This window comes from Carex rostrata, chromosome 19, assembly GCF_964058835.1.
Source record: "Carex rostrata chromosome 19, lpCarRost1.2, whole genome shotgun sequence".
NCBI lineage: Eukaryota > Viridiplantae > Streptophyta > Magnoliopsida > Poales > Cyperaceae > Carex > Carex rostrata.
The window spans coordinates 7154934-7299112 of record NC_135936.1 but is presented as its reverse complement, the minus strand read 5'-3'; the positions used below and the strand labels follow the sequence as shown (position 1 = coordinate 7299112).

The following is a 144179-nucleotide window of genomic DNA, read 5'->3' as shown; positions in this document are numbered from 1 at the left end:
GACTCCATACGAGTTATGGTTTGGGAAATCCCAAATATGTCTTATCTTAAAAATGGGGTTGCGAAGTATTTGTCAAACGCCTGACGTCTGACAAACTTGGTCCCAAATCTGACAAGTGCTTCTTCGTAGGGTATCCTAAGGAAACGAAAGGATATTACTTCTATTACCAGTCCGAGAACAAATTAGTTGTTGCTCGTCATGGTATACTTTTGGAGAACGAGTTTCTTGCAAAAGGAAGTAGTGGGAGTAATGTAATACTTGAAGAAATTCAAGATACATCACACAATACAATATCTGAACTAGATCAGATTAACCCACCTCTTGATTTTTTGGCTGATGAGCATCTGGAAGTACCAAGTCCACAAGTAGCTGTGGATGAGGTTCTAGTCCCGAGCTCTAGTACTTCAATGCAAGTTGAAGAAGAACTGAATCCCCAGACAGTTGTGGATCAAGTTCGACAGCCTGAAGAACAAGTGCTACGTAGGTCAACAAGAACAGTCCATGCACCCGAGAGGTACTTGGGACTGCACGAGGTCTCAGTTTTTGACACTGAAGATCCTCTGACCTATGCGGAAGCAATGGATAGGCCTGACTCTGATAAATGGCTGGAGGCCATGAGATCCGAAATATAGTCCATGTATGACAACACGGTCTGGAACCTAGTTGTACCACTTGATGGGGTGAAACCCATAGCTAACAAGTGAGTTTTCAAAAGGAAAACAGACATGGATGACAATATGACTATTTACAAAGCACGGCTAGTAGCGAAAAGGTTTCAAACAAATTCTGGGAATTGATGAAACTTTTTCACCCGTAGCTATGTTTAAGTCAATTCGGATACTCCTAGCAATTGCCGTATTTCATGATGATGAAATATGACAAATGGATGTCAAAACCGCATTCTTAAATGAAAATTTAAGAAGAGGATGTGTACATGACACAGCCTACTGGTTTTGAAGATCCAGAGAATGCTGGGAAGGTATGCAAGCTTCTTGAATCCATTTATGGATTGAAGCATGCATCACGGAGTTGGAATCTTCGATTTGGCGAAGAAGTCAAAAAGCTTGACTTCGTCAGATGCGAAGAAGAATCTTATGTGTACAGAAAAACTAGTGGGAGTATCATCGCCTTTCTTAATCTTATATGTAGATGACATACTCTTAATAGGAAACGATATTCCTCTATTGCAATTAGTCAAGTCTTCATTAAAGAAAAGTTTTCTCGATGAAGGACTTGGGCGAGGATGTCTATATACTAGGCATAAAGATCTACCGAGGTAGATCAAAGAGACTTATAGGATTAAGTCAAAGCACGTACATTGACAAAGTGCTGAATCGGTTCAGCATGCAAGATTCTAAAAGAGGATTCCTGCCAATGAATCATGGTACACAGCTTAGCAAGACTCAGTGTCTTTCGACAACTGATGAGCAAAGCACTATGAGTAGAGTACCATACGCTTCGGCTACTGGCTCTATCATATATGCCATGTTGTGCACTCGCCCAGATGTCTCGTACACTTTGAGTGTGACGCGTAGATATCAGGCTAATCCAGGCATAAAGCACTGGAATGCTGTAAATAATATCCTTAAGTTCTTGAGGAGAACTAAGGATATGTTTCTCGTCTACAACGTTATCACCTAATACGAAAGATCGTAAACATCATAAGATGTTTATAATTAATTATAAAAGATATAATTAATATAAAGGTGATGTAAAGATAAGTAGAGTTGACACAATCAGCAACACAGCTGATCCACTCACAAAATCTCTTCCTCAAGCCAAGCACGAGATGCTTAATGCTTCTATGGGTCTGGAACACATAGAAGATTGGCTGTGTGATTTTCTCAGGATCTACGAGATCTTAGAGAATAAAGAATTTTGTATATAAGTAGGGCCTACGATGATTGGCTCCTAGCTTAAGTGGGAGATTGTTAGTTTGTAATAATCTAGAAGTCAATAATACGATAAATTATCATAAAGCTTTGTTCATGAATTGAATGTTTATTTATATATCATTTTGTTGCCTTGAGTATTATTGAATTTATGGATCATTTCGAGTTCATGACTGAAATTGTGAAACTCCATAATATAGATGATATATACTCTTAAAAGGTCACTGACCAAGGTAATTAGCAGGAACACTAATTACCGCGATAAGGTTAGTATGTGGATTAAAAGATGGTTAAGTTTTACAAACCACCTGACACGAGATGTCATTTTAATCACATAGATACATGTTCTAGGAACATGGTATTTGACAGACCCCGAATGAAACATTAAATAGAATTGTGTTCGTGTCATTTATGTTTTCATTCAGTGTCACGTTCTACAGTATGAGGTATTTATCGTTCCCACTGAGAAATATGTATGTGTGATTGTTATCCACCGCTGTCCGTAAAAAGCAGTCATAACGGTAGCTTTTCCATATGTATAGCTTAGCTGAGGAAGTGATAGTTTACCAAGAATACTATTTGTCCCTCGTATCTCTATACGAGCTATAGCATCACTGGGCCCCTTGATATTTGATAATCTTAAAGAGAATTTACAATGCAAGAAATATGTATTATTTTAATTAATAAAAAATAGAATAAAAATGAAGTAATATAATTTCTTTCTAAATTATCTAGTTTGATTGGAAATCTTTATAACTTACTTATTCTTATTTCGGTCTCTTCTTTTCAATTATTATTTCGTCTAGCTTACGCTAGACTAATGAATCCCATTTTTCCAAGATTTGATCTTATGTGGGCTTACTGTATTTCTATTCACTGGGTTTTGGATGAGCTAAACTTATACCTTTTATCTATCGTAAAGATTTGAAAAAAGAATTGTCACAAGGAATTCTATTCTCCTTCATTTCTTCACATATTAATAACTAAAATAAAAAAAAAGGAAATGATAAAGCATCTGGGAATAAACGATTTATTTCTATTAATATACCTGCTAAAGAACCAAACCATAGAGTACTTATCACAGGTGCCACAGAGAGATATGTCTTTATATCTTGCATTGTAAATTCTCTATAAGATTATCTGCTAGCGGTATAATTACAAGAGTAATTATATTTGATAATCTGCTCAAGATCAATAAAAGATTCAGTTAGCAAGGATGACACACATCTACCTTGAAACTGATCTGATAGCTATGAGACAGAAGAACAGACACAAGTAAATAGTTTACTGGATCGTGATATTGTACAGTACAGCATCATATGTGTAATTGGATGGTCATGATGTGTTGCCAGACGCCACCCATGATTATAGAAGTTAAAACAGTTTTAACTCTATTTACCAACATAACACAGATCCTATTGGGTCACACCATATAGGAGCTACTCGGAGAATCTTACTGATTAATTATAAATTGATTATAATCAATAGTAAGATGGTTATAATTAATTATACGTGTTATAATTAAATTATAAATGTTATGTAAAAATAACAAGCAAAAACATTGGTTAATTTATAAACGTGTGTGACACGTTGTATAAAAGTTAACCGGTTAATTTATAAATGTGCAGGACACATTGTATAAATTATCGAAACAACAAACCGCAAGAAAAATATATATATAATTGTTCAGAATAATTATACGAATATTATTTGTGTTCGGGCCGAGGGCATTCGGGTCTTTTCAGATTCGTCCTTATCCGCATGACATGTCATTGATCCTATCCAGATGACACGTCATCGATACCGAAACAAACAACCCAAGAAAAATATATATAATTATTCAGAATAATTATACGAATATTATTTTTGTTCGGGCCGAGGGCATTCGGATCTTTTTAGATTCGTCCTTATCCGCATGACATGTCATCGATCCTATCCAGATGACACGTCATCGACACCGAAACAAATAACCGAAAGAAAAATATATATATAATTGTTCAGAATAATTATACGAATATTATTTGTGTTCGGGCCGAGGACATTCGGGTCTTTTCAGATTCGACCTTATCCGCATGACACGTTATTGATCCTATCCAGATGACATGTCATCAATCCTATCCACAAGGGCAAAATGGTCATTTCACATCTATGCCACCTTGCATGTGTAGAAGCATGGAGAAGAATCTGGAAGGGTGTGGAAGGGGTATTTTGGTCATTTCACATATAAAAGGATGAGGTGTCAATGACATGTCTTGTAAATAGGCCGAACTTGGAGGGCATTTTGGTCTTTTGCAACCGAATCTAAACACTATAAATAGGGGTGGAGGGGTAGAGAGAAAAATATATATATATGCACATTCACATGTATCTTTTCGTGCAGAAACGAATCGGTATTTTCTCTCTTTCTCGGTTTCTCTCCCAAATAGTGTTTCGGTTGAGAAAAGAAAGTTATACGTAGTTGACGTATAATCTTGCGGGTTGTTGTGGAGAATATTTACGGGATTGATGAATAGTGTTTTACCGAATTTCGCGGTATGTCAGTTTTGCATATTGATGAAACTGAGCAACCGAAAATTCGTGTTTACGGGTTTTCATCTTATTCTCGTGAATAGTGTTTTTGCAGAATTCTGCGGTTTATGGTATTTCTGGCAGAAGAAATAAACCGCTCTCCGGTTAGTCCTGGTGGATAACCGATAGAGGTATCACACGTGTGATACTCCGAGTCGATTCCTTCCCTGGTGAGGCTCTACTCGCTCGGTCTGCATTCCAACTGTGATTTGGAAACAAGGTATAAATATGTTATATTAATCTATTTAATTTGTAAGTAGATTAAAGTTTTAGAAATCAATCATGGAGTAGATCTGTAAAAGGATTAAATTGGGTTTTGATGCCAAAGGAATACTGAAGGTGGACCGCCTTGGAAAGTTTCCTGACATACCCCGTTTAATCCTGAGCTTAAGTTGGCTGTAGAAATTTTTGTTCTACGGTCATTCCGCAACTTAAGCCTAAAAGGGGTTTTGGATTAGCACCCCGTAAACCCCTACACCCTTACCATATAGAGACATTACTAGAGTGCTCCAAACCCTTCAATTGGAGTGTTGTATTAGAGTTTTAAATGTCTTATTATCTTGCCATATAGAGACACTACAAAAGTGCTCCAAACACCTTCAATTGGAGTGTTGTATTAGGTGTTGTGAATTTTAGGAGTATTTATTTGGAACTAATTATCACGCAAATGCTTTAAATTTATAAAAATAAAACACAAAGTAGATTAATTGTAAGCGCACAATCTACCCTTGTAGTAATGAGGTATCGATTCAAAGATTAAGGCAATTGTATTTTTTTACTTAAACTAAATTAAAACTAAATTAGTTGCAGGTAATTAAAATGGGGGGTTTTTTGTTGCAAATTAACTAAGTGTGGGTTCAATACCCAAAGCTGTTTGTTTGTAACAAGAAATGAAATCAAATGCAAATAAAAATGTGTTTGTAAATCAAGATAACGGGGTCTAAGGGCTTTTAGTCTACAATCACTTGGACAATCTATTTACTTTTGGAGTTCTCTAATTTCACGTCGTGACTTGATGGGAATTCCAACTAGGTTGGTCTATTTCTAGTTCCTATAACTACCTTTCACAATTCATGATCCTCTTGCTAATGTACCTCTTAATTAGGGCTCTTGATGACTCAAAATGAGACTACTAACTTTGAGTATATATAAATATATACTTCGTTACCCTAATGCTACTCTTAGCGCATAATCCTACCGTGTAGTAGTGTCGGGTGTCGATCCACGGTGATAGATCTTGGTAGTTTAACAACAATAATACTGGTCTAGGTTCTTCGGGTTTAATTGGGTTGCGTGAATACTAATGATAATAAATAATAATAATAATAATAATAATAATAATAATAATAATAATAATAATAATAATAATAATAATAATAATAATAAAGGTACAGGGTGATTTTACAGTTTACTCTGGCAAATTGGTAGGTGGAGATGCTAATTGTTGTAAACCAAGTTTAGGGAGCCTCTAGGGTTTTGGACGAATTCCTTCTAATTAACTCAATACAATATTTATGGTACTCATGTCTACCCGTATATGGCCTTTTGTCACTGCCGCATACGGCCTCGCCTACGACCTTCTATCACTGCCGTATACGATATAGACCACCCCGCAGAGCAGAGCCGTATACCGGTACTATTATTCCCTACGGATTACTTGGGTTCGGTTCTATGCGTATTTGAAAGGTTCTCCGACTCTAAGGCCGGCTTATCGGGGACAATTCTGATTATCACAGGATATAATGTAATTTAACTACTCACACCAGTCTAATTAATTATATTCCCCTATTACTCGCTAAGTAATAACCCTAAACCATATTCATTACAAATAATAAATAAATTCCTGATTAAACCTTGAGATGCTATCTAATCTATGTCCTGTCAAGGGAGCCCACTGGGTTCGAACCCTAGCCTTTGAACCGCGGCCAGGCCTCGTTAGCCGAAGTGTTTATAGTACTTACATGTAGCCCCTATCACACCGAGGTACAAAGACTTATTACACCTATTGGTATATGGAGGACACTGGACCATCTGTAGACAGAACTATGTATGCAAGGACATATTTCAATAGCATTCTAAGTATAACGAAATATCAAATAGACATAAAAGAAAAATAAATATTATAGTAAAGAGCAATTAGAATTCATTACATCCATCCATAGAGAGGAGGAGATTAGCTACTCAAATCCATGACAAAATAAAAGAAGTAATAAAAGAAAGACATAACCTAAAACCTAGAACACCTTTTCCCTAGAAGACTTCTTCTTCTTCCGCCTTGGACTTCGAGCGCCTCTTCTTCTCCACGACTCCAAATATTTAACACAATATTCTGCTCTAAACTATGGACTTACATAACTAAAACATGCACACTAATTCCTATTACAAGAGGGGTTTATATAGCCTAGCCTAGGGGTGAGGAGTCATGGAGAACATGGAGATCATGGGTGATCATGGGTGCCAAAAATAGCATAAAATGCTATTTTTGGAGTATTAAACTTAGGTTCCAAGGCGAGGGCAAGGCCTGCCACATTTGGAAACGCGTCCTTCTAGAAGCTTGCTGTCCAACGGCTGAGATTTAATCCAAACAAGACAGTCCACAGATTGAATCTGTGTGCCCCTGCGGCATAGGCTTTTATGCCGCATGCGACATGCCTGAGGCCGTATGGCACTGTACTTAGCCGAATTTCAGTGAATTTCGCCATGTTGCATGTTGTGCACTTTGTGTGAGGTGTTTGCATACTCCATGTGTTGCCCTATTTTGACGCCTTCTTCAGCATTGGCTCAAATACGACATTTTTGCTCCGTTTTCAGCCTAAATTCACAACTTTCTCCAAAACCTGCCAAAATAGTCTAAACACACATTTGCGGTGAATAATTCAGGAAAGTGGGTACTTTGCATACGCTTTTTCACCATTTTTCGTACTAAAAAGTAGTGATTTTCGTTATATGTTTTGGCATTATCAGCTCTCATCCACCTAATTGGGTTATTTAACATGAATCATCTACTACTATTACTTGGTACCATATTTGGTTCTATGATTTCGGGAATAGATCTGAATCCAGTCAACCTTATCTAAACCCTAAGATTATTTGTGTACAATGAAAGTGTTTATTTTTTATCATACACCCTTAATGCTAAAGTACTGTCACTACCCTAACAAGGTTTGATTACCAAAACACAAATCATGCATGACTTACAAATATATAAAATAAAACAAAACATCAAGCCAAAATAATCATCATAAAGAGAACATCCAAGTAAAGAAACTAACACAAGTTCATGCTACAACCTAAGCCCATAAAGAGGAAATTAGCCTCTCATGGGTGCAAAATCAATAACATCCATAATAGAGACACTACAAGAGTGCCTCAAACACCTTCAATTGGAGTGTTCTATTAGGGTTTTCAATGCCCTATTATCTTGCCATATAGAGACACTACAAGAGTGTCTCAAGCATCTTCAATTGGAGTATTGTATTAGGGTTGTAAATGCCCTGTTATAATGACATATAGAGGCACTACTAGAGTACTCCAAACACTAATAGAGTGCTCCAAACACCTTCAATTAGAGTGTTGTATTAGGGTTGTAATTGTCCTATTATCTTGCAATCTAGAAACACTACTAGAGTGTTGTGCTAGGGCTGCAAATGCCCTATTATCTTGCTATCTAGAGACACTACTAGAGTACTCCAAACACCTGGAATTGGAGTGTTGTATTAGGGTTGTAAATGCCCTATTATCTTTCCATTTGGATACACTATTAGAGTACTCCAAACACCTTCAATTGGAGTGTTGTATTAGGGTTCTAAATGCCCCCATTATCTTTCCATATAGAGACACTACTAGAGTGCTCCAAACGCCTTCAATTAGAGTGTTGTATTAGGGCTGCAAATGCCCTATTATCTTCCTATCTAGAGACACTACTAGAGTACTCCAAACACCTCGAATTGGAGTCTTGTATTAGGGTTGTAAATGCCCAATTATCTTGCCATCTGGAGACACTACAAGAATGCCTCAAACATCTTCAATTAGAGTATTGTATTACGGTTGTAAATGCCCTGTTATATTGACATATAGAGACACTATTAGAGTGCTCCAAACACCTTCAATTGGAGTGTTGTATTAGGGTTGTAAATGCCCTATTATCTTGCAATATGAAAACACTACTAGAGTGCTCCAAACACCTTCAATTGGAGTGTTGCATTCGGGTTCTAAATGCCCCCATTATCTTTCCATCTAGAGACACTACAAGAGTGCCTCAAACACCTTCAATTGGAGTGTTGTATTAGGGTTGTAAATGCCCTATTATCTTGGCATTTGGATACACTATTAGAGTGCTCCAAACACCTTCAATTAGAGTGTTGTATTAGGGTTGTAAATGCCCTATTATCTTGCCATTTGGATACACTATTAGAGTACTCCAAACACCTTCAATTAGAGTGTTGTATTAGGGTTGTAAATGCCCTGTTATATTGACATATAGAGAAACTATTAGAGTGCTCCAAAGACATTCAATTGGAGTGTTGTATTAGGGTTGTAAATGTCCTATTATCTTTCCATTTGGATACACTACTAGAGTGCTCCAAACACCATCAATTAGAGTGTTGTATTAGGGTTGTAATTGTCCTATTATCTTACAATATGGAATCATTACTAGAGTGCTCCAAACACCTTCAATTAGAGTGTTGTAATTGTTATATTATCTTGCAATCTAGAAACACTACTAGAGTGCTCAAAACACCTTCAATTAGAGTATTGTGTTAGGGCTGCAAATGCCCATCTTGCTATCTAGAGACACTACTAGAGTACTCCAAACACCTGGAATTGGAGTATTGTATTAGGGTTGTAAATGCCCAATTATCTTGCCATCTGGAGACACTACAAGAATGCCTCAAACATCTTCAATTGGAGTATTGTATTACGGTTGTCAATGCCCTGTTATATTGACATATAGAGACACTATTAGAGTGCTCCAAACACGTTCAATTGGAGTGTTGTATTAGGGTTGTAAATGCCCTATTATCTTGCCATTTGGATACACTATTAGAGTGCTCCAAACACTTTCAATTGGAGTGTTGTATTAGGGTTATATATGCCCATCTTGTCATATAGAGACACTAATAGAGTGCTCCAAACGCCTTCAATTAGAGTGTTGTATTAGGGTTGTAATTGACATATTATCTTGCAATCTAGAAACACTACTAGAGTGCTCCAAACACCTTCAATTAGAGTGTTGTGTTAGGGCTGCAAATGCCCTATTATCTTGCTATCTACACTACTAGAGTACTCCAAACACCTGGAATTGGAGTGTTGTATTAGGGTTTTCAAAGCCCTATTATCTTGCCATATAGAGACACTACAAGAGTGCCTCAAACATCTTCAATTGGAGTGTTGTATTAGGGTTGTAAATACCCTGTTATATTGACATATAGAGACACTATTAGAGTGCTCCAAATACCATCAATTAGAGTGTTGTATTAGGGTTGTAAATGCCCTATTATCTTGCCATTTGGATACACTATTAGAGTGCTCCAAACACCTTCAATTGGAGTGTTGTATTAGGGTTGTAAATGCCCTATTATCTTGCTATTTGGATACACTACTAGAGTGCTCCAAACACCTTCAATTGAAGTGTTGTATTAGGGTTGTAAATGCCCTATTGTCTTGCCATATGGACACACTAATAGAGTGTTCCAAACACCTTCAATTAGAGTGTTGTATCAAGGTTATAAATTCCCTATTATCTTGCCATATAGAGAAACTACTAGAGTGCTCCAAACACCTTCAGTTAGAGTGTTGTATTAGGGCTGCAAATGCCCTATTATCTTGCAATCTAGAGACACTACAAGAGTGCTCCAAACACCTGGAATTGGAGTGTTGTATTAGGGTTGTAAATGCCCAATTATCTTTCCATCTGGAGACACAACTAGAGAGCTTCAAACACCTTCAATTGGAGTATTGTAATGGTGTTGTAAATGCCCAATTATCTTGTCATCCAGAGACAGTACAAGAGTGCCTCAAACACCTTCAATTGGAGTGTTGTATTAGGGTTTTCAATGCCCTATTATCTTGCCATATAGAGAGACTACAAGAGTGTCTCAAATATCTTCAATTGGAGTATTGTATTAGGCTTGTAAATGCCCTGTTATATTGACATATAGAGACACTATTAGAGTGCTCCAAACACGTTCAATTGGAGTGTTGTTTTAGGGTTGTAAATGCCCTATTATCTTGCCTTTTGGATAAACTATTAGAATGCTCCAAACACCTTCAATTGCAGTGTTGTATTAGGGTTGTAAATGCCTTATTATCTTGCAATTTGAAGACACTACTAGAGTGCTCGAAACACCTTCAATTGGAGTGTTGTATTAGGGTTGTAAATGCCCTATTGTATTTCCATATGGAGACACTACTAGAGTGTTCCAAATACCTTCAATTAGAGTGTTGTATCAAGGTTGTAAATGCCCTATTACCTTGCCACATAAAGACACTACTAGAGCTAAACACCTTCAATTAGAGTGTTGTATTAGGGTGGTAATTGTCCCATTATATTGCAATCTAGAGACACCACTAGAGTGCTCCAAACAACTTCAATTGGAGTGTTGTATTAGTGTTTTCAATGCTCATTATCTTGCCATATAGAGACACTACAAGAGTGTCTCAAACATCTTCTATTGGAGTATTGTATTAGGGTTGTAAAAGCCCTGTTATAATGACATATAGAGGCACTATTAGAGTGCTCCAAACACCTTCAATTGGAGTGTTGTATTAGGGTTGTAAATGCCCTATTATCTTTCCATTTGGATACACTATTAGAGTGCTCCAAACACCTTCAATTGGAGTGTTGTATTAGGGTTATAAATGCCCTATTATCTTGCCATATAGAGACACTACTAGAGTGCTCCAAACACCTTCAATTAGAGTGTTGTATCAAGGTTATAAATTCCCTATTATCTTTCCATATAGAGAAACTACTAGAGTGCTCGCTCCAAACACCTTCAATTAGAGTGTTGTAGGGCTGCAAATGCCCTATTATCTTGCAATCTAGAGACACTACAAGAGTGCTCCAAACACCTGGAATTGGAGTGTTGTATTAGGGTTGTAAATGCCCAATTATCTTGCCATCTGCAGACACAACTAGAGAGCTTCAAACACCTTCAATTGGAGTATTGTAATGGTGTTGTAAATGCCCTATTATCTTGCCATCCAGAGACACTACAAGAGTGCCTCAAACACCTTCAATTGGAGTGTTGTATTAGGGTTTTCAATGCCCTATTATCTTGCCATATAGAGACACTACAAGTGTGTCTCAAACTTCTTCAATTGGAATATTGTATTAGGGTTGTAAATGCCCTGTTATATTGACATATAGACACTACAAGAGTGCTCCAAACACCATTAGTTGGAGTGTTACATTCGGGTTCGAAATGCCCCATTATCTTGCCATTTGGATACACTATTAGAGTGCTCCAAACACCTTCAATTGGAGTGTTGTATTAGGGTTGTAAATGCCCAATTATCTTGCCATATAGAGACACTACTAGAGTGCTCCAAACACCATCAATTAGAGTGTTGTATTAGGGTTGTAATTGTCCTATTATCTTGCAATCTAGAAACACTACTAGAGTGCTCGAAACACCTTCAATTAGTGTGTTCTATTAGGGTTGCAAATGCCCTATTATCTTGCTATCTAGAGACACTACTAGAGTGCTCCAAACACCTAGAATTTGAGTGTTGTATTAGGGTTGTAAATGCCCAATTATCTAGCCATCTGGAGACACAACTAGAGAGGATCAAACACATCCAATTGGAGTGTTGTAATGGGGTTGTAAATGTTCTATTATCTTGCCATCTAGAGACACTACAAGAGTGCCTCAAACACCTTCAATTGGAGTGTTGTATTGGGGGTAGTAAATGCCCAATTATCTTGCAATATGGAAACACTACTAGAGTGCTCCAAACACCATCAATTAGAGTGTTGTATTAGGGTTGTAATTGTCCTATTATCTTACAATCTGGAAACATTACTAGAGTGCTCCAAACACCTTCAATTAGAGTGTTGTATTAGGGTTGTAATTATTATATTATCTTGCAATCTAGAAACACTACTAGAGTGCTCAAAACACCTTCAATTAGACTATTGTATTACGGTTGTAAATGCCCTATTATCTTGCTATCTAGTGACACTACTAGAGTACTCCAAACACCGGGAATTGGAGTGTTGTATTAGGGTTGTAAATGCCGAATTATCTTGCCATCTGGAGACACAACTAGAGAGCTTCAAACACCTCCAATTGGAGTGTTGTATTGGAGTTATTAATGCCCTATTATCTTGTCATATAGAGACACTACAAGAGTGCTCCGAAAACCTTCAATTGGAGTGTTGTATTAGGGTTGCAAATGCCCTATTATCTTGCAATATAGAAGCACTACTAGAGTGCTCCAAACACCTTCAATTAGAGTATTGTATTAGGGTTGTAAATGTCCAATTATCTTTCCATCTGGAGACACTACTAGAGAGCTTCAAACACTTTCAATTGGAGTGTTGTATTGGGGTTACTAATGCCCTATTATCTTGCCATATAGAGACAACACAAGAGTGCTCCGAAAACCTTCAATTGGAGTGTCGTATTAGGGTTTTAAATGCCCTATTATTTTCCCATCTGGAGACACTACTAGAGTGCTCCAAACACCTTCAATTGGAGTGTCGTATTAGGGTTGCAAATGCCCTATTGTCTTGCCCTATAGCTACAAGAGTGCTCCGAACACCCTGAATTGGAGTGTTGTATTAGGTACTAGAGTGCTTCAAACAACTTCAATTAAAGTATTGCATTAGGGTAGTAAATACCTTGTTATCTTGTAATATGGAGACACTACTAGAGTGCTCCAAACACCTTGATTTGTTTTGTTGTCTTGAGGTTGTAATTGCTTTATTATCTTGCCATATAGAGACACTACAAGAGTGCCTCAAACACCTTCAATTGAACTGTTGTATTGGGGTTGTAAAAACTCTATTATCTTACCATATAGAGATACTATAAGAATGCTCCAAACAATTTCAATTTGAGTGTTTTATTGGGTTTTTAAAAGCTCTATTATCTTTCCACATGGAGACACTACAAGAGTGCTCCAAACACGTTCAATTTGAGTATTGTATTAGGGTTGTAAATGCCCTATAATTTGCAATATGGAGACACTACTAGAGTGCTCCAAACAACTTCAATTGGAGTGTTGTATTTGTGTTCTAAATGCCCTATTATCTTGCTTTCTGGAGGCACTACTAGAGTGCTCCAAACACCTTCAATTAGAGTGTTGTATAAGGGTTGTAAATACCCTATTATCTTGCCTTATAGAGACACTATTAGAGAGCTCGACACACCTTCAATTAGAGTGTTATATTAGAGTTGTAAATGGCCTATTATCTTGCTATCTGGAGACACTACTAGGTTGCTCCAAACACGTTAAATTGGAGTGTTGTATTAGGGTTGTAAATGCTCTATGATAGTGTCATATGAAGACACTACAAGAGGGCCTCAAACACCTTCAATTAGAGTTTTGTATTAGGGTTGTAAATGTCCTATTATCTTGCCATCTGGAGACACTACTAGGGTGCTCCAAACACCAGAAATTGGAGTGTTGTATTGGGCTTGTAAATGCTCTATGATCTTGCCATATGAGACACTACAAGATTGCCTCAAACACCTTCAATTGGAGTGTTGTATTCGGGTTGTTAATGCCCTATTATCTTGCCATATAGAGACACTATCAGAGTCCTCCAAATACCTTCAATTGGAGTGTCGTATTTGGATTGTAAATGACCTATTATCTTGCAATATTAAGACACTAGTAGAGTGCTCCAAACACCTTCAATTGGAGCGTGTATTAGGGTTCTAAATGCTCTATTATCTTGCAATCTGGAGACACTATTAGAGTGCTCCAAACACCTTCAATTTGAGTATCGTATTTGGATTGTGAATGCCCTACTATCTTGACATCTGGAGACACTACTAGGGTGCTCCAAACAAGTTCAATTGGAGTGTTGTATTAGGGTTGTAAATGCCCTATTATCTTGACATCTGGAGACACTACTATAGTTCTCCAAACAGATGCAATTGGAGTGTCGTATAAGGGTTGTGAATGCTCTATTATCTTGGCATACTAGAGAACTTCAAACACCCTAAATTCGAGTGTTGTACTGGCCCATAAATGCTCTATTACTTTGCCTTATAGAGACACTACAAGAGTGCTCCAAACACCTTCAATTGGAGTGTTGTAGTAGGGTTGTAAATATCCTATTAACTTGCCATCTAGAGACACTACTAAAGCACTCCAAACACCTTCAATTGGAGTGTCGTACTAGGGTTGTAAATGCCCTATTATCTTGTCATCTATAAACACTACAAGAGAGCTCCAAACACCTTTAATTAGAGTGTTGTATTAGGCTTGCAAATGCCCTATTATCTTGTCTTATAGAGACACTATTAGAGTGCTCCAAACACCTTCAATTTGAGTTTTTTATTAGGGTTTTAAATGCCCTATTATCTTGCCATATAGGGACACTACTAGAGTTCTCCAAACACCTTCAAGTGGATGTTTTATTAGGGTTGGAAATGTCATATTATCTTGCCAACTGGAGACACTACAAGAGATCTCCAAACACCTTAAATTGGAGTGTTGTATTACGGTTGTAAATGCCCTATTATCTTGCAATATGGAGACACTACTAGAGTGCTCCACACACCTTCAATTGGAGTGTTGTAATAAGGTAGTAAATGCCCAATTATCTTGCAATCTGGAGACACTATTAGAGTGATCCAAACAACTTCAATTAGAGTGTTGTATTAGGGTTGTAATGGAGTACGAGCCGTGGATGCAACTAGAGCGAAACCCATGTGTGGATGGCGAGTGGTAGGACTAACCACTCGGATTCCATGCCTAGAGTGAGGCTTAGCCCCAACTGAGCAGGGAGGGAGGGGTTTAACTCAGCTACAACGCAAAACTGGGTTTTTGAAAATAACCCAGTTGATAGAATAGAATGAGTTCCCCTCCCGTACCACCCCGACCGTACCCTGTAGCTAATTAAGGCCCGCACAGTGGGGCTTTACCAATTTGTTGTTGCCCTCGCTCGTTCCCTTCGGTCAGATCGTTGGTGCCCCTCCCACTTTTGCCTCGGTGAGATCGCAGCTGCGCCTCCAGCTTTTCCCTCGTAGCTCGGTGCAGGTGCGCTTCTACTTGGTTCTTCTCTTCTCCTACAACCCTTAACAACAACTACTACTTACAACTAGTTAGCATTCAAGCAAGAAAGTAGACTTCGTAAAACCAATTCTCTCAATTATCTTGCCATGTAAATACACTACTAGAGTGTTCCAACCAGCTTCAATCGGAGTGTCTTATTAGGGTTGTAAATGCCTAATTATCTTACAATATGGAGACACTACAAGAGTGCTCCTAACACCTTCAATTGGAGTATTGTATTGGGGCTGTAAATGCCCTAGTATCTTGCCAGCTGGAGACACTATTAGAGTGCTCCACATACCTTCAATTGGATTGTTGTATTATGGTTGTAAATGGCCTATTATCTTGCCATATAGGGACACAATTAGAGTGCTCCAAACACGTTCATTTGGAGTGTTGTTTTAGGGTTGTAAATGCTCTATTATCTTGCGATATAGAGACACTACAAGAGTGCCTCAAACATCTTCAATTGGAGTGTTTTATTGGGGTTCTAACTGCTCTATTATCTTACCATATAGTAACACTAAAATAGTGCTCCAAACACCTTCAATGGGAGTGATGAATTAGGGTTGTAAATACCTTATTATCTTACCATATAGAGACACTACAAGAGAGCTGCAAACACCATCAATTGGAGTGTTGTATTAGGGTTGTAAATGCCCTATTATCTTGCCATCTGGAGACACTACTAGAGTGCTCCAAACACCTTCAATTTGAGTATCGTATTAAGGTTGTAAATGCCCCATTATATTGCAATTTGGAGACACTACTAGAGTCCTCCAAACACCTTCAATTCGAGTGTTGTACTATGGTTGTAAATGCCCTATTATCTTGCCATATAGAGACACTACTAGGTGCTCCAAACACCGTCAATTAGAGTGTTGTATTAGGATTGTAAATGCCCTATTATCTTGCCAACTTGAGACACTACTAGAGTGCACCAAACACCATCAATTGGAGTATTGTAATTGGGTAGTGAAAGACCTATTATATTGTCATATGTAGTCACTATTAGAGTGCTCCAAACGGCTTCAATTGGAGTGTTGTATTAGGGTTGTAAGTGCCCTCTTATCATGCCATGTAGGGATACTACTAGAGTGCTCCAAACAGCTTCAATTGGAGTGTTGTATTAGGGTTTTAAATGCCCCAATATCAAGCAATATAGAGACACTACTAGAGTGCTCCAAACACCTTCACTTGGAGTGTTGTATTGGGGTTGTAAATGCCCTATTATCTTGCCATATAGAGACACTACTAGAGTGCTCCAAACACCTTCATTTAGCGTGTTGTATTAGGGTTGCAAATGCCCTATTATCTTGCAATATAGGGACACTACTAGAGTGCTCCAACCACCTTCAATTAGAGTGTTGTATTAGGGTTGTAAATGTCCAATTATCTTTCCATCTGCAGACACTACTAGAGTGCTCAAAACACCATAAATTGGATTGTTATATTAGGGTTTAAGTTCCCTATTATCTTGCTATCTTGAGACACTACTAGTGTGCTACAAAAATCTTGAATTGGAATGTTGTATTAGGGTTGTAATGCCCTATTATCTTGCCATCCGGAGACACAATTAGAGAGCTTCAAACAATTTCAATTGGAGTGTTGTATTGGGATTATTAATGCCCTATTACTTGCCATATAGAGACAACACAAGAGTGCTCCGAAAACCTTCAAATAGAGTGTTGTATTAGGGTGGTAAATGTCCAATTATCTTTCCATCTGGAGACACTACTAGAGTGCTCAAAACACCATAAATTGGATTGTTATATTAGGGTTTAAGTTCCCTATTATCTTGCTATCTGGAGACACTACTAGAGTGCTACAAAAAACTTGAATTGGAATGTCGTATTAGGGTTGTAAATGCCCTATTATCTTCCCATCTGGAGACACTACTAGAGAGCTTCAAATAATTTCAATTGGAGTGTTGTATTGGGGTTATTAATGCCCTATTATCTTGCCATATAGAGACAACACAAGAGTGCTCCGAAAACATTCAATTGGAGTGTCGTATTAGGGTTGTAAATGCCCTATTATCTTCCCATCTAGAGACACTACTGAAGTGCTCCAAACACCTTCAATTGGAGAGTCGTATTTGGGTTGCAAATGCCCTATTATCTTGCCTTATAGAGACACTACAAGAGTGCTGCAAACACCTAAAATAGGAGTGTTGTATTAGGGTTGTAAATGCCTTATTATCTGGCAATATGGAGACACTACTAGAGGCTCCAAAGATATTCAATTGGAGTGTTGTATTATGCCATATTATCTTTCCATTTGTAGACACTACTAAAGAACTCCAAACACCTTCAATTGGAGTGTTGTATTAGGGTTGTAAATGCTCTATTATCTTGCCATCTCGAGACACTATTAGAGTGCTCCAAACACCTTCAATTGGAGTGTCGTATTTGGATTGTAAATGCCCTTCTATCTTGACATCTGGAGACACTACTAGAGTGCTTCAAAAAGGTTCAATTGAAGTGTCGTATTAGGGTTGTGAATGCATCTTGCCATATTAGAGAACTTCAAACACCCTAAATTCGAGTGTTGTATTGGGGCTATAAATGCTCTATTGTCTAGCATATAGAAACACTACGAGAGAGCTGCACACACCTTCAATTGGAGTGTTGTATTGGTGTTATAAATGTTGTATTATTTTGCCTTATAGAGACACTACAAGAGTGCTCCAAACACCTTCAATTGCCTTAATTACACCCCTTTAAATAGGCAGGGGTTAGGGCAACTCTTTGTGTAAGGTTTGAATCAATTACACAAATGTCACTGGCCTTGTTTAGCCATTTTATGCTCTTTATAATCTCATCTTACTATTGGTTTCATAAATTAATTTATGAACAAATAATATTATTCATATTATTCTATTATACAATATTTCTATTATTCTTATAAGGCATTCAAACATTATACCAAATAATATTTGCAAGACATTTTATTTTAGCATTTCATCACATGTATTTTATCTTATACATCATTATGAAATGTAAAAGACTTGTTGTTTCTCTTCAGTTGGTGTGACCGTATAGAGGATTTATGTCATTTTGGCAATAATATAAAACTTTATATTATTGACTATAAGAGGTTCTATCATTACATTATAGTTATCCAAACGACATAGTAATTATTTACGCAATCCACTAATTTCGTGTCTATCCTTGTCACATGATATTATGAATAATATGTAAAATATGATCGTGTCATTCTTGCATTGTATTTGTTTTCTTGGTCTCTCAAGTGAATTATAATTATAACTACATCAGTTATATTGCATGCGATATAATTCCACTTTACCAAGGGACCCAGTAATATCATAACTCAAATTGAGGGACAATGATAATATTAACATATAGATTTCTCCCACACAAGTTGTACACAACGAACTACTATTTTATTCCTATCATAAGATAGTATTTAAATAGCAATCACATTATATACTTCTCATGTGAAAAAACTACACATCTCATATCTAAGATTCTAAAGACACAATGGAAACATTAATGACACAAAACACAATCCGTATAATGTTCAATCCATTTAGGTTCAATATATAAAATACACATTTTTATATATTCATGTAATTAAATGATAATCCTTTATCAACATTTATAGAACTTCAATGTACTTTAATCTACATGACAATTTTTCTCAGTAATTAATGTTCCTCCTTAATTACTACGATTGTGAACTTATTTAGTGATTAAATATTTCTTATCTTAGGAGTTATATGATTCAAGACCAAGAACATCTTCTTGAATACTTCCAAAGATATAACATTTAAATCTCAAGGAACAAGAATAATAACATTCGTAATAAAATCATGAACAACACATAAATTATTATTAAAAGATAACTTTGAAAACACACATCCTTTAGTCTCCCACTTGTTTTTAAAGTTTCTCATATACATAATAAATGCATAAACTCTAAAACTAGAAGTCATTTTTAGTCTTCATGCCACTCTCCATGATCTTATAGATCCATGGACTCGAAATGAATTTCTCTTTTGGCTTGTGATAAGGGCTTAGTGAAGGGATTAGCTGTGTTGCTGTTGGTGTCAACCCATAACAATTAAATTTTGCCTTTTTCTGTCGTTTGGGTCTGTCATAAAACTAGCATCAGTGTAGTCTTTTACAGTGAGCTCTCTTTGACCACCATAGACAAGAAACTTATTCTTGGTCCTTTTCAGGTACCTAAGAATATTATTGACCACAGTCCAATGATCAGGACCATGTGAAGCTTAATGATGACTTGTCATGGTTAGAACATATGTGACATCAGGTCTTGTGCTTGTTATAGCATACATGATAGAACCTATAGCTGAAACATAGGGAACATTCTTCATGTATTCAATGTCTTTGCATGTTGTGGCACACTGTGACTTGCTAAGTTGCACAGACATACTCATTGGTACATTTCCTTTCTTGGACTTTTTCATATGGAACATTTTCAAGATTTTGTCAATATACACATTTTGACTTAGACCAATGAGCTTACGAGATTAAATATAGCATAATAGATTGTAATAGCACATAAAAAATTCAGCTAAACTCTAAATTTGGTGAGAATAGGGAGTATGAAAAATAAAACAATTTCAATTCCTGAAATGACACACTGAAGTAAGCAGTGAAACAATTTTGCTTAACATCAGCTAAATCCTGAATGTGGTGAGGAAATAGAGAAATAGATAGAAATAAGAATACTTAAGTGAACACAGAGAGAGCAAACTTGTTGAGGTAATCAAGTCTAAAAATCACGGCGCTATTGTGGTAGCTTCCTATGTTTGACAAAAAATGAGGTAAACCCTAAATCTGTTCAGAAAAGAGCAAGAAAAACAAAACAATGCTGGGTTAGATCTTAAAATAGTACACTAAAGCAAGGTTTAAATTGAAGCTTTGGATTTCACAAAACTTGTTGCCAAGCAATCTATGAAGCTTGATTAGATGGGAGTGCTATTCTGAGGGCACAAATTGAAATATTGAGAGCTAAGAGAAAAATTTCTCCATAAGTACCTATTTTGCCCTTGAACTCTCTGTCATTAACTAATTAAGAAACACAACTAATAAAGAAAGTGAGAAAAATCTTTCAGGTGAATAATAACAAAGAAGGCCAATAATTATACCAACCACTGAAACCGAGAAGTATTGCAGTTATGTCCGACAAAAGTAGGCGACTTAAAATAGCAACATAAAAAATAAAAAATCATTTTCTTCATCAAACGAAGATATACTCACTGATGAGACGATGAGTGCAGATACGTGTGAAAGATACTCTTTTGGAAAAGAGTATCAAAAGGAATGAGACGATGAGTGCAGTATGAAAGATGAACATTTCTTCTTCTTTTTTTAGCTTTTGCAATTTAACACCTGTAAGCAGATACGTGTACTAGTGAACCTAGTAGCCTACTGATTTCTTGGTATTAGTGAACCTGAAATCATGGTTTCAATGGCCATTTGGAACAAATACATGTTGAAAACCTCAAAGGTCGATTGAACCCCATGCCGGGTGATTGCCTGTACGAAATTTTGTGGTAGTGGACCTTCAAACCAGCACATTCTCACAAAGGGGCATGCAAATACTAGGTGGTTTACATCTTCTACTTCCTATCCACAAGAGGTCACCCTTACCCATTTTTTCATGTAAAATACCACTGAGCGGCAGTGCCCCTTGTGCAAGCTTCCATACCAGATCTTATTGTTTAATGTATGCCTTGATGTTTCATACATCAAAATGAATATGAATCTTATCCTTTAAGCACTGTGATTTTCTTTTCTAAAACAGTAAGATAGTTTTGGTTTTTCTAGTGACAGTTTTCTGATTTTTTACTTGTTGAGATAGTAAAATCCACCATAAACAATATACAGGTCCAAAATTTGAGAATTTTATATGGAAATATACATATGGTCATGATCGATATGCTCACAAAATTTAATGATTTCACTCCAACAGTAGCAATTTTTCCTATTTTATTTAGGGTTTTGTTGTTTTATAGAAAATTTGGTATCAGTTTTGAGTTGCCTATTGTTTTGTGCATTTCTATGGTATCAATGGTACAATAGTCATGCACCATACATGGGTCTGATTACTTTGACGATATACAAGCCTTAATTCAATGAAAAGGACATAGATTAGATTAAAAGGAAAACTCATAGCACACCATAACCTATCATGCTACACTACTATTTTTATTATTTTTATTGAAGTCTAACAAGACTATTTATATGAAATATGCATAAAGACCCTCATTTTTTTTAAAAAGGCTCATTTTTTTTAGATTACACCCCATATGAAGCTCTTCATTCCTTTTCTTGGAGTTAAAGGCTTGACAGTGACTTGGGAAGTTTTCATATTAAATCTTGTTTTTGTATTTATTTGAAAATATGTACATTATGTACAACAGAAGGTCAATAAATAAATTTGGAAACCAGTAAAAATCCTTGAATGCATAATTTTCATAGATTTCATATTATCTCTCCTATTATTATCATTTCTATAAATTCTTTGTTAGCATCAAAATTCATTCAAAGAAACAAATTAAAAAAGAACTAAAAGCAATAAGAATGCAAAAACAATAACATTTGATTTTTTTTTCTTGCAAAATTGAAGAGTTTTTGGGTACATGTGAACAACGTTTGAATTAAAAAAAATTGAAGGAGAAAGAGAAACACGGAAGGAAAGATTCTAAATTCCAAGAATCTTTTGTCCTTTCAAAAGGTAATAGACATTGACGGACAAAATGTAACTTTTCTTTCTTCTTATTTTCTATCATTTTATTAGTTCTTCTATTAATTGAGGTGAGAGAAAAAATGCAATAACAAAATAGACATTTACAGAGAAAAATTTATCTCAGCTCTCATTATCTCAAATGTTGCTCTCAACATAGCATTCCCCTTGATTATAAGCTCACCCCTTTAATCGGTGAAATTGTGGCGCTTTAAATTAGGTAAAGATAATTCATCCACGCCAACCTACAAATCTTCCCGCACCTCGAAAGTCCTAATTGATCCAACAAAATCAAAAGGCAAAGCAACATCAGTACCAATTCCAATCAAGTGATATGAATTTCACATCAAATTCTAATGTGAAATCCAAATGCTCTAAGCTAAACTACGACAACTCAATGTAGAATTTCGGTGCTTAAATCCAATTTTTCGTGTGTAGAGATTCATTTACCTTCGATCTTAGACAGAGAGCGCCAGCAACCCTCGCCATAGGCCTCGATATAAGCTATGAGTCACTGATCCTCTTCCTTTGTCCATGCGCCTTTGTTTGTGTGTGCATTATCGCCACAAAGCGACCTCCTCCATGGCTGTCATGAGAGAGAGAGAGAGAGAGAGAGGACAAAAGAATAATAGGACACTGAAACAATATCCTCTGAAAAGGACTGTCATGACGTTGCATAGAGCAAAGAAAAGAGAAGAAGAAACCAGGAGAGGGGATCGGATAGAGGAAAAATAGAGAAAGGGTGATCCAAAGAGAAGAAAGAGGCTGTGAACTTTCGAGAGAGGAAAGGTGTGGAAATGTTGAGAGAGAGGGACGGAGTCTAAGACTCTGGAAAGCGGGACTCATCTAGTTGGAGCCGAGCTATGTCCCTAAAAAGTGGGACTCGGTTGGAAGCCTTCCTATTGAAAAGCACTGTAGATTTTACTATAGGTGAATAGTGTCCGATCATCCAAAATTAATATATAAGAGAGATAGTTCTTATTGATAGATATGTTTTTTCCATGAATTAATTGTCTCAATATTAACATAAACCATTTACCTTAGAGGGCATACCATAGTGGTTGTTGTAAACATACTAAATATTTTCTCTTTTAATACAATTGTTGATAAGCTCGTTGCTAACTAACTTATAAAAGCAACTTAACTATTTACCACCGATGAGTTCTTTCCATTATGCTCATTGATGGACTCGTCTAATATAAAACTATTTTTCGACTTTTTTAGTATGGTTTATCTATTTGATTAAATATATAATTTTAGCATCGTAAATACAATCTTATTAATACTTTTAACAATGAAGTGCATTTTTACTATATTTAGCTCATGCTGATTGAAAAAACATTATTAGCGTATATTAGGATTAGTTTTGGACCTCTCTCGTACAAAAAATGTACTTAAAAAATATAATTTTTAAATCGAGATAAATTCTATGCAATATCAAAAATATATATAAAAAATAATAATAGACGATTACATAATAAAGAAATTAATTTCATACATTGAATTAGGTGTACACATCAACACAAGTAAACATTTATTTATACGCATTTAAATAATTTTCAGCCATACTACTAAATTTAATCATAATTAGCGATTGATCTAATAATTAAAATATTTGAGTCAAAATGGAAAGGAATGTCAAACTAAAAAAGTAGTTCGGCACTAGTTTTATTTCAGCCAAAACTGTTTTAGATTTCCTTTTCCCAAAATAAGGAACAAAAAAAGTCTTTGGTTGGCATGCTATTTTTTTGGTTGGCATGCTCCATCGCCCTCCAACTGCACTTGTGCGCCACATCAGCATTGAATACTGAATAGGTTAATTAGACGTCCCAAACAAGTAATCAAAAATGCAAAGTCGCAGCCGGACCCACACCTTGACATGCTTTTACATTTAGTTAGACATCAATTTTCAAAACAAAAAAACCGCCGAATCTCATATAATGTTAAACAAAGCTCGGACAGAGTAGAACGCTTCTCCACGCCTTTGTTCCCTGTGGCCTTGGAGTATAGTGCCTTTCTGTGTGCTAAGTTTGACATGGGGCTGTTATGAAAAAAAAAATGTTCCAGAAAAAATTCACAAAATTTGCAAATTATTCGGATTTAATTTGGTCAACCGAATAATTCGACGTCCGATTCGGCATCATAAAAAAAACGAATTATTATGATTTAATTCACGAATCTTGTAACTATAATTTATGAAGTGTAATAAACTATATGGAACCTTGTGACAGTGATGTTCTCTAGGAGAGAGTACACAGGAAATTGCCACAATAAATAGTATCACTTGACTTCCCTCCTGATCTTCTGTAAAATGCTTCCTGGACTGGACATTGTTGAATTTTGACTAATTCAAAAGAAAAAAAAAAAAACTAAAAACGAAGAAATTTTAATGCTAGTGTAAAAAAAAAAAAAAAAAAAAAAAAGAAAAAGAAAAAGAGATTTCTAGGAAATTGGCGTAGTCTGGTCTTAATTCTAATTTACTTGAATAGGACTTTGATTCTTCTTCATTTTGTTGTCAAAATTCAAGGGAAGTGTTTGAACAGTCACTGTGTACCAACTTAATGGTGACATGAAATTTCATTTAATTCTTTTATTGTAAAAGAATTTTAAACACCTTTAATGCTCTGTTTGGTTCCTTGTTCATTGCTCCAATGAGATGTCGTACGGTATATCATGACAGATGTCGAACCTAGCAACACGAGTTCATATTATAATAAATTAAGTTCTTCAAGTTGCTGGAATCTGATGTTTCAAAACTTGAATTTGAAGGGGTCAATTGAAACTTTTTACGGAATTATCTGTTACTTTTTGTCAGTATAACATATTACAGGGACATTTATGAATACTTAAATGGTAATGTTGACCACCAAAAATTCCTCAACCGAGCAGGTAAAGTTACTAGTGTGACAGTAACAAGTACTAAAAATCAAAACCAGTTAAGTTAATAATAAAAAATAAAAAACATGGTTTAGTTATAGCACAGTCTTAGGCCTGCGCAAGAAAGTGACCTAAGTTGACACACTTTGCTTGTGGGAAAAAGGGATTTTATTATATTAAGAAGTTACCTTTTACACAAATGCCCGTTAGAGTTTGGAAAATTATGTATCACTTAGATTCAATTTCGAATTAGTCATTTGTTCACAGGAGGGAAACGCAAAAATTAAGATTGAGAAATTCTGATAGATAAAAAGGGTACTTATTCTCCTTTCCCTATGCTTCCCTTAGCTTTTGTTTGTTGACTGACTATACATATTCTAATCACGCATATAATATGTGACAACAATTTGTATGTGTAAAAATAGTGCTGTGATGGGTATAACTTTTCATAGTATTTTAAAATATTCAGTATTTTATTGTTCTAGTAAATAATCTGAAAATTATTACCTCAAAAAAATATCTGATAGTTTAAATAGTTTAAATTTAAAACATTTTTTATAGACTGCCCAAAAAAATTCGAATCAATAATAATTGCGAATACCCAAAAACTCGAGGATATATGCAAAAATACCACAGCGGACCTACCTCGGTAAAATGCCACCACGACCAGGTAAGCCGCAACGAGTAAGGAAAATTCGTCGCTTGGGGACACAGAAATTTAAAACAAAAAAAGAAAAGCATGAACTGGTCTTCGCCTCCGACCCTCTGTTCTCGGCATTGCCGCGTTTTTCCACGGCTCCCTCTCCAACATTCCAAATACCAACCCTCCTCATCTCGTATTCAAACCTCGCTTTTTTATTCCCCGTTAGTTTTGCCTTACAACGAGCCAACGACACGAAGAACAATTTTTTGAATTCCCCATTTTAATCTCCTAAACCCCCCCACTTCCTCTCTTTCTTTATTCCTCGATTCCATCCCTTTCTCGATATAGAGCAACTAACGCATCTCCATAACAGCTCCCTCTCTTCTTCTTGTATCTCCTTCTTAGTTCTTACTTCACGCCATTGCCATTGATTGTTTGATGAAGAATTAGTGTGAAGATGACATCGCCAAAGAAAGTTATGTTCTTTTGTTTCACTGTTATGGTGGTTTCTCTTCTCGGCTCACATACAGCTAAAGCTTCAAGTTTTAATTTAAGCTCGCTTATACGAGGCATCGAGTTGCCGGTGCACCTCACCCTCAATGCGGCTCCCGACTCCTCCAGCTGTGATGGTCACCTGGAAACAGAGCAAAAACAGATGGAGAAAAGCACGGCTGCGACAGCCACACCGTTAAAGCTGCATCTGAATCACAGAGCCGCGAAAGAATCGTCATCTCCTGATAAAACAAAATTGCAATCCTTGACAGAGTCAGCATACCGGGACAAATTTAGAATTCAATCATTCTCCAAGCGAATCACTGAGAGGAAGAACCAAGGTTCCACCTCAGGATTCAACCTTGGCCGCAAGGCCGGTGGTGTGTCAGCCGCAACTGCACCAGCAACTGCACCAGTTGCGGCACCTGAGCTCAATGGCCAGCTGATGGCAACTCTGGAATCAGGAGTGACGCTTGGCTCCGGCGAGTATCTGATGGATGTGTTTGTAGGTACGCCACCACGTCACTTCTCGTTAATTCTCGACACGGGCAGTGATCTCAACTGGATTCAGTGTGCACCGTGCTTGGATTGCTTTGAACAGAGCGGCCCGTATTATGACCCGGCTCAATCCTCCTCGTACCGTAACGTCAGCTGTGCTGATCAGCGGTGCGGCCTGGTAGCAGCACCAGACCAGGCCCGTCCCTGTCGTGGCCACAACCAGCCCTGCCCATACTTCTACTGGTATGGGGACCGGTCCAACACCACCGGTGACCTGGCACTTGAGACATTCACGGTCAATCTCACGGTTCCTGGTGACTCTCACAGTGTAGAGAATTTAATCTTTGGCTGTGGCCATTGGAACCGTGGTTTATTCCATGGTGCAGCCGGGCTTTTAGGCCTGGGTCGTGGGCCGCTTTCCTTCGCCTCTCAGCTCAGGTCCTTGTACGGGCACACCTTCTCATATTGCCTCGTCGACCGTAACAGTGATTTGAATGTGTCAAGCAAACTCATTTTTGGTGAAGACAGAGATTTGCTAAAGCACCCCGAACTCAAGTACACATCATTCGTCTCTGAAGTGAAAGAGGCAGGGAAAGAGGTACCGACCGATACTTTCTACTATGTGAAGGTGAAGAACATAATTGTTGGTGGCGAGAGGTTGCCGATACCGATGCAGACTTGGGATCTCTCTCAGGATGGGGTTGGGGGAACCATCATCGACTCCGGTACCACACTCAGTTATTTCTCGGAACCTGCATATGCAATTATCCGAGAGGCCTTTGTCAAGCGGGTCAAGTCGTACCCATTGGTTGAGGATTTTCCTGTGTTAAGCCCATGTTATAACATGTCCGGTGTTGAGAAGGTCGATCTACCGAGTTTTGCAATCGAGTTTGCTGATGGTGCTGTGTGGAATTTCCCAACTGAGAATTACTTCATTCGGCTTGATCCCGACGAGATCATGTGCCTTGCAATGCTCGGCACACCGCAGTCATCGTTGTCTATTCTCGGAAACTACCAGCAACAGAATTTTCACATTTTGTACGACTTGAAGCAGGATCGGCTCGGGTTCGCACCGATGAGGTGTGCCGAAGTCTAGATATATGGTTACCTGTGGGGAATTCTTATTTCAATTTGATCAATTGGGTCTTAGTTTTGAACCTTTCATTTTAGGAGCTTGGTATCGGAACTTTTTCTTTTCTTTTTTCATTATCTTTTTTTTTTTTTAACACCAGTTGCTTCTCTAAGGAGATGTAAAGCATAGATTGTTAACATACAGTTAGTTTTCCCGCCTTTCTGAAGGTTTTTTGATGGGGGATTCTGAATTTCTGATAGACTAGGAGTCTAGGATTGAAAAAATTGGGGATTGATGTTTCATCATCACCCACAGAAAGTGTAAAATAAATTGTTTGAAGTGCTTAAAGTGGACAAATGGAATGCTCAATTTTAATAATTTCCTCTTTCTCATCTATGCATTGTTTACTTGTCCTGTCGTCATTATTAGATCCCCTACTTTCAGGTTGAAACCAGAAAGCCTTCAACGACTTTTGTTCGACTATTTCCATATAGTATTCATTCAGTGGGTAAAGATTTGAACAGAGCAACATTGACTTCATACAGCACACGGACTGTACAATTATAACTGCGATACATATAGTTGGTCCTTGGTCGGCTGCATGAAGCCAAAAGTGCTCTGCTAAAATCTTTATCTTCTGTACAGAATACAGATGCTCTGCTAAAATCCTTTACAACTGCTCTCTTTTTGATTGAATAATACTAGAACATGCCAAACTGATAACACATGCGCTCTCATTTCCATGGCTCTCTTTCCTTCCCTCAACAGTCAACAGTCAGCACTCAGCACCTAAACCTGATTTTATTTTTGAGACAAAAAAAGTCAGCACCTAAACCTCACTCAGCTCCATGGAAATGATATTATATGATTTGTTTGGTCTTTGATCACCCTAATACATTTAAGGATTCATCTTATCATCTATTCGTTTGTGATAAATAAGCCTCCGGCTTTCAAATTTAATTAAGTTACCCTATCATATTTTGACAAAATTGTAAATTATCTGATATAATTTTGCTAATGTGGATGGAAATCGCCACGTAAGCACGAATTTTTTTGTATCACAGCATTAATTGTAGTTTTCTTTTTCACCTTAACATGTGACCCCTCAAATTTTCTCTAGCTTAAATAAAGTTTCAAATTATTATTTAAAATATATAAAAAGAAAGAAATTTTGTGTTTCTGTATCTTTATGTCCCTTGGTCCACTTTATCTTTCTTTATTGCCTGATTCCTAATGCTATCTTTTCCGAAAAATATTAAAAAAATATTTTCAAAACTCTTGTATGTGTATGCTTGAGAAATATCTCTTTATAGTTTATACTGAATCGGTGTAAACGGATCGGATAATATTCAATTTCGTCAGAATCTGAATTCATAAAAGTACTTAAATTATCCGATCCATATCCGTATTCGAGACTATCCGTATTCATATTCAAAAAATTATAACGGATACGAATACAGTAAGACTTTTAACTATCCGTATCCGACCGTTTACACTTTTAAACCACAACAAATGTGATATATATTCTTAAATTGATTTATTAAATTGCATATTGTACGAATAATTTATTAAATAACAATATAGACATATATTTTGATGAACAATATAACACTATGACATAATTAGTGACTAATATTTTAATAATATAATAAATGTTTTGTAACTAACAAGCTAATTATGAAAAATATCTGTATCCGTCCGATATCCGATCCGTATCCGTGACATTTAATATCCAATATGTATCCGAGACTATCCGTATCTGTATCCGAAAAGTTATAACGGATACGGATACAGTAAAACCACTATCCGATCAGTATCCGACCGTTTACACCCCTAATACTAATAGAAACTCTTTGAATTTCTTTTCTTTCCTTCTTCCTTGCTTGTAAAAGTTAAGCCGTCAGATGTAGTGCTGAAGTAAATAGTATACTCCGAAAATTTTATTGTTATCATAATAAAATAATAGGGGGAATTTCACGTATACCCCTCAAAAACTTCAAAATTACATATTCCCCCCTCTAAAGTTTAAAATTACATATTTCCCCCTCTAAACTTCAAATACTCACAAATTTACCCATTTTATTGTCTTTTATATTAAAAGTCATTCTAAATTTATAAAATAATCATTTTACCCGTTTTATTAAAAACATATAAAGCCCATCAAACTCAAAATTGAATCTGAACAATTTTTCTACCGTCCAAACTGCTATTAAATATGCGTGCGCAAGATCAGCATGAATCTTGATGCGAACAGACACGTATATTGATGTGACGTGCACAGATCTTAATGCGATGCGCACCAATCAATATTGCTTTAAGATCCGTGCATGCTAGATCAACACGAAATTGAAGCACTATGCACAAATCTTAATGCGATGTACACGGATCAAACGGTAGAGGAACCCTTTAGATTTAAATTTGAGTTTGATGGGGTTTATATGCTTTTAATAAAGGGTAAAATGGGTATTTTAAGATATTTGAATGAGTTTTAATATAAAATACAATAAAATTGGTAAATTTGTGAGTTTTTGAAGTTTAGAGGGGGAAATATGTAATTTCAAACTTTAGAGGGGGAAATACATAATTTTGAAGTTTTTGAGGGGTATACGTGAAATTGCCCCAAAATAATAAAATAAAAAACCAAAACACTCTTATTTTGGAGAAATTTCATCAATACTCAAGCTGCAGAGCTAATTCACAGCCCCATTTAATGGAAGACCGCACAAACGATCTACAGAGGTCTGGAGATTCAATCTACAACTCCAGTTATATTGTTTTTTCTCTGGTTATATACAATGATTTTAACTCCATTAAATTGGTCAGAGATTTTGCTCCTCTGAGATATCTCAAAATGTGAGCCTTATGTAAACAAAAAGAAAATATATATATTGTGGGGCCGCAGATTCAATCTGCGGATTCCAGTCTGAGTTCGCGGATCAACTGTGAAGTCCCATTAAATGGGTCAACATATTGAATCTGCGGACCCCAGTCCGAGTTCGCTAATCAACTGTGCAGTCCCATTAAATGGGTCCACAGATTGAATCCGCGGCTTGAGTAATTTTCGAATTCTTACTAAACGAGAGTGTTTTGATTTAATTTTTTTTTAATATGGTAATAATTAAAATTTCAGTAGTATACTTGCGATTGTGAAAATATATGAAGGTGCTCGATCAAATTTAAAATTCCAGACGGATTTGAACCTAGTTGACAAATACATCCCTCTTTTTTTTTTTCTTTTTTTTTTGAGGGATCATGGCAGATCCTGCAGGATGTATATATTGCATCAGATAAATAAGTTATATCATTCAAGGAGTTGCTCTCTCATTGACTCATTGTACATAGCAATAAATATAACACAAACTAGCAAAATTATCTGACAACAATAAAGCACAAAAACTAGCACCGGTACAAGCGAAATAGCCTAAGCAGTGTTTGGCCCAGAGCTGTGCCTCGATCAGAATTTTTTCTACTAGTATTCTTGGCTGTCTTCTACTACTCGTTATGTATTATTTCGGAGGGCTTGAATTTTGTGAGATAACTCAAAATTTGAGTTCAAATCTAAACGGTCTGTTGCAAATTGACACGAATCTTTAACCTATCTCTCTTTATTGATATACCTCGTGAATATTGACTAGATCTGAATTCTTTATCTAATTCGATTTTGGACAAACTAAAAAATAGGTTATCTCAGACGATCAGAACTTTTTTGGATGGACTTTTGTTGTTAAAATTTTCGTGATGAATTTCTTTTTTAGCATTTTAGTGTTTAAGTGTCATAATTTCATGCCACAATTTAGTTTTTATATAAAATAAAATATTAATATTTTATTTCGGTTACATTCTTGTACTGTCCAACGCTGATATACGATTAATACAACCCGTTATTAAAGGAATCTACCAAGCAAAAGAAATTTGAATCAGGAACGATCAATCTCGGATTTTTTAGAGCTAGGGACGGATTTTTTTTTTTTATAAATGTAAATACAAAAAAAAAAAAACGTATTGATTACTCTTCAAATTACAAAAATTATCAGAATTGAAAATAATTTCGGTTATCTCATGAGTTAACCGAGAAAAATATTCATTTATCCGCTTGCTACTCCATTACACTCTGTACTCCTGAGGCACATACATATTTCACAAGTTAAAAAAAATTATAATAATAAGGTAGTAACCAAAATTAATTATTATGGAGCAAAAAAAAAGTTTTTTTTTCCACTCTATGGACAGAAAATTAATTTCGTTTACCACCTTATTTTTTCATTTTTTTTATTCCACATAACTGAAAATTTATTTCAATTACCTTTAATTTTATTTTGAATAATTATTTCAATCCCCACACTCCAGTACCCGCATTATACCCCCATCTCTTAAACATATTTTAACTTCCCATAAACTAACTTAACTAACTAATTTAATTAAATTTATTCAAAACACTAGTATAAATACTTGGAAGATAATAAAGTAATGCTTGCAAATTAAGATATTAATACTTGTATGTATAACAATATGGAGAGACCACTCAAACTAAATGGGGAGAAGAATCATACACGTTTTTAGAGGTGGGGTTTTTTTTTTTTCAATATCTTCCACATTTCTCACGTTCTATGAGGAATTTTGCGAATCTAAAACCACGAATGTATTCTACGCAATTTTATCTTTCAAATGAGATCCATGATGACGTACTTTCGGATTCATCGTCACACAAGTATTTATACCTCATTGTGCAAGTATTTATACCGCATCGTACAAGTATTTATACCTATACTTGTAAATATTTATCCCCAATCGTGGATCCCGCATCTCCGTATCACATTTTCCTAATCATCCCTGCGTCAACATTTCTCTAACAAAAATAGTTGACCCCATAGGTATAAATACTTCAGTGCATAGATATAAATACTTGTAATACTTGATATTTATACTTTTAAATGTCAGCAGTGTCGTATGTGAAAAATACTATGTATAAATACTTAAATGACGAGGTATAAATACTTGTGTGATGGCGAGCTCGAAAGTATGTCATCATGGATCTCATTTGAAAGATAAAATTGTGTAGAAGACGTTCGTGATTTTAGATTCGCAAAATTCCTTATAGATAATGAGAAATGTGGACGAGATTGAACAAATAAAATTGGAAAGATAATGGGGGGATGAGAGTGCGGGTACTCATATCATCTCCCTTTTATTTTAAATGTGTGGAATCTATACTGTGAATTGGGGTGTAATGGTGTGGCAATGAGGTAACCAAAAAAAAAAAATTGGTTACATAACCGAAAATTATTTTGTGTTCTGATAGCTTTTGTAATTTGAAGAGTAATCAGTCCGTTTTCTGATTTTCTTTTTATTTATTTACGTTTTATAAAAAAAATCTGTAACGAAGACGAACCATCTTCAGCGGGAAATTGCGACAATTCCACATTATTGGAGGGCTTCCAAGAAAATGCGACACGCATGCATTTACTCTAGGGGGTGAAAATGGAGCCGGATTATCCTGCGGATATCCGCTCCGTATTCGGATATAGAGTCCTAAACGGAGCGGATATCCGGATTCGGATAGTTTGGCCAAACCCATATAAAAGAGGAATAAATATTTGCTATAGGTGGGATTTGAACCCATATCCTTCCATCTCAATGCCTTAAAACTAAGTTTCAAACCACTACACCACAACATCTTTTATACACTTATTTGATATATATATATTATATGAATAAATTATCTTTCATCTCTTATAAGTTCATTAATATTTATATTTAATGTTTTAATTAATATTTGTATTTTAGAAGTTCATATATCTTAATTATCCGACCATTATTCGTTTATATCCGTATTTGAATCCGTATCCGTGGACTATCCGTTCCGTATCCGTATCCGTTTAAGGCGGATTTGGTTTTGAATTTTGATATCCGTTTACTATCCGTATCCGTATTCGTATCCGCTCATTATCCGACGGATGCGGATATGGTATTAGCATTATCCGCTCCGTTTTCATCCCTGATTTACTCACCGTCGGAGCCTAAAAACTGAAAAATCACAACTCTGGTAATGAATTGAATTCGGCCATCCGGGTTTCAGATTTTGTATAATTTGAATACAATTTCAACAAATTTTTTACCGAATTTATGTGCGACTCTACATCTAATGCAAATTTGAGGACCCACATGCTGATTCATATTTATTATCGAAATGAATTTCAGATCGAATTCGGGTCCAATTGAATTTATTATTTAAAATACTTATAACAATATGAAGCTTGATAATTGTCTCTCATTTAAATCCTGAACACGCTCTTTAAATATTTAATATCTAACTTTCATTTTCAGTACTCATATTCAAAGATTTAAAGCTCTTTTTATAACTTTTTACAATGTTACTTGCAGTATTTAAATCTTTATCTGCAAGCATTTAAATTCTAAATCTGAATAGTTTTAATTTCTAACTACTTTTGTCTTCAAGCTAAAAAAAATAAAGATTTCTTTCACCCATTTTTTCCCTCTGATCATTCTTGTCAATTTTTCTGATGATCTGTGATAAATTTTGCAAATCTAAAAATATAAATGTTTTTTTACTCGAATTTCTCTTTCAAATGAGATCCATGAAAATATATTTTTGAGTTTTTTTTTTCAAGCGTCGTTTTCTTTTTTAAGTGAAGCTCATGAGCACTTTAAATTCTCAAGTTTTTAAATCTCAGTCTACGACTTTTTAATGACATGGAAACCATTTAAATGTTTGACACGATTACTTTAAACAGTTGTACACAGAGAGGTTTAAATGTGTGATACTATATGATCGACATTAGAGGTTTAAACGCTTGAATATAGTAGTTCAGATGGTGACATCAGAGGTTTAGATTGTTTTAGACTGAGGTTTGAAAGTTTGAAAATTTAAAGTACTCATAGGCTTTACTTAAAAAAAAAAAGACTTGAAAATAACTCAAAAGTATTTCATTATGGATCTCATTTGAAAGTGAAAACCGAGTAGAAACGTTCGTATTTTTAGATTCGTAAAATTCATTACGAATCGTCGAAAAAATGGACGAGAATGATCAGAGAAAATAAAAATAAAGAGTGGATAAAAGAAATCTTTCATTTTTTTTACTTGAAAACAAAAGTATTTAGGAGTTAAAACTACACAAATTTAAAATTTAAATACCTGCAGATAAAAGTTTAAATACTTGCGAGTAGCATTGTAAAATGTTATAAACATAACTTTAAAAACTTGAATATAAGCTAGAAATGAAAATTAGACAAAATTGAAAGATTTTTTCTATTAAACTAGTCGGAGGCACGCACTCTAGTACGATGGTTCGAGGAGACAAAATATTTCTCAATAATGAAATACATATATGCATAACACTAATAAATATAATTATTTAATAATAGAAGATACAGATTAAGAATAATTATTTTATAGTCTCTAAACATTTTTTTTTCTCCAAATCGGGTCACTATTTTTAATTTTAAAGTAATATTCTGCGAAAACATAGAACTAATTTGAAAAAAATTGAATCTATTCAACTATAACATATAAAACTAGCTACTTGTAATACTACTTTTCTTTAATAATTTATGTTTTGTCAATAAACTTGCGAACTATGAAAATCAAATACATATGTGAATCAATCATATAAAAATTTAATACGAAAAATAAGAATTAATTTTACATTGTCATAATATTTTAGTCTAAATTTTATAAAAAATTATACATAAATAAAAAATAGACAAAAAAATATGGAGATCAATTGTCAATAAACTTGTATACGCCTCTGCATTTTGTGTACTTGCATTGATTTTGCAAGTCAATTATTTAGATATAAGAAAGTACGAGATCATCCAGTCAAGCACAAGTCTAGAATTCAAATACTTGATTTGGATAAAGCTTAAAATTTAACATTCAAGATTGGAAAAATAAAAGTTGGGTCCCAGAAAAAGATAAGCGACTTTTTCTACACCTACCTTTCGTACATCAAAGATTTTTAAAATTCGTAACGTATTAACATAAATGGTCAGAGCCTTCCTCAAGGCAGTGCATTGCAGATGCATTTAGCAACCAAAAATAAATAAATAAATAAATGGTCAGAATTGAACTAAGATCACATTGGACCGAATTTTTTTTAAATACCATAAAAAAATAAAAATAAACAAAAACAATCTTGTTTTGGAAGAATTCAAGTTTTACTCAGGCTGTGGATTGAATATGCGGACTCAAATATTAGAGACCGCACAGCCGATCCGTGGCCCCAGACTGGAGTCCGCAGATTGAATCTGCGGCTCCACTTTTTATTTTAAGAATATTTATTAACAAAAATGAAATGTTCTAGAGGGCACAAATTTCAAGACATTTATCTTGCACAAGAAACAAAAATATTTTTTTGGAGAACGTAAATTCCAAAAGAAAAATGAGATGTCTCGGGTACACGAGTTAAATGTCTAATTTATCTGAGATATCTCAAAGTACATGAAATCTGGCTTCGAAATTAATTGAATCTCAAAAGAAAAATGACATATCTCGAGGACATGAATTTCAAGAAAAAAATTAATGTCTAATTTCTCTGAGATATCTCGGGAACATGAATTACAAAAAGAGAGAGAGAGAGTAAAACTAGAGCAGTAGATTGAATCTGCGGATTCTAGTCTGAGTCTGCAGATTGACTGTGCGGTCTCCATTATATGAGGTCGGGGATTCAATCTGCAGCCTGAATATTGATGAAATTCTTTCAAAATGAGAGTGTTTTGATTTATTTTATTTTTTACTATGATGAAATTCTTTCAAAATGAGAGTGTTTTGATTTATTTCCTTTTTTATTATGGTAAGAATAAAAACTTCGGAATATTGGAGCGACTTCATGTTAAAATTAATGAAAAACATTACGGCATGGGGCGGACTCCTGCTGCACCTGCAGGTAAATATTTTTTTGAATCGCGGACAACCGTCCAAAATAAAGCAGGCAGTGATGGGTTGTCACGTTAACACTTGAAAGTACAAGTGTGCCGGTGTGCGTTTGTGTATTTACTTACATTCAAATCGAAACAGTTCAAAAAGCTTTTAAACATTTTCTTTATCCAGTCAGTCCGGTTCTCGGTCGTACAAATCGATGCTTCGGTTTGAAATTAGAACCAGGATGCCGCGCGTGTCACTCAAATATTGTACGACTTTTCTCCTCCAGTTTAAGCAACTCGTCCATTAAACCAAAACCGTATCTCGGTGGTAGCAATCGGGGAAGAGCTCTCCGTTTAGATTAAAACGGAGATCTCCGTTTAGATTAAAACGGAGAGTACATGTAACTACTTAAACTAGTTGTTGTTGTTCGCAACCCATCACGAATCACGCATCAATAATTCTCTCCAGTCCACCCTGGCCTGCAAGGCTGCAAGCATAGACTTTCGGCTCCTCTCCTATTGCCTGGAACTCGTTGCATGGTCCCAGATGAATTTTACCCGCATATTTAAGATCTGACGGTTAAAATAATGCTCGACCGGTAAGCTGTCAGACACCTGCCTCGGGGCCCAATATTAATTACGAGGCAAAGAAATCTCGGCTGTCCGATTTCAAATCAACGGACTGTAGTAGGATTGGACATTCCAAAGAATTCCGTACAATTAGAGAAGAGCCTGACCTGACAAGCGTAGACTAAAACACCACATAAAGTTTTTTGAAAATGAAAAACAGCATATTGCGAACTACTGTAGCGGATACTGGATTCAGTGTTATTTTAATGATTTATGGGGCCCACCTGTCAGTATGATCCTCTCGTACCTGCCGCACAGGATCTGAGATTCTAAATTGAAAGGGAGAGCACAGAGATAAAGAGGCAAAAAGAAACGAATTTAAAGAAAAAGGATAAAGAAAAAGAGAAAGCTCCATCGCTGGCTCTCTCTCTCTCTCTCTCTCCATCTCCAGAGACACGACACGCTGCCTCCACCTTCTCCTCGAAGGACGAGGTACAAAGATGGAGTTTGATTTCCAAGAAAAAGCCTCCTCCTCATCGGATGAGGACGAGGTGACGCGCCACTCGCGCGCTTTCTCAAAGAACATAATCTCAGGTGGCTCCGCGGCAGGCTCCGGCGGTGGTACGGCGCATGGAACCGGTGTATTTCAGACATCAAATGTTCACGAGTTGCTGGAGTGCCCCGTATGTACGCACTCTATGTTCCCTCCCATCCACCAGGTTATCTTTCCTTTCCTTCTTTTCCTTCCTTTTTTTTCGCTCGATGGAAATCTGGGGATTTTTGGTTTGAATTGGGATTAGTTAGTGGAAATTTGACGGTAGGGTTACTGTGATGTAGGTTGGGTATAATTGCCTCCATTTTAGTTGAGACAATTGTAATAAGAATGTTATCATTTCAATCCCAAAAATTTAGTTGAAATTGGACGCCAGATGATCAAACAATTTCTTTGTCGTTAATGAATTTTGCCGTTTATTACGAAATTTGATCAATTTAAGACCCGATGCATCTAAACTCTGAAGTAACTACTTTTGACATTCCAGTTTCATTTGAATCTTAAATTCTGAATTAATTGCACGCCTCCCCAAATTGCATTGGGAAATAAAGATTGACAAGTAATATTTAACTCTATTACTGTGCCCAAATATAACCAAACGGCACAATTGTCCAATATTAAAGTCTTTTCCCCTTTATTGATTCAATCTTACAGTGCCAGAATGGCCACACACTCTGTTCATCTTGCAAAACAAGAGTGCACAACCGGTGCCCCACCTGTCGGCAGGAGCTTGGTGACATCAGGTGCCTGGCCTTGGAAAAAGTGGCAGAGTCACTCGATATGCCATGCAAGTATGCCTCTCTTGGCTGCCCCGAGATATTTCCTTATTTCAGTAAACCCAAGCATGAGTCCCTGTGCAGGTACCGGCCATTTTGCTGCCCTTATGCCGGGTCTGACTGCTCCGTGACTGGAGATATAGCCAAGCTTGTCATGCATCTAAGAGATGACCATAAGGTTGATATGCATACTGGTTCCACGTTCAACCATCGTTATGTGAAGTCCAACCCACGAGATGTGGAGAACGCTACCTGGATGTTGACGGTGAGTATCACTGAAATGCTGGTTCCTAATTTTTGCTATGTTAATTGGTGTATGCTCTTGCAATGTATGCTTCTTTGGCTTTATTCGCTCAGTCGCTTAATTCAAGTCACGAAATTGAGGTTTATCTAGCAGAATCATGTAATACTGGTACCGCGTTAATCAGTACCTGTACCAGTAAAATATTAGTTTTGTGCTGGTTGAGTTCTGAGATTATATATTTATGTCGTTTTTGTACCTTTTGCTGTTAGCCTTATATTTACGCCTATTATGATTCTTCCTTTATTTCTTTTTCTGCTTATGTTTCGTGACAAATGTTTCAAGCTTAGTTGATCTCTTGGAATAGATATAAGAGGTTGGGTTTCAAACCCATAAGCACCATAACACTTCTCAATATAGTAAAAATTATTTATAATTGACACTGAACGTCATAATGTGTTTGGATCTTTATATGCCTAGATATACACTGGGCCTCTAAATCCTGTTCTTCTTTTCATGAGTGACATATTCGGGGTCAACTAATTTTTTCTACTTATAGGTGTTCCATTGTTTCGGGCAGTATTTCTGCCTGCATTTTGAGGCCTTTTTGCTCGGACAGGCTCCGGTATACATGGCATTCATCCGTTTCATGGGTGATGAGAATGAAGCAAAGACCTACAGCTATAGCATCGAGGTTGGGGCCAGTGGCCGGCGAATGGTCTGGGAAGGCACCCCACGAAGCATCCGGGATAGTCATAGGAAAGTGCGAGACAGCCATGATGGCCTCATAATCCAGAGAAACATGGCGCTTTTCTTCTCTGGTGGGGAACGCAAGGAGTTGAAGTTGCGTGTCACTGGCCGCATCTGGAAGGAGCATCAGAGCCAGGAGTCTGGTGCCTGCATCCCCAATCTCTTCAATTAGTATATTTTGGTGGTGGTAGAATTGGGGTTGCTATTGTAAAAATTTGTTGTACTTTTGCCATTTTCATGGTCTAGTGTCTTGCCACCGGTTTGCGTCGAGGTGGTTGTAACTTAATGCTGCCTTTAGAGAAGGTTGGATGTTCCTTTCCAAGGCTGCAAAACTGATGCTTTTTGTATCACTTAGAAAGAATGAAAAGCTTAGAAATATCAAATCACCGGAAAAAAAAAAAGGGGGAAAAAGCTGTTTTCTGGCAAAGTTAAAGTTTTCTAAAGAAGTTCCATATCGAGAAACTTGGAAAAGCTGTGTCAAGCTGTGTTAGGCTATCCTCACAAGTGGGCTCCCCGATAATGGTATCATATTTGTTAGACTGTCTACTTCTCTTCTCCATAGTACGCTGGCCGAATGAGAACTACGGCGAATTGATGGATTCTGGTCTCTTTCTTTTTTTGTCGTTTTCTTTTCACCAGAAAAAGCATGAATCCTATAATTTTTGTGTCCATTTTTTTCCTCTTACTGGAAGACTTAAACGGCGACCTTTTTTAACCTTTATTTGTTTTCACATCATTTTGACAAATAGATATTTTAGATAACTCACACCCATTACTTTTTGGCCGAGCTTTTTAATTTTTTTTTTTTTTTTTTTTTTTTTTTGAAAGAAGTGGCATAGTCACTGATTTTTATAGAACAGAAAACCATACAATATCCAATTAACACTAATTGACTGCTATCAGATACATCAACAAAACATACGACAATAAGTAATAAATCTAATACATCATAGCAATAACCAAAACAAGAATCCAACAAAAACATGCATAACAGTTCCTATCAACAGAAATAACACCATACAAGTTCAAAATTTAAAAATGAGCTTGTGAAACTACGAATTGATAGAAGATACGGAGGAACTTGAATTGGCAGTGTCATTCATTAAAACTATCTCTATTTCATGCATATGGATTGAATCATGTATAGCCTCCATGGAAACTATAGTGAAACTAATCTGGTCCTTCAAATCTGAAGGTAAGATGAGATTAAGCTGAGAAATAAGATTAGTCTTTTGATTCTTAGTTAGAAATTAGCTACATCAATAATCTTAGCTCCCAACAATAGAGGGAATTTTAAGTAGAGGAGGGATCGGATGACACCCTCTTTTGGTGACATCGAATAACATCGTGCATTTTTAAAATTTTTAAAGTTCAAACAGTCGATCCAAACCGTTCAACATAATGGATATGTTAAAATGTGCTTGCAGATCAAATTTTACATTTTTTTACTATTTATTAAGTATTTAACAAAATCGCTATATTCAGACCGTTGAATTTTTGTACCCATCTGAATAAATAGTAAAAAAATTCAGAAAAATGTAAAATTTGATCAGCAAGCACATTTTAACATAACCATCAAGTTCAACGGTTTGGATCGACTTTTTGGACTTTGAAAATGCACGGTGTCATCCGATCCCTTCTCTTTTAAGTATTTTAATCTATAAAAGTAAGCATTATATGTTATTTTAGTAACTATATATTAAAAATTCAACCAAAATTGTATATATCGAGTGTATTCAAGTCGAGCTCAAAAGATTAAATCAGGTGCCTTTGATCTCAAATTCGAATCTAACTAGTCAAAATGCTAACTATCAGGTCTAACCAAATTAACTCAAGTTAAACACTTGCTAAACTACGAACTAAGGGCTAAATTTAATATGAGACTTAAAACTTTTGAGATTTCAAGCAACAACAGGATTACAATTATTTTTTTTATAGTTCAATGGATGCATACTTGTTTCTGGAAAATTTACAGATATCTCATATATTTCCCAGATGATTCATACACCTTTCTAATTTTTATTTCGAGAGAGAAGTCATGCTAATGGCTGTTAGTGCAATTTGTTGGACTATATATATGGAGAGTTAGAAATGCTATTTGTTTTGACAATAAGAGTGTGCCTTTTATTAGATAAATGATAGTACTAATTTGCGCTTTATTGGATTATTGGTCAGGAGCTAAAAAGAGGTATATGGATACTCATCCTTGGACTTCTGAGGATTTGGACATGATACCCATTCAAAGCATGCCTCATTTGTCAATGGCACACATAGAGATGTTCAATGTGGATACCACTCCCATGGTTCCACTGTTGCTTGTTTCCTAAAAGATATGAGATTGAATGTTTCTATGGGGAGAGGGGGGCGTCCGACGCCCATCGGACCACTTTTGTGTTCGATGGGTTCGCTCACCGTCAAATTTGCTTTAGGATTCATGTGAACAGATTTTAAAACAGACGCAAAATTGCGGACGCGAATCCTAAAGCAGATCTGACCGTGAGCGAACCCACATGTGATTGTCAAAACATGTGACGGTGAGCGAATCCTAAAGTAGTTCAGTTACTTTCAAAAAAAGAAAAAGAAATTACATGTTAGTTACCAGTTACCACCCAATGATTAATTTTACATGTGATGTGGTCAGACAGTTGCATGAACATACATTTTTTATTCACATCAGCATTCCCACATGTGATTCTCAATTTGTTTTTTCTTAAAACAAAAATACATGTTATATATTGGATATAAAATATCAAGATCAAAGCTAGGGTGTGATGTGCTCACCAAAAAGTGTTGGTGAGCACAACTCCAAAAGTCTATCGAATTGGTTTCAAACGATGAATTCAAACTGTTGAAATCCATCAACTTTATTAGTGATGCATATACATGTAAAATTTGAAAATTTAAAATTCATAGTTCAAGTTCAAGGTTAAGCAATAAAAAAAATGATGAAAAATGAAAACATAAAATAACTTATAAAAGATTCATCTTTTTTTACTGGTTGACTTTGTACTAAATGAATTTGAAACTTTAAAAAAATTCATGTACATGTATTACTCATGAAGTAGATGAATTTTAATAGTTTAAATTTGTCGTTTGAAAATAATCCGATAAAATTTTGAAATTGTTCTCACCAACACTTCTTGACGAGCATATCTTAAAATATCAATATCGATTGTATTATTTGGTGTCTAAGTTGTTCAGATCCAAATATCTCAATCGTTGGCGCTTAGTTTTCAACTTAGCGTTGAATAATATTATTAAATTCAAAAAAGTATGGGACATTTTTGGCATCGCCCATGATGCATTAGGTGGAGATGAGTTTAATATTTCAGAATTTTGGCCTCAAGAAAATATTTTGCCTTAGCTGGGGATGAGTTTAGTCACTTAGGTTGACTTTATTATTTTATTTTATTTTCAATATTTGCCGATGATGCAAATAAGTCGGCATCGGACTTCTTATAATGGTGTTCGTTGCAATTGTGGTAAATATAGGGTGGAGTTTGCTGAAGCGGTGAAGCCAAAGAACATAACAAGTAACACATAACTAGGACTGCTCATGAGCAGAGCCGAGATTTTTAAATATACCATTATACAAAAAAAAAATAAACCAAACCACCACTTTCTCTCAAAATTTCGAATTCTGACATGGCCGCATTCCCAAAATGCGGCCACTTTTCTGCGGGCCGCATCTAGGGGATGCGGCCACCTTTTTTTTTTTTTTTTTTTTTTTTTTTTTTTTTTTTTGCTTTTTTCTCTTCTTCGTGCAGTTCAATTTGAACGGAAAAAAAAAAGGGTGGCCGCACCTAGGGGATGCGGCCATGTCAAAAATCGAAATTTTCAGAAGTTGTGGTTGTTTGGTTTATTTTTTTTGAAAGTATGGTATATTTAAAAATTTCGGTGAGCAGAGTTGAGTTTAAGTTGTCAATTCAGTTTCGAGTCAAAAACTCTAATTTGAAATCAACTCACGAGCAATCCGAGTCAAGATGAGTTGACTCATGACTCATAATGTAGTATATAGTAAGACAATCTAATTTAATTATAATAAAAAATATTACATAATTTACTAAAATAATACACAATTAAAGCAATACATAATGAGACAATGGTCAATACACAATTAAAAATTACAAAAATACCAAAATAGTACATAATTAAAAATTACCAAACATATAAGGTTTAGTTGTTTGAGAAACGGTTGTTTTTTTTTTTAGTTTCAACTAACAATACAATAGATTGTGAGAAACAAATTAATATAAGGTTTGAGGACGTAATAATTAGGAATATATGGATTAGGATTTGCTGTGAGTCCAACCGAGTTGATTCCGAATCGAGTTGGAGCTAACTTTGATTCGACTCATAAATCAACCGAGTAAGTAAACTCGAGTTAATTTTGACTTGAGTCAGTTTCAACTCGAGTTATTAGCGAGTTGAATCCGAATTGATTCTGAACTGAGTTTCTAGTCGTGAGTAGAGGTGCTATCGGGCAGGTCGGGTCCAGATACTAATATATTTGGACCCGTATCCTAAAAGTGTTCGGGTCCAAATTTCGATCCATACACTTATCTGTTTCAATTCGGATCGGGTCCGGATCTGGGTACCTATCTACCTGTAGATATTTCGGGTCCAGTCTTTCGGTTCTCGGCTATGTTGCATGGATACAGGTACGGGTATCGTGTCGGATACGACACGGGTACGGCGACACGGCAATTCTCAAAAATAGAGGATACGACACGGCTATTATATATTTATTCTTTTAATTATTTTATATATTGTATTTAGATAATTAATAACTTAACTTAATAATGTATTAAATATTATAATTGCTTCATTAAGACACAAGTGAAATTTGGTAGAGTGGTAAAAAGTTTTGGGGTAAAGTGGGATTTGTATCGGAGCACGCGAGTTCGATTCACGCTGGGGTAAAAAAAATTTCGCGCGGCTCACAGGCGCGGCTCACGGGGCGGGTTCACGGTGGACCAGGGCCGTGTCCAGGGCGTGTCAGGGCCGTATCCAGGCGAGTCAACAAGTATCGGAGACCGTATCTGCTGAGTAAGGACACGCCAGCTAACCTGACACGCTAGCTGGCGTGTCTGACACGTATTGTACGCGTGTCGGAGGCGTGTCGGTGTCGGATACGTGTCGGACACGGGTACGATGACTTCCTAGGAGTGTCAGGGTAACATAGGTTCTCGGTAGATATATACCCATAACTTGTTTATAGATTATCGGGTCCGGTTCGGATACGGGGCGGTTCCGGATCCGGATCCGGAGTGGGTATATGTCACAAAAAAATCAGGAGGATAGAGAGAAAATAACTTTCGAAAAAAAATATTGAAGAAGAGATATAATTTTTAAAAAGTAAAATATTAGAGATGACGATTTCATTTTCTATGGTTCAAAAAATCTATGAATGAAATACTAATAATTTGTAGAAATGACATATCAATGAGAGCAATAAATTTCTATTATTATGTAGAGGATATCAAGACAAATATTGAATGATATATCCATAGTAATAAATTTGATTTAAAAAATTAATGTGGCTGTTATAGAAGGAATAAATTTGGCATCCATCTATGTGTATAAATATAGCGAATATGTCACTGCATTCTATTTTCTCATATTCAAAAAATACTGGGCTCACCACGGCTTATGCAAAAATTAATATGCAAAGTTGTATTTTTATATATTAATAGTTATTAATATATGTTTTATCGGGTATTTATACGGGTATCAGGTCGGGTTCAGTTACGGGTCGGATAATTAAATGAAACCCATATCCTACCCATTACAGTTTCGGTTCCGGTTCAGATCTGGGTCTGATATTAAATTATTAATTTTGTAACCATACCCATAATTTAACCGGTTATATTTTTTAAACCATACCCTATCCAAATTAATCGGATCCGGGTCAGTTTTGGGTCGGATCCGGTTCGGTTCCGGGTAATCGGGTAAAAGTAGCACCTTTAGTCGTGAGCTTTTTGTACACCCCTACATATAACTATAGGGCCCTGATAATTGTCCCCCCACTCTCATCTCCCCATTATCCCCCCAATTTTATTTGTTCAATCTCGTCCACATTTCTCACGATTTACAAGGAATTTTGCGAATTTAAAACCACAAACGTCTTCTATATAATTTTATCTTTCAAATGAGATCTATAATGACATACTTTCGAGCTCGTCGTCACACAAGTATTTATACCTCGTCATCTAAGTATTTATACATAGTATTTTCTACATATGACACTGCTGACATTTAAAAATATTAATATCAAGTATTACAAGTATTTATACCTATGCACTGAAGTATTTATACCTATGTGGTCAACTATTTTTGTTAGAGAAAGATTGATGCATGGACGATTGGGAAAGGTTGATAAGGAGATGCGGGGCCCACGATTGGGGATAAATACTTACAAATATAGATATAAATATTTGCACGATGAGGTATAAATACTTGTGTGACAATGAGCCCGAAAGTATGTCATAATGGATCTCATTTGAAAGATAAAATTGCGTAGAATATGTTCATGGTTTTAGATTCGCAAAATTTCTCATAGAACGTGAGAAATGTGGACGACATTGAAAAAAGAAAAAAAAAAGCCCACCTCTAAAAACGTGTATGATTCTTCTCCCCATGTAGTTTGAGTGGTCTCCCCATATAGTCATATCAAGTTAGACATGCAAGTATTAATATTTTAGTTTGCAAGTATTAATTTATTATCTTTCAAGTATTTATACCTATGAATTTAATTAAACTTGGAAGACCACAGTGTTTTGAATAAATTTAATTAAACTAGTTAGTTAAGTTAGTTTATGGAATTAAAATCTATTTAAGAGATGGGGAGATGATGAGGAGATGCAGAGATGCGGGGTCCACGATTAGAGATAAATACTTACAAGTATAGGTATAAATACTTGCACGATGAGGTATAAATACTTGTGTGACGATGAGCCCGAAAGTATGTTATCATAGATCTTATTTGAAAAATAAAATTGCGTAGAATACGGTTGTGATTTTAGATTCGCAAAATTTCTCATAGATCGTGAAAAATGTGGACGATATTGAAAAAAGAAAAAAAATACATTTCTAAAATTTGTTTAAGAGATGGGAGGATGATGGAGGAATGGGAATGGGGGTTCATATAATTATTCATAACTATATTATATTTCTGTTTTGTATTCCTTTTATATTATATTCAGCGCTTGTGAATAAAATTGACATATCGAGTTGTTGCCAATAATTAATGAGAGGTTTCATCAATTTCTCTCTTATAGAAATTAGATTAAGCTGTGAAAACATATGTGATAGCCTTTAGCAATCAGTAGGCCTATATGGCGTAAATAAATTGATTAGACCTAGAAGGCCCAAATCATTAAAAGCCTTCAATATGTTTAGCCTGGTCGCTCACCAAGTGATTGAGCGAACCAGTCGTTAAACCCTACACCACAGTTCGCTCTAGATTAGAATTTAATCAGAGATTTTTTCAGACAAATTGGCCATGGAGACAACGTTCTGTCTCGCCTTGCGACCATCGACTTGTGGCAGAAGTCGGTTTGGCTCTTCTCTCCGTTTTCTTCCCCCCAAAGAAGCTTTTCCCCATTCCCTCCGTTTAAGAGGTGAAATCCTGTTTCATTCTCATTTCTGACTCTATTTGTTTCATTAAATAAGGTTGGATATTAATCCACTTATGATATTATAAAATTTCCAATGTTAGGTCAGCTATGCCATGATTTTATCCAACCTTGTTTTCCATCTCTTGCTGTAATTGGACGTGTTCCCACCATTACCAGTGATTGCTTGGAAGGATCAACATCTGGTTCTACAAAGAAAGAAACTTGCTTTCATGGAACGGGCAAAGCACAAGATAAGGAGGTTGAGGATAACTATATACCAACAGATGAGTTTGAGATACTTAAAATGTGCGACAAACTAATTGAGGTAAAATCTAATTTAATTCTGAATAAATCATAAATTTCTAGACCTTTGTTCTTAACCCTTGAAGTCATTTTCTTTTCCTTTTCCGTTCATGTTTCTTTCTGGATCAGGTTTTTCTGGTAGACAAGCCTAATCCAGAAGACTGGAGGAAACTTATGGCTTACAGTAGGACGTGGACTGATATTGGGCCCCACTTCTACAAGCGATGTCAAGAGAGAGCTGATGCTGAGGCTGATCCAGGAATGAAGCATAAGCTCCTTCGACTTGGCAGAAAATTGAAAGAGGTAAGTTGCTCTTTTAAATCTGACATGTTTTCACTTGGGACAATTGTAAGCTCAATTATCTATTTTCAGGTTGATGATGATGTAAAAAGGCATAATGATCTTATTGAAGTTATCAAAAAGGACCCATCTGAAATTTTGAAAGTTGTGACTAGACGGAGAAAGGACTTCACAAAGGAGTTTTTTGTGCATGTCCGGGCTCTGGCTGATTCATATTATGAGAATCCAGAGGAAAGAAATGGTATGAATAGCCTAAGCATTTAGATGTGCCTTGTTATACTTTTTTTTTTCTTCTTTTAGGTTTTGCTGATGACTTCTGAATCCTGATACTTATCATATTTGCAAAATGCACCAACCTTTCTTGTGTTTGCAACAAGTCCCGACATTCTTTTTGTTATGCTGTTTACTGTGAGGCACCTAAATTGTTAGGTTAGAGCGTGAAGATGTATGTAGCGTATTTTTGTCCCAAAGCTCAAATTAAATTAAAATGAAGCCAACAAGATTTTGTGTTTTGGGTTTCATGTTGGTTATCATGAGATTTGTTTTGTTTAATATAAAGTTTGTGGGTAATGTTGTTAATTTTGGTTGACTTAAATCTTATTTTGACAATTGGTCTTTTTTTCAAATAACCTAAAAATTGTTGGGCTTTATATGCAAATTAAAGACAGTTTGAGTACTATTTGTTAGTACAGTAAAATATTGGGTGCGACTGCCCAAAAAGAGCTGTTTTCTGTGAGCATTAGATGAGAAAGACTGAAACTTGTTGTAAGGACTTTACATTGATGGAAACTGTTGGGATTTCAATCATTTGAGAGTTCATACTCTTATCTGTCAAACTTGGTGAATAAATCCACTGCTAGTTATGCTAATCCTCTAATTATGTGTACACTCTCTCCAGCTCTGATGAATCTGGGGAAGGCATGCCTGACTGCAACGCAATCATATGACGGTGCACTGGTGGGCATGAAGGATATGATAGCTGCTGAGGTGAACTTCAATGATGTTTTTTCTTCACCTACTCGAGATGTTACATCCAAAAAGATAGACGATCTTGCTATGAAGAACCAGCTTAACTCCTTCCTTCCAATGATTCATACTAAAGCTTGGTCAGAAGCCAAAGAGAGCACTATGACAAAGGAGGAGGTAAGGCTTAAGCTTGTATTGTACAATACTAGTGCTTGTTTTTTACTGATACTCGTGTACTGGACCTGACTGGTATGCTACTGGGTTGTCTTATCAAAAGGTTATTATCCAACAAGATTGGTTTGAAGTTGCACCAAACCTCTGTTTTTTGCTTAACGGGCACATTCAGATTTGGGTTGCTCAGATTTAAGTTTATGGATAAGTTAGGTTTACTTTGCTTTGGTTGGATGAAACTTATTTGTAGTTGACTGCTGTTTGAGCTGAGCATTGCTTAGGTTGGGTAAGATGTCGGGGATGTTTCAATATATGTTGGCTCTGGTGTGGCTGCTGTTCAGTCAGATCTTTTCCAGGTCTAGTGAATAGTGATACCATTGATGGGATCAGGAATGGGCTGGGCTAGTTATAAAAAAGAAATAAAAAAGAAAATAAAGGAAAAGGGCTTGATTAAATTACATGGTTTTGAACAATTTGATGATAAGCAACATGGTAGTAATTAGTATTGGCCCACCTGACTACATATATATTGCACTAGAGGCTCAATTTTCCACCTCATTTGAGCAGTTTGAAGGCAATTTAGCACTATCCCAACCAATAGCAGCTGATAGATATTAGTAATGCTACACTGATAGAGAACTTGTCTGGTGTGGTACTGAGATTCACCACTGCAACTTTTGGTGATAACCAGGATTTAATCCGTTCAATGGTTATTCTTTTATGTTCTTTGGTTTTTTTCCTCACAGGCAAAGGATGTGATGTATGATCTTTACCTGACTGGACTTGACAGCATAGAGAAAATGATTCCAAAGGATATCAGAATACTCAAACACCTTCTTATGTTAAAGGACCCACGAGAAAGGCTTGCTGCACTAAATGATGTATTTACTCCTCTCGAGTATGAAACAGATGAAGTCGAGTACTTGTCGATGTTCGTTACCTTTGTTGACCCCCTCCCCCTTCTTTTCAGCTTATTTTTAAACAAAAGAAAAGAAAAATGTTTCTCCTTTTTTTTTTTTTTCCCTAGAGTTAAAATATTTAACATATACCTTTGTTTTATGCAGTACACCAAAGGCCTTGCACAACTCAGCAAAAACAATTGTAGATGCTTTCAATTTAAGTAGACGTGGCATTGTTAAGAGAGAAGCCAGGGACATGTTGCAGCCGAGAATAATACAGAAATTGGAGGAGTTGAAGAAAATGATAGAGGACAATTTTTTATAAGACTCTTATTTTAAAAAAAAATTAAAGTGGCTTAATTTTTTTTAATAAGTCATACTTTAATATTTTTTAAGTTTTGCTATTGTTGTGTATAGCTAAACAGCAAACATTGTATAAGCCATACGATTGAGATTTGAGATGACCCTTTCTTCTCTAAAAATGTGTTGTTCTATTAATTATTTACAAAGAGAACAACAAAGTAGACACTTTTCGTGAAAAAAAAAATGTATTTATGACAGGACTCCGTCGTGAAAAGTACTGTCGTAAATAGAAAAAACATGTTTATAACGGTATTCTGTCGTGAAAAGTCACTTTTATCCTCGCGAAAAATGTCTGTTTTTTGTAGTCTCGTTGATGACAGCCGCTTTGACAAAATCAGATATATTATCTTATCTTGTTGTAGATTTGCACGCAAGTCAACCTCTCAATCAATTTAATTAATAATTACTCATAAACAGAGTACCCTGAGTAGGAGTACCCTGAGTAGGACTGGCAAAAAAGCTCGTGGCTCGTGGCCCACTTGGTATTCGCCCGTGACTTGATCGGTAACAGCTCGTTCATTAGTGGATCGAGTTAAAATTAGCTCGCTCGCTACATACTCGAGTCACAATTAATCAGTTTGAGTTTGGTCTGGCTCGACACGAGCCGGCTCAGTCGTTAACGAGCTATTTAATATACATAGTTTAATAGTTTAATTGGATCCGTTCACTTCAGATTGAAAATATTATGGTCTATGAATGTTATAGCCAATGTTATGGCAATTGTACTTTGGACTGTGTTTAAGTTGATTGGTAATTTTGTATGGAATATGTGTGAATTAATTATAAACAATTAAGTTAATTTGTATGAATTTGTTTGATTTGGTATGCATGAATTTATTCTGTGAATATGTTTGTATGAATTTAGGATTTTGATATATTTGTATGTATGAATTTAGCTGTAAAGTTAATTTATAGTAGTTGATTTGCTAAATTACAATTGAATTAAGAGTATTCATCAGTAATTAGTCATATAAATATTATTTTGTTTTAGCCATAATGGATAAGATGTGTTATGAAAATTTAAGATATAGTAGAAAAGAAAATATATAAATTTATAAATCTGCTAAGCTAGTAACGAGCTAGCTCTGCTCACTCGGACAAGCCACGAGTCGGTCTTGAGTAATAGTTTTAGCTCGGGACCTAAAATCCAAACTCGCTCGTTCAGCTTGATACACCAACAAGCCGAGTACGAGTGTGACCTAGCTCGCTTTTTAACAGCTCGTTGGCACCCCTAACTCTGAGTAAGCTTCTTGTTTTCTTCGAAACGGGAATTATGTATGCTCACATGTTTACTTCTCACAAATCTTCATGTTATTGTAATGCACTTTCTTGTTACGGGTGCATTTGGATCGTCAAAAATAGTATGGAGTTACCGCTATTTTTAAATTAGTAACTATTTTTCTCAGAAAACAACAAGCATTTGGATCCTCAAGAATAGTATGGAGTTAGCACTATTTTCAAATTAGTAACTATTTTACATTTGAATCATTTTAAAAATAGAACTATTTCTAAAATTAGCGTTATTTTTACTAATTTATTCAAACAATAAAATAATACTAATTTCAAGTTAATAATTACTAAGTTGTATTCAAATGCACCCGTTGGATACCCGTAGTGTGTTATGAGCTGATACATTAGAACAATAGAAACAACACCGCGCTTATGACATAGAAAGCGTAACACTGTATATTGGCGAACAAATTATGACATGTGTAACACTGTATATTGGCGAAATGTAGAAGGGATAATTAGACTATCAGATAATGACATGTCAACAGTCAAAACCGACACGTGTTACGGTTCTTGCGGAATTGTGGAGTTTAATTTGACGTCATTAAATTACATATTATTATTTCTTTCTAGTTCTGATTTTCTGTTGCGTAGTGCATAATCGAACAGTTAAGATCTTTTAGAAATGGAGATTAATTAGGTGCAGTTTGTTGGGGGTAGATACTGCGTAACTGGTTTGACTAGGTTGTAACTTAATTTTCAGTTTCATTTAATGGAAGTATGTTCATGCCTTTTACCAAAAAAGAAAAAGAAAAAGAAAATGGAACAGTTGAGAACTGTGCAGTACACTTGCTGTGTCATATAAGATTGAAAGTAATTGATTTTTGTCGTGCTGATTTTATTTTGCTGTGCTTATGTGCAGGGGCAGAGTCAGACTTTCCGACTATGGGGGGTTAATTGTGAATAAGAGTTAATCATATAAAAATTTTATGCTGCGAATGGGAACAATTTACCATAATCGTAACATTTTAATCTAGATTATATAAAAAAAAACTGTGTATAAATACAAAATTTTTGAAAAAAAATGAGGTCAATTGATCCTCATTTACCCTTGCTCCCTCCACCTCTGCTTATGTGCATGCAACATATGTTTGTCGTGCTAGTTTTATTGTATGAGTGCATCTGTGCCTCTTGTGATTGCTCCCTTTCAGTCCATAAAATATAAATTGCACATACAAGTAGGGGTGCAAACGGATCAGATACGGATCGGATAGTGGTAAAATCATATCCATATCCGTTTTTTTTTCGGATACGAATACGGATCAGATATTAGACGGATACGGATTGAATATCCATTTTTTTATAATAGTGAATAACATAATTTTTTTCATAATATATATTAAAATAAAACTAGGGTGTGATGTGCTCACCAAGAGAGTTTGGTGAAGACAACTCTAAAAGTATATCGGATCGATTTCAAACGCTGAATCCAAACCGTTGAAATCTATGTACTTCGTGAATGATGCATTCACATGCAAAATTTTGAAAGTTTCGAATTTATTTGCTACAAGGTCAAGCTGTCAAAGAAATAATTTTTTTATAAGTTAATTTATAAGTTGTTTTACATATTCAATTTTTATCATTTCTTTGACCGCTTGATCTTGTAGCAAATAAACTCGAAACTTTCAAAATTTTGCATGTGCATGCATCACTCATGAAGTACACAGATTTTAACGGTTTGGATTTAGCATTTGAAGTCGATCCGATATACTTTTGAAGTTGTGGTCACCAAACCCTCTTAGTGAGCACATCACATCCTAGCTTTACTTTATATATTAAACTATATAAAATATATCTATTTTGGATACGGATAATTAAAATAAAAAAACCATATTCGTATTCGCACAAATATTTAGATATTGGATATCCGTATCTAATTTTTAGATACGGTTTCATATACGGTCGGATAATATCCGACTCATTCGCACCCCTACTCATTAACACGATAAAAGCACCATATCAAGATGATTCTTCCAGAACTGATGGTTGAGTAAAGATAAAGACGTGTAAGTATATTTATTATAAGAATGATGTATTGGATAGAAGGTCAGGTGCAATTATATTTCCAGCGATAAAGCAATGCAAAATTCAACGATTGAAAATATGAACAAAACAGTATATTTTTTAGCAAAAGTTATTCAGAAAGTGTTTAAACTAAAGGACACAGATAAGTACTAAAACATATGAACCGAATTATAAAACACACAAAATATATACTACGGCATTAAAATTTGAATAATAGAAACACGTACAAAAATAGAGAAATATTTGAACAAAGACTGATACTAACGCATCTCATTTAATTAATAGGAAAAAAATTAAAACATTTACTATTCTTAAAAATAATTCACCGGCATTGCATTTATTTTCCACTAATCTTAGCAAATATATGAAGAATCTTAATTAGAAACAAAACTAAAGAGAAAAAAAATCTCCAGTTTCCGTCTCTCATATCAAACAAAAGTACAAAACTAAGAATCTGTGTTTTAATTCGAACTCTCCAGTTTCTGACGAATTCTTCACTGGGAATCTCTCGGATAGATTCGATCATAGGTACGGTACCTCTCTGCTTCTCTGATGCGACCTTGCTCACTTGCAGTTCCCTGTTAACATTTTATATTTCCCCTTTCTTTTTTCTTACCTGATTTTGGGTTTGTTTCGAGGGTCCTTAATAGCTTGATTGAGCTTGTTCTTATGGTAAATTGTTTGAGTAACAGTTCTCTGTTAACATTTCACATGAAACTTGGCTTGGGTTAAGTCTCTTATAATTAACTGAAATCATCCCCTTTTGGGGTATTATGTTGTAAATGTTGATTGAACTCAATTTTAGACCCCTGAGATATTCTCTGCTGAGATCATCATGGTTCTGTAAAAGGGTAATTAAATTGTTGACTTCTAATTTTAGCTGATGATCCCTGAATTTCTGTGACTTATATTTTATTGGTAGCAAAGTGAATTTCTAAAAGCATGGTTATGATTTTGGTGAAATATTTTTATATTGATGCATTTTTTATTCTTGTCAATACTTAATGGTTCTATGGAATAAATCCGAATAATCCATGATCATTCTGAGTAACACTATTTGTAAATTTGATAACCGACTTGTGCAACCTTGTATTAGTCACAATGATCTTAGAAATCCATATGTTGCCTCATGCAATGCTGATTATAATTTGGCATTCTGATCCGTGGTCGATTTGGTGGTATATCAATATTATTCATGTTTCATGTTTTACATTTCAGATAACTTATGGCTGTTTTGTTTTCCTGCATTTCAACTCAGAGATTGTGCATGTGAGGTGTTCGACGAATTGCCTTATTGAAGAGTGCAAGATGGATGGTAGAGATCTTACCATGGATAGAATAAGTGATTTGCCTGATTCACTTATAACACAAATACTCTCCTTGTTGACGACTAAAGAGGCTGTATGCACGTGCATATTGTCGAAAAGATGGACAGATCTTTGGACTTCTGTGGATACTCTCGACTTCGACTACCGTAATTTTAGATATGACAACAAGAGATTTTTGCGCTTCATTCATGGTGTACTAAGCCATAGAGGTTTTCCACCATTGGAGAAATTTAAACTGTCATGGAAGTTTAGATCTAGAAGCGAGCATGACACCGTTGAAGAATGCATTAATCACGTAGTTGCTTGCATGCCTCAAGTAATCTATATTATCACGATTACGCACGATTTCAACTTCGGCTTGCCTGATTCACTTTTCAATTGTGGGTCAGTAAAGGAGATGTCATTGTTCCCATGGTCAGGTATAAATAAATGTGAACCCAGACCTAAATCTATAAACCTCCCTTCTCTTCGAAAACTAGAGCTTGGTCATATGATAATCAAGGATTGTTTGATAAGAATGCTTTAAATGGGGTGCCCTGTCCTCGGCGAATTGGTCATGACACGTTGTTGCTTGATGATGAGCGAGATTAACTGCAATGTGCTGAAGAAATTGACTTTAAAGGAATGTTTTTTTTCCTACAGTGCAAAATCAATTACATTGAAGAACGCGTCATCTCTTGTCACGGCAGACTTTGAAATTTCATTTGATGGACTGAATGAACTGAATCTTCTTCAAGGTCTTCCAAATGTTACAAGTCTAAGACTCTATGCAACTCGCCATGTTAGTTTATTTCTTTTGAGGTTACACCTATTAGTTTATTACAAGTTGAAATATATATATATATTTTTTTTCAAAAGAACCTTCAAGGGAACCATATGGTTTTTCGAAATTGAAATCTTATTCGCTTGTGAAAAAGAAATCATTCTTTTCTTATTTGTAGGGATTACTCGACAAAGATATTCCAAACTGTCCGATATTGAATAACTTAAAGAGCTTAGAACTTGGGCAATTGGAGATGAGTTATGGGTGGAATTTAGTGGCTTGCTTTCTCAAGCATTCACCCAATCTAAAGAAGCTTGTTTTGAACTTCGGTCATGTAATCTCTCTCTCTCTCTCTCTCCGGGTTCAGTCTCATGTTATTTCTTTTCTGATTTTCTTTGGAGCTTATTAATTAATATGGCACTGACATTTAAAAAATGTGAGAGATGCCTTTACTACATCATTATTCAAGAGTCGAACAATGTTATGCATATACAATTAACGTTTCACCGTACATGCGAGTATGGTACTGCAGCAACCGATTGGTTCAAATTCTTATTACGGAGAAACTAAATTCTCATGGTTTGAATTAGTGTCTTGCTTTCTCTAGCATCCACCAAATTTAAATAAGCTCATCATGAACTTCCATCATGTAATCTCTCTCTCTCTCTCTTGGGGAAAGGAGGGGTAGTAGGCAAGATGCCAGCATTTCAGTATTGTGTCTAATATAGTGTAGTTGATAGCATCTTTCTGGTACTAGTCTCGTGTTTATTTTTTATTTTTTTTCTGATTTTTTCCTAGAAGCTTATTAATTAAGTTGCTCGCGAAGCAAAATTGAGAGGGATGCCTTTAGTACATCACATCATTACTCAAAAGTCGAACAATAGTATGTATGTATGGTTAACAATTCACCATACAAGAAAGTTGGTGCAAATTCTGATGATAGATAACGAAAACTAATAATGTTTTTTGCAATTGAGCAATTAAGGGCTTAGATATATTCATCTAATTTTAATATTGAGGATGCAATCTATCGATTGATTGCTTGTTTGCACAAAATGCATAAACATTGTTGCAACTATCTTACTAACTTTTTATTGTCCACCAACAAAGCAGAGCAAACTTGCTACACAAGAAGCGATGCTGGGAAATTTTACATTTCGGCATGAATTCCTCGAGATAGTGGAGATAAGGTTTAAAAATGAGAGTGTAGAAACGGTGAATGAGGTGACCGCGACTTTAGGTACTCTTGTAAAGACTATAGGAAAAATTATAATCGTGTAAGATTGTCGATCATCTTTCAAATCGTTTGACAAGTTTGAGAAATGAGAACTATTTTAGTTTGATGAACCAGTGAATGGATGCTCTGTCTTTGTTAGCTATCTTATGTTCTTTTACTATGAAGGTAAATTATTGCTAGCTGTGTTTTGTGGTATAATCCTACTTTTTAGCCGTGAAAAGCTCTACCTATTTCAATTCTTCTTGTTTGGAGTTGTGGTTTCAGTTGCATTGGTAATATAATTGTGTGCATCTTTCGTTGATTTTATACATTATTTTGTGTAAGACGTTTAAATAGACCCCCATGCAATTAATTTATGTATACGCAGACATTTTTTTTAATAAGTCGTACTTTAATATTATTTAAGTTTTGCTATTGTTGTGTATAGCTAAACAGTAAATATTATCATAAGCCATACGATTGAGATAACTCTTTCTCCTCTAAAAATGTGTTGTTCTATTAAGGCTATGTTTGGATGTAATGAGAATAGCGAGAATAGCGCTATTTCGATCCATCCAAACATACTTAATTGCTATTCAGAGCAGCGAGAATAGCGTTGTTCCGCTATTCTTACAAAAAGTCGGAATAGTAATTGGTGCTTTCTCAAATGTTCAATCCCTCAATCGCTATTCTAAATGTTCAATCCAAACAACATTTTCGCTATTCCGAATAGCATCACATCAACACTATTCTCACACTCTTCCAAAAATCATTATTCTCAAATAGTAGTTATTATAGCTATTCTACTTAATTGATTTCCAAGCCGCTGCTTGGTTGTGTCCGTCCAAAGAGCTGTCATATCAATTGGGTTTCTTGTTGATCACAGCAGCTTTCACAAAATCAGATATATTATTTTATCTTTGACAAAATCAGATATATTATCTTATCTTGTTGTAGATTTGCACGCAAGTCAACTTCTCAATCAATTTAATTACTCATAAACAGAGTACCCCGAGTAAGCTTGTTGTTTTCTTCGAAACGGGGATTATGTTATGCGCACATGTTTACTTTTCACAAAGCTTCATGTTATTTTAATGCACTTTCTTGTAGTGTAGTTGATACATTGGAATTTGGAAGAACAGAAACAACATCGCGCTTATGACATACAAAGAGTGGCCGAGCAGGGAACAAATTTATAATTTATTATTTTAAACCTTGATATCTTGATATTGACTGTCAAGTATAATTCTCATTAATTAAGCATAAATTACATCAATAATTCTACATTTAGAACGTCATCTACATCAAACTTCATCAATATCCACATCAACATCCAAACATCAACATCTAAATCTCAATATCTAACTACTAAAATAACAAAATAAAATAAACATTCTCCATCGGTAGTAGACATCGACGACCTTCAGCATCGACTGGTAAGTGACCAGAGGAAAGGGACATCATATTTTTTTTTTCCGCTAGATTTGTAGGTGGGAGAGGCCGATCAAGAGTTTTGTGTAGCGGAAGTGTTGGTGGGAGGGTTGGAGGCTCTAGGAGACAGGAGGGATAGTGAATAGGGCTATTGTTGTCAACTCTCCCTGAAACTCCTGACGAATGTTAAAGAGGGCGGGAAGGTATCAGAGGACAAGAGAGCTAGCGACTAGGACTATCGTCGCCGACTCTCGCTTCTTCCTAAAAGTATAACATAATTTATAATAGGAGAGACGAACCGAAAAGAAGTGGGGCAAGAAGAAAAAAGGTTGGATGCATGTGGACGACGGCTAAAATTTATAATTTCTTAACTCATTTAATATAAAGTTAAGTGGTAAAAATTAATAGTTTACAAGTTAATTCTAATATTTATCATTTGACAGTTAAACTTTATACTAAAGAATTCAAACAAATTCAACAATTGAATTCAAGATTTGAAACTCATCCAATAAATTTTAAAAGTTCTAACAACACATGTCACTAAATATACATAGACTCTTATAATATTTTCTTTTCTATAGTATCTTAGGCTTTTACAGTTTATAGTTCCGTAAAAGGGAAAAAATAATAATTACTCTTCTCTTAATTAACCAAGAAAATAAAGTGATAAAAATACCTAAAGTTTTTTATTGGAAAAAAAAATCAATATAGAATATAAGTGTTTGAAATTTAATTCTCAAAATCCAAGATTATAAAAATCGAAATTTGGACGAAAATATATGACCGAGCAAATAATGTTGTGCTGCAGGCTATCAATAATTCAATATTATCTCATGGACGCTGATAACAATTATTAAGACATTCATATTGGATTTTTTTTTAAATAGAATTAATTTTAATTATTTTAATAAAACAAGCATTATTAATTTGTTTTTTATAAAAAACAGCTTCACCGATTCTAGGGATCGGTGCAAGGAGAATTTAAATTTAGTTTTAAGGAATTTGTGATCAGTCATTTATACTTATTTCCTCCTCGGTGGAGATGTTCTTTTTAAGAACTAAATTAATGGTACTTGTTTCATTAAAATAATTATAATTGATTCTATTTTTTAAAACAAATTCTCACATTGCTTACATCCATTAATTATTATTTTTTTGCAGTCAAAAAACAATTTAATTAATTTTTTTTAACATATCGAATATGTTTTTAATCTACTGCCACTCTCATACATTATGAGTTCATGAAAGATTTCAACATATCTAATTTTATTTTTTCTATTGTTTAAAAAAATGGGGGCAATAATTTTGGTGTGTTTTCTTGTCAAATCATGTTCCAGGTGTGATAAAACTGTTGGGAAATGTGAACCAGCTGTAGGATGATGCCTTCTGTCTTAACCACTCTTTTAAAATTTGAAAATTTAGCTTTCCCACGAGACCTCACCACGACCACAAACAAAATTTTCGTAATTGCTTGGTAAAATTAATATGCTGCATGTATCAGTGATTCTAGACAAGACAGCATATCAATCTATAAATCAATCTAGGGATCAATACTGCACATACATTCAACAGAGATTTTTTTTTATAAACCATAATTAAAAAAAGGGTTTTATGAAACCAACATGATTTTTTTTTTTTTTACAAAAACCATAAGAACTGAAATGTCATTTCGGTCCTAAATTTTTTTTTTCGGGACTGAAATGCCATTTCGGTTCCAATTTTTTTTTTTCGGAACTGAAATGACAATTCGGTCCGAGATATTTTCACAATTTTTCAACGTATTTTTTTCTTAAAATATGTAAAAACGGCTTGGATTGAAATAACAATTCGTTCTCCAAAAAAAGAGGACCGAATGGCATTTCAGTTTTTATGATTTTTGTAAAAAAAAAGTAATCATATTCGTTTCATAAATTTTTTTTTTAATTATGGTTTATAAAAAAAATTCTTCAACAGATGCAACTGCTATTTGACTTGCAAAATAATTTAATAATAGAGGTAAATTAATAAAATATTTCTTCAGTACAAAATTTTTAATCGTTCCTGACTATATCAAGATTTATAGTGTACGTAATATAGAACTGCTGAGAAACACAAAACGATTGTATTTATACCCTTTTGCTTTCGTATGTAATGCCTATTTTTCTTTCAATGAAATTTGTTGAACACCAGTTCCTCTTGCCGATTATAAAAAGGAAAAGACAAACAAAAGAAAGCGACAAGTGAATTTTTATAACTGCACTCCAGTATTTGCATCCAAGTAAATCTTGCGTTTTTCAAATTTTGATGTAATTCTAATCTAATTCACTATAAGAGATGGACGGCTTAGATCGCTTATCCTGATAACAGGTTGCTTAGGGATCTGAAACCACGCACAAGTCAAAACCTACTATCTTTGTTAATCACCGACAGATTAATTGTACCAGAGATATGATTTAAGATTACATGTTGCTGCATATACATTTGGTTTTACTACCACCTAGACCTAGCTAGTAAGCCAGGGTTATTATATTTAATGCTAACCAAAATAATAACAAAGTCAGATATGGTGTCTTTTTCTGAAATTTTAAATTATTTTAACACAGATTGGACTTTTCTATCAACATTATTGCGTTGAATCAATTTTTTTATAACCAATCATACAATTATAGTACAGCAGCATGGTTATTTTATTTTTATTTTTATTGATGCTTTTCTTAATTACTTGGTGCTATTTAAGCCAAGAAGATTGAAAACCTGGAAGTTTGTGGGGAAGAAAAAGAAAAAGGAAAAATAACTTCAGAGAGAGAGAGAAGCAAAAGCCGGAGCACCAAATCTAGCATCATTTATTTACAGGCCATTTTATATCTTCAAGAGGTTTTGCTCTTTTTTCCTTTCTTCTTCTTTTTGAATGAGGATTAGTATATATATATATCCATTTATGGAGTCTGGTTTGTCTTTTTTTTGAAAACTTGACTGATGCAGCCAAGGTTATACTTCATCAATTAAACTTGTTCACATTACATCATTAGGAAAAAACCAAAACTAAAGTAGCAGCACAGCAAAGGCTTTGCTTTCTACGCCCTTGACAATATATTTTCCATAGTCTACTTTCTTCTATTATTCTACTTACCAGTATCCTAATCGGGACCTGTTCTCCTCTGAAAATTTTTCCGTTTCTGCTTTTCCAAATCTGCCAACAAGCGCTAATAAAGAAAGGAGCCCACTGCAGTTCCTTAAAACCCCCCTTCTTTCGTGCCTCCAAAGCCGATACTTCCCAGGTCTCCGATAATGAGGCTCCCTGACTCATGATTTGAAATCCCAATTCATTTGCAATCCGACTCCATGCTTCCATTGCATAACCGCATCTAAAAAATAGATGCATCGCCGATTCTATCCCACACCTCCCACACGTTTGACAATGTGGGTCACACTGAAATCCTCTTCGTAACATTACCTCATGCGTTAATAGCTTATTTCTCATCAACAGAAATGCAAAAACTTTGACATTAGGAGGTACTAAATTTCTCTTCGTAACATTACCTCATGCGTTAATAGCTTATTACCTCATGTGAGTCTGGTTTGTCTAAACAGACAAATGGAACTAAATTACTCTTTCTTTCTTTCTTTTTTTAGAGAAAAAATCAGGTAGGTTCTTCCCTTCTATCCAATTTATGTTATTCTGTTGCTTCCTCTGGCATTGCTCAAATCCCTTCTATCCAATTTCAGGTCTAAGGAGCTGCTATAATCCATTGGTTATATGGGTTGTGTGATCTCGAAAAAATTCAAACGCATCCCTGGATACGAGGATCCGACACTTCTTGCTTCAGAGACATCATGTGAGTATCAGACTATCAGTATATATATCATTGGTTTTGTCATCTGATCTGGTTTATTTGATTTGATTTGTGTGTTATTTTTCTGTGAAAAATGAAAATCAATTCACCAATTTTGTAATTTATTTACAGTTTCTTTGAATGAGGTTGAGGCCTTGTATGAGTTATTTAAGAAATTAAGTCACTCAATATTCAAGGACGGACTTATACACAAGGTATATATATATAAACGATATTTTCCATTTTTTTTCTTTGTTTTTCTCCTTCCATCATTTTCATTGCTTTCTTTTTTCCTCTTATTTTCCTCTTTTTTCAGGAAGAGTTTCAACTGGCACTTTTCAGGAATAGTACCAGAAAGAATTTATTTGCAGACAGAGTAAATATTACTTCACAAAAAAAAAAAAAAAAAAATTCTTTCAATGAGTTAGAAACAATAAACTCATGCTTATTTGACTTAAAAAATTTGTGGAAATAATATGCTCTTAGCATGTGCACTGAAAACCTAACAACAACAGAGCATGCTTAACTTTTTTTTTTTTTCTCTTTTTTCTTTTTAATTTTTGTAGATATTTGACTTGTTTGATCTAAAAAGAAATGGCGTCATTGAGTTCGGCGAATTTGTTCGATCCTTAAGTGTTTTCCATCCTGATACTCCTAAGTCGGATAAAATTAACTGTGAGTACATATTTTACTATCTTTTTTTTCATTTTTCTCTATACTTGATTTCTCTGCTGTATTTATTAATTACTAACCATTTTGCAGTTGCATTTAGGCTTTATGATCTGAGGAATGCCGGGTTCATCGAGCGAGAAGAGGTACATCATAGTAATTTTGCCTCAAATCCAAAGACTCTTTACCAGTACAATAAAACTTATTTAAAACTAAGTATGTACTGCTTTTCCCTCTAATTTTAGTTGCAAGAGATGGTGTTGGCTATTTTGAATGAATCAGATATAATACTATCAGATGATATGGTGGAATTAATTGTTGACAAGGTAAAGAAGATTTACCAGAAAATACTCTTTCAATTAACATCTAACTTATAAATCAAGATTTTAAATTGTAATTGCCCCAAATTAATCATCTGACAGACATTTCAACAAGCTGATTCGAAAGGCGATGGAAGGATCGATCTTGACGAATGGAAAGAGTTTGCATGTCAGAATCCTGCTCTGCTAAAAAATATGACTTTACCTTACCTAAAGTAAGAATGTTTATCACTTTAATTTTCTTATATTACTCACTGGAACTCTTCAAATTATTGCATTAATCATATTGAATTATTCGACAGGGATATCACGACGGTGTTTCCCAGCTTTGTCATGAGATCCGAAATAGAAGATGATAGTTTGTAGTAGCTTGTAATAACTCTGCGAGCACGTCTTTGATTCGAAGAAGTGCTGATATCGAAGCGAGTCGGCAATATGGTGCCTGTTTCGGTCTTGAGATTAGGGAAATAAACCTGCTGCGATCCAAAATCCCTACAATTTCCTGTGATTCCAAATTCCTCGCTTCACATTTTAGAATGCACAAATTTAAAGAGCAGTTATTTTTTATGTACAAATCTCTAAACAGATGAACGGAGGTATTTAAAATCGCAGCAGATTTATAGGGATTTTGGAATCGCAGCAGATTTATTTCCCTGAGATAAGAGGGCTAATTTTGCATTGAGTTCAGCCTCCAAGACTGATGACAGTGGATCATTTTCTTTGAAGAAAGAGTGTGAGATCATTGCTCTGTTTTTGTAAGCATAAGATTTTACTTTTGGGTGTAGTAGTTTCTTTTCTTTTTCCCATCAAATTTAATGTATCTTTTCTCTAAAATGAATAGTTGTATATAATGTGCAAATAGAGATATGGATCCTGTTTAATGATTTGGATTGACTCTTTTAAATATTGAGTTCAAACTCTCTAAGTACATTCTCATATAAAGATCATGTTTACCATTTCGAATTGACTGTTTAAATTTATAAATTCATAGTACGAGTCGATCCGTAATATGCATATCTATAAAAAATGTAATACGCATCTATAAAATTTGATATTGCTTATGGTATTGTAAAATAAAAATGAAATTATAAACATGTTCTTAAAAAATACAGGACATGCATCGAAATTGGTCCAATTCAAAATAAATAAAAATAAAAATCATTTGTCAAACAATTTGAAAATTTTAACAATTCAGTTTTAATTGCCTTTTGAAAATAATCAGAAAAATTGTAATTTGGACAGGGTTCTCCGCCGCAGGAAAAAAAAAAAAAAAGGCGATCCTGAAAACAGCCGAAGGTTTGAGAGTCGGCCGGTCTCTCCATCCATCTCTCCTAGTTTATCCGGTTCATCTTGCTGCATTTTAATTGAGCGGATGGATTTGTTTAAGGATTTCGCCGCTTGTATTTTTCATTCGTCTCGACTTTCCGGATTTGACTGAGAGTTTGTGAATTCATTATGCCCCGTAGTATCTACTATATCTATATACGAATAAGTTATGTATTTTGGTTGTTGCCGATGACGAGAACTCGAAGAGTTGTCTCCTTTCTTATCTCTTTCTTCTTCTTCCTCCTCTCTGAGTGATAACTGTTCTGGTCCGGTTGATTCAGTTTCTGGTTCCAGTTTGATTCAGTGTATCTCAGTTGAGTGGTGACTATCCTGGTTCGGTTTGATTCATTGCCATTTTCTTTCTCATCTCGAGTGGTGACTGTCCTGATCCGGTTTGATTTAGTGCCTCTCGGCTGTAAACTCCTCTGGGCGGCGTCGAATTCGGAAAGAAGAAGACGTTTTGTCATCAAGAAAGGGTTCAATGCGGCATAGTCCATGGAATATGCAACTCGAAGAAATTACTGCTGTGTCTACATTCTCAGAGAAGAAAATCGGAAGATGGTGATAAAATCAATTCAAAAAAAGAATTTTAACAAGTTCTACAAAGAATTTTATTATTAACATTTTTTTCTTATTTTTCACTCAATAACATATGAAAAAAAACTCGCATAATAAATTGTAGAAATGATCTTCACGGCGTCGTCAAAAATTTGTTAACATATGTCGTATTTTTTTAAACAGGCGTCGTATTTGTTGTAGTAGCAGTCCATAATCGAAATACCCATATAGGACAAAGACAATATCTATTTGACGGAGTTTCTTCCTATTAATAATGAGGATCTTAGATATCAAAAATTCCTCAATGGTCAAAAAAAAGAGTTAGGCTGGGGTGCTATGGATAGCATAGTGGCCTCTATGCTACGGCTCAATATTTGAGTTTTCAAAATCCAAACGGTCGATCCGAACCGTTCATCTTATTCTCCATATTAATATCTGCTTGGAGACCAAATTTTACATTTTTCTGAATTTTTTTACTATTTATTAAGTATTTTACAAAATTGTTGATCCAACGGTGGCTGCACAAAACAGTAAAACCGTTGGATTAGCGATTTTCAAAGTGGCTTAATAAATAGTAAAAAAATTCAGAAAATTATAAAATTTGGTCTCGAAGCAGATATTAATATGGAGAATAAGATGAACGGTTCGGATCGACCGTTTGGATTTTGAAAACTCGAATATTGAGCCGTAGCATAGAGGCCACTATGCTATCCATAGCACCCCAGCCTAACTCCAAAAAAAACTATTTTTTGACTATTTCTGTAAGGGTATCTTACATTACTTGTTATTCGAGCGCGAATAGATCAATTCATATTCTCTGACTTTACGTATCTTTTATTTTATGACATAACAAATTAAATGATTGTACAAGTAGCTCAATGTATAGGTTTTAATGTTCCTTAATTTTTACAAAAGAAATCTATGTAATAGCTATTTTGTAAATCATTGGATCAATACAATTGCCCACAGGTTTTAATGTTCCTTAATTTTAATGGCTTCATAAGAAAATAATATAAAATAATGCCAAAAAATTTGAATGTACGGTGTATGCAAAATTCGTCCTCTTATTATTTTAGCTAGTGAGGAGGTTATAATGCTTTATTCCTTTTATACATCATATTTTATATTTTCAATATTCAAACTATCGATCTGAATCAATCAACATGATATCCATACTAAAATATAATTGAGAATGAATTTTATCATTTATGAATTTCTTTTACTTAAGATAGGTACAAAATCACTGTTTTTGGACCATTTAAATACAATAATTTTATACCTATCTTAAAAAATTTCAAAAATTATAAACATATTTAGTATAGATATCATGTTAAGCGGTTTCAGATCGATAATTTAAACTTTGAAAACAAAAATATAAAATATAAAATATAAAATATAATTTGATATAAAAGACACGAAGTATTTTACCCTTCTCTATTCTAGTACTCCTGTGGTACAATGCTATACCAGATTGAGCTGCAACAATAATTTGTTGCTTGTGGTTCGCTTGAGCTCGATTCAAATCTAGCTCAAGCTAAGCCAGTTAAATTATTTTTGTTGGCTCCTTTGTGCTCAATTTGACTTGATATATAATTATATTGGTAAATTTGGAGTATTTATTTGTTAATATTATGCTTATTTTTTATTTATATATGTAGATTTTTTAAATCTTTATTACAAAATCTATTAGTAAATATATAAATATAGTGTAAAAAAAGATTGATTATCAATTATTTTTCACATTAATTAGTCTTTTAGATAAATATAAGGTTAAGTCTTTTTACCTTTAAATATTAACAAGTAATTTACAGGTAGGGGTGTAAACGGTCGGATACGGATCGGATAGTGGTCTTATTGTATTCGTATCTGTTATAATTTTTTGGATACAGATACGAATAGTCTCGGATACGGATATGGATCGGATATTAAATGTTACGGATACGGATCTGATATCAAACGGATACGGACATTTTTCATAATTAGCTTGTTAGTTACAAAACATCTATTATATTATTAAAATATTAGTCACTAATTATGTCATAGTGTTATATTGTTTATCAAAATATATATCTATATGCAATTTTATAAATCAATTTAAGAACATATATTACATTTGTTGTGGTTCAAAAATATAAACGGTCGGATACGGATAGTTAAAAGTCTTACCGTATCCGTATCCGTTATAATTTTTCGAATATGGATACGGATACGGATCGAATAATTTAAGTACTTTTTCGGATTTGAATTCGGACGAAATCGGATATTATCCAATCCGTTTACACCCCTATTTACAGGAGGTCCACCACCAAGGTGGAATTGCTGAACGCTGGCAAATTCCGGCAATGTTTTTTATTATTTTGTTTTTTTTGCTGGAGTTTTTCGAACTTTCATCCCAGTCCAGTGGAAGCAAATCTGCTTCTTTTCTTGAGAAAAGGAGGACCCTCCTATTATGCAATTCGAACCGTTCAAAATTGATTAAACAGCTTCAATTATATCTAATTCGTTTTAATATATTATATTGATATAAAAGAAAAAAGTAATTGAAACTATTTGATCAATTTTGAACGGTTCAGATTGGAAAATAGGAGGGTCCTTTTTTTTAAGAAAATGAGGAGATTTCATTCCAAGTCGAGTTAGAAAAAAGAAAAAAGAAAAAAACGATCCAACAAAACCGTTTGTGTTGAATTTGCACAGGGTCCCGCGAGGCGACGTGGTATCCTCTGTATTTTTTAACTCATGTATCTCAATCATCCAATCTGTTTTAATTATGATACAGATTAGATTCACACTATATTAAAGGACTTTTATATTATAAGAAAGAGCCGAGCTTCTTCTGTTTAAAATCAGACGGTTGAGATTCAATAACTCAAAAGATTCGTTTTTGAGTTAATGCAGACCCGCGAGGTAACGCTCTAAACTCAGGAGGCCGGATCCTCTGAAGTTATGCGTCGTTTGTGTTTCAATATGTACCGTTCGATCTGAATCAAGATCAATCGGGTGTCCTTAAAGAATCGTGCTACTATATAGCGAGCGGATCGGATTTACAGTCATTTTTATCTTGGGTAATATGATTTATCCAACCGAGTCCGTTTGCTTCAGCGGCCAGCCCATGCATGAATTGTTCCACTGAAGAAGCGGGTCCACACCTCAGTTCTGTAACCGAACTCCAAGAAATGGTGCCGATGCTACTCTTCTTCTTCCTCCCGTTTCTCCCTCTCTCCTTTCAAGTACACTCCCAGCTCACCTCTTCTCCTTTACCTCTCGCTCCAGCGCTTTTTGTAATCGGCGACTCGACTGTTGATTGTGGCACGAACAACCACCTCCTCACACTCGCTCGCGCCGACCGCCTCCCGTACGGCCGAGATTTCGACACCAGACGTCCCACTGGCCGCTTCTCCAATGGCCGAGTTGTGGTCGACTATCTAGGTGAGTTTGTCGGTGTATCTTTCTTTCCTTTTTCTTTTATTTTCGGTAAATGCGTCTGAAAATTTTGTAAACCTTTTGTTTTACAGCGCTTCGTTTGAAGCTGCCATTCGTGCGGCCTTATCTTGGACTGAATGGGAAGGTGGAGGAGTTGATGCGTGGTGTCAATTACGCCTCAGCTGGTGCTGGAGTTCTCTTCGCTAGTGGGTCTGATCTGGTAAGGTGCTTGATCAATGGACTTTTATATAGTCTTTTTTTCTTTATCTTTTTCTTTTTCTTTTTTCTTTTTTGGTTATTTTTCTAGGTAAAGATAGGATCTTGAGGGAAACAGGTGCCAATTTGAAGTGGATTTAAATTGTGGTCCTGTGATGGATTTTGGAAAGCTAAAGGCCTAGAGTTATGGTTTCTTTGATGCAAATGTAGTTCAGGAATGCAACTGTTAAGAACTTAATTTCATCATAGTTTTGACCTTATGTTGATTCCTGAGGTCTAACTGTGTTTAGTGATTACACATTACTCACTGGTGTAATGTGGATGCTTTTAATTATCAATTATTGCTTTCTTCACCTTAGGCAACAAATTGTCTTCAATTTTTTCTTTATGTCTTCCTTTTTTTTTTTGTTAAAACTTTAGTTAGTACACATTCATATCTGAATCTGCATAAGAGTATATATCTCTTAGGTTTGTGTAAATGAAATTTTTTCTGCATGCACCGTCCTCCCTTTTATTCAAAGAGGAGCAGGAAACACCCATTCATTTTCATGTATTCACCAAGAAAAGAACCTTAAATGGGACTGTTGCTTCATTTTCATCAAAATGCCTATCCATTTTCTGAGAGAAAAGTTGTCAAAATGTCTTTTCTTGCTCAATTTTTTTTCAAAACATGCCTAAAATTGCCTTCCACTGTGCTTTTCAAAACATATCTGGGATAATTCGAGGAAGGAGGGTTAATATTAGGCATTCAAAACACCTACACTGTGCTTTTCTTTTAATTTATAAAGAACCCCATTTATTTTCACTGATGCAAGGAGATTACATTAAGTTTGGATATTTTTAGCATGAACATTTTAGATACATGCATTTGCAAGTATATCTGAATTATTAGTACTCTGGAATTTTAGATGGGAATAGGATCCATGTATGTTTCTTCTCCTTGAGTTTATTCTATTTGGTATGTTGGTACCTGCTGATTTAAATAACTGTCTGATTTTTGCAGGGGATGCATATCTCCCTGACGGAGCAGATGCAACAGGTACGTGATACGTATGAACGACTCGAGCTCAGTCTTGGAGAGGCAGAAGCCGCTGACCTTTTTGCAAAATCTATTTTCTACATTTCAATTGGGAGCAATGACTTCATACATTATTACTTCAGAAACACCACCAATGTGCGGTCCCTTTTCCTCCCCTGGGAGTTTAACCAGCTCCTTGTTGACACCATCAAGCATGAACTCAAGGTATTCTTCTTTACTCAACAGTTTCGATGTCAGTTATTCTAAAACTGTTAAGTGCTTGTGATTTGTTAATATTGGGTCATGGGTGTTATTTCTTTACGGGATGCATCCTTATTGTAAGCATCTGATGGAGAGAGACACATCTGTTAGATGGCTTTAATCATTGATGTGGCAGTTCTCTTTTTCTGATCAAGATAACCAGATTGTAATTTCACTTATTCTAATTTCTTATTCTAGCTTTATTTCAACCAGATTATTCTCATTATCTCTGTGAGAACTTAATTATATAATTACTGCACCATGCTATTTTTTCACTGGCCAGCCCATTAAAGACTTACCTCCACAGGTTTTGAAATCAATACATGACCCATTATTTGTGGTTCTATCTTTGCTTCCTTCCTCAGAATAAGAAGTCTGATTGTTGATCAATTTATAGAAATCAATTGAAGACCAAAACCAAACCAAATTGGTACAAAATCGAAATCGTACTGGTACCATATTACAACCAGACCAGACTAATATAAAATAGACTTTAGTATCAAAAGATTGTAAAATACATGTATGCATCATTCATTTTAGCATTTACTGCCTTTTTTACCCTATTAAAACTTACCCTCTTGTCAGAACCTCTACAACTTGAACGCGAGGAAAGTGGTGGTCATGGGACTCCCACCAATTGGGTGCACCCCGCACTACTTGTGGGAGTATGACAGTGTGTATGGTGACTGTGTGGAGCAGATCAACAACATGATAGTCCAGTTGAATTTTGCCATGACATACATGGTTCACAAACTCAATCTCGAGCTTCATGGTGCCACCTTCACATTTTGTGATACATTTGAGGGGTCCATGGACATTTTTAGAAACCGTGACAGATATGGTAAGGTTCTGAACATAGCTGATTCCAAATAAGCTCATGTCATTACTAGACAGACAACTACCTGCAAAATATTAAAATGAAACAACATAAACAAAAAAGAAGGCAGTGGTTCAGTACGGCTGAGTATTGGTGTATCCATTTGGCACTAAGATCACAAAGCGAGTGACATGACTGAGTATTTCTTTTTAGTTTCTTTTGCTGAGATCTCCATGTGTTGGTATCCTCCTTTGTTGTCAATTTCTACAGGTTTTGTATCTACAACTGATGCATGTTGTGGTCTCGGCAAGTATGGTGGAATGGTTATGTGCCTATTTCCAGAAATGGCATGCAAGAATGCAACAAACCATGTTTGGTGGGATGAGTTCCACCCAACCGAAGCCGTGAACCTGATTCTGGCTGACGATGTGTGGTCAGGCAAGCATATTGACATGTGCCTTCCTATGAATTTGCGGGACATGATTGCGCACAAAACTTAGCACTGGTTTATGGTTCAGTTTTTAGACAATACTAGGCAGCAGACATTTTTTCCTGTTAATAAAGTATTGCAGGAGATGGCAAATTCCAAATTTTTTGTACATGCTAGGTTTTCTTTTTTTGCTTTTTTGATGGAGATTATAATCCTCCAACATAGTGACAGAGAAAGGGGAACAAGATTGTTTGTTCCAATTGTAGCATAGCTTTATAGGTTCATTTTTTTCCTGTACAGACAGAATTAAAAGCCACATTCTGTGTTTGCCTTATAATCTTCTACTAGTAACTAGACTGGGAACAAACCAGCTTCGTTTCTATGGTTGGTAGCATAGCTTTACAATTTGATTTGAAACTGCACTAAGATTAATATAGCTTGTTGGTCAAAGATACTAAAAAAAATTATTATTGCCTTATTGCTCAAAGATCCAAAATTTGAAGAACAAGCCCTGGAAATTATCATACGACCTGACCAAGGTTGATTTTTCTATTTCAAATTCTATAACACTTAGATAAAAGAAACAGGAAATTTTAATCTGTCTTTCGATTTTCGAGCTCTAGAAATAAAAATTAAAAAGATGGCTAATAATTACAAAGTAATTTTGTTCAAATTTCACCAGATAATGACTTCTAGAACTAATGTGAAACAGAATTTAGAAAATATCCTGGAAAGATCTTCCATCATTGCTCAGGCCAAGGAGCAGATTTTTCTTTTGTTTCTTTTTAACAATCGATAGAGAACTCTTTTTTCTTTTTTTTTTTCTTTTTTTTTTTCTTTTTTTCTTCTGTGGGACTTTGGGGACGTAGAGAACTTTTTTTTCTCTCAATAGAGGTCAGTTATTATCTGTTTATATTTTAATTCTCCAATAACAATTTTTTTAATTATATATCAAAATAAAACCGTTAAATATTTTTCTATATGTACATAAAAATATTATTTTTCAATTTTAATTTTATATAAATCAAGTGTCCATAATGTATCCACATCGGTGTATTTTTGCAAGCTCTTGATACTATTCAAAATAAAAACAAAATGTCATGATATTTTATGTGTGAGAAAATAATATAGATCATATCTATATATTATATTATAATTCTAACTTAAATTTAATAATCTTTAAAATAAAGGAGTTGCAGTGAACCATTTTTGTGAAGAATATGGGATCAATTTTTGTTTCCTTTTGGAAATTGCATGAGAAAAAAAATCATATAAATAAGCTTTTCTTTTCTTTTTTAAAAAAAAAATAACCCATCCACATCACATTATATAGTAATGTTTATTTTTTAGTATCTATCTTTGACTATTAAAATGACGATTAATTTAATAGTCTTTTTCATTTCAATGATTTTCTCAAAAGTATGAGATCCTCAACTCAATAAATATTTATTTCTGTAAAATGTTGCTTATATGATATATAAATTGGAGTTGGGCTACTCCAAAAGTATATCATTATATTTTTATGTTCTAGTCTTTAAAATTAAAACAGTCAATTTAAATTGCTTAATATAATTTTCATATTAAAATGTGTTTGAAAGTTAAATTTGATATTTTTTAAATATTTTTTTTAGATATGTGGTTCTTTGACTCAGAAGATTCTGAACCATAAAAAAAATTCTTATATATCTAAAAAATAGTAAAAATATTTTTAAAAAAAATTGATCTTTACGTATATTTTAATATAAAGATCATACTAACAAGTTCAGACAAACTATTTAAATTTTGAAAATGAAAATATAGACATAAACTAAAACTAAATTCTTAATTCACAAATTACATTGGTTCTAACTCGACGAATCATATATTTCTTATGGGACATGACTATCTCAATAATTTGAAAGCAAACAACCATTAGAAATTTGAATAATTATATTCATCCCCACACTCCTATCTCCCCTCTATCTCCACAACTACAATTTAAGAATGTTGTACTATAATCTCCACTAATTATTTAAACACTTCTAAAATTAAAGGGTCCACGTTAAATAAGAAATGTGACAATTATTTAGAGGTACTACTATGGTCTACACTAATTATTTAAACACTTCTAAAATTAAAATGTCAACTTCTAAAATTAGAGGTTGTACTATGGTCCCCACTAATTATTTATTCATACAAAAAAATATTCATCACGATGAACATATATGAGGTAATTATTCAAGTATTTATACATATGTGTAAATATTCTAGTGTATAAGTATAAATACATCAGTGTTAGAGTTTTTATGGTCCTCCAATAATAGTTATGGAAGTTAATGTGAGAATAAATACGATGATAGAAGTGTGGAGATAATTATTAGGGTCCATGAAATTTATGGCCAAGTGCAGAAGTGCTGATGCTCATTTCAAATGATGACAATCTTGGCTAAGTGCTTAGTTTTGGAAAAATAACATTCAATATTATTTCTTACAAGTTACAATCGAGATTATTTTAAACTAAGTCAATATTTTGTTTCGGATTTAATATTTTTGAATTTAATAATGTTAACTACATACGAACTAAAAGACTACATAATAAAAAATATAGAAGATTTCATTTATTGTCGTTCAATTGCCTCCTTTATCAAGTAATCTGCTCGTTTTTTTTTTTTTTTTTTTTTTTTTTTTGTTAAAGAGTTGGAAAAGTCTCATTTTTGTATCTTGTGTTGTCTTGTTCTTTTCTTTTTAAATATCCTGACCTTGTGGCCATCAAATAATTTATTATATGTGCCTCAAAGTTAGTCAAGATAGATTTCTTCTTTAATTCGACTGTTTTGTTGGATAATAGGTTGCTGTTGGATTGTGATTGGCCACACCAGAGACGATTTTGTTTTTAAATTTTAAACATTGTTCCAAAATGATTTCGTTTTCATGCTTAATTATGAGCTAAAATGAAAATATTTCTTGCTACCTATCTTAATATAATCTTAAGTGTATATTTTGTTATAAAAAAAACGCCTTAATACCTAAAAATATAAACCAAAAAAATTTTGAAAACAAAAATACACAGTTGAAAAAATATTTATTCGTATTTTTACTTAATAATAATATTGGATACGATACAATTGGACTAATTGTATGAACAGATTTTATTATTTTAAGGCCGTTACGGAGATGTAGTAAATTTTGTAATTATTAATATTAAATGAACATATTTCATTATTTTAAAGCCGTTACGGAGATGTAGTTACTTTTGTAATTATTAATATTAAAGGGGTTATTTAAATATTTGAAAAAGAACACGTTAAATTGAAAGATCAAGAAAAAAGAAAACAAACATCCTTTCCGTTCCAGTTCCCGTGTCTCCCCAGGTACCTGAGGTACAATTGAAAAAAATTTACGGTCCAGATTAATTCCAGTCAGTCCAAATCCAATCTGGAGCCTAGTGACACTGTAGGGGTCTTCTATGAGATTCGTGCTACGTTAAATAATGGTTTGGATTCGTAACTTGTACCTCAGGTACCTGAGTTGATACGGATTCAGTTCTTCAGTCCCATCCCATCCAAATTTTAAAAGACACAAAGTACACAAAACAGTGTCTTAGACTTTACCTTTGCCTGTTCCGCAAAAAGGAAAAGACTGACTTGACTGAGTCTTCAGAATCAGACCTCAGCCTCGCCCCTCTGATCCGATCTCCTCCTCTCCAGATGCAGTCGCCGGGACCTATTGAGGCGGAGGCGAAGAACAAGAAACCTCGCCACGACGACTACGACCCCTCAGCAATGACTCTTCCCGACCAACCATTTTTCCTAGACCACGAGGAGACCGCGCGGCTGCCCCTGCCGGGCTACGGTGCGGTTCCTTCTTCGATCAGCTTTAGCCCCGATGACCGTCGGATCGCGTTCCTTCTCAGTCCCGAGGGCACACTGTACCGCAAAGTCTTCACATTTGATCCGGCCTCGAAGCGGCAGGAGATGGTATTTGCGCCGCCTGGAGGTGGGCTCGATGAAGGGAGCTTGTCAGTGGAGGAGAAGCTGAGAAGGGAGAGGGCCAGGGAAAGAGGGCTCGGGGTCACACGGTTTGAATGGAGGCCAAGGCGACCCGCACTCGGGCCACGCGGCGGTATTATTGTCCCATTGCCTTCTGGGGTTTGTTTCCTGTTCTTTTTTTGTCATCTGTTTTGCTTGTGCCTGTTATACAGTTGGCCCTGTCCAACTTGTCACTGTCTGTGAAATGCCACTGACACAACTTGTTTGATGGAGAAGGCTATTACCCATGACCTGTTATCCACTTCAGTCACGGCCTTAATAATGTTTTGTAATTTGTCAATGGGGCAATTACAATTTATAGAGAAAAATATGCTGCTTCTTTGTAGGAATAACAGTTGGGGTTCTTGTTATTAAATTGTTTCTTTTTATTGATGGTGCTAGAAATTTTGTATAGGGTGCTCCCAAGTCAATAGCATTTCGCTAGACGCTGAATTAAATTAATTTACGATATTAACAAGAACAAATCTTTCAAGAAACTATAGACACCACTGTTCTCAAATTCAAAGCTTTTTATTTACAAAAATGGTTTTAACAGCCTAAGACCCTTACCTCCCCTTTTTTTAAAAAAAAAATTGAAGCTTGCCCAGTAAATTCAATTCAATTAATAGCAAAAATAGAATTTCTGTCACGACCTCAACCTCACAAGCAATCTCAGATTATCTCAAAAGCAACAACTCACAAATTCAGAGAAAAACAATCTCTATTTTGTATTAATTTCAGAGGAGATACAACAGCAAAGCTGTGGAGAAGAAAAGGAAAATTGCAAAGAAAGGTTTATCTCAACATGAAAATGAAACAACAGATGGATTACCTATATATAGGCGATGACTTATGAAAAATAAATTATTCTATTTGATAAAGTAAAACGCTCTATTGCGCTTGCCATGTCAGATGGGGACCTCCCGCTCTTCCTGCGACTCAACAAACTTTGCTAACTGCTTGACATCATCCTCTCCAGTTGAAACAGCACCTATCTTCTCCTGTTCTTTAATACTGGGGTCCACTGTACAGCTATCCTCCTCTCTAACGGTCATACTCCCCTCTATTGAAGTGGGACCCAGATTCAGTGACGCCTCTTCATTTAAACGGTGACCCGTATTCTTGCCCAAATTGGCGATAATTTGCCCCAATTCACCTTCATCTCTTGACATTCCTCCCTCCTTCAAAACCTTCTCGACCTCGAGAAGAAATTCTGGAAATCTCAACTCTATTTCTTTGTAGTCCTCCCATGTCGCATCTTCTTTTGTTTGATTAACCCACTGAATGAGCAACTGAGTCTCTGCAGCATTCCTCTTTTTGACCATTCTTCGAGCAAGGACAGCAAGGGGTTTCAACTGTAACACTCCAGCCGGGCTGACAAGAGGGAGAGTAGGTGACACCGCTTGAGTGTCTCCAACACGTGCTTTGAGCTGTGACACGTGGAAGATTGGATGGATCATTGATCCAGCTGGCAAGTTCAGCCGGTACGCCCTGGTAACAACTCTTTGTAGCACTTCATAGGGACCACAGTAACGAGCACTGAGCTTTTGATTCTTCACTCCAGATACCGATACTTGTCGGTATGGCTGCAATTTCAGGTAAACCCAATCTCCTTCTTTGAATTTTCTCTCGCTTCTATTCTTGTCAGCAAATTGCTTGTTTCGTGCTTGAGCTTTGCTCAAATTCGCTTTCAATTGTCTTAATGTCTCTTGCCTGTCTTTTAACAATGAGTTAACTGCCTCCACCGAACTCTTAGGAGCACTACCTAGCCCCAATTGTGGTGGTTCATACCCGTATAGTGCCTGGAAAGGCGACATCTTTATCGCACTGTGATAGGTAGTGTTATACCACCACTCAGCCAATGTCAGATATTTCATCCAACTTTTTTGCTTCTCATAAACCATGCATCTCAGATACGTCTCTAAGCACTGATTCACCCGTTCGGTTTGCCCATCTGTTTGGGGGTGGTATGCAGTACTCATATTGAGTTTCACCTCCAACTTCTCCATTAACTCTTGCCAAAACTTGCTAGTGAAAACTGGATCTCTATCCGATATAATATCATGTGGCAGCCCATGTAACTTATAAACTGAGTCTAGAAATACTTGAGCAACATCAGCAGCTTTGAATGGGTGAGATAGGGGAAGAAAATGTGCATATTTAGTTAATCGGTCAACAATGACCAAAATAACCTCCTTGCCTTCTGACTTGGGTAGTCCCGTAATAAAGTCCATGCCAATGCTACACCATGCTTCATTTGGCACTGGTAATGGTTGTAACAACCCAGGACTAGAAATCTTTTCTGTCTTATTTAGTTGACAAACCTCACAGTGACTAACAAAGTGATGGATGTCACTCTTAAGGTTTGGCCAATAAAAAGACCTCTTTACCCTTTGATATGTGGCTGTTATTCCCGAATGCCCCCCTAAATTAGAAGCATGCAATTCCTTAATTATTACATGTCTCCAATTTCCTGCATCACCCACACAAATCCTACCCTTGTACCTGATAATTTGCATGTGTTGAGTCAGGTGGTTGTGCTTTTCCTTATTGACTGCTGCTTCATCTAGTTTTGCCTTCAAGCTCTCTACCCATGTGTCACCTTCATAGCTGCTTTGAACATCTTGCACCCATTGAGGAATCAATTCAGTAACTGCCATAAGTTCAATTGTCTCTACCTCTTCTACTCCTCTTCTTGACAAAGCATCAGCAACCCTATTCTCTACTCCTTTCTTATATTCAATGACATAGTCCAGTCCCATCAATCTACTTAACCCCTTATGCTGGCTGGCTGTGTTAATCTTTTGCTCTAACAAATATTTCAGACTGACATGGTCAGTTTTTATGACAAATTTACCCCCAAGCAGATAGTGTCTCCATTTAGTGATGGCAGTTAAGAGAGCTAAAAATTCCTTTTCATAAGTGGATAGCAACTGATTCTTTGGACCCAACTTCTTACTCAAATATGCCAATGGCCTCCGACCTTGCATGAGCACAGCACCAATTCCTTCTCTACTTGCATCGGTTTCAATAGTAAACTGTTGTGTGAAATCTGGTAGTGCCAACACAGGTGCTTGCATCATAGCCTCTTTTAATGCTTCAAAAGCTAGTTGAGCCTCTTCACTCCACTTGAAAGCTCCCTTTTTTAACAAATCAGTAAGGGGTTTAGAAATCAGTCCATACCCTTTTACAAATTTTCTGTAGTACCCAGTCAAACCAAGGAACCCTCTTAGTGCTCTTACATCTTTAGGTATCGGCCAACTCTTCATTGCTTCGATTTTACTTGGGTCAGTTGCCACACCCTTTTGAGAGATGATGTGACCAAGATACTCAATTTTAGGAACCCCAAATTCACACTTGCTCTTCTTCAAATACAACTGGTTTTGTTCTAAGACTTCAAAAGCTTTCTGCACATGCCCCACATGAGAATCAAGGTCTTTGCTATAGATCAAAATATCATCAAAGAAAACCAAGATAAATTTTCTCAAAAATGGCTTGAATATGGAGTTCATCAGTGACTAGAAAGTAGCTGGGGCATTGGTGAGTCCAAAAGGCATCACTTTAAACTCATACAACCCTTCATGGGTATGAAAGGCTGTTTTTGGAATATCTCTTTCATGCATCCTTATCTGATGATATCCGGATCTTAGGTCTAGTTTGGTAAACACCACAGCCCCCTTCAGCTCATCCAACAGATCCTCTATAATGGGTATGGGGTACTTATTTTTGATTGTATTGGTATTGAGCTTCCTATAGTCTACACACATTCTCCAAGTCTGATCCTTCTTTTTCACTAACAAAATAGGGGAGGAGTAGTCACTTGTGGATGGTTGTATGAAATTTTGTTTGAGGAGTTCTTCTACTATTTTTTTAATTTCAATTTTCTGATAGTAGGAGAACCTATAAGGTCTAAGGCTTATGGGTTTGGAGTCAGGTTTTAGATGTATTTGGTGGTCAATATCTCTTTTGGGAGGAAGGGTTTTGGGTTCAGAAAATAGAGTTTTGTACTCCTCCAATATAGGTTGTAATTTTGGGTTCTCATGCTGCACCTTCTCCTCTTCTTCACCCTCAATTTTGAACAGATGTGCTATCATCACTTGGTCACCTTTTTCCTTTCCCTCTAATAACTGTGTAATCCCTTTGCACAAGTGTACAGCTGCATTCACATCCTCAACTTCTAGACTCACTGGTTTGCCTTTACTCCTCATCTTCATTATGCCTTTCTTCCAATCAAGGAACATGGGACTCATGCTTGATAACCAGTCCATGCCCAACAATAAATCAAACCCATTGACATCCAACACTCTCAGGTCAGATTCAAAATCATTTTGCTGCAGCTTGAAATTTAGATTAGGACACATTTGATCAGTACTCATCTTGGTACCATTTGCAATTCTCACATTCAGTGTTGGGGTTTGTTTGGTGGTTAAGTCTAGGTTGTGTACCAGATAGGGATTGACAAATGAGTGTGTGCTACCACTGTCAATGAATGCACACACAGGCACTTGATTTATTTCCCCTTTGAATATCAATGTTTTGCTGTTGGGGTTATTATGGAGAGTACACAAATTCACCACTGCCAAATCTCCTTGTACCTCACTATCTGAGCCACCCTCTTGCACAATTTGCAACTGTTGCATCATCTCTTGCTGCCATGCTTGTGCCTCATCTCCTTCTTCTTCTTCTTCATTTTCTAGAACCAATATTCTTTTAGATTGACACTTATGCCCTTGGCTCCATTTCTCGTTGCACTTAAAACACAACCCTAAAGCCCTCTTCTGATCTAGTGACATAGGATTGTGGTTGGGTGCGGCCTTAATCATGAGGGGTGCCTCCCTCCTCCCTCTCCCATCAGTGAATTGGGGTGTTTTAGCATTAGCAAAATGTGAGGGTCTAGTTGTAACCGGAGATCTTTTTAGAGCACTGTCTAGAAATAGCTCTATTTGTTTGGCGTATTTAACAGCTTCATTCACTGTCAAGGGGTTGAACATCTCTATGGTGTGTTTGATCTCATCTCGTAGCCCCGAAATGAACCCTTCTACATAGAATTCCTCACTATCAATATGTCTCATGTAAGTCAATCTGGACTTGGCTTGCAGGAACAACTTCACATATTCCTCCACTCTACCAGTTTGATGTACCTTTTTGAACTCATCAACCGGTTTATCAGATTTGCCAACAAAAATCTCTTTCACTAAAATCACTAAATCTGGCCATGGAGGCTGAGGATTTGCAATTTTATAACACCGGAACCAATCTTTTGCCTCACCTCGGAAGTGCATAGTGGCTAACCGAGATTTGAACACTTCAGGAGTTTGAAACATGTCAAAGTAAAGTTCACACTCTTCTCTCCATTCAGTTGGTTCAGTACCATCAAAACTGGGGAAATCATAACGAGGCAGATTATACCTAAGTTGCTGATTATCCACTTGCCTTTGGTCTCGTTCTCGCCTCCGATTTTCTGGATCTGGATTGGTACCAGTAACCGGTATACTCCCAGCAGCACCTATCTCGGCTCCATCTCTGATAGTGGAACCAGAACCGGCCTCTCTATCGCCGATTCCACTAGTCTCATTGATCACTGGTCTCGCATTAGCAAAGTGGTGACTGATAGTTCTCTGCATCTCTGCCATCTGCTGGATCATGGCGGTGAGAGCTTGAGTATTAGCGGTTGTGTCTCGAGCTACCATTCCCAACTGGTTCTCTATCAGATTCACCTTACTGCCAATCTCGAGTTGAGACGACTCAGATCGGATGACCCGATCTTGCATAGCCTCTAGCTCTAGAGTTATCTCAGTTTGCGTCCTACTTCGAGTGTTTGCTGCCATCTCGATTTTCCTTCTCCCAGATGCAATCGAGACGCTCTGATACCAAATCTGTCACGACCTCAACCTCACAAGCAATCTCAGATTATCTCAAAAGCAACAACTCACAAATTCAGAGAAAAACAATCTCTATTTTGTATTAATTTCAGAGGAGATACAACAGCAAAGCTGTGGAGAAGAAAAGGAAAATTGCAAAGAAAGGTTTATCTCAACATGAAAATGAAACAACAGATGGATTACCTATATATAGGCGATGACTTATGAAAAATAAATTATTCTATTTGATAAAGTAAAACGCTCTATTGCGCTTGCCATGTCAGATGGGGACCTCCCGCTCTTCCTGCGACTCAACAAACTTTGCTAACTGCTTGACATCATCCTCTCCAGTTGAAACAGCACCTATCTTCTCCTGTTCTTTAATACTGGGGTCCACTGTACAGCTATCCTCCTCTCTAACGGTCATACTCCCCTCTATTGAAGTGGGACCCAGATTCAGTGACGCCTCTTCATTTAAACGGTGACCCGTATTCTTGCCCAAATTGGCGATAATTTGCCCCAATTCACCTTATCTCTTGACAATTTCGTTGTTATTTTACAAGTAAATAAACAATTCAATCTCGCTCTTTTTGAATTTAATGGAGATTAACTGATAGAGTGTAAATCTCACATGCCTATCATTTTGCAGTTATTGACCAACTGATTTGATAGGACGAGAATATTTTATTATTTTCTGAAATGATGACAAAATGGCAGGTAGATAATAAACCAAACCTTTCTTTCTGGAGGGACGGGGCACAAAAATGGCCTAAGGGGATGCATGGTTTTTCATCTCATCCTCGGTTTGCTTTCTTATAGAAAGTGTGGTTTAACAAAAGTGTGGTTGGATAGTAAGCTAATATAATATGGGATTTTGAGGGTTCTAATATTCTTTACAGTGATGTGTGCTTCATAAACCCTTGACATTTTTAAAGCATTGTTGAATCTTATGCTTTGTTATCCTAACTTTGAATTAAAAAATAATTTTGTTTGATTTGTCTTACTTGCATGAGCAGATCTACTTTCAAGATCTCTGTGGCTCAGAACCAGAATTGAAGCTACCCAGTTCTGGTGAGTCACCCATCATAGACCCCCATTTGTCTCCTGATGGAAACCTGATAGCATTTGTGAGAGATGATGAGTTACATGTATTCGATCTTTGTGACGGTGAGACTAGACAATTAACCTATGGTGCGAAGGGAAATGGAAAGGTCGGTCATCCTTTAAATTCTCAAGACCTTGTACCTTTTTCTTTAATTGCAGTAACCTATCTTACCTTTCTTTCAATATCTGACAGGTCTGATCTGTTTTATCATTTCAGACTCATGGCCTTGCTGAGTACATTGCGCAGGTGATCTATGAGAAAACATTATCAATATCATTCTCAAATCTATCTCTATAATTTCAACCTTTCCTGTCTGAACTATTTAAAATATCTTCATTTAGGAAGAGATGGAACGAAAGATTGGCTTCTGGTGGTCCCCCAATAGTAAACACTTGGCATTTACTGAAGTTGATTCATCAGACATCCCTCTTTTTCGAATTATGCATCAAGGCAAGAGTTTTGTCGGCCAACAAGCCCAGGAAGACCATGCCTATCCATTTACTGGGGAGTCTAATGTAAGAGTTCGGCTGGGAGTTGTCCCTGTTTATGGTGGTGACACAGTTTGGATGGAGCTCTTGTGTGGCACACAAGACAATGTCCATGGAGAGTACGAGTACCTTGCGAGAGTCAACTGGACCCATGGTAACACCCTCACAGCCCAGGTTCTAAACCGGTTACACACAAAACTCAAACTCCTGAAGTTGGATATTGACACAGGACGAAAGGAAGTGTTATTAGAAGAAGAAAATGATGTGTGGGTCAGTTTGCATGATTGTTTTGTGCCTCTTAACAAAGGCGGGAACACTTATTCGGGTGCTTTTCTATGGGCAAGCGAGAAAACTGGATACAAACATTTGTACCTACATGACAGGAATGGGAATTGCATGGGCCCCATCACTGAGGGAGAATGGTTGGTTGAGCAAATAGTCGGTGTGAATGAAAGCGGTGGTCTGCTCTACTTCACTGCCACAATGGATGGGCCACTAAACACTAATCTATATTGTACTAATCTATTCCCTGATTGGAGTATTCCTTTGCCGACACCACAGAGGCTAACATATGGTGACGGGAGGCACATCGTAACTCTTGATCACCAGTTCCAGCAGTTTATTGATATTCATGACTCTTTGAAGTCTCCACCAAGAATATTGCTATGTTCGTTGCACGATGGGAGGGTAATATTGCCTCTGTTCGAACAGCCCCTAACCGTGCCAAGGTTGAGGCAGCTTCAGAATTTGGCACCAGAGATTATTCAGATATCGGCTAATGACGGCACATCGCTTTATGGAGCTCTGTACTTGCCTGATGAGAAGAAGTATGGACCTCCACCGTACAGGACAATGGTTAATGTTTACGGAGGACCTAGTGTACAGTTGGTATGCGACACGTGGGTTAATACAGTTGATATGAGAGCTCAGTACCTTCGGAGTAAAGGGATTTTAGTTTGGAAGGTATACCATTAATATATTTTTATTTACAATTGGAGTGAACGTAGACCTAAACAAACCCAGAATTGTTGGTAGTTTAGTAAATTAAACTGTTAATTCATACTTGGACCTTCTTGTTCCCGATAGATATATAGCCCTCTCTTTTTAATGTTTAGGTTTACCTATCCGTGCTGTACCTTGCTTGAGGGGATTTCTTTGATCCACCAGAGGTTCATAAAATGGGCCAATCATTTGAATTACAGTACAAACCCTGGATATTATTCTTTTATCAGTAAGTAGAACTGTTCTTTTTGATAAATGGCTTGGAGCATTTAAATCATTGTCATAATTGAATCCCAACATCTTGATATTTATTATTAAGTAAACAGAACTTATTGTTCTGTAATGGCTCAGAGATTCTAAATGCTTATAACTTCTATCCCAACCCTTGATATTTTTTTTATCAAGTAAAAAGAAACTGATTTTTGTTTGCAATATCTCGAAGCCTCCAATCATGCTTATAACTTTTATCTTAACAGCTTGATAACCGGGGCACTGCGAGGCGGGGCCTTGAGTTTGAGTCCCACCTAAAGCAGAAGTTTGGTCGGACGGATGCTGACGACCAGCTGGCTGGGGTAGAGTGGCTTGTGAAGCAGGGTCTTGCTAAGGCTGACCACATTGGTATCTACGGATGGAGCTATGGTGGTTATCTCTCAGCCATGTGCCTTGTTAGATACCCTGATGTCTTTCGGTGTGCTGTGTCAGGTGCCCCAGTGACCTCTTGGGATGGGTATGAAATTCTACCTATTGCTTGTTAGGCCTCCAACTAATATTTAATGGCTACAGAAATGCATATGGGTACCAATTATCAATCATTACCTTTCCAGCTTTAATTATGATGTAGCTCCAGCTTTAATTATCATTACCTCCAAAATTACCACCTAGGAAATGGTACAGCTTGCATATATTATTACCAAAGGTGTGGACTTACCGGTTTCTGAGGGCAAATGGTTCATTTATGTACTTGTGATGCATACACATTGGCATTTAGGCTTACACTTGTGTGCACGTCACAAGTAAGAAAACGAACCTTTTGTCCTCACAACAACTGACTAATTAGAAGATCGAATATTCTCTTAAACAAGCTATATATTTTTTTATTTTTTAATAAAGGGTAAAATAGGTACTTTATATATTTAAAGTGAGTTTTAATAGAAATGACAATACATTGGGAAAATTTGTTAACTTTTGAAATTTAGAGGGGAAAATATGCAATTTCAATAATATAGGTATCTTTATTGGTGAATAAGATTATCTTTTGTCAAAAAGATAATGGTTCCCAGTGAGAAAAACTATAACTATCCATTTAAGTCATCATTGACCAAACTTGTAAAAAATTGTTACATCACACAGATATGACTCATTTTATACTGAGAAGTACCTGGGATTGCCATTAGAGAACCCTGAGGCATACGAGTTTGGGTCTATAATGCACCATGTCCACAAACTGAAGGGAAGCCTGCTCTTGGTTCATGGAATGATTGATGAGAATGTGCACTTCAGGCATACTGCTCGGCTTGTTAATGCATTAATTGCAGCTAGAAAGAAGTACGAGCTCCTTATATTTCCAGATGAGCGACACATGCCAAGGCGTCATATGGACCGTGTATATATGGAGGAGAGGATATGGGAATTCATAGACAGGAGCTTGTAACAAAATAGCTAGAGTTGTTTCTTCCTACCCTCTTCCCCCCCATGTTTCTTATTCGTTACAAAGGTTTTTTTATTAAGTCATCTCCTATGACCTTTTTTTTGTGAATTTTTTTTTTATGTTCGTTCTCTCTACGATTATTTTGCAATATAATTATTTCAAATGATTGTATTGCATATTAAAATTTGATTTTTGAACTGTAGATCTTGGTTTTTTACTGTTACAAAGATTTGTCTAGCAGGTTAGCGAGAATTTTGTTGTTATTAGAAAGTGCCATGCGGTTCCCATTGGGAGTGTTGTCTTCACGTGAATTCCATGCATAGGTTAATACATATAAGTTAATGCTTTCAAATTTACTATATTTATGTTTTAAATTTATGCTTTCAAATTTCTAAGTTCTCATTTGTGTAACACAATGTTGATATTTGTATATTATCATTGCAACAATTTCATAAATTTAGGTTGACACATTTTAGGTATATTTAAAAGAGGGTTCAAATGCCTTCTTTCATGCCTCATCATTGTCTCATATATTAGGTCTGGAATAATCGGTAATCCTTAATCCTTTATATTAGGTTTGGGATCATTTATAATGTGTTAATTTGGCAAAAAGAATTAAAAATGTTATTGCATTTATCGATTGATTGTGCATCAAATTAAATATAATTGGAGTGTCATTTGATAGTTGATATTTCATCAAAAATTATTAAGAGCAAGGCTTATGTGCTATAGATAGCACAAGGCCTTCCGTATTTCGATCTTAAAAATCTATTGTATAAATTTCAAACTTTGATTCAAGTAGTTCGGTAAATTAGTTATATAATGAACTTGTAGAATACTAATTTTTACTATTTTTGAAATTTTTATACTATTTTTTATAATTTATGAAAGATGACAAAAAAATGACATTTTTTTGCCATCTTTTATAAATCTTAAAAAATAGTAAAAATATTTTCCATTATATTTCAAAATTCAGGAGGAATCAACTGCCCCTCTCTGAACTATATTGGGTCCGCCCCTGCTTGTGTCAAGAATAATCCAGGATTTGGATCGCAAATAAAAAGGCCCAAGACTCACAAGTTCAACACTATACCAAAGTCAGGCTGAGAATACAGATCTCTATTCGAGGCTAAGCCCAAGAATGAACGGAAGCCCGGGATCTGGGAACAATCTCGGTCAAACAAGGCCCAACTAAGCCGTGCTCAACAAGGAGCCTAGCTCAGACTCGCCTTATGGTTAACGCCTTCGTATCCGTACGGTGCGAGTGCAATTTAGTCATCGTATTCCATCAACGTTATGGCTAATCTAAACTGTAAACTCCTTCATTTGCTAATTAACTAAAAAAAAAAAAATTACTGGACGTGAGAGTAAAGCACGTCCAACAAAAGAATTTCTGCTTTGGTCATTAGTTTACATTTTAAATTTTTAAGAAAAACAATACACAATAGACAATTTGAATTGTTGGCATGTTTTGGCTGGATGTGATACTCTATCACATCCTAATGTACTTTTTTTCTTTTTTTAGTTAATTAACAAGTGTAGTGTTTAATTAGCTGAACTTATTTATTATGTCCAGTGCACATAATATTCTACCATTTGCTTCTTATATTTTGAAATTTCACGAAATCCTACCCTATTTCGATATTTATTTATTTTTCTATTTATAAAAAAATCGGGAAATATTGACTCAGCCAGGGCCCAGTAGGCAGTGGCGGTGAAACCAGATACGGTGGAGAAGTCGTCACTCGTCAATGTTCCTCACCAAATAATAATTCTTACCGAAGCGCAAAACCCTAAGCGCTAATCGTTGTCCTGATCGATATAATCGTATCCAATGGAACCTCCGATGGATTTCCAGGTGGTCGTCCTCGCCGGCGGTATGTCCGACAAGCTTTCTCCGCTCGTCTCAAAGGTATTTTCTCCCTCTCTTCCTCTCATTTGATCGTTCTCGTGAAAGCTTACTTGTGGTAATTCAGTTCCTTGGAAATGTAATGAATTGTTACAGGAATTGCCAAAAGCGCTTCTTCCAGTGGCAAACAAGCCTTTGCTTTCTTATGTGCTTGAGCTACTTGAGGCTAGTAACCTGAAGAACATCATTGTGGTAAGCTTTTTTTTTTTGTTCTTTCTGTTTACCTTGTTCATTTTTTTTGTATACCAGTACCAGACTGTTGTGCTGTTAGTCTAATGTACAGTCTGGCGAAGTGCTTGTTGAGTTTCTACATGGAATTATCCAATGTCGACCAAGGTCCAACTATAAAACCACCGATAAGTGCATGTGCAGCTTAAGAAATTTGATTGTCGGATACTCAGATATGCATAATTATTAATTACGAAGAAGGTTATGCAACTTTAAAAAGTGAAATTTGTTATTTCCTTCAAATGAGCTGTAGGTAGTTGAAGGGGATGAAGCCGCCGCTAATGTAGAGAGTTGGTTATCTGTTGCATATATGGATCGTCTAAATATTGAGGTAACTTGAGGATTGTGCTGTTGGAAGTTTTATCTTGATACATTTTTTTTTATTGGAAATTGGTTGTCATTGGCAAATTAATCCAAGTTCCTTATCAACTTGTTTACCTTTTGTAGAATTTATATGTTTGTAATTTTATATGTTCCTGTATGTTTATATTAAAAAATGAATTATCTAGTACTGTGTTATATTTGACTAGAATCATATCTCATAGGTAGCTAAAACTTCTAGTGATGTTGGCACTGTTGCTGCAATTCGGGTTGTGGCACCTTTCCTTACCGCAACTGATATTCTGGTAATTGAAATGCATTTTTCTGTGATCTCATTTTGGATTACTTATTGAAAGGTCCTTGTAAGCAGTAAATCAGGTGCTTCCTTAATGCTTGGTTTTGTAGATAATAAAAAATTCTTGGGGTTACACACACAATAGACCTTAGTGTTCCTTAGTGCTCTAAGGAGTCTTAAGCTCCTTAGTGTTCGGCAACCATGGCTTAGAGCTCCTTAGTGCTCTAAGGAGTCTTAAGCTCACTGAATGGGTGCTCCTTTATTAAGCTTAAAACTACTTTCTTAGTGCTTCTTTTGCCCACTTTTCTTAAGCTTGTCCAAGATTTTAAGCCATAGTTCTACATGGCTTAAGCAATTTGCCAAGCTTAAGGTCTTCTTAAGAAAGTGATTCTTCAACTTTATTGCCGAACGGATGCTCCTTAGTGCAGCTTAAATTTTAAGCTTGTGACTCTTGCCGAACACCCTCAATATTAGGATTGCTTAATACTTAATTTGGTCTTCATTGCTGAAATGAACTGTTACCCAGGGGCGGAGGCATGATTTGGACTATGGGGGTCAATATGTACATAAAGTTACTGACTTTTGTTTTTCGAAAGGTATGGGGTCATTAGCGTATTTGTAATATTTTTGTCTAAATTAAAGCACACTAGTACCTCCGCCCCTGCTGTTATTTTGCTAGGTTTCTAAGTGTTAACTTCTTTTTGAAGATTGTAAGTGGTGATCTCGTCTCTGATATATCTCCCGGTGCCATTGCTGCAACTCATAGGAGGCACGGTGCAGCTGTAACTGCATTGCTTTGTCCAGCTCCTGTAAGCGGATCTTCTGATTCTAGCTCTTCTGGAGGGAAAGATAAAGCCAAAAAACCAAGCCGATGTAATATAGTTGGGCTGGACCCCACAAGGCAGTTTCTCTTACATGTGGTATCAGGTGGGATGACATTGTGTTCAACAACAGTATAGTTGAAGATGTGCATACATGTGGTTAATCATTTATGTTTTTTCATAGGTGCTAAGGTGGAAAAGGATATTCATATTCAGAAGGGAATTCTTCGTTCTGTAGGTCAGGTCTGGTACATATTGTGTCTCTGTTATTGCATTTTCTTTGATGAGTTTGTTTCTATTTTCTTTAATTGAAGTTCACACACTTTATCTTGCAATATCCCTTCATAGTTTGATCTCCTTTTCTCTAACTAATGAATATGTTTTTGTGCGTCAAGATTGAAATTCGATCCGATTTCATGGATGCTCATGTGTATGCTTTTAAGAGGTTAGAAAAGTTTTCAATATTTCTTTTTTCAAATTTCAGTTCTAAATTGATTTTTTTTCACTGCTATCTTTATCATCTTTGGTGCCTTATTTGCCAACTAATATTTTTTAAGCTTCATAATTTGTTTAAACTGACAGGACTGTTTTGATGGATGTATTGGATAGAAAAGACAAGTTTGATAGCATTAAGGAGGATGTGTTACCATACCTTGTTAGGACTCAGCTGGTAATTATCTATTTGGCATTGGTTTGTTTTAATTAGCTTAAAAGTTTTTAGTTGTATCTAATTACATTACTGTAGTCATGATTTTGAAGAACCGGTTCACATTCAGAGAATCCAAGTTTAAATTTGTACTTTATGCCTAGGTACTTTTACTACACTTAACTTCTTAACTCAAATTCTCTCAGAGATCAGAAATATCAGCCAAAAGGGACAATTCAGCTGATGATTCCGGCAACGGTGCAACCAAAGAATTTCATTCAGAAGATATAAACATCAATAGTGCAGTTCCTTCAAACCAAAATTTAAGATGGTTGTCTCAACATAGAGAGATCGCTCCGTCCAGTTATGAGGGAGTTTATTTCTCGGACTCTGATTTGAATAAATCACGATCAGCTAAAAAGACACACAAGTGCTGTGTTTACTTCTCTGGCAAAACTCAGTACTGTTCTCGGCTGAACTCTGTTCAGGCATTTGGCGACATAAATCGGGATGTGAGAATTTTATGCTTCAAGTTTTTCAATTTTTTTTATTTATTTTTTTAATTTTAGTACCATGAACTGGTATTTGTCTTGTAGTATACCAGTACTATTCGCTTGGTGGTTGTAACATCAAGAGGATATGGCATCATCATGCTGAGTACTTTGTTTTTGATTAATTTTCTGCATCACTGAAATTGTCAATTGAGGCCTTCCTATGACATATGATGTTAAGCGTAACTTGTTACCTGTACAACTTATTTATGGTATGGTATTCTAACTCTGCAACTATTTGCGTTGTTGGTTGAAGTAAAGCTAAGATAACCAGAAAAAAAAAAGGTCATGGCAGCTAGCAAGTCTGATCTCGTTGCATTAAAACTGTTGCCATTTTTCTCCTGAAATTGACAAAAGTATCAGATATAAGGTTAAGGATGGAAATTGAAGAAATATCAATGGCCAGGACAAAGAACTTTACCAGAAATATTATGTGTTTTTCATTGTTTATCCTGGGATTGAAGCAATCTGGTCATGCTATCTTTCTTGGGTTACAGATGCTAGGGGAGGCTAGTGGTATTACTGGCTACAATTTCTCTGCTCAGAACAATGTTGTTCATCCAACTGTTGTCCAAGGAGCTAAAACTACGGTGACATATTATTTTCAAAGTTCTAATAATATTTGACCTTTGTTTCTAGATTTCTTCAAAATGTACATGTTTAGTTTTTTTGTTTTCTTCTTTTTTGGCATTTTTGTTGTACTTGGCCCTCTGGCACTACCCCAGCAAAGAAGTGAATTTCAATCTTACAGCTACCGTAGACCAGTTCTACGACCTCGCAAGGCACTATTGTAGAACTCATTGGGCAGACTTTTCGATACCTGACACACTCTCACGATCTTTTCAGTTATTTTTGTTTTGCTACAACATGAATTTTCATCCTGCACTGTTGCGTTAGAGTCGCATCCTGATTTCACTCTTAGCTAAATTAATGGCTGATCTGTTTTTATGAACTTCTAGTCGTCACCGCATTTTATAATACTCACATAACTCTAATTATGTTCACTGTTATTTACCTTGTATGAATTTGTGTAGACTGGCGGCCAGTGCATTATTGCTGAAGGTACAGTTTTGGGCGACAAGTGCAGTGTCAAGCGATCTGTGATTGGTCGTCACTGCAGAATAGGTTCAAATGTCAAGGTACCAATTGACATATTCTCATACCTGTCTTGACTGTACCCTTTTAAATTGCTATTTTTGTAATATAAAAACTGTGCTGTAGATTGTCAATTCGATTGTCATGAATCATGTTACCATTGAAGATAATTGCACTATTCAAGGCTCTGTTATAAGCAGCAATGTGCAGATTCAAGAACGAGCTTCTTTAAAGGACTGCCAGGTAAACAGCTTCTTTATTCAACTTATTATGCAATCAATATTCATCTTTTGTTTTTGAGGGTTCAGATGCCTGCATTTATGGTGCTCGGCTAATGCCTTGTTTTTATACATTTAATAACAAGTTTAATGACATTGAATGTAGTACTAGATACTAAAATAAAATCATTAGATGTGACCACTATCTCCACATGCACATGATAAATTTGGCCATTTTAACCTTGCTTTCTGAGACATGTAGAGTTTGCAAAAATCCCCTGATGTGGACAATTTCTGCAAAAAAAAAGTTTTCATGCTCTTGATTTCCAATAAAATGAAGTTTGAGTGTCATAATATTATAGAGAAGATAATATATATCACATCGGATAGTTTTATTTAGCAAGTTTTAGATTTTATTTTACTAGATAAAAACAGAGACATGATGGAGTCATTCAAATTCTTATTTTGTTGCCGGTTAAATTTTTTTACCTTGTTCTCATTATTGTTTAAAAACCTCTCAGGTTGGTGCTGGTTATGTAATTACTGCTGGCCGCGAGTACAAGTCTGAGCCACTACCAAAAAGATAGTTTAAGATAGTTTTTTCTTTTTTTCTTTCTTTTTTCCCTCTTTTAGAATGGAACACTGTATTTTTAATCATGATCTTTGTTGCTATACATGTAATTCTGTCCCTAGTCCTTGTTTTAGAATTATGCAGATGAGATTAAATTTTGATTGTTTCATTTCTTGAGTTGATTTTGGGGTGTCTTTGGTCATTCATACCCTTTTGCCTTTGTTGTATCTTGATTGTTTATTTCTTGAGTTTATTTTGGGGTGTATGTTGTGCATTGCATGCAGGATTGATAACCTGACAGTTATATTTAAATTTTTTTTTTTTTATGTTTCTTCCTACTGCTAATTTAACAAACTAAGAAGCCCTTTTGGCAAATGCAATGATTCATGAAAGTATCATGTCATGGTCATTTATTGCCAGATTGGATGAGAAGTGCTGTCATTTGTAACAACCAACAGGCACCAACCCCATTCAATGCCAACTGATAACAGTCAAGTACCCATTAATGGCACTTGCCGTTCCAATCCAAATTTTTGTGGGTCCCAAAAGCCATTCTAAGCGGTGTGCTTTCTTTCCCCCACCGACAAATCACGAGAGCTCAAACTGCACTCCCATAGCCTGGAATTCTATAGGAGCAATTTGTCTGAAATCTATGCCCGGAATAAAAGTTCTGGTAAATACTGAATACACTGTGTCAGCTTTGTTGTCGCCTTTTTCAGCTCTTTGCAATTGTCATGAATGCTTCGTTTATTCTTGCTTGTTGGAACTTATAATCATAAGACATTAGTACTGCTTTATAAGTAGGGGACCTGATATGTAAAGTCTAAAGGCCCAAGTCACACAAGAGTAGGCTGTCAAAAAAGCTAGTGGCTCGACTCTAGCTTGCTTGCTAACAGCTCGCTCGATAGTGGACCGAACTGTTAACGAGCCAGCTTGGCTTAGGCTCGGGCCAAAATAAACAAGATGAGCTAGAGGTCAGCTCAGACCGAGCCAACTCGGTCCATAACCAGCTCGGCTCATTAGCTGATTTTTGTGTTGATTTATATGTTGTATGAATTGGCTTGATTGTTGCATGAATTTATAATATTTAGTGGGTTGTTGCACGAATTGACTTGGTTGTTGCATGTATTTATAATATTTAGTGGGCTTAGCTGTTGCATGTATGAATGAGTTTTCTTATTTTATATTTTTGAATTTGTATAATAGCAGCCCAATAAAGTCCAATGAGCCAACTCGTCAGCTCACGAGCTAGCTCGGACTGGCTTGTCACAAGATGAGCCAAGGCTTTTGGCTTGGGAGACCTAAGTCCAGTTCGCTCAGTCCAGGCTCGGGCCAGAATTAACGAGCTGAGCCAAGGCCCAGCTCGACTCGAGCCAGCTCATTTACAACCCTACACAAGAGTAGGTGTTGACCCTGTTGCCCATTTAAATTTTAATCTGATGCAGCAGTTTCTAATAAAAGTGATGTGGGGGAGTTTCTTATTTGGAAATTATACATTAAATTTTTTTATTAAGAAATTATTTATAAACTTCATACTGATCAAATGATTGGCTCAAATTAAAGCTCCTTTTTAATTTGTTACTAATGTGGTTTAATAAAAACTCTAAAATTAATTTTAGAGATGTGGGAGTTAGAAACTTTAGAGATCTTAATTTTTAAAAAGTGGTTAGCAATTATTTAAAAACTTAGTTGAGTTTTAGCGATGTAGATGCTCTAATTCTTCACTTTGGCCCAGTAAACAAGCTATCGTACATGTATCATTTCGTTTGTGAAAATTCAAATAAATCAGCATTAATTCCAACAAAAAAAATAAAAAGAATAATAAGAAATATTGTACAATTACATAGATAGACCAGACAAAAACGCCACTCCAGTTGAAGGCAACCAAGATGTTCCAAAAATAAACTGAGACACGGTGAACTTAGCCGCTTCCTGAGGTGCTGTGATAACTCGGTATCCCGGCCAAGCGACTCTCTTGTCGACAGTGCTACCAGGCCCATAGTTATTGTACTCTGCATAGTACAAGGTGTCAAGTGCGAAAGTATCGTTCCACTCTAGCCATCCGACGGGTTTTATATGGTCACCGATGTATGACATCATGTACACTGTCCTCGAGTACATCTTCCATGGGCGACCCAAGTAAGTCGAATAATTTGACTTCACTGGCTGTAAATCTGCCGCTGCAACTATCCGGCTAGCATGGATTGATATGCCGGTGTTTTGGTCAGGATAGTTCCTGTTTTGAGCTGTGATGGTGTTTTTCTGATTGTCCAAGGGTTTTCGGGCCCAGATGCTGCAGTTTTGGAGCACCACTGCCGCATTGCCAAAGATGAAATCCACAGTGCCGTAGATGTCGCATTCACGAAAGAATTGCCTTTGGGAATGCACATATAAAGTGTCTTGATACCCGATGATGTTACACCGGTACACCACGGCATGATCGGCACTTACACGTAGGGCCACTGCTTGGTGCTTTTCTGGCCCAGCCCAGTTCTCGACAGTCAAATCCTTCATGATGAACCCTGTTCCTATCGCCGCTGCGCGAGAATAGTCAATATATATATTAAGAATAAGATGGAAAAAATTAGGCATAATTTATTCAAAGTTGCATTGGAATAAGATGAAAACCGTCTGATTAACTTGTCAGTTTGGTGTTCCTAAAAATTCTCCCTGTACCCCAGATATCAACTGTTGCTTTATGTTTTTTTTTCAAATAAACTTGTCTTTTTAGGTTGTTGCTTTCTTACAAATGACCGCATCAAAAGAACAAATAGAAGTTCTAAAAACTTTGGGAAAACACTAAAGCTAATTTTAAAATAGCCAACAATTTTATTATCCATGAAAGCTACTATTTATGGATCTAAACATACCAACAGTAGCAGTGTGGAAAGTGGTGTAATTGTCTCCGACACTCCGACAGCCAGCAATGACCGTCCTCCCCTTCCCGTCTCCAACAAACATTATGTTAGTCTTCTTCCTTCCAATCTTCAAATTCTCATCATACTGCCCCTCCTTAATGTAAATAACAACCCGGCGAGAGTTATAATCTGGAACCGCCTTTATCGCCTCAGATATCTTCTTATAACTGCCATTGCCATCCTTTGACACCACAATATCAGCTTGGATTATCGAGGCTGGTGTTTGAAGCAGCATACTGTCGCTTCTCTTCACCCAATGAGGAAAATTTCTCACATTTTCTTCATTTCTTTCCAACAATTTTCTCCTCTTGTTCTGTATGGGCACACCAGCAAAATCCTGGTTCTTACTGGATGCCGCAAACACGGATAGGCAATTGCTGACCAATTCAGTGAGGTCTTTTAGATGAGTCTGCATTTGGGTGTTCAGATTCGGATCTTCTGCCTCTTCCAATCCATCATTGCATGTCTCCTGATTTGTCAGGGCGGCACTGAGCCACGTCATCACATCATCTCTTGAGTTGGAATTATTACTGGACACAACTGTTAATGCTTTGGAGAGATGGTCGACCGAGTGATCGAGTAGTTCCATACAATCATCATAGGCTGCTCGGGAACAGCCATTTATTGCTGTACCTTGATTCGCTACTGTGGCTGCGCCATAAAATGCCAGCGTAAGGTGGTGCATTGTCATGTCAAGTGTAATGTGGACAAGGTCGCCTTCGCTTGCCTCAGTTGCACCAGGGTATTGGGCCAGTGATTTCTTGCACAGGGAAGGATACCCGACCAAGCCACATATGTGAGATATTGCTTTGGTCGGGGACCGAATTTTCGGCGAATTGATCGATTTGTGGTGTAGACTTAGCAGAGAAGGTAGTGAGGTAATCGAGGCAACGAGAAGGAACAGAGCAAAGAGACAGATAATGCAAAGGAGGGGGCGCTTGCGGGAACTTGGTTGGGTAAACTGAAGCTTGGAAATGGAGGGATCGGACTTGCCTGGGTCGACTCGGGCATAGCCCATTGTGCTGTGCTCTGTTTTCGGGAAGTGGTAGTGGGGAGTTATGGTTTTCACTTGGTAAGAGTTAATGTAACTTGGCTGTTTTATTTATATAGATGTAGTAAGGAAGGAGCTGATGGCTTAGGAAGTTTATAAATGGAACTGAGTTCAAATAGAAATTATAGAAATTGCTGTTGGCGTTTATAATCTGATTAAATTTAAAGAGCATTTGCTTACATATATATTATGTGGTAGCAGAGAGAGAGAGTTGAATTAAATAACAAGGAAAGTGTAACCATGGTTTATCATAATATTTTCTTAATTATTACCATTGCATAACTGTTGCCTTTGACATATTTTGTAAAGAATTCTATAAGTTGGGACCTGGTAGCTAGCCATCTTACATAGATCTGACTTGGTGTAAGAGGCAAGGCTCATGAATCATGAGTGTAACAATTGCGTCTTTTAATGCACTGTTTTAGGGTTTTTACATCCACAGCTTTGCATTTCCTCCTATGTCAGTGTGGCCCCAATTGCAAGCTGTCTCTTGAGTCTTGTCTTGACTTGTGCAAGACCCCCTTTTTGTTTGCAAAACCTTCACCTAAATTGGAACTCTTTATTCAAATGAAACGAGTATAACAAGGATCCGTTTAACAACCCGTACCAAAAATATCTAGACCTAAATCTGTATCATTAATTACATTAGAAAAGGTAAAAAATCAACTTCATATCTTAAAAAAATGGGATTCCATTCCATGCAAGATATAATTTTAGGCAACTCTACCATTCGACCGATTCATAGATGGATTTGATCGTCAGCCCATTTACTGTTTTCTTCCAGCTTTAGAGGAAGATGTGAGGTTGACAAACCCGTCGTACTCGCGTAGCAGGTATACTGTTCATTGTTCAATATTCCCGAATCTAACAACAATCGTCTCCAGTTACCATCAAAATGGAGAAGAATTGTTTTGAGATTATTTTATTATTGGAGAAGAATTGTTTTGGGATTATTTTATTATTGCATAATAACATAAACTTGATAGGATAATATCTCCTTTTTAAATATAAGTATATAATAACCATGGTTCCTGACTTCCTGTCAAAAGAAAACAGTAAAACCATTGAAATAGTACTTAAAAGCATGCACATAATTTGTACTTCATCGTAAAGGAAACTCTACAATTTGCACGCAACTACCACAAAAGCATTAACCCTTTCAACTCCTTTTGGTGTACCTAGTAGCCACACCAGAATAGCTCGTAGATCTTCTGGTGCATGCAATGAAACAAATTTTAACTTGAACCTTAAAGTTAAAACAAATACTAACAAAGAACCAACAGATTAACCAATCATGTATAACGATGCTGTTTGCACACCAAATGCAAGTCAGATTGCCACCACTGCTGTATCCCATGAGCCCACTTGAAGTCTCGGGCTGGGCCCACATTCGTGGTCAGATTCGCAGAGGGAAGAAGGTGCCACGGCTCCGATTCTCTCCCTATTGCTTTAAAAAACATATCCCAAATCGAATTTTGAGTCGCTAACCTTTCTATGCTTCCCGCTCCCAATTCCTCCATGTTTTTCCTATGCTCGAAATACCCAATATACTCCGAGCACAGATGGTCATTCGGGTTGATGAAAAGGTTTGGGGCCCAGGAGGCCAACATTGAAAAAGAATACTCCATAATAGGCCTCTCCTCTCGAGGCCTTAAAGCCATGTTTAAACCGGCGGTAATTAAACTACTAGCAATTCTAATGCCGTACTTTACCCTCTCGTCTCTTATTCCTTCAATTGGAGCCGCACAAAATGGTGGGTTGAATAAAAATGTGTCTAGTAATTTCCCTGTTTTGACCATGTTTCTGGCAACTAGCACCGCCAAAGCTGAGCCTAGTGAGTGACCCGCTAGCCAGATGACAGAGTTAGGGAAAGCCGATGCCACATTTTTAACAGCTTGCATGGCGATGAGAAACCGTGAAGTTGTGTGGAGGCTGTTTTGGATGAGGTGGAGATCTAAGGTTAGATCTCTAGAGATTGAATCCTTTTCAGTAATGGTGCCTCGAAAGGCTATTACAAACCTCGGTGCATTACTGTTTGAGTCAGTCTCGGGGGAGGAATTCAGGTTGAGTTCGAAAATGGCCCCGAAGATTGTATTGTCAGCATCATCAACAAGTTTTCGAATTAGGTTGAAATGAAAGAACTCCCACCAATGAGGCGCAAAAGCATCTGGAAATTGGCGGTTTAACTGCCTGTCACGCTCCAAGACATATACTGCTTGGACAAGACTTGCTGCAACTGATCTGCGGTGATGCTGGCATGTCCTAAAAACAATGAAAAGTGACACGAAATTCGGAAATTTATCAACACTGTAACCAAAAAGTAGATAAATGACAGAAAATGGACCCCAGAATGGTATATAAGGATGGATGGTATAATGCAATGGTAATATTAGTTAAACTATGTGTGTCGTAAAATAACTCCAATATGCCTAAAACTTTAAAAACCTCTTAAGCATGCAAGAGGCAACAGAATAAAAATGAGTTATTACTTATCAAATAATCATATTTATGCAAGATATGTTCTTTACCAAATTAATTCCTTCATTCTAATTGATAACCATAAATAATATATGCAAAGCTGTATTTGATGCCATCTTTACTAAAAGAAGTCAATATAACATTAACACAAACAAATAAATTTTCTAATTAAAAGTAATACCACCGAATTACTCCTTATGACAGCACTCCATGTATGCAAGGTTTTCCTTAAAGTCGTCTTAACTGACATTTCTAACCGGTAACACCATCCAACATCAGGATGGACGAAAACCATTCTATTGTAGTTCTTTTAATTTGATTTGGATGTCACTGCACATGCCTTCTTGTAACTTGAATTTCTTTTATTTAGTAAAATTTGACGAGAGACATTTCAGACTGTCCTTCACAAAAGAAAACATTAAACTGGACAAAACAATTTTCATCTGAAAAGCGTCTCACCAGATGCCTCAATATAACTTGTCAGTGACTAGGGTTTTCTATCCCATTTTTTACTGACAGATCAAGGGTAGGTGCTAAATGGTACAGATCAAAAGAAATGAGAACTTCGAAACTTTATAGACAAATGGGAATGGACAGCATTTCTGGCTTATTTATGTAACTTTAACAAAAAAAATAAAAAACTCACACCTGATAGCCACTATCAGGGTTTATAAAAAAAAACAACTCGTGTGCTGATATAAAACAAGGCAACTCGATATCATTAGAAGATGTTGAAGCATACCAATCAACAGAAGTCAGGTATGTTGGGCCACAGATGCAAAAGATATCTCTTTCGGAAACCATCTCTTCATCAATTGTTACTTCCAGTGATGCCAGGTCAGAACTAATGGGCCAAATCAATGCTCTTTAGAAAACTCAACATCTGTGACGCATAATTTAAACCCATAAATGGCATGCATTCATGAAAGGTATGAACAAAAAAGCACCAAATTGTCAATGCAAATATGCAATCACGTACTTTTCTCATGCTTATTCCAATGAACCTTTCCTACTCTTTGAAATCATCAGGTATTAACCCTAATAAAAAATTGCGCCTAACCATTCCAATTTCACCCATAATGTGGGTTCTTAATCGACATTAGGTGTGTGTTTAGCTGAATTTGATAAAGGTCGCACAAATTTGGAGATCTAAACAAAAAAATTCACCAAATCGGGTTACTAATTGTATAGAAGCATAAAAAAAAAGAAACGAAATAAGAACTTATTACTAACCTACACGCAAGGAAGGGCGTAATTGGTGTCGCGACGTAAGAGATTTACCAGTCCCCAGTTTGAGAAACGAATCTATATTAGCACCGACAATTATCCTCCCAGGTACCTGACTGAGTACAATTAGATCTGAGGCACTCCTTCGGTGACTATTTAGATATAGGGTCCGTTTTGAGATTCGTGCCATATTAAAACTGACGATTCAGATCTAATTGTATTTAGTCAGGTATTGCACTCACCGAATCTGAATACCAATTGAGAAGTGTGAGGGGCGAGAGGAATATACTGAGAGACGGGTCCAACGCATACGCAATTACGCAGCATTGCAATGGAAGGAGAAGATGTAATTTTCAACCCAGCAGGTCAGTTTGTTTGTTAGGGAACCTAGATTACGAAACGTCGCGTCAAGTCAACTACCAGCGGTTCGGGTTGTCCGGTTCGGATCTATCATTAATATTAGGATCCTTTACTAAAAGGCCCAATACTATAGATTTTTTATAGGCCTCGGGCTGTTAAAGAGACTCTTAGTTCCAGGCCTTGTGCTTAGAGGCCCATTACGATTGGAATTTTCCAATTTGCCCTTGCGACAAGGTATGACGACCAGGTCAGCTTTCCCTCCCGCCACGCTCTCCAGAGCCTCTGCTCAGTTTAGGCCACTTCAGACTCCTTAAAAGGCTTGGTTATGGCGACATTGGGAGCATCTATATATTTGGTTGAGCTGAGAGGAACCGGAGCATTTTTTGCCATGAAAGTGATGGATAAAGCATCGCTGGTGAGTAGAAATAAGATCGTAAGAGCTCAGACAGAGAGAGAGATACTTAGGCTCTTGGATCATCCATTTTTGCCTACATTGTACTCGCATTTTGAGACCGAGAAGTTTTACTGCCTTGTCATGGAGTTCTGCAGTGGGGGAACCTTCACTCTCTCTAGCAGAAGCAGCCTAACAAGTACTTTATCGGACCGGTCGTTGATACTAGTCGCTGAAGACCGGTTTTGTTGTAGTGAGAAGAGCTCAGTGCCCTCGACAAGAACAACACTTGGGTAGAAGACCGGGAGATCTAGGTCTATTTCATTTCATGTCCTTGGTATGGATGAATGTTATTTGAGAAATCGTCCGGTGTCCATACCAATGGCGCCTCGTGACCCAAACTGTTCACCACCTAGACGAGTGGTCACTTGACTCACTCAAGCGGCCTAGGAGTATTATATTTATATAAATTCGTCACACATATTCTTTTTGTCTTTTCTTTTACTTTATGAATGATCCTGATGTATTTCCCAGCTACATTAGGAGCTATTCGTCGTTTCGAGATATGTTATGGATGTTCATCACGGTACGGTGATACATATGCATTTCCATCGATTGATACTTCTTTTCGGGACCGAATTGCCTGCTTCCCTGGGAGCAGGAAATTCCTGCTCCAGAGTCACTGCGGATGGGCTCAAATTTAAAAACAGTAACAGTAATTAAACTCTTTAACAGTAACTGGTCCTACCCTGCAGTGACTCTAGGGACAGGAATTTCCTGCATCCCGGAGGGCAGGAGATCCGGTTCCCTTCTTTTCCAGTTTCAATGTTACTTTTGGAGCACAGATCCATCGTAGATGACGTGGGACATGTTTTGTTGTTATGTTACTTTCGTGAGAGTGCTGGCCAGGCCGTGGAGAGTTTTATCTGCTCATTAGGAAAAGGTTTAACTAATTCTTACGTCCTATTGTATATGTTTGGTGTGAGGATCATTTTAAATGTAAGATGCAATAGATTTCGGTTTTGGCTAAAATACATTGACGTGCGTCAATGGATGTTTTTAATGCCGTTCGATACTAGATATGGCTATTTAGCATTTTGATGCCTGCCACAATTTAACATGGGTTAAAATGTGTTGATGTGCATCAATGGATGTTTTAAACAAGGAAAAATTATTTTTATCACTCTAAAACATGAAAATTAGGAAATTTCCATCCCAAAACATGAAATTAGTTATTTGCCACTCTAAAGTCATTAAATTTATCAAATTGCCACATTTATACATCTAATCTACATATTCGATTAAAATTATTCTGAAAATACAATAAATTTACATACTGACTAAAATACCCCTGAATTCATATCACGATATCTGATATATCAATTAATTTGAAATTTCCACTTTGCTGGCTTTTTGGCGATTTTTATGTTACTTTGAAATCCATGCATGTGTGTGTGTTTTTTTTTTTTTAATTTGCCTATATGCTTGTTTATTTTTTTTCTTTCTTTTTGTGACTGACAACTTGTATTATTTTCTTAACCTTGCCAGCAAATTTTTGTTACTACAAAAACGAATGAAAAAAAATGTGGGTTCCAGCCTGTTTTTACAAAGCAACTTGTTTTATTTCCACAGAGGATCTGACAAAATTTAATGACTTTAATGTGGTAAATAACTAATTTCATATTTTGGAGTGGCTTAAAAAAATATTTCCCTTTAAATAATTAGCTGATACGAGGCAGGGATTAATCATGTTTAATCGGAATTCCCGGTTCGGGATGTGATAATATATGTTTGTTTGTGCTCGCCAACTTTAAAACTATGCTTGGATTTCCTTTTTTTTTATTTTATTTTTGCTGGTAGGTGGTGGATTGAGGTCTTTCTAATCCAGACGCTGGGGATTTTTGTTTGGGCATACTACGGATGATAATTTCAGAATAGCTGTTCACATGTAGCTTAGTTGTTTTCCTTTTCTTTTGATGGTTGGATCTGCACTGCCACCAATTGCATACATCGCTCGGTGTGTATAGCTAGTCATTACTTAACACGTGAGAGTAGTTGTGCATGCCCCTGTTTTGGATTAATAAGTAAATATTTATTCATCTATTTCAACTGTGTTGTTAAAGAGTTATGACACCTCTTACTTCTTAATTAACTTGGCATTCTCTGAATAAACCCTTCTCCAAAATGGTTGAAAGAAATTGTTACTTGCATTGCATGCGTTGTTCTTCACATATGAATCACTGTTAATTAACCAAAGCAATGACATGAGCCCGATAGTACTAATTATTATTTATTAGTGTTGCCATATCAATACAATTTTTGAGATGCAAACCTGGCACAATATTTTTCTAATCCACACACTGAGTGTGCAGCACATACCTGAACAGCCGGTGTGCCGATCTTTGATGCCTTTTATCTTTATTTTACAGTTTCATCGAATGAGACTGTAATCCAATTTTGAATTTTATTTTGCATAAAGTGCAAGAATGAAAAAAATAAAGAGCAATAATTATCATGTACAAGCTATTAAGCAATACGTACAATTCTGTCTTTTTCAACGGACGACATTTATTTTTTGAATTTTCAACTTTAGGACTTGTATTTTTTTTATTTTTTAAATTTACGATTTATTTTTTATTTTTCAACATTATGATTTTTATTTTATTTTTTATTTTTCAACTCTATGATTTATTTTTTGATTGAGACCTGATACAGCCGAGCTGACATACAAATAAAAGAAAAAAACAGAAATACATATATATATACATGATAATGTATTTCTGTTTTTTATTTCTGTTTTTTCTTTTATTTGTATGTCAGCTCGGCTGTATCAGGTCTCAATCAAAAAATAAATCATAGAGTTGAAAAATAAAAAATAAAATAAAAATCATAATGTTGAAAAATAAAAAATAAATCGTAAATTTAAAAAATAAAAAAATACAAGTCCTAAAGTTGAAAATTCAAAAAATAAATGTCGTCCAGTTGAAAAAGACAGAATTGTACGTATTGCTTAATAGCTTGTACATGATAATTATTGCTCTTTATTATTTTTTTTATGCTTGCACTTTATTCAATATTGGATTACAGACTCATTTGAAAAAGACAGAATTGTATATATTTCTTAATAGCTTGTACATGATAATTATTGCTCTTTATTTTTTTCATGCTTGCACTTTATTCAAAATTGGATTACAGTCTCATTTTTCAACTCTATGATTTATTTTTTGATTGAGACCTGATACAGCCGAGGTGGCATACAAATAAAAGAAAAAACAGAAATACATACATACATTAATACATACATATATATAGAGTAAGGCTATGCTACTTCGCGAATTAAACGGGCTATTTTAATTCGCGCCTATATCTTTAGTTTCGAAGTCCAAATAGCCGATCCAAACCGTTAGATGTTTAATCTATATTAAAATGTGCTTGGAGATCAAATTTTACATTTTTTGAAATTTTTTTACTATTTATTAAGATGGTTTGAAAATCGCTGTTTTTTAATGGTGCAAAATTTTAATAAAAACAACGATTTTTAAACCATCTTAATAAATAGTAAAAAAATCCAAAAAATGTAAAATTTGGTCTCCAAGCACATTTTAATATAGATTAAATATCTAACGGTTTGGATCAGCTATTTGGACTTCGAAACTAGAGATATGAGCGCGAATTAAAACAACCCGTTTAATTCGCGAAGTACCGTAGCTTTACTCTCTCTCTCTCTATATATATCGTAACTTCTCGATTTTTTTTTTTTCAACAAATTTTAAATTAAATATTTTTCTATCAAAACTCTCTTATTTTATTAATTGACAATAAAAATTAATATTAATAAAAATATGAAAAGGAAAGTTTTGCCCTTACCTCAAATTATCAAATTAAGTTTCTATTATTACACTTGAGTACTCGACTAGTAAGAATAGTATAATAAACCTATCTGGATTGTTGGGTAAAATTCATAAATTCAGATAGTTTAATTTTTTTTATATATAAATTTATCAAGTTCAAATGAGGATATTAATAAAATAAGCGAGTTTAGATTATAAATAATAATTTTATAAATTTAGATGAAAAAAATATCTAAATCAAGAAATTGTACGAATAATTCCAATAATTCTGGCTAAATATTTTTCAATCAACTGGCTGTTAAATATTTTCCATCGGTTAAATATTTTTCAATCAACTGGCTGTTTCGGAAACTGCATTTAATCAAATATTCCAATAATTCTGGCTAGCACAACCATATACTAATCAAATTCACTTAAACCGCACATGTCGTTTTCAAAAATCCAAACCCAAGTCAAAGTCTAACTTCACAGTCAATTGGAACCATAGTGACAAATGAATTATTCGGATTCGGGTTCGGTTCGGTGAGATCAAAAATTTGTGATTCGGAAATAATTCGGGTATAATTTGGGAATTATTCGGAATTATTCGGGTCAAAATTTTCAGTTCTGCAAGGGAGCAAAATAATAATAATAATAATAATAATAATAATAATAATAATAATAATAATAATAATAATTGTTCTTAGAAAAATTTAGGAAAAATTCATGAATAATTCAGAAAATTAGGAAAACGTTCGTAAAATTCAGGAATTATTCGGTCAAAGTTCAGTCAACTGAATAATTTGACGTTCAGTTCGACATCATCCCAAAAAAGAATTAAATATGTATAATTCAGATATAATTCGAGTATCTTGTCACTATAATTCAGATATATCTGTTTCAATTTCCTAGTCAGTGTGACAAAACATGTTACTATCTATGTGTCAGTTTTCCTAGTCAGTGACAAAATACATGTCGCTATCCTTAAACCTTTATTTTCCACATGCGCAACTTCCGGTGGGGTAATTTTGTCGAGCCATGCACACTCCTACTTGGGGCTCCTATTTTTAAACAGCCAAATTACAACATTGACTCATTGTGAGTAGAGATAATGCTTTTCCCACATAGAAGACGTCATCGAATTATCAAACTATGTTAACTTGGCAAAGGCATGAACTCTACACTATTGGATGGAGCATGGTTGTTTGATGATCCACACCGCAGCGACACACTAATCATATTGTCTCGATATTATCAAGGTGCGGGTTTCGAGTTATTCTCAGATTCCTCTAACTTATTTTATTGTTGTTCACCATTGGAAAAAAAAGAATCAGTATTAGTTATATACAGTTATCAGTATCGGTTCACAACCGATCCTGATGAGGGCGACACAGATACCAAACAAATCTGTATCGGTTGTTACAACCGATACTAATAATACCTATCTGCATCGGTTGTAATTAACAACCGACACAGTTCTATTTTGTAAATTATATTTTTCAAAAATCAGGAAAAAAACTATCAGAATCGGTTGTACTGTACAACTGATACAGATGTATTTTGTAAATTATATTTTTTAAATTCAGAAAATAGAGTATCAGCATCGGTTATTACTTAAGAACCGATGCTGATTTGTATTTTAATTCAGAAAATAACTATCAGCATCGGTTCTTAAGTAAGAACCGATGCTGATACTATATTTTCTTTTTAAAAAATATTTTTTATTAAATGGCCAGCTTCCATATTTATTTAGCTGGCCGAAATTTCAAATTATCACAAATCCTAAATTATCAATAAAACACATCCTAAATTAATTTTCAATAAAACACATCCTAAATTAATTTTCAATAAAACACATCCTAAATTAATTATCAATAAAACACATCCTAAATTAATTATATATCATACACATCCTAACTTATTACAAAAAATTCATGTTTCTAACTTCCTCTCGTCTTAATTTCTTTCAGCAAGACTTTGGCCCACATTTGGCGAAAGTCGGCCAAGCGTTGTAACGTATATTTTGCGGGAATATCCTGCATTTTTAGAATTTGTGAAGAGCATATATATACAATTAAATTGTGTATTTTATTATATTTGAAGCAACAATTCTTATTTTTGAAAAATTTATAAATGCATATATATACCTTCAATTGCGGAAAAACATCGAGACAGTGGTTTATTATGTCTTGCATGAGCAACATGGTATAATATGCACATTCCCAGCCGGCTGGTTGTTGTGGGCAATACATAACAAGTTTCAAAAAAATAAAATGTTTATATTACGAGCATACAAATGGCTTATATGTATATTCATTATAATTATATTGCAATAGGAATTTTTACCTTGCAATCGTTACGAACCGTTAAAGAAGCACCCATTTCCTTTATGAAGACACTGTTGAAATATGAAAACATTGAACAATCAGTACTTACGAGACATTTTTGAAATGATAATATAATAATAAAATCATTAGTATTATAAAAAAACGTAAAATTTAGGAAAGACACTTACTCCTCGATAGCAGCACTGATCATCAGCATTCTTTTACCTTTCTTATCGGAATCGTACACGTACAATGCACGTTCTCTTGGCATAAGCACGACCAATATCCAATGATTTCTGCATGTTAGGTTTGTAGCATGTCATATTATTCAATTTATATGAATTGAAAGAAATATAATAAAATTAGAATATATATATGTAACACTAACATCTGATGGTATGGTATGAAGATTAATCTCTTGTCCTGATTTTCTCGGAGTGCTTTCCCTATGTATTGAAGAACACGTCCTCGGTCATCATTCAACAGGGTGGCATTCGTTTGACTGGGGTCCATGAAACCAACCTGCTCATCGGGATATTCCTCCTTGAGGTATTTGTGCCAATACCTACAAAATAAAGACACAAAGGTGATCTCAATTTTGTGAAATTTGAATTACAAGTACTAAAATTCTGCAATTATTACAAATATTAACTCACAGCATCCAGATCTGAACAACTGGTACAGTGAGCCACTCCCGTGGAGTAAGCAAGGCCGCATAATCATCTGCATAGACGCGTATGGAGTCATCTGAACATAAAAGATCAGCTGGGGAATCGATTTCGATTGGGCTGCCATCTAGCTCCAAAAACCGATCACGAATATGCTTGAATGTCTGTCCCAGCTTGTCAAAATTGATACCATCAAATGCCTTGCAGTGACTCGTTGCTTTCGGACCTCCAGGAATAATCATTTTTTTGCCTGGTTCCTGCAAAATTTCATAATAAATTGAAGTAAAATCCAAAATCATTTATAACGCTATCACATAGATACTAATTCGGAAGTATAAGAACTTGTAATAATAATATACCTCATCTGAACCTATCACTATCATGGACATCGGCCATGCAGTGAAACTGCCGAGGGCATCCTTTAGGGTTTCTTGCTCGCCATTTGGTACAGGTAATGGGTGATCTATGAAGTCCGCATCGAAAATACCATCCACCATCACTCTTGCATGGTCGAGCGGCATCGGTCTGCCGTGAATTGTTCCACCGGGTGCAACTGGAACATGAATTGTCCCCACGGCTACTGTAACATTGTTCCCATTGACATCTGCCTGGAGTTTGCAGCTTAGCTCTGCCTCCTGTTCAGATATATGTATTTACTCGAATAAACTAAAACGTATGAACAGTACAACATGTAATGGAAAATAAATGGTGAAATTTGAATATTATTGAATTTGAATTTGTATTACCTCATTATACCCGGAAAGATCTGCAATTGGTTTGACTGACTGGCTGCTGCTCTGAAGGACTGTTGGGGTAAACGTCTGAACTTGTTGGCCCATTGACTGCTGAACCAAAAGTGCAAGCTGAGACTTCATTTCTTCCCTCATTTTTCCTCCATTTCTTCCCTCAGTTCTTCCCTCATTTTTGCTTCGGAACTCGAGGGAGCGCGTCTCCTCCTTATTGAGCTCTTCTCGTATGTTTTTTTGATAGGAACCAAACCTCCCACTCCTCTCACCCTCCCAGGATGTTCCGGATTTGACAGAGATTTTCCGAGAACATTGTCGTATCGTTCGACGGCCAACAAGCCTTGTTTCAGAGCCGCCTCTTGTTCTTCCTGGAATGACAACATGTTATAAACTAATAAATTAAAGTAGAGGTTTCAATGAATGACAATATCTAAAATTCTTACAATTTTCTCGATGACCGGTACGTATGTTTTTGGATAAAAGCGTTCCTTGGTCTCCTTATCGAGCTTTTGTCTTCCTAGTCTCCAGGTGACGTGCCTATGCTCAATCGACATATCAAGGACCTCTTCTGGTTTCAATGCACTTGTTGAGCCTTGGGAAGACGGATCACTAGATGCTTTCTCGTCTGCAATCGTCTGCATAGCATCTGTAAGCCTACTCCGAAAACCCTCGCCCCATGTAACCTCTAGATCCTAAGAAATGCGGATACTCGTTTTTGGCCTGATTCTCCTTTCCAATCTTGCTAGCAGTCTATAATTAATATGTCAAGACAATCATTGTAGGCCTTAATTATAAGTGAATTTGAATTCTTACTTAGAGATAAGGTAGGTGATCCGCAGAAATAAACATACCCCAAACTCCTTCGTCTCTCGATACTTGACAAATACCTCCCAGTCTTTTTCTTCCATATTTTGCTTGACAAAATCGGGCGTCTCACCCGCGCGCCACAATTTAGTCATCTCCGCTCGCCACCTCCTGTGATAAGTAGCCATCTTCTGATAATAATAGTTCCTCACTTTTTCGTCATCTTTTATACCCCATCTCAGCTGCCAAACAAATAGAAATCAAAATTTAGAGTTAGTTAATATCAAATGAAAGCTTGTGAACTTAGTACTACGTTATTTACCTTCAGTGTTTCCCATATTTTCAGCTTGTTCTCTTCTGGAACATCTTTCCACAATACGAAACTTATAGGAATATTCCTTCTCACCAATATACCGAATTCCGTTGGAAAAGACGTTGTATCCGTAGTAACAACCGGCCTGTGAAACTTGTCAAGTTCCAGCTCTTTCCCTTTCTCGTTAAACTTCTCCTTGATTGCATTAGGCCCTCTTCCTCGTTTCTTAGCCGAGGCTGTCTCACTATTGCTTTCCATATCTGAATTTGCAAATAGGTTAACAATATAACAAGTATCAAAAATTGCAATTTCAATATGACAAAAAATTCGAGTTTCTAAACTCAATATCTAACAATTTCAAACAAGTATCACCTTCATATAATTTACCAAAGTATCACAAGAATATAATTTACCCAAGTATCACAAGAATATATATGTTCATACAAATTCAACATTTGTATGAATCTCTAAACAATTCTTAAACAATTTGCTAAACATTTCTAAACAATTTCAATAATTTCTAATCCGAAGTGGTCTAAACAATTTCTAAACATTTGTAAACAATTTCAAGAATTTCTAAACCATCATATACAAGTTTCACAAGAATTAAATTGGCGAACCCTAAACCCTAAACCATCATATACATTCACCATTATGCAAGTATCACAAGAATATACCTGAATTAATCTAACATACATACATTCACAATCATTTCGGTTTGGTAATTATTCACAATCTAATTAACATACATACATTCACAAGCATATACCCGAATCAAATATAATTATTTCGGTTTGGTAACAATTCAATTAATTACCCGATTTGAGAGGGAGAGGGAGGCGGAGCCAACGAGCCGACGGAGGTCACAAGCCAACAGAGTCGACGGAGGAGAAGAGCCAACGGAGGAGAATGAGAGAGAGGGGTCACGGCCAAGGAAGGAGCTAGAGAAGGAAGAGGCGGAGGAGGCCGAGTGAGGCTAAGGAAGGTTACGGCGGAGGAGAAGGAGCACGGCTAGGTCACGGCGGAGGAGGAACAAGGCTAGGTCACGGCGGAGGAGAAGGAGCACGGTTTAATTTTGAGGTTTTGAGGTTTTGAGGTTTTGAAAAATGAGCAAGTTTTAAAGAATATAGAGGCGCCGGTTGGAGAGGGAAGCCTATCAGCATCGGTTCCTAGCTTAAGAACCGATGCTGATAACTATCAGCATCGGTTCTTAAGCTAGGAACCGATGCTGATAGTTCTATATATTTAAAATAATGCGGTATTTATCAGCATCGGTCCTTAAGTTAGGAACCGATGCTGATAGTTGTATTTATTTAAAATTGTGCTTTTTATTTATGATTGTGTATGTTATTTTAAAATATTAAAAAAAGTAAGTTTATGTGTTATTTTATATTTCTGTATTTTAAAATATAAAAAAAAGGATTTTTATGTGTTATTTTATATTTTTGAATATGTATATCATTTTAAAATATAAAAAAAAATGTTTATGTGTTATTTAAAAAAATGTTTATGTGTTATTTTGAATATGTATATCATTTTAAATATAAAATATTACTATCAGCATCGGTTCTTAAGTTAGGAACCGATGCTGATAGTGCTATTTATTTAAAATTGTGTTATTTTATGTTTTTGTATAAAAAAAACATGTTTATGTGTTATTTTATATTTCTGTATTTTAAAATTTAAAAAAAGGATTTTAATGTGTTATTTTATATTTTTGAATATGTATATCATTTTAAAATATAAAAAAAAAATGTTTATGTGTTATTTTGAATATGTATATCATTTTAAATATAAAATATTACTATCAGCATCGGTTCTTAAGTTAGGAACCGATGCTGATAGTGCTATTTATTTAAAATTGTGTTATTTTATATTTTTGTATAAAAAAAACATGTTTATGTGTTATTTTATATTTCTGTATTTTAAAATTTTAAAAAAGGATTTTTATGTGTTATTTTATATTTTTGAATGTGTATGTTATTTTAAAATATAAAAAAAGCACGTTTATGTGTTATTTTATATTTTTGAATGTGTATGTTATTTTAAAATATAAAAAAGCATGTTTATGTGTTATTTAATATTTTTGTATTTTAAAAATTACTTATAAAATAAAATAAAATAAGCTACTAAAATAAAAACATTAAAAATTTATAAATAAGCTAATAAATTACATATAACATGAAAAAAATAAGCTACAAGAAGTGTTGAAGAATAACTTGCATGCTTCTCATCATCGGGTGTTTCAGTGCATTCTGAAAAACAAAAATCGTACCTTTTTGTCAGCAATATTAAATATTATTAACTCACATTTTAATATTTTTTGACATACCAATATTAAATATATGACATACCAATATTATGACTTGCCAATGGAAACTTCTTCAACCCATTCTCCTTCATCATGATCGATGCGCATGTGACCTGTTTCATTATCCTCAGCGCCCGGTAGAGATGCCATGCCAGTAGAAAACGGTGGTATCTCATCAAAATGATTGTACGCTTCTTCGTCTTCCACATTATCAATCCCGATTATATGTCTTTTACCAGAGAGGACAACATGTCTTGAACGATCGGCGGGATCAGTTACGTAGAACACTTGCGTGGCTTGTCTTGCAAGTATAAATGGATCATCCTTATATCCAGCTTTACTGAAATCCACCAGAATAAAACCATATTCGTCGACTTTAACCCCCCTACGGTTATCGACCCATTTACACATAAATAACGGGATATTAAATCTTATGTAATCGAGCTCCCAAATTTCTTCAATAAACCCGTAATATGACATCGATGCATGCGATGGTCCGGCACCTTTAGGATCTGACAAATCACTCGAAACAACTACTAACGTCACTCCACTGTTTTGCACGGTACTCTTTGCATCTTGATTTCTTGTGTAAAATGTGTACCCGTTGATGTCATATCCTTGGAAGGTCCTCACGACATGAACTGGACCAAGAGCCAACAATTTGACAATTTCTTTAATGTTTTCTCCCTCCGGAGCTTGCATGACTCTATGTGTAAACCATCTTTCAAAAGTTTTATTGTGTTCGTCGATTAACCACTTGTTAGATTTCTTAGGATTCTGTTGCCGCAAGAGAGTCATATGCTCGTCCCAAAAAGGATGAACGTCAGTGAGGTGTTGCAAAACATGAAAATGTGCTAGTGACATTGTTGTACTATCAGGCACGAATAATTTCGCACCGATTGTTCCTACCCCGTGAAGTCTACCCTCGTGCCGAGATTTAGGGATGCCGATGGCTTTGACATCATCCATATAATTAGTACAAAACTCAATAACCTCTTCGGCAGTGTAAGCTCTTACAATGCTGCCCTCAGGCCGATATCGGTTCCTGACATATCCCTTTAACAATCCCATGTATCTCTCGAACGGATACATGTACCGCAAGAAAACAGGTCCACACATCTTAATTTCTCTAATTAGGTGAACGATTAAATGAACCATGATATCAAAAAAAGACGGCGGAAAATACATTTCAAGATGACAAAGAGTGACAACAACCTCCTTCTGCAGAGCATCTAGCGTATCAGGATCATTTACTTTGCAACAGATGGCGTTAAAGAAAAAGCAAAGCTTCGTAATGGTCTGCCTAACACACTTTGGCAATACGCCCCGAATTGCAACAGGAAGAAGCTGTGTCATTAAAACATGACAGTCGTGAGACTTCATTCCTGTCAATTTTAAATCATCCGGTGAAACTAGGTTTTTAAAATTCGAAGAATATCCAGATGGAACTTTGACACCATGAAGGCATTCCAGTAAGCTTTTTTTCTCTGCTTTCGATAGCGTATGCATTGCGGGTTTTAGATATGTACAAGTTTTTCCTTTTTCTCTTTCCTTCTCTGCTAGTTGTAGATCTGGCCTTATGTTCAAGAATTGCATGTCTTTCCGAGCATTGATACCATCCTTAGTTTTACCCGGAATATTCAATAATGTTCCAACTATGCTATCACACACGTTTTTAACCACATGCATCACATCGAGACAATGTCGAACCTCTAAGTGCTCCCAGTATGGTAAATCCCAGAATATTGACCTCTTCTTCCAACATATTTTCGGAGCCCCTTTCTTTCTCACCACCTTCTTTTTAAATTTACCCAATTGAACTTTCAAATCTTTTACTCGCGAATAAACTTGCTTACCGGTCAACGGGTAATTTGCTCTGGTATTCTCGGTCTTTCCATTGAATTCTTTTTTTCTCTTTCGGTGTGCGTGGTTGGCAGGAAGAAATCTACGATGACCCATGTACACATTTTTAGAGAAGTTGGGTAGCCACACATCGACTGTATCATCCAGGCAAACAGGGCACGCTTTCTCTCCTTTGACACTATAACCCGACAAATTTCCATAAGCCGGAAAATCATTAATGGTGCAGAAAAGCATGGCCCGTAAAGTGAATTTCTCCTTGCTGTATGCATCATACATTTGCACTCCGGGTTGCCATAATTCTTTTAAATCCTCAATCAATGGCGCTAGATACACATCTATGTCGTTCCCGGGCTGTTTGGGTCCTGATATGAGCAAGGTCAACATGATGTATTTGCGCTTCATACATAACCAAGGCGGAAGATTATAAATGCACAATAGAACCGGCCAACTGCTATGCTTGCTGCTCATGCTACTGTGCGGATTTATTCCATCTGCACTCAGCCCAAGCTTTAGATTTCTAGGGTCGCGTCCGAATTCAGAAAACTCTCTGTCAATATTCCTCCACTGAGGAGAATCAGCGGGGTGCCGTAATTTCCCGTCTTTCTTCCGGTTTTCGGCATGCCAACGCAGTAATTTCGCATCTTTAGCATTTGAGAACAAACGTTTGAATCTCAGTTTTACGGGGAGGTACCACAATGCTTTTGCAGGAGGTCCTTTATTCGGTTTACAATCATCACTTTTATCACTGGCAATCTGCTTTGGTTTGTAACGTGATGCACCACATTTTGGACACTCGTGAAGGTCTTCATACTCATTTCGATATAATATACAATCATTTGGGCACGCGTGTATTCTTTGAACTCCCAAATCAACTGGGCACAATATTTTCTTCGCTTCGTAAACATTGGGTGGTATCTCGTTTCCTTCCGGAAGCATTTCTTTTAAAGTTTGTAATAGCTCAGTAAAACTTCTATCACTCCAACCGTTAGATGCTTTAAGGTTATACAATTGTAATACACCTTTCAATTTTGAAAATTTAGAACAACCAGGATACAATTCCTTATTAGAATCTTCGTACAAATTCTCAAACAAACAATACTGCTTATCATTATCAAAATCCTCTTCTATATCACGTAACATTTGATCAAAATTATCACATTTATCTACCACTATATCATCATTTTCTTCGGTATGATACTCCTGTTGCTCAGTACGAGTACCTACGTCGGTTTCCAATCCCCGTAAGTCATTCCCCTCATCCCCAACGGTATGGTATTCCTGATGCTCAGTACCAGTACCTATGTCGGTTGGAAAACTCTCACCATGCCATATCCAACACTTATATCCTTGCTTGAATCCACGACGGATTAAATGGCTCCTCACTTGGTTCGGGTTGGAAAATTTTTGACCATTGTTACAATCACGACAAGGACACGACATCATTGTACTCCCCTTATTCGCCATATCTTCCTTAGCAACTCTGATAAATTCCTCGACACCTGTCGTATATTCATCCGATAGACGTGATGCTTCGTACATCCAACTGCGGTCCATCTGCAATTATAGTAGAACACAATTAATTTAGAACAAGTTTGGGGTACTAAATTATATTCACAGTAAGGCTTACATGGGGCCTGGTTACCATCCTATCCCACTCTTTGAATACTTCGTCTCAGTAGTGACCACTTGTTAGTCGTGTTTTAGTATTTAAGAAAATTTCGGCAGCATTTCCCCTTAGTTCCCCGAGTATTCGGGGAACTAATAAGGAGAAATGCTGCCGAAATTTTCTTAAATACTAAAACACGACTAACAAGTGGTCACATCCTAATTGAGACAAAGTATTCAAAGAGCAGTCCCAAAACGGGGACTATTCAAAATTAATCCCTAATGGATTAATTTTGAACGGGTATCATGACTTAAAGGCATTAATCACGCGGTTTTGGCTCTTAAGACAATACTCTAGCTACATATATACTTACTACAAATCTATTTAGTCTAGCTATCGAAATACACATTTATGCACAAAACTAATTAAACATGAGTTTTATGTTGTACTTACAACTTTTTTAGATGCCGTACCGAGTGAGATGAAGATTGCTGCACCAAATCTCTCAATAATAGCCAAACTACAAAATTAAACCATCGGAACCTAAATAAGAGATGTATATATATATAACATGGACTTGGCTACGATGCTATATATGAGTTGCATAGAGGCCTTTGGTGCTACGGCTCAATATTTGAGTTTTCAAAATACTAACGGTCGATCCGAACCGTTTATCTTGTTCTCCGTATTAATATGTGTTTGGAGACCAAATTTTACATTTTTTGGAAATTTTTTACTATTTTTTTAGATTTATTGAAAATCGTTGTTTTTCAGACAAATCTGGACCATAAAAAAATAGTAAACAATTTCCAAAAAATGCAAAATTTGGTCTCCAAACACATATTAATATGGAGAACAATATGAATGGTTCGGATCGACCGTTAGTATTTTGAAAACTCAAATATTGAGCCGTAGCACGGGAGGCCTCTATGCAACCCATAGCATATTAGCCAAATACTATATAACATATATATGATGCATGCTAGGGTATATATGGGTATATATCAAAAGCTCAAATATAGCATGCATGTGCAAATATAGTTATATCAAAAATTCATATATATCATGAATTTGCTCATCTTCACATATAAAGAAAAGCTTAAAATATAAAAATGTATTAAAACCTAAAGATAGATTAGGGTTTATAAAATGGGCCGAATTAGAACCTAAATTGTGCTAGATCTAACATCAAACTTGAGAAAAGAGATGATTAATCAATTAATGAACCTGAGAACGAAGAGTGAGATAGCTGATCAATGCCCAGTAAGATAGCTGCTGCGCTAAGCAATGGAGGAAGAAGAAAGAAAAATGATTCTGTGAAGAATCAGACTTCGGGATAAAGCTAAATATGACCTATCAGCATCGGTTCTAAGCTTAAAACCGATGCTGATACTATCAGCATCAGTTCTAAGCTTAGAACCGATGCTGATACTTTACAATCAGAATCGGTTCTAAGCTTAGAACCGATGCTGATAGTATCAGCATCGGTTTTAAGCTTAGAACCGATGCTGATAATGCATGTGCTGTGCTTTCATTAGCTTTTAGTATCGGTTTTAGTGATAGAACCGATTCAGGTAAGTAGTAGTATCGGTTGTTTAGTACACCCGATCCAGATAAGCTGATCCTGATTCCTGTTTTCCCACTAGTGGTTGTTGCTGTTGCTTGCTTGTTTGTTGAGTTACTAATTGGTTGTATTGTGGATCGATGCTTGCTTTGTTGCTTGATTGGTAATTAATTGTAGTGAAGTTCTTGAATTTTCTTTTGAATTGCATAGCATGAATACTTGAGTTGAACTAGAACTTTTGCATGATATATTTGTATACATAATACATAGTATGATATGAACTATTTACTTGTTTTAAATGAACTGTACTAAATAACCAAATGTCTGAAACGTGACGATCATGTAGGTGCCTTATTCGGGGTAAGCGTGTAATTTCTGTTATGTAGGCACTGAATTTGTAGCGCATAACAAAAATTGCATATGCGCTATATTCGGGGTAAGTGTGTAATTTTTATTATGTAGACGCTGAACTTGTAGCACATAACAGAAATTGCATAGCTGCCATATCCGTGGTAGCGCATGACTCAGTTATGTAGGCTCTGCAGTTGTAGCGCATAACTTTAGTCATGTAGGCCACCTATTCGGGATAAACACATAATTTCAAGTTATGGCCATAACAGAAATTGTGTAGGCGCCATATTCGTGGTAGCGCATGATTGGAGTCTTGTATATACTTGGTTGAACCCCATACCTAAATCTTGATGGTCATGTAGGCGCTGAACTTGTAGCTTATGACCGGGGTCATGTAGGCGCTGTACTTGTAGCGCATAACCGAGTATTGTTAATACCAAAATGGTTACTTGATATATTGTGATTATACTATATGATTAACTGTGAATAAAGCATGATTAAATACTAGGGTTGCATATGAAGGATTTCATGATGTGGCAAGGCGATAAATTCAAAAATTTTGACCCTCTTACAAGCATCTACGGATCTACTTTATTATGCTAATTCTATTAAAGCAATTCATATATATGCAAATGGATATCTACTCATTCATTCATCACAAATCTATCTACTAAAGATGATTTGGATATACTTCTACTAAATGTCAATTTGGTAAATAGAGAAAAGTCATATTCTCTTTTAGGTCTCTTGGATACCTTCGTTTGTCGAAACGGCTTCCTAGTGTTCACTTTGAACTAAACAAGATTAAAAAGACCTTGCTAGAGGTCTTAATCTAATCTAAGCTTAGAACCTAGTTAATAACCCTTCTTGTTCTTCTAATAATTCTTCATTAGAAAAACTAATAATATGAGAGGAAGAGCGAGTGGCGGCTAGGAGGGAGAAGAAGAGAAGGAAATAATTTTTTCAAAAAATTGCTTGCTTGCTTAATGCATACCTTCTCTACATCTCCTTATATACAAATATACTAGGGTTTTCATTGTGTAACCTTCCTAGTATAGTTCTCCTTATTAAAAGAACCAACCCTAGTTTCGGGTTTTAATAAACTTATGTTAATTTCGGGTTTTAATAAACTCATATTAATTTCGGGTTTTAATAACTGCTACAGTACTATCCTTAACTCATATTAATTTCGGGTTTTAATAAACTTATGTTATAACAATATTTTGCATATTATTATATTTATATGTCATGTATATAATATGCACCATATTATACCAAATAATATACATGCACACTTCTCATAAATTTATCTTCGTTCTAAGCAGTCATGATATTTATTTATCACATGTATATTATTTCATGTCATATGAAACAATATACATCATATAAATAAAATATTTTTCTTGTTTTTTGTTCAATTGGTGTGACATATATGGAGGATCTGTGTTATGTTGACAATTAATGGCATAAAATATTTTATTACCATAAACTATAAGCGGTATTCTAGCTATACATTATAGTTACTTAAATAACATAGATGTAAAATATCCTTTTTACAATACATGATCCTTTAAAGTAATGTTATAAATAACATTACTTGTGTCCATTCCTTGCCACATGATATTATGAATAATATACAAAGTCGGACTGTGTCATCTTTGTATTATATTCATTTATTGGTCTCTTAAGTAAATTATAAATATATAACTGCACTTCAGTTATATTGCATGCATTATAATTCTACTTTACTAAGGGTCCCATAAAATATCATCACTCATTATAAATAAGGAGCAATGATATTATTGACATATAATTTTCTCTCTCACAAGTTATATACAAGGAACTAATATTTTTATCTCCATTTATAATAAGCAGCTTTTAATACTAATTGCATTATATATTTCTCATGTGAAAAAGAAATACATCTCATATTTTAGTATTTTGAGACACAATGAAAATATTAATGACACTAACATAACCCATATAATATTTTCATTCGTTAGGTATGTTCAATATATGAAACCTTTCATATACTCATGTTATTAAACGATAAGTTTTTATCAACATTTATAGAACTACAATGTACCTTAATCAACATGACAAATTTATCATAATATATTAATGTTTCATGCTAATAACCAAGTTTGTGAACATTTTAGAGATTTATGTTTGTCATCATATAGAGTTCTATGGTTCAAAACTAAGAGCATCTTCTTGAACACTTCTATAGATAAACATAAATTTCATAGAACAAAATGCATGTAGCATCAAATTCATAAACATAACATGTAAAAGTGATCAATATAAGATAACTTTTAGAACACATATCTAACAGCATAGGTAAATTGGATTGAGCTTTTAAGTGTATTGCACATGAGCATTGCATATTGTGAACTTACTTTTATGTTTGATTGTTATAGTCTTATAGATTGTTTCTTAGGTTGCTGATTTTGTTGTCGTACTTGAGCAATTCATAAAGTAAAGTTATATTTATTTGTGGTTACTGATTATAGTTCAAAGCTAGTTTATTGGAATCTTAGATTATTATTGTAGTCTATAGTTTTTTTGGTTCTCGGTGTTGTTTTGATTTCAGTTGGTCGAATCTGAGGATAATTCGACTGGAACTGAATACTGCACTGGGAGATTTTCAATCTCTCATTTTTTCACTTTGTGGGTTCTAGGTACAAAACACAAGATATGGAAATAGGATGTTGAACTTGAAGACTGCGGGACTTGCCACAAATAAAAGTAAGTTATGTCGTTGGTAATGTATATGTATAAATGTGATTTAATAAGATGATAGCTATAAATCGCCTTGCGTAGATAAGCGTGGCGAGTTATCAACCCTATTGTCGAGGGTGTGACACATAATTAAACTTCATAAATATTTAATACAATATAATTATATGAAATTATTGAATTGTTATGTGTAGAAGTAGAGGAGGGAATAAATTAGAAAAAATTAAGTAATTAATTGTTGGGTTTGACCCATCTTTGTTACTTGGCCCAATAATGATGCTCAAACATGTGGTGAAAATCACTATTTTTTTATATATTGCAAATGTGTTTTTGAGTCATTTTGGTCGGTTTTAAAGAAAGTTGCGAATTTGGACAAAAAGGTCAAAAATGTCATATTTCAACGAATATGGAATATCTATCAAAATTGAAATCTTAGAGAGCTTACAACACTTCACACAAAGTACACAACATTGATATCTCCATATTTGATCTATTGTTCCGACCAATTCTTGTACCAAAATCTGCGTTTTAAACCACCAAATCGCGTATTTTACATTGAATATTCATAGAATGTGGTACTGCTGCGATTTCATTCTTATGTTGCAGAAAACGGGCGAAATCAGGGAAGTTACTGAATTCTGAGACATCTGATGCAACCCTCATCACATCTGATGCGACCCTCATCACATCTGACGCGACCCTCATCAAAGTCGATGCGGGTAGCATCAGGGTCGATGCGGGTAGCATCAGACCTGACGCTGGTCGCATCACGAGTTTCCAGAGCAGACAACAAAGGCCCAATAAGGGCCCAGAATTGAAGCACCCGTTTTAAAAAGCCTATAAATAGACCACCTCTGTCACCAGAGAGGGAGTTCCGAAATTTGAAGATTCAAAGCCTCAAGAATTGGAGTGTTGATCAAGAAAGAGAGGAAGGAGGGAAGATCCTTGCAAGATTGCTTCAATTGGTTCTATCATGATCCTATCTCTTATCTTTTCTTTTATGATGTTGTTTGAGTAGATCTTTCTTTGTTTCTAGGGTTGATGTAGTCTAAAGCTTTGATTGTGTGTATTTCATTTGGATTTGAGTTGTTCTTGTGATCAATTGATTGTGTATCTTTCTTTTAAAGCTTGATTGAGATTGTGTGATTGCATTTTATTGACTATTGTTGAATGAATCTTTCATCTCTTCTAATATCTTGATCTAGATCTTTCTTGCAATTTAATCAAGCATTTGAGGTAGGTTAGAAATCTGAAAAGATAGATCAATTGAACCGAAAGGTGAGATTTCCATTTATTGAGAGATAGTGGATACCTTTAGCAAACCGATCAATTGACTTAGATTGAACACGAATAAACGAGAGTTGAAAGTTGTAGATCTAAGAAGGTGAAATTGCAATTCCCTACTAGGTTACTGGTGCTAATAAACGAGAGTTGAGGCTCAGGAATCGTGGGTAGGGTCAGTAGAACCTTGCACAATCAAATAACTCAGAAACAGGTGAAATGCTGCATTCACTCGATGGACATGCGAGTCGCATGGGAGACCATGCGGGTCGCATCACTAGGGTCGCATCAGAGATGATGCGAGTCGAGTGAAGGTCCAGAGAGGCAAAGCTGAGGATGAAATCTGAAACCCTAGAAACATCCTTTTAAACTTGACTGAAACAAACATTTACTTTCTTTTGCAATCTTTTGTTATTGAATTGAGAAATTGAAACAAATTCAAACCAAACCTTTCACACTTCTAGTACTTAGCTCGGATTTGTAGAAATTTAGAATCGAATTAAACCGTCCCTGAGGATCGATACCTTATTATGCTATACGGATAGGGTTGTGCACTTGCAACCTTAGACGAGAGTAGATTCAAGGTTTAAACTGGTACAACTTGTTGTACCTGAGACTTTGTAGCATACCTTTGTAAGCGAACAAACATCACAAATGAAGACATAATTAAGAAATTATGGTAAATTGCTTATATAGTCACACATTATTGCGTAATTAATGGAAGGTGCAATAGTAAAAGAGGAAATAGAGCCGCTACTAAAACCCGAATAGAGAAAAATGAGAAATAAAGAGGAAGATGGGAGAAGAGAAATTTAATTTAATTAAACTTTAGGGTGTGAAAATTAAAGACCTCTAGCCTCCACTGAGGAATCGCGAATTAAAGTCTCATTATTTTGACGGTTCAAAACACAACTAACAGAACAAATTCAACTTGTTTATGTCGGTAGTAATATACGATCCCATATTAGAATATCATGATATAGTTATATCGGTTTGTGTCACAACCCAAATAATTGACAACTTGCCGTGGCACCTAGGTCAAGTGAGTCACAACAGCACACCCAACTAGATGTCACAAGGCACAATAGTACTTAAGGTTATGGCAATACCAATGCTCAACGCTACCAATATTCATTATAGTCTTTCAACATAGATATCATACACATGTTGAAAACAACAAACATATATATAAGTTTATAGTCTTTTCAATATTTACTAAAGAAACTTCTCGTGCAAATCTGAACAGAAGGCAAACTAAATGAGAAGTATCCAAGTGCAGGAAGCACTAACAAAATGACTGTATAACTAACATATACATATATGTAAAGACTATACCAAAATCTATACAATGTGGCAGCCAATGCTCTTGCCGTCTAGTCTCAATACTGTTACACTTTGCTCCTAAAACCTGAAATCCACAAAGTGGACAGATGAGAGATTTAAACCTCACAGTGCGGTATTTAGTTTCTGTCATGAGATCCTTAGATCCAACCAAGCAAAATGAAAACCATATCAAGTACAACAATAATGTAATAAAAATATTTGACAATCGAATGAAACAATCACAATAAAAATTAGTCAACTATTATACACTTAACACAACAATATGTTAAGGTTAGAGTTCTAGTAGTTTAAAGAATACATTTATGTTTACATACAAGACTTCATTATCTCAATCATACTTTTTATTATCACTTATCCAAAGTCAAATAGAACCATTGTTCTATGAATTACTTTTCTGGAACTTTCAATCTGCATCACACGCTACAGGTTCAACAAATATAAAACATAGGTCATGCACAGCCCAGCTATGCGGTACTCAAATAATGGCGCCTACACAGCCCAGCTATGCGCTACCCAAATTTCATGCTTCAATTTCAATCAAAGTACATACGAGACATTCCTTATGCAAGAAAATCAAGATGTTCTATAAATACAAGTCATATTCATATTTCTATTTAAGTTCCCTTTGATGTATAGCTATATAAAAAAAATTCAGCAGTGTTCATGAAGAAATTTTAGTCTTCATTTCTAACCAGGGTACATAAAAGACATACTATATGCAAACAAATCAAAGTGTGCAATCAATGCAATGCATATTCACATTTCTATCTAAGGTTTCATTGATGCAAAGCTAACAAAATTTTAGCAAGATTCCTGACAAGTGCAAGGTTCAAATCACGTCATAATATACCATGGATGAAATATGTACAGTAGTGGAAAATAAGGAATCAGGATCGATTATATACGCATATTAGTATCGGAATATAACCGATCCTGATGAAAATGATACTGATACTATCAGGATCGGTTTTTTATTTTTTAACCAACCGATCTTAATACACACTTATCTGGATCGGTTATACCTGAGAACCGATCCTAATAGTTTTTTCCCCCGTTTTGTAATACCCATTAAAAAAAACAATTAGTATCGATTTTAATTAAAAAACCAAATCCGATCCAGATGCTACACTATCAAGATCGGTTGTAGATAACAACCGATCTTGATAGTTTAGTATCTGGATCGGTTTTGTTGTACAATCGATCTTGATAGATTTTTTGAAATTTTTTTTATTAAAAATAGTTTTCTAGATCGGTTTTTAAAATAGAACCGATCCTGATAGTTTCTATCAGGATCGGTTATTTCAAACAACCGATCTTGATGTTATATTGGATCTAAAAAAATATTTTTTTTATTTGGCCAGCTTCCATATATATTTGCTGGCCAACATAAAATATTTTTTTTATTTGCCATTGATTTATTGGAGCTCAAAACCAATTAAGAACACAAAATAAAATTCATGAAACACAAAAAGAAGTACAATAGTTGAAGAAATTTGGGCAATAGCAAAATAAAATGCATGAAATTTTGTAGTGTGGTGGTCCTGATAAGAGCATTACATCTTAGCCTTGATGGCCGCAACAAGCTTCCTTCAACTCTTTAGCCACATGTATGGCACTCACTCTTTTATCGTCTCCACCAGTGCAAACTTCAAAATCTGAACACATATTTAGGCAAGCAATTAATGATATAAATATGCACAAGATGCACAAGCAAGCAATTAATGATATATGTATGGCACTCCCTCTACACATATTTATATCATTAATTTCTTGCTTGTGCATCTTTGATATATGTATTATTTAAATTGAAAGACAAGAAAAACCTAGCTAGCATACCTCAAAGTGTACCTCTTCACCGCCGATGGAATAATCTCAAAAAGCCTTGCTCAAATGAAAAAAATAAATAAATAAATTGAGAGGAGAGAGACAGAGATCGCTAAGTTGAGAGGCGCCGGAGACAGAGAGAGAGAGACGGAGGAGTTGAGAGGCGGGTTTGATTTTTGCTAAGTTGAAAATGAGAGGCGCAGAATGAAAATAAGAACCCTAGACAGGTTATATAGGGGGTTATTAGGATCGGTTAATTGGAAAAAACTGATCCTAAAAAGAATCAGGATCGGTTATTTCGAAATAACCGATCCTGATACTATCAGGATCGGTTGTTTACAAACAACCGAGAATTTCAAAGTCTAATTTGTTAAATTTTCTATGCAGTCCACGAAGAAAATCTGTTTAGGGAATTACATGAGCCCAAGTAACATTCATTGTGCAAAGTATCTTGATGCTGTGAATGAGGTGTGATTCAGTTAAATACCTTTTTGAACAGAAATAATATTAAAATCTAGTTGTATTAGCAATATAAACTTTCATATGTCCAAAGGAGGTTCAAATTTCATCTCTGCCAGAAGAGCAAGTGAACACCTTTACCTCCCAGACTTTGTGTGAAAATTGATGATGGAAACAATGGAACAACTTTGACTTATCTTTTTCATGCATTAATCAATGGCCCATTGTAGTACAATGAGCTCACATATTGCATACTCAATAGGAAGTACAATGAGCCTGAGACCGGATCAAGTTCTAGTATCAGGATCGGTTGTTTATAAATAACCGATCCTAATAGTTATAGTATTAGGATCGGTTGTTTGTAAACAACCGATCCTGATAGTATCAGGATCAATTGTTTATAAACAACTGATCCTAATAGTTAAGTATTAGGATCGGTTGTTTGTAAACAACCGATCCTGATAGTATCAGAATCGGTTTTTATAAACAACCGATCCTAATAGTATTAGGATGGATATCATTTTTAAAATTATAAAATTTTTAGTGATGTTGTACCTATCTAAAAAAATAAAAATTTCTAAAAATTATAAAATTTGGTACAATCCCAAAAATACTGCTAAATAATTACCCCATTCCATCAAATTTAATATATATATATTTTTTTCCTTTAATGGGAGGATGAAACAAAAAAATGGATCATTAAGAGAGCACTTGACAAATTGAAACTACCCTGATCCTAACAACAACAAAAAAAAAAAGACATCAATCAATATGAACAGGGTGCATGGAGATTTGAGATTTCTTGTTTTCAAAAGAATTTTGTAGTACAATGTCTACATTTTTTTAAAAGAATCCCATACAGCATATTTTGGCTACAACTTTTTAGCAAACAATTTAATAAACATAGCAAGAAAAACAAAAGACAAATGTCCTTGTAGTTCTCTGAAAAAAGAATTGACTTAGTAATTAAGTAGACCAAGAAAAAAAACTTTGGACTTGGAATTTTTTTTTCAGCAATTCACGAAGTTTAAAATTAGAAAATTTTCCCGATCCATTTACACCATTAAAATTTCAGAGCACTCTTTCTCTTTTTATCTCTTATTTTATAATAATTTCTAGATATAAAAATTCTCGTGAGCCAAAGCAAACGAAGATGCAATTTGTATATTAAATTATTAATTATATTGTAACAAATGACATATTCTTATATGAAGATGCAATTTGTATATTAATTAAGAACAAATGACCCTTAACTCTGCCATAATTATTGAGCACTCAATCATAAAAATCTAGTTAATTAGATGAGAGGGTTGCAATATATATATACCTCGTGTTTTTCATACCTCATCATGTCTTACATTTTATATTTTTTTTCAAAGTCCAAATTATTAATTTGAACTGCTCAACATGATATTCATACTAAGATATTCTTGGAGACCAAATTTTATAATTTTTAGAAAAAAAAATTTTAAATAGGTACAACATCACTAAATTTTTTATAATTTTAAAAATGATATCCATCCTAATACTATTAGGATCGGTTGTTTATAAAAACCGATCCTAATGCTATAACTATTAGGATCGGTTGTTTATAAAAACCGATCCTAATAGTTATAGTATTAGAATCGGTTGTTTGTAAAAACCGATCCTGATAATATCAGGATCCGTTTTTATAAGCAACTGATCCTAATAGTTCACAAATTAGGATTGATTGATCAAAAAACTAGATCTGATTAGTTTTTAGGATCGGTTTTGTTAAGAAAACCGATCCAGATAGATATTAGTATCGGTTGTTTCATATAGCCGATACAGATAGGCCGATCCTGATTCCAATTTTTCCACTAGTGGTACAATATAAAAATTGGGTCAGCACAATGATAAATTAAACATGCTTACTATACAACTCCAGTATATTGGTAAGGCTCATGCCTTGTAACAAACATGCATCTCAGTAACTTAATAAATAACTCTAAGAAAGCAAGCATAAACCCGAATTAGCAATGATAAGCTATGCATGCACAAGTGTTCAACAGAATTTGTATCTGAGATGAAACAAAACTGAGTAATTTCGACATCCGCACCTGACACGTGATCTATTTACCAAGACGATATCGTTGCTCTATTCTCTATCGTGAGGTCACTGCTCCATCTTCTTTTATCCCTCTTTCTCCTCCTTGCTATATTATCTCCTAATCACCTCCTCTTGTTAATTTCCAGGACCCCAAATCCCAATGTGGGTGTTCGGCAGGGGCAGATTAAGCCTCCTTAGAGCTCCTTAGCACCCTAAGGAGTCTTAAGCTTGCTGAACAAGTGTTCCTTTATAAAGCTTAAAACTACTTTATTAGTGCTCCTTTTGCTTTACTTTTTAAGTTTGTTCAAGATTTTAAACTTTGATTCTACATGACTTAAGCACTTTTTCAAGCTTAAGGTATTATTAAGAAAGTGATTCTTCAACTTTATTACCGAACACCCTCTCTTTAGTGCAGCTTAAATTTTAAGCTGGTGACCCTTGCCGAACACCCTCAATGTAAGTTTTGCCCCCACCCCTTTTCAGTCAGCGGATTCCCCAAGAATTAAAAAAAAACAGAACCTTTTTTCCTCCTTACCCCTTTAGCGTGAAGGGCCTTCGTTGGATTTGTGGAGTTAGGTGGTAAAAAAAAAAAGAGTTGTCCCATGACCAACAGGTGTCCCCATGTCATGCTTCCAAAGAAATTTATTTATATATTATGTAACTATTCTACTTATTTTATTACCATAAAAATATTTGACTAACTGAATGAGTTTTCCCATGACCAACAGGTGTCTCCATGTCATGCTTTCAAAGAAATTATTTAAATATTCTACTTATTTATATAAATATCCCGCTTATTACTATTGGTATTTTTATAAAAAGATTTGCCTACTAATATAATATTCAAAACAAGATATAGTTCAAGTAAAAAAAATGATTGTTTAATTTATACTTAGTTCATCTATTTACTTTAAAATCGTAAAATTGTATTTTTGACATGCTATGTTTTTAATTACAAAAAAATCATAATTTATTTTTTTAATTTTACACTTTACTCCTCTTTTCATTTATAGTTAAAACTTGAACATACGTTCCGCTATGATAACTCAAAGTTCTATTATCGGTAAACAGTTACTGACCGATAGAAGAATTAATATGTGAACTTATTTCAAACTTTCCACCACAGTGTTGGTCTATCGGCTTTAGACCATGATCGGCTTAAACCGAAAGAAAATGGGCGTTAGGAAATCCCATTTATGTAGTACTGAATGATTGTAATCTTCTTCAAGTTTGGCGAACTCCGGATCCTCTTGATCCATTTTACCATTTGAATACATGAAGATGTATAAAGAAATAAAACAATGACATTCTCTAATATCGGTTGTAGTGGCAAAATAACTACTAGAAGCATCTCCTAAATTTGAAAAATATAAACCAAGGGTTAGAATAAATTAAAGTTAAGCATATTGAATTTACCTTTCAATTAAATTGCATATTTGTTGCCCTCCGAATTTGGAATCTAGCTCCAAGTACCTGTTCGGCAAGACTCTAAGGAGCTTCTTAACGTCTTAATCCATCTTAATCTCAACGAACAGTTCCTCTTTAGAGAAACTTAAGCAGGCCTCCTTAGCGCAAAATCTTAAGGCACCCTCCCCCTCTCCTTAAGAATCTAGCCTCCTTTGTCGTTCCTTAAGCCCAAATTACGTTATTTTCAGACAAATTTCTCCTCCAAAAGTTAGAACTCCTTAGCAACCTTTGTTTTTTTTTTCTTTTTTTATTCTCCTTCTCTCCCAACAGGAGAACAATTCCCAAGACGAGGGAAAGAACAAGCTCCTCCCCGCCGGCGAAGATTGTCGACGATCAAGTAACCGGCAGTTCAATCCGACAACAGCGTGACGTTCTCCTTGAGACACTCTTTTCATTGACATTTTATTTGCCCATCTTTTCTCAAGTATTCTGAGTCAGATCGAGAGAGAAAGGAAGCAAGTTTATGGAGGAGGAGCAAGGTCGTGGCCGGCACTCTTGTCACCTTCTTCGGGGCCGATACTCCTTCCCATTTTTTCATTAGAGCCGTTATTGGTACTTAAAACAACAACTTTTTGATTCTTTCATTTTCTTCTCCGTGATGCTTGGGGTGATGAACTTTTTTCATCTGGTGTGATTGAATATTGTCGATCCTTCTCTGATTGATTAATTCGTGAGGGATTGATATGTGAATTAATTTAATATCAATAATCCCCTTTCATACCCAAGCAATGAATTGACTTGATTTCGCAACATTTATTTCAACTTTCCAGCACTTGGACTTGATTTTTTTTTCAGCTAAAGCTATTTTTGAGTATTTCTTCAACTTTCCATCTACACCGATTAATTACCCACCTGAACCAATTATTGGTTCTTTTTTGCTTCTTAATTTTGAGTATTTGATAAGTTAATTTGCTAATTTGCTGGTACTAGTGTTATTGATTGTTGATGTTTTTTTTGCTGGTACAAGCAATATATCTAGTATCAGTGAAGCAAAAATGTACCCGTGAAGAGCAAAAGAGGAAACATTATTTATCTATATTCTTCATAAATGTTAGAACATTTTTTAGTTATTTTATTTTTTGTTAGAACATTTTAGTTTCTTTTCCATGTTCATAAATGTTAAACTGATATTATGTTAATGGTGGTCAGGATGCAATTTCATGGATAATTTTGATAAATTTCATTTTGTGAATTTATGAGTAGTTTTGATAGCTCTAAGACCAAAACAGTTAAAATGTGAAAGAAAGGGTATTTAGGTCTATGCACACTACAATATATATTTTATTGTATTAAGTCTTCATTGTTAATCTTCATGCTTCACCGAACAAGTCCTCCTTAGCGAGGATTAGATTCTTAATCCTCTCACCCTTAAGGAAGGCTGCCGAACAGCCCCCAAATGATGAACATTGGTAAACCTACCATGGAAAATAGCCATCCCCTTTAGGAAAGTCTTGGTCGAACTATCACAAGATATGTTGAGGAAGCATAATGAGATCAGAGGTGTTCCCACCTCTTTGATAGCACGCATGTCGGCACCACCTCCTTACGCCTAGTTCGGTCATTATTACATTTGAACTTCTTTTACACCAGCGGTTACAATGTGGTGAGTGAAATCCTAGAATGGATTCGAGAGAAAAAGTTCTTTGATTATACATAATCCTAAGAGAGAGTGAAGTGAAGGGAGAAAAGAGAAAGTGAGGAGTGAGAGAAATATGATTAGATGTGGAGGAGGTAAGAATAAAAGATAGTGCAGTACTATTCGAAGAGGTGCAAAAAACTAAATAACCCTAATGACCATTTCAACATGGTTACAAAATAAAAATCATGTAAAATATAGACTATTCAAACACGGATCCAAATAATTAAAAACAATGTATAATTTATGAAACAGGCGTGAAAAACTGAAAACCCTAATTCACATGGTTTATACAATGTTATTTGTAAAGAACCAAGTATGATATATATATATGTATATATATATATTCAAAAAACAGTTGATATCCATGTTTGCTAGCCATGAAATAATCATAAAAGAAACTTCATATAGATTTGAAAAAAAAAATTTATACATACATATTTGCTAGCCATGAAATATCCATGTTTATACACATATTTTGCTCCGTTAATTAGCAAATGGATTATTGAACCTGAAAGGGCAAATAGGAAGAAGGGTAGTTAATTTCTCTTGCAGAATGACATATGATGTGTCATTTTCTTTCTAGGTGTAAAACATCAAGCAATATTCATAGATATCTTCGAGTTAGATTAATCTCATTTTTAATTTGGGAACCATCGTGTCACCTAAATCAAGGTGGTTCCAATAGTCAAAAAGAGATAAATCTCTCTATCACGGTGAGAAAGTTTAATGAGAAAATAAGAGGATAAGCGAGAGAATGAATTAAAAGATAATGGTGAGGGAGACAGCGAGCATTTTTAAAAATATCTATTTTATAAAATATTTTAATAAAAATAATCAGAATTGATTGAAATTTATAAAAATACTCAAATCGTGATAATTTTAATTTTAAACCGTGAAAAAATTTCACGGTTTGGCCGGGGATGCAAACGTGGCATATATAGAAACTTCCGGAGGAAGAAAATCATGAAATAATTAATGCGCCAAAAGAGGATGCAAATGTGGCATAGATCAATTTTTGCATGAGCGCCACGTTGGTTCTCTGGGGTGGGTATTAATCTCATTATTGTCTGTGGTGTAAATAAAATATATTTGTTGGATTGTATGTGATATATATAATTTGTTATTCTTGATTATTAAGTTTATATTTGTGGCTCTGCATATGCGGCTGCATATTATTATTGTATATTTTTATACGTATAATGCAGACACATAAATCACATTTTACTACACTGGTATTATACATTGACACAAATTCGATTGACTATTAAGATTTTGAAAATGAAAATGTGCTATGCATAGACTCACTCGTGTGTGTGTATATATTACACTTATTTCTGTCGAATTAATCTATATAGCGTGTTAACTTTCGGCTGTAGCTAGAGTGTAGTCTCAAAAGATCACTGCTTTTGTAATTGCGGAAATGTCAATGCCATGAATTATTTTTTTTTTATGCTACATCAGAAAAAAAAAAGTCATCAGCCTATGAATTATGGGCCAATGAAGTTGGAACACATCAGAGAACAGAGGTCACCATCACTTAATAAAAAATATATATAATTATGTTTGAAAATTCTGCACTTCAACTTATATGTGTTAGGAATTTGCTTGTTTTACGAACTCATTCTCAAAATCTCTGATACAGAAGAGGAGCAAAAATGGAACTACTTGCATTCCCTTCTCTTCTCTACTTTCTTACTGCTCTTCTCCTACTATTGCTTTCCCTTCGATTCCTCCAGAAGCAAGCTACACATTCCAAATCTAATCCCCCTCCAGGCCCCAAGACCTTGCCATTTATTGGAAGTATACACCACCTAGCAACTGGCAGTTTGCCACATCATACCCTGTGTGATCTTGCCCAGTTGCACGGACCCGTTATGCTCCTCCGTGCCGGCCAGACGGACCTCGTTGTCCTCACTTCACGCGAAGCTGTAAAAGAGGTGACTTTTGTAGCTGATCATTTTATTTTATGAGTGAGGCTATAGTACTATACATAGCGCACATTGATCTGTACTTTTAATCAATATCGACATTTACAAAGTTCAAATAGTCATCAGTTTAAGCGATTGCCGTTTTGAGAGTCTCTAGGCGATTCACCTTCAACTCCTCCACTCTCATGAGCACGCGCTTCCGAATTACGTGGCAACAAGAACCCCTTCCAGCAAAGAGGTATTCTGCGTGACGTGTAGGCCCAAGGAAAAATCATAGCAAGAAACGAAATTAATAAAAAAAGAAAAGCGGTGTTTAAAAAACATTATAGAAGTTGAGTAGAACTAGGGTGTTCTTAAGTCACCAAAGTGTTTGGTGAGCTTGACTCCAAAACTCATCAAATCGGTTTCAAATGACAAATCCGAACCGTTGGAACCCGTCTATTTTACGTGTGATGCGTCTACATGTGAAATTTTTTAACTTTCGAATTAGTTTAGTATAAAGTCAATTGGTCAAAATTAGAAGGTTAATAAATTAATTTTAGTACATTCATTTTTTGAACATGTTTTGACCGCTTGACTTTATACTAAACTAATTCGAAAGTTAAAAAATTTCACATGTAGACCCATCACACGTAAAATAGGCAGGTTCCAACGGTTCAGATTCGTCATTTAAAACCGATTTGACGGATTTTGGAGTCAAGCTCACCAAAGTGTTTGGTGAGCTTAAGAACACCCTAGTTCTACTCATAGAAGTTTCTACTCTCTACTACAAACCCATAACCGGCCATATAAGTCGGTGATTTACAATTATCTAGAATATACAAGATACACAATAATATAGACATTATAAGAAGCTTCTAGCACAATTTTATTTTACCGACTTTGACTTGATTTGGACTATTCTAGAAAGAATTAATGGGCTTGGGCCTTCCGGTAGTAATCGGTGCTGTTAACTTTAACACTGTTGCTGTGGGTTTCTCTTTTTTGTTTCTTGCTATTTTAGGGCCTGTTCGGCCGACAAATGGGAATGGGCGTGGGCACGGGATTTGAACTGAAAAACACTGTTCCCGTGGGAAAAAAAAAATTCAGTTGAACTGAATTTTATTTTTCCCACGTGAATAGTGATCTGGCCGAACACGCCCTTATTGTACTTGTGCGCTTTCAGCTGCTGGTTTAGCAGAATCTGTAACTGATGTACTAAAAACACTATCAAGTATCAATACATGCCTATGGGCTTCTCTGCCCAAAAAAAAAAAATAGTCATCTGTTTAACATGATTATCATATGAAAATTTTCTTGCATAGTACCATAACCTCACTCTTATTTATTCTCATAGATCACCAACAGCTGAGTCAATTGGTATCGCTCTTGGTAAATTTGTGGTTGTAAAAGGTACCATGTGAATAGGGGTTTGCATTTGCAGGACATAAGAGTACAAAAGTTTAAATGATGTAACTTAACTATTCAAATATGTTATTATTAATTACATCTGATAATATTTTTCTTGAAATTCGAACTTGGAAAAATCCCTTCACAACATCCATGTGAATAGTGGTTCCAGAAGATAGCATGTGAATATTGTTTTTCACAGGGGCGGAACTAGAAAATTTAAATAGGAGAGGTTAATCTATAAAATAAAATATGTGAAAAAGAAAAAAAAAAGTGTGGTTAGTGGGAATTGAACCGATGACTTTACATATACTAACTAGAATACAAACCAGTAGACTACCAATACACTTTTATTATTTTATGGTCAGGGAGGCTAGACTATATAAAAGTTTAAAAAATTCAAAAGTTCAACTAAATTTTAATATACATACTTACTAATTTTAAAATCGTAGGGTGGCTTAGCACCCCCTACCATACATGTAAATCCGCCCCTGGTTTTTCATATGCAGGCATTATGAGTAGAAAAGTTCAAATGATGTAAACGTTATTATTATTAATTGCACGTAATAATATTTTTCTTCAAAATTCAAACTTGGGAATATTCCTTCATAACGTCCATGTGTTTTTATTTTTGCATAATCACAAGTAAATCTGGAGGATATAATTAAGGATGGTATGAAGATTAATATTTATTAACAAATAGAATTGCAGCTAATTACAAACATTTGATATTTCTTTATATTTGTCTCTTATATTGGCGGAAAATTATTTTTTTTAACATTGATGCATACAAACTGCATATATAGGCGATGCAAAAAAATGATGAAAACATTGCGAACCGCCCTGTGCTATCTGCAGCAGAAGGTATCTTCTATGGTAGCACAGATGTTGCTTTCTCAAATGGCCCCTTCTGGCGCCAGATGCGTAGAATTTGTGCCAGTGAGCTCTTTAGTTCAAAACAGGTGAAATCTTTCTCCTCAAATTGGCAAGAAGAGATCGATTTCCTCTTGAAGAGCATCAGTTTAGTTTCTGGAAATTCACAAGTCAATTTGAATGCATGGACATATGAGCTTTCAAACAATATTATCATTCGCGCAGCATTTGGTGGAAAATTTAAAATGAGAGAAGTGTTATTGGAACTATTAAAAGAGGTTATGAAGCTCTTGTCCGTGTTCCACCTATCTGATCTCTTCCCATCATTGAGTTGGTTGGATGTGAAGATGAGAAGAAGAGTTGCGAGACTCCACCGGTAAGTTCAATTGATGAACTTAATTTCCGCATTCCATGTTTTCTTATTCTGTAATGTTTGGTTGAGACTCATATGTTAATTATTAATACATGCAGAAAATTAGATTTGGTACTAGAGCAGATTGTACAGGAGCATTTGAAGAATCGACAACAACAGAAGAATTCGAAAAGGGGAGAGGAAGAGATTGAATATGATTTTGTTAATGCCCTTATTGATATAAAGGAACGTGGTGACTTGGAGATTCCTATCACTATGGAAAACATAAAAGCTTTAATATTGGTATGTACCTGATTAAAATTTACTTCATATGACCTAACTATTGTAATTAATAAACAAAGAAAGAAAATACACAATATCTCCAGAATATGAATATAACCACCTTAAAAAAAAAGTATTTTGCATCCTTATTAAATTAGCGAAAGCAATACAGGAAATTAAGGATTTGTACTCATGGTTAAATTCAAGGAGTATCACTGTTCTCTCGTTTTCCCAAACATGCCCTATCATATTATTATTAAATATTAATATACTTGAGCGTATGGAGGAGATGGTAAAAATTAGTTACTTATTGAATTTTCACTCTAATGATGTACTCTTTATTCAGGATGTATTTGTTGGAGGAACTGGAACATCAGCATCAACAATTACATGGGCCATGGCAGAACTAATTAAGAACCCTGACGTAATGGCGAAGGCACAAACAGAGATAAGGCAAGCTGCAAGTAATAATACTAATTTTGATGAGAATACGCTCAGTTATCTGAAAATGGTCATCAAAGAAACACTGAGATTACACCCTCCCGGACCACTTTTAATGCCACGACTATGCAAGGAGAGTTGCCAGGTGCTTGGATACACAATTCCTGCCGGGGCCCGCTTGGTAACCAACGTATGGGCTATGGGAAGAAACCCTGACTACTGGAAGGATCCAAATGAATTCAAACCGGAGAGGTTTGAAACATCTAGTATTGACTTTATAGGGCAGAATTTTGAGTTTCTGCCATTTGGTTTTGGTAGGAGGATTTGTCCCGGAATTAAGTTTGGTGCGACTGTGATGGAACTTGCTCTGGCAGGTCTGTTGTTGCACTTTGATTGGACACTACCTGACGGGATGAAGCCAGAGGATGTGGACATGACAGAGACCTTTGGAATGAACGCTGCGAAAAAAGAGCCTCTGAATTTGGTACCAACACTGCGAGTTCCTTTCGCTAATGTTTAGATAGATGTCCGTCCAAGAAACTATGCTCCATGTGATATCTCTAGATGTGTGTTTTTTTTTAAGATACGCTATTAAAATATATTGAAATAATTGTACTGGTAATCCGAGGAGCATGCATGTATGATAAAGTTTGATTTTCCAATAAAAATGTGTTTTTTCTACAAGAGCAGTACGTAATTTATGGTTATATGAATATATCTGCTCTGTTTCTCATCTAGAAAGTTCTGTGGTGAAAATTAGATCTGCGAGTCATTTTAATCTATCCAGTAGTAAATTCTCTAAACTCAATTAATTTAAATGATAGAAAAAATCAAATTATAATTTATGGTTTCTAAGCAATCTCGAGAAGATTAAGGAAGCAGTTATTAGTCCGAATTGCAGGGGTGATGCTGGGTACTGTTTTGACATATATGTCGACCCATTACACGTCTGGCACCCATGAAAGTTGGGAGACCAAGAGGAACAAAAACATTCTGATCTCCTTAATTTTGTTTCTTGTATGGTTTGAGAGATCCAAACATCCTGACGATCAGAACTGACACAAAAAAAATGTTAAATTTCCAAACATTAAGTAACAAATAGGGTTTTAGTTTTATCCTAATTACGTTCTAACTTGTCAATGATGTGTATCACTCTCTCTCCCTCTCTGTCAATACATAACAAGATAATTATCTCAATCTAGCAAACTTATTTAACCAAAAAAACAAAGTAGATGGACGCAAGTAGAATTAAGTCAGGTTCTAAATCAAGAGAAAGAGAGGAACGATAGAGGGGAGAGGATCTTCATTCTTTTAATAAAGGGTAAAATTGGTAATTTTTAAAATTAAAAAATATTATTTGATAAAAAAATTATAAATTGGACAAATTTGTGAGTTTTTACAATTTACAAATGTTGATATTTTTGGATTTTAGAGAGAGAAATACGTAATTTTAATGTTTTTGAGAGATATACACGAAATTCACCCTAATCATTTTTATGTTCAATATTGCTCTCTAACATTAATCGACTCAGAAAATCAAAATAATACATCCATGTAGGGAAGAAAAAATTAAGAGAAGCTAAGCCATGTCCGGATTTTCTAAAATAACTCAAAATTAATTTTGGATCTGGACCAAATCGGTCCAACTTATAAATTCATGATACCTCTTTAATATTTGTGTCAAATTGTTGATCGAATGGTCCTGATCCATACTCAACTTTTGAGTTATTTAAGGGATCCGAACTCTGCTAAGCTGGCTTACATAATCCGAGAGCCAGATTTTTGTCGATGTTTGATTTTTGGTGAGAAAAGTGCCATTCCTCCGGTCCAAAAAACAGAAGAATACGAGCAGAATCTTGGATGGATGCAGCAGATGATTTAATGGTGAATCCTTTGTTATTTCGTAAGTTGGCAGAAATAGCTAAACAGGGGACGGACACAAGAAAAATCATTTGAGAGGATGGTAAATGGGCCACCACTATGTGAAGAAAATGCGATATTTTGCCATCATCAAACACTGAATCAGAGCGCCAACAGCCAATCGGATAACATAAATTTACTGGCTAAAAGTCAGGCGCATCGAAGCCGCAGATTAGAGCCTGTACGCCACTAATATGCAGAACCAATGGCGTAGAACAAATCTCAGTGAACCCCTTTCCTGTATTCTTACCCTCCTCCCGCGCAGCACCATTCTTAGTGCACAGAGAGGGTGAGACCGTGAGAGCCTTTAATTTTCAGGAGTAATATTTACAAATTGGTTGCAGCATGAATTTGATATCAATGAACTGTTCAGGCTGCGCTTGATTTGATTCTGAAACAGACAATTGCTTAAGAAACAGACCAGTAAAGATCTAAAGTATAACTCTATAGAACTAATTACAGTACAAACTGTCATCATTAAGTACTTAAATAGTCAAACAATCCAGACAATTGCTTAAGAAACATACCAGTAAAGATCTAAAGTCAATTCTGAAAAAATCAAAATTTCTTTTAAAAAGTTTCAAAGTAAGCATTCCGCTGGTAAATAGTAAATATACAGATCCAGATTCTTTCCCAAGGTAGGCTAGATAGAATGGATAGAAATTTTTTGAGAATATAAATAACCGGGTATTCGTAGAGATGCCCACTATCAATGAGAACCATTAGTCAACCTCAAATTTTCACATCTGCGCTTTCTTTGTAAAGAACTATGGATCAGCTTGGTCAGTCATAGCTTCACGGAACGAAACCCTCGTTCACCACCTACATGCTACCGGGGGGCCGGCCCAACCCGCTCCTCCAGAAAGCATGAAGCTAGCTGGCAGCACCGGATTATATAAGAAGTGGAGGGTAGTCTGTCGTATTGGCAAAGTAAGTAGATGCTACCTTTCCAAATAAGTTTATAGGGCGGGCTGGCTCACTCATCAAGAAATTTAATCTTAACGTTAACCTGGTTGAAGCAATAAAAAAACCAGTAAATATCTAAAGAAATGGGGTGGTTTGATGTTCCAACACAAATTCATTAGTGCGTACTTTTGACACAACTGACATGACTACTTCACTACAGCAAAATATAGCATCAGCGACCACTATCAGTGACCGGCACAGTACCCGGTCGCTGAAAGTTTTCCTCTAAAAAAAAATTAAAAAAATAAAACGTTTTGGAGACCAATATTTTCAGCGACCACATCAGAGACTGGTATCAGTTCCGATCACTGAAAGTTGTGTAAAAAAAAATGTATGGATTTCGCGCGCCAGTACCAAAGAAACGCGATCTGTGAAATCCTTCGCCTCCTCTTTCCTCTCCGTCGGGCGATTTCCTCCAAAGCGCCGGTATTCTAATCCACTATGGCTGCCATTTCCTTGGTATGGCTACCATTTCAGAAATTACAGAAGTTGATCATAAAATACCAGTACGTGGATCCTAGCCCCTAGCCTATTACTTCTGACAAGAAAGAAATCAGCCTACTTAGCTACATTCATAAGAAAACATGAATCTAGATTAATATTACATTAAAAGTACTTCTAACTTAAAGTGCAGATGCAAGTTAAAGAGATTCAAAAGAGAAACACTTGCTTCTAACTTAAAGTGCCGATGCAGTATTGCTTCTCTGTGAAACACATTGATTGTGGTATGAAGCTGTACCGGAGTCCTGTATCATTGTTCTCTCCTTGAGCTGTTGGTGTAAAGTGAATCTGACAAGAAAATGAAAAAAATGCAAGTAGACCCCTAATATTTACATTATAATTTTTTTTGCTTATTTTGTTTAGTTAAAGTGCAAATGCAAGTTAAAGAGATTCAAAAGAGAAAATAACAAAAGCTATAACTCTTTATAAAAAAATATGAACTATCTTAAGGGATTCACATCCTTCTCCTTTTTATCAATTTTTATATTTCATTACTAGAAACTGGATCTGCACTTTGGGAAGTTACATATGACAACTTTGGAAAGTAGCATATGATCTGTAGTACTCATAATGTAGCTAGAATTATAAGCAATAAGTTATAACACTCACATCTATGGTAGTCTTTTTATAGGCAATGAATTATAAGCTACATATTTTAAATATTCAATGAAAGTGTACCATGCAGAAGCCTCCTTCAAATCAATTAAACCATAATACAGCTCAAACCAACGGTGTTTGTATGCATTATGTCTGAAAGAAAAGAAAAACAATTTTATTGAATTATTAATGGACCATTTATTTGTAATCGCATAAACATACTAATAAAGAATTATTAATGGATCGATGCATTGAACTTTCTAAGCCCTCTTTTCCTGATGCAATGACAGTCTTTTGCTTGGCTACTTGATAATTTGGTTTTTTTTCCCAATCGTGCAATTACATTGGGTATTCTCACATGGATTCTCACCTTGCTATACTTGGTCTTTTACTCCTATGCACTCAGCGGTACTGATTTTTTTTTATCAAGAATGAATTACAAAGTATCTTTCTTCCTCGTAGTAAACAAATAGTTCAGAAAAAAATCTGACAATAAAAAAAAAAAGCAAGTCCAACTCAAAACGCACCTTTTCAATTTTAGCCCAGATTTTATTTGAATTTCCGAATTTATCTTACAAATTTGCATAAAAATCGGCTAAAATTGATATCAAATTGCACAATCAATCGTACAAATTATAGTAGTTGTAAACAAATAGAACCATAAATGGAGTAGAAGCGAAAAGGTAAAAAAGATTCTTACAGAACTTACACGGCCGAGAAAGAGCGTAACCCAGATGAAGAAACCAAGAGGAAGGCAATGCCACCGAGAGAGACGGTGTTGAGAACTTGCGTACTTCTGCTAGGAGGAAATCGAAAAGGAGAAGGGTAGATCCCGTAATTGTTTATGGTGGGCCCGTTTTTCCGTAATTGTGTATGGAGTAAGGCGTTAACTCTCGGTGTCATTCCTCCCTCCCGATTTCATTTTGTGAAGCAAGTGAATTTTCAATTTGTTCTTCCACTTCCCCTTCGCTCCCCTCCGATCCCTTCAAGTAGGGGTGAGTAAATCGCTCATAACTCGTGAGCCGCTCATAACTCGCTCATTAAAAGCTCATCTAAACTCGCTCATTTATCCGCTCATTTAAACTTGCTCATTAACAACTCGCTCATTTATTTAATGAGCGAGCATGAGCATGACCCAACTCGCTCATAACTCGCTCATTAAGAATTTGCCACACCTAATCCCTGCCACATTTAATCCTATGTAATTCTGTATAACATCAACCTTGTCTCATTAAAATTGATAGATAGTGAGCATAGTTTCATATTTAATTATGTATAATATAATGAGTACAATGTAACATTTAATCCTGTGTAATATACTAATATTCATAGTTTCATATTCATTTTTTTTGTAAATCGGCAGAATCAAAACCTCCGCCAAAAGCCCAAAACAAGTAATAGTCATAACAACTCATTTAAATGAATTATAACAATTTGTTGGATTTTATTACGATGACTTTTAACAAATTTTGTTATGCGTGGACACACTATATAATTTTGTTATGAGTCATAAGTCATAACTCATGAGCCGCTCATAACTCGCTCATTAAAAGCTCGCTCATTTACAACTCGCTCATTAACAACTCGCTCATTTACTTAATGAGCGAGCATGAGCATACCCTAACTCGCTCATGCTCGCTCATTAATCACCCCTACCTTCAAGTGGAGCAGAGTCTACATTACGAAACGTCGCGTCAAGTCAACTACCAACCGGATCTAACATTAATATTAGGATCCATTACTAAAAGGCCCAATACTATAGATTTCTTATGGGCCTTGGGCTGTTAAAGAGATTCTTAGTTCCAGGCCTTGTGCTTAGAGGCCCATTACGATTGGAATTTTCCAATTTGCCCTTGCGACTGTAAGGTATGACGACCAGGTCAGCTTTCCCTCCCGCCACGCTCTCCAGAGCCTCTGCCGTCCTCTCTCTCTCTCTCTCTCTATTTCTCTATCAGTCGCTCGTTCTTCCTCCCACGTCTTCCTTCCTTCATTTTTCTACAGTTAATTAAATAGTAATATAATACTCCTGTCTCTCTAGCTATGAATTTAGGAATGCGTGCGGCTCCACTAATTCGTATATTTGCGTGTTGTCTCGCATCCCTTTTTCTCTAACTTGGGTGTCAAACTCCGCTGCTGTCTGGTAAATGCCCCTGGAACCTCTACGATAGAACTTGCCTAATCGGCTCTCTTGATCCAGGATTTCTCAAGTGCAGGTACTTAATTCTTCATATTTATTTATTTATTTTTCTTTTGCACTTCGAACTTGTACTTGTAAAATCAATTATGACATGAATAATAGCTGGGCACTCGAGAAACTTGTCACTTCATGAAGAAGAGATTGGCTTTTGATAATTTTGTCATGTTTAGTTCGATATTCACTTTTAAGTTTTATCTTCTTATTATGAGAAACTGTGTCTCATAAAGAGGTGAGTTAAGATTGACAGGCTGTGTTTCCTTGATTTTGGATAGAAACCTCATTTGGTTTGATTGAATGCTGTGCATGTGTGGTCAATCACTATGGTACTCCGACCTAATTCACTACGGATGAATCAATCACAATTGTACTTACAAGTACAAAAACTTGCCTTTTATATTCTTAGTTCCTTTTGATATAAAGACTATCCTTGGGGGGTCCTATTTCATTAGATATGAAATATAGTCTTTGGTCTAGTCGTCTCCCTCTTCTTCTGCAACAGAAAAAATATAAGAAAATATCATGTAATTCTACCTCACAATGATTTATCATGTTCTGATTCTGATACAGGAAAGGCATGACAGCGTTGAGTCCAAGCCCAAGTCAATACCCATCTCTGTAGAAAGACCTGAAACCACTGTCATCACAGAAACAGGAATGGCTATTTCTCCATCCTCCACAACTATATATACGAAGACCAGCGGATCTAAATTGAGCAACTCAGAATTGAGATGCAGCTTTGAAAGTGCTGGAAGCGACAGTGAAGACAGTGATGTGTGCGTGCAAGTTAGGCGCCACACTGGTGGTGACAGCCGATGGGATGCCATCCAGCTGGCCAATTCAAGGGAAGCTCCGCTCAGTTTAGGCCACTTCAGACTCCTTAAAAGGCTTGGTTATGGCGACATTGGGAGCGTCTATTTGGTTGAGCTGAGAGGAACCGGAGCTTTTTTTGCCATGAAAGTGATGGATAAAGCATCACTGGTGAGTAGAAATAAGATCGTAAGAGCTCAGACAGAGAGAGAGATACTTGGCCTCTTGGATCATCCATTTTTGCCTACATTGTACTCGCATTTTGAGACCGAGAAGTTTTACTGCCTCGTCATGGAGTTCTGCAGTGGGGGGAACCTTCACTCTCTCCGACAGAAGCAGCCTAACAAATACTTTACTGAACAAGCCGCAAGGTAAGTTTATCTGTTCTCCTGATTGCATGTGTTGAGCATTGTAAATTGTTTCCAGTAACAAATTGAATTGAGTTCTTTACTTCGTTAGGTTCCCACTTGGTTTGAATGGTAATCCTGAAGCTGCACCAATATTAATTCTACATTTTAGGATCGCATTACTGTTAGTTTGACTTACCCAATAAATGTGATAATTAGATCTTATTTTGCAAGGACAAATAATGTCAATTATCTATTTTGATCTTTTATCTAAATTTTTAAGTAGATTCACTGCCGGTAAAAGGAACTTTCTAATTATGGATACCGAGGAACTCTCAGTTTACATCGTAGTTGTGAAATGTTCAAAAAGGAAAAGAGTCAAATATACAAATAATTGATTTAACAGGAAAAAAAAAGAAAAGAAAAAGAATATCTAACTCCTATATGCTTTATGACTATTCTCTTTTATAGGTTCTATGCATCAGAGGTGCTTCTTGCAATAGAGTACCTTCACATGCTAGGCGTGGTGTACCGTGACCTGAAGCCTGAGAATGTCCTTGTCAGAGGAGAGGGCCACATCATGCTCTCTGACTTTGACCTCTCCCTGCGCTGCTCCGTCAGCCCAACACTTGTCCGTTCCCAGTCCACCCGCCCCTCCAAAGCCATTCTCGACAGCACCAATATAATCCATGGCTGCATGCAACCCTCCTCCTTTTTGCCTCGCCTAAGGTTCTCCAAGAAGAGCCGCAAACAGAAATTGGAGTCTAGCCCTGTCAAGGGCACTGATTTGGAGTTCATGGCCGAGCCAACAAATGCTCGGTCCATGTCATTTGTAGGTACACATGAGTACCTTGCCCCTGAGATTATCAGGGGCGAAGGCCATGGCAGTGCCGTTGACTGGTGGACCTTTGGTATATTTTTGTACGAGCTGCTCCATGGTACTACTCCATTCAAGGGGTCAGGTAACCGTGCAACATTGTTCAATGTTGTGGGGCAGCCGCTCAGGTTTCCTGATTCCCCATCAGTGACCTCAGTTGCCAAGGACCTAATTCGCGGGCTTCTTGTCAAGGATCCACAGAAACGGATTGCATATAAGAGAGGTGCAACTGAGATAAAACAACACCCATTCTTTGAAGGAGTGAATTGGGCATTGGTGAGAAGCGCCATGCCACCTCATATCCCTGTGCCAGTAGACTTCTCCCAGTTTGCGTGTAAGGAGAAGAAAGGGTCCGAAGGCACCGGTGCTGGGGGAATTCTTCCAGGGGAGAAGAGCACATCAAGTGATTCATCGTATCTTGATTTTGAGTACTTCTAACTTGTAGCACTATTGCTTGTTATTATTACCCTGTTAATTTTTTTTTTTTTCAATTGTTAAATTGTCTATTCTTTTTACCTAAAATGGTGTTTGCAGTCGAAGATAATTAGGGTACAAAAGGAGGCTTATGTTTGCCTCGATGAAGGGGATGTACACGGATACTATTGTAGAGTAGTTCATATACATTATTGGCTTGTATTCATGTAATTCTCAGTGTCAGTAACATTTTTCCTGAAGACTCTCCTCTCTTTGTACTTTTTTAGTGTGTCCAATGTTAAAATAAAATTAATGTTGGCTATCTGATTGCTGCTAATAGAGCTAATGGGGAATTGAATTTCACTATCACCATAATTGACTGACTATTGCACCTAGTGGGTTCCATGTTCTCCCATTTCTTATTTGTTTTGTTTAAATTTTTTATTTTTTTTATTTTTTAGCGGGGGGGGGGGGGGGGGGGGGGGGGGGGGGGGGGGGGGGGGGGGGGTGGGGGGGGGGCTAATGGGGAATTGAATTTCACTATCACCATAATTGACTGACTATTGCACCTAGTGGGTTCCGTG

General features: G+C 35.7%; 12 protein-coding genes and 1 long non-coding RNA gene across 17 annotated transcripts; 10 read left to right on the top strand and 3 right to left on the bottom strand.

Moving 5' to 3' along the window:
* The first annotated feature begins 26153 nt into the window (after positions 1–26153).
* Positions 26154–28391, top strand: LOC144571546 (aspartyl protease family protein 2-like). The gene has a single exon (XM_078320874.1). It carries the CDS (start codon positions 26411–26413, stop codon positions 28037–28039), a length of 1629 nt encoding a protein of 542 aa, XP_078177000.1. The 5' UTR covers positions 26154–26410; the 3' UTR covers positions 28040–28391.
* Positions 28392–37813: 9422 nt separating this feature from the next.
* On the top strand, positions 37814–40117 carry LOC144571716 (E3 ubiquitin-protein ligase SINAT5-like). The gene is made up of 3 exons (XM_078321079.1): positions 37814–38184; positions 38673–39059; positions 39595–40117. Exons 1-3 carry the CDS (start codon positions 37966–37968, stop codon positions 39955–39957), a joined length of 969 nt encoding a protein of 322 aa, XP_078177205.1. The 5' UTR covers positions 37814–37965; the 3' UTR covers positions 39958–40117.
* A 7102-nt stretch (positions 40118–47219) lies between these two features.
* LOC144571686 (uncharacterized protein At4g37920) lies at positions 47220–50509 on the top strand. Its single transcript, XM_078321045.1, has 7 exons — positions 47220–47407; positions 47506–47729; positions 47837–48010; positions 48080–48248; positions 48906–49150; positions 49891–50075; positions 50209–50509. The coding sequence occupies exons 1-7, from the start codon at positions 47290–47292 to the stop codon at positions 50366–50368; spliced, it is 1275 nt and encodes a 424-aa protein (XP_078177171.1). The 5' UTR covers positions 47220–47289; the 3' UTR covers positions 50369–50509.
* Positions 50510–55029: 4520 nt separating this feature from the next.
* On the top strand, positions 55030–57330 carry LOC144571987 (F-box/LRR-repeat protein At3g26922-like). The gene is made up of 5 exons (XM_078321379.1): positions 55030–55463; positions 55692–55830; positions 55991–56146; positions 56926–57052; positions 57215–57330. Exons 1-5 carry the CDS (start codon positions 55030–55032, stop codon positions 57328–57330), a joined length of 972 nt encoding a protein of 323 aa, XP_078177505.1.
* Positions 57331–61294: 3964 nt separating this feature from the next.
* SOS3 (Calcium-binding EF-hand family protein) lies at positions 61295–63735 on the top strand. Its single transcript, XM_078320801.1, has 9 exons — positions 61295–61312; positions 62165–62274; positions 62404–62486; positions 62588–62647; positions 62838–62946; positions 63034–63086; positions 63186–63266; positions 63363–63475; positions 63563–63735. The coding sequence occupies exons 2-9, from the start codon at positions 62196–62198 to the stop codon at positions 63624–63626; spliced, it is 642 nt and encodes a 213-aa protein (XP_078176927.1). The 5' UTR covers positions 61295–61312; positions 62165–62195; the 3' UTR covers positions 63627–63735.
* Positions 63736–68242: 4507 nt separating this feature from the next.
* LOC144571868 (SGNH hydrolase-type esterase superfamily protein) lies at positions 68243–71688 on the top strand. Its single transcript, XM_078321255.1, has 5 exons — positions 68243–68570; positions 68657–68784; positions 69784–70023; positions 70645–70900; positions 71147–71688. Exons 1-5 carry the CDS (start codon positions 68258–68260, stop codon positions 71374–71376), a joined length of 1167 nt encoding a protein of 388 aa, XP_078177381.1. The 5' UTR covers positions 68243–68257; the 3' UTR covers positions 71377–71688.
* Positions 71689–74867: 3179 nt separating this feature from the next.
* LOC144571953 (prolyl oligopeptidase family protein) lies at positions 74868–85601 on the top strand. Its single transcript, XM_078321348.1, has 6 exons — positions 74868–75433; positions 82191–82385; positions 82496–82525; positions 82621–83730; positions 84246–84496; positions 85120–85601. The coding sequence occupies exons 1-6, from the start codon at positions 74993–74995 to the stop codon at positions 85418–85420; spliced, it is 2328 nt and encodes a 775-aa protein (XP_078177474.1). The 5' UTR covers positions 74868–74992; the 3' UTR covers positions 85421–85601.
* A 1546-nt stretch (positions 85602–87147) lies between these two features.
* Positions 87148–92254, top strand: LOC144571952 (transferases/nucleotidyltransferase). 2 transcript variants are annotated; one of them, XM_078321347.1, is made up of 14 exons: positions 87148–87329; positions 87423–87518; positions 87808–87885; positions 88100–88180; positions 88697–88766; positions 88878–89097; positions 89176–89234; positions 89387–89436; positions 89574–89661; positions 89844–90149; positions 90686–90778; positions 91223–91327; positions 91410–91526; positions 92023–92254. In XM_078321347.1, the coding sequence occupies exons 4-14, from the start codon at positions 88119–88121 to the stop codon at positions 92086–92088; spliced, it is 1236 nt and encodes a 411-aa protein (XP_078177473.1). In that variant the 5' UTR covers positions 87148–87329; positions 87423–87518; positions 87808–87885; positions 88100–88118; the 3' UTR covers positions 92089–92254. The 2 variants fall into 2 exon arrangements, with proteins under 2 accessions (XP_078177473.1, XP_078177472.1); XM_078321346.1 differs by lacking the exon at positions 88697–88766.
* Positions 92255–93827: 1573 nt separating this feature from the next.
* LOC144571611 (putative pectinesterase/pectinesterase inhibitor 34) lies at positions 93828–96005 on the bottom strand. Its single transcript, XM_078320962.1, has 2 exons — positions 94943–96005; positions 93828–94609 (listed from the first exon to the last, which is right to left on the bottom strand). Exons 1-2 carry the CDS (start codon positions 95679–95681, stop codon positions 93912–93914), a joined length of 1437 nt encoding a protein of 478 aa, XP_078177088.1. The 5' UTR covers positions 95682–96005; the 3' UTR covers positions 93828–93911.
* Positions 96006–97016: 1011 nt separating this feature from the next.
* On the bottom strand, positions 97017–99864 carry LOC144571774 (GDSL esterase/lipase At4g10955-like). 4 transcript variants are annotated; one of them, XM_078321150.1, is made up of 3 exons: positions 99753–99864; positions 99262–99402; positions 97017–98303 (listed from the first exon to the last, which is right to left on the bottom strand). In XM_078321150.1, exons 2-3 carry the CDS (start codon positions 99321–99323, stop codon positions 97334–97336), a joined length of 1032 nt encoding a protein of 343 aa, XP_078177276.1. In that variant the 5' UTR covers positions 99324–99402; positions 99753–99864; the 3' UTR covers positions 97017–97333. The 4 variants fall into 4 exon arrangements, with proteins under 4 accessions (XP_078177276.1, XP_078177277.1, XP_078177274.1 ...); XM_078321151.1 differs by having other exon boundaries at positions 99262–99363; positions 99753–99838; XM_078321148.1 differs by lacking the exon at positions 99753–99864 and adding an exon at positions 99580–99727 and having other exon boundaries at positions 99262–99523.
* Positions 99865–131298: 31434 nt separating this feature from the next.
* On the top strand, positions 131299–135546 carry LOC144571279 (desmethyl-deoxy-podophyllotoxin synthase-like). Its single transcript, XM_078320512.1, has 4 exons — positions 131299–131641; positions 133828–134270; positions 134366–134549; positions 134875–135546. Exons 1-4 carry the CDS (start codon positions 131360–131362, stop codon positions 135487–135489), a joined length of 1524 nt encoding a protein of 507 aa, XP_078176638.1. The 5' UTR covers positions 131299–131359; the 3' UTR covers positions 135490–135546.
* Positions 135547–138606: 3060 nt separating this feature from the next.
* LOC144571290 (uncharacterized) lies at positions 138607–139810 on the bottom strand. Its single transcript, XR_013517466.1, has 3 exons — positions 139663–139810; positions 139035–139106; positions 138607–138644 (listed from the first exon to the last, which is right to left on the bottom strand). It is a non-coding gene; the product is annotated as an uncharacterized LOC144571290 (long non-coding RNA).
* A 1094-nt stretch (positions 139811–140904) lies between these two features.
* Positions 140905–143823, top strand: LOC144571566 (serine/threonine-protein kinase AGC1-5-like). The gene is made up of 3 exons (XM_078320905.1): positions 140905–141166; positions 141718–142328; positions 142776–143823. The coding sequence occupies exons 2-3, from the start codon at positions 141805–141807 to the stop codon at positions 143617–143619; spliced, it is 1368 nt and encodes a 455-aa protein (XP_078177031.1). The 5' UTR covers positions 140905–141166; positions 141718–141804; the 3' UTR covers positions 143620–143823.
* The last annotated feature ends 356 nt before the right edge of the window (positions 143824–144179 follow it).

What these genes read in the sequence shown, in the direction of transcription:
- LOC144571546 (XM_078320874.1), top strand. Translation starts at nt 26,411, where the DNA reads ATGACATCGCCAAAGAAAGTTATGTTCTTTTGTTTCACTGTTATGGTG.
- LOC144571716 (XM_078321079.1), top strand. Translation starts at nt 37,966, where the DNA reads ATGGAGTTTGATTTCCAAGAAAAAGCCTCCTCCTCATCGGATGAGGAC. An exon ending in TGTTCCCTCCCATCCACCAG is followed by an intron (nt 38,185 to 38,672) that starts GTTATCTTTCCT and finishes TCAATCTTACAG; the next exon opens with TGCCAGAATGGCCACACACT. An exon ending in ACGCTACCTGGATGTTGACG is followed by an intron (nt 39,060 to 39,594) that starts GTGAGTATCACT and finishes TTCTACTTATAG; the next exon opens with GTGTTCCATTGTTTCGGGCA.
- LOC144571686 (XM_078321045.1), top strand. Translation starts at nt 47,290, where the DNA reads ATGGAGACAACGTTCTGTCTCGCCTTGCGACCATCGACTTGTGGCAGA. An exon ending in TTGGCAGAAAATTGAAAGAG is followed by an intron (nt 48,011 to 48,079) that starts GTAAGTTGCTCT and finishes ATCTATTTTCAG; the next exon opens with GTTGATGATGATGTAAAAAG. An exon ending in GAAGTCGAGTACTTGTCGAT is followed by an intron (nt 50,076 to 50,208) that starts GTTCGTTACCTT and finishes TGTTTTATGCAG; the next exon opens with TACACCAAAGGCCTTGCACA.
- LOC144571987 (XM_078321379.1), top strand. Translation starts at nt 55,030, where the DNA reads ATGGATGGTAGAGATCTTACCATGGATAGAATAAGTGATTTGCCTGAT. An exon ending in TTGTTTTGAACTTCGGTCAT is followed by an intron (nt 56,147 to 56,925) that starts GTAATCTCTCTC and finishes CCAACAAAGCAG; the next exon opens with AGCAAACTTGCTACACAAGA. An exon ending in TGAGGTGACCGCGACTTTAG is followed by an intron (nt 57,053 to 57,214) that starts GTACTCTTGTAA and finishes TTTACTATGAAG; the next exon opens with GTAAATTATTGCTAGCTGTG.
- SOS3 (XM_078320801.1), top strand. Translation starts at nt 62,196, where the DNA reads ATGGGTTGTGTGATCTCGAAAAAATTCAAACGCATCCCTGGATACGAG. An exon ending in GGTTCATCGAGCGAGAAGAG is followed by an intron (nt 63,087 to 63,185) that starts GTACATCATAGT and finishes CTCTAATTTTAG; the next exon opens with TTGCAAGAGATGGTGTTGGC. An exon ending in ATGACTTTACCTTACCTAAA is followed by an intron (nt 63,476 to 63,562) that starts GTAAGAATGTTT and finishes ATTATTCGACAG; the next exon opens with GGATATCACGACGGTGTTTC.
- LOC144571868 (XM_078321255.1), top strand. Translation starts at nt 68,258, where the DNA reads ATGAATTGTTCCACTGAAGAAGCGGGTCCACACCTCAGTTCTGTAACC. An exon ending in AGTTGTGGTCGACTATCTAG is followed by an intron (nt 68,571 to 68,656) that starts GTGAGTTTGTCG and finishes TTTGTTTTACAG; the next exon opens with CGCTTCGTTTGAAGCTGCCA. An exon ending in TAGAAACCGTGACAGATATG is followed by an intron (nt 70,901 to 71,146) that starts GTAAGGTTCTGA and finishes CAATTTCTACAG; the next exon opens with GTTTTGTATCTACAACTGAT.
- LOC144571953 (XM_078321348.1), top strand. Translation starts at nt 74,993, where the DNA reads ATGCAGTCGCCGGGACCTATTGAGGCGGAGGCGAAGAACAAGAAACCT. An exon ending in GTGCGAAGGGAAATGGAAAG is followed by an intron (nt 82,386 to 82,495) that starts GTCGGTCATCCT and finishes TTATCATTTCAG; the next exon opens with ACTCATGGCCTTGCTGAGTA. An exon ending in CCAGTGACCTCTTGGGATGG is followed by an intron (nt 84,497 to 85,119) that starts GTATGAAATTCT and finishes TACATCACACAG; the next exon opens with ATATGACTCATTTTATACTG.
- LOC144571952 (XM_078321346.1), top strand. Translation starts at nt 87,252, where the DNA reads ATGGAACCTCCGATGGATTTCCAGGTGGTCGTCCTCGCCGGCGGTATG. An exon ending in TTTCTCCGCTCGTCTCAAAG is followed by an intron (nt 87,330 to 87,422) that starts GTATTTTCTCCC and finishes GAATTGTTACAG; the next exon opens with GAATTGCCAAAAGCGCTTCT. An exon ending in TTGGCGACATAAATCGGGAT is followed by an intron (nt 90,150 to 90,685) that starts GTGAGAATTTTA and finishes CTTGGGTTACAG; the next exon opens with ATGCTAGGGGAGGCTAGTGG.
- LOC144571611 (XM_078320962.1), bottom strand. Translation starts at nt 95,681, where the DNA reads ATGACAATGCACCACCTTACGCTGGCATTTTATGGCGCAGCCACAGTA. An exon ending in TTTCCACACTGCTACTGTTG is followed by an intron (nt 94,610 to 94,942) that starts GTATGTTTAGAT and finishes ATTCTCGCGCAG; the next exon opens with CGGCGATAGGAACAGGGTTC.
- LOC144571774 (XM_078321150.1), bottom strand. Translation starts at nt 99,323, where the DNA reads ATGGTTTCCGAAAGAGATATCTTTTGCATCTGTGGCCCAACATACCTG. An exon ending in TACCTGACTTCTGTTGATTG is followed by an intron (nt 98,304 to 99,261) that starts GTATGCTTCAAC and finishes CATTGTTTTTAG; the next exon opens with GACATGCCAGCATCACCGCA.
- LOC144571279 (XM_078320512.1), top strand. Translation starts at nt 131,360, where the DNA reads ATGGAACTACTTGCATTCCCTTCTCTTCTCTACTTTCTTACTGCTCTT. An exon ending in CACGCGAAGCTGTAAAAGAG is followed by an intron (nt 131,642 to 133,827) that starts GTGACTTTTGTA and finishes CTGCATATATAG; the next exon opens with GCGATGCAAAAAAATGATGA. An exon ending in ACATAAAAGCTTTAATATTG is followed by an intron (nt 134,550 to 134,874) that starts GTATGTACCTGA and finishes CTCTTTATTCAG; the next exon opens with GATGTATTTGTTGGAGGAAC.
- LOC144571566 (XM_078320905.1), top strand. Translation starts at nt 141,805, where the DNA reads ATGGCTATTTCTCCATCCTCCACAACTATATATACGAAGACCAGCGGA. An exon ending in TTTACTGAACAAGCCGCAAG is followed by an intron (nt 142,329 to 142,775) that starts GTAAGTTTATCT and finishes TCTCTTTTATAG; the next exon opens with GTTCTATGCATCAGAGGTGC.